At 34.2% G+C, this 134,554-nt stretch overlaps 2 protein-coding genes, 1 non-coding gene and 2 pseudogenes across 3 annotated transcripts; 3 read left to right on the top strand and 2 right to left on the bottom strand.

Moving 5' to 3' along the window:
• The first annotated feature begins 10,048 nt into the window (after positions 1–10,048).
• Positions 10,049–10,121, top strand: TRNAD-AUC (transfer RNA aspartic acid (anticodon AUC)). Its single transcript has one exon. It is a non-coding gene; the product is annotated as a tRNA-Asp (tRNA).
• Positions 10,122–14,492: 4,371 nt separating this feature from the next.
• LOC148956889 (uncharacterized) lies at positions 14,493–81,379 on the bottom strand. The gene is made up of 4 exons (XM_089092617.1): positions 81,331–81,379; positions 28,990–29,877; positions 26,291–26,300; positions 14,493–15,285 (listed from the first exon to the last, which is right to left on the bottom strand). The coding sequence occupies exons 1-4, from the start codon at positions 81,377–81,379 to the stop codon at positions 14,493–14,495; spliced, it is 1,740 nt and encodes a 579-aa protein (XP_088948743.1).
• Positions 81,380–81,567: 188 nt separating this feature from the next.
• LOC148956888 (uncharacterized) lies at positions 81,568–82,047 on the bottom strand. Its single transcript, XM_089092606.1, has one exon. It carries the CDS (start codon positions 82,045–82,047, stop codon positions 81,568–81,570), a length of 480 nt encoding a protein of 159 aa, XP_088948732.1.
• Positions 82,048–128,656: 46,609 nt separating this feature from the next.
• On the top strand, positions 128,657–129,634 carry LOC148956887 (casein kinase I pseudogene; annotated as a pseudogene).
• Positions 129,635–130,183: 549 nt separating this feature from the next.
• The window catches only part of LOC148956886 (protein transport protein Sec24C pseudogene), a 5,170-nt pseudogene continuing 799 nt past the window's right edge, over positions 130,184–134,554 (top strand).

Raw genomic sequence — 134,554 nt, 5'->3', positions numbered from 1 at the left:
TTTGTAAAAAGAGGGGTAATAATCTCTTTAGTCGACAGAATTTTAAAAATATGTTCACTTAATCACGTAAATTCTAAATTAAATTACATCAAAGATATTCTATTCTGCAATGGTTACCGAATAAAACCTTATTGAAAATATCATAGATAGACGATTAAAAAAGATAAAACAAAAAAATTGGGAGCACGTCCCCCTTGATTCAGTTATTCTGGCAATTGAGAGAAAAACTTTCACACCTTTACCATACATTTCAAAATTTAGCGATAAACTTGGAAAAATTTTAAATAAACACAATCTCTCTATTTCTTTCAAAAGTGAACAAAAAGTTGAACGTTTTTTCAACTCAGGAAAAGATAAAACTGACCATGCACTGGGTAGTGGTGTCTACAGAGTCCCGTGTTCATGTGGGAAACTTTAAATTTTAGGAGCCATCAACAACTTGGTAAATGTTTGCATGAACACAAAATTTCAATAGATAAACCCCTGAGATTCGAAAATAAAAATGACAACTTTGATTCCGCCTTGGCCCTGCATATACTTGGAAATCCTACACATTTGGTACTTTTTGAGGAGGCGACTTTAATATCTACTGTAAATGGCCTACTGCAATCTTTTAAAGAGGTAACTGAGATAAAAAATATATATATAAACAGAAATCTGGCTATAAATAGAGACACCGAAGACATTTCATTAAGCCCAATTTATAACAATTTAATCTTAAAAAACTCAATTAATATTTGCACCCAGTCAAATTTAAGATAACCTATTTGCATACCTAATGAAAACCGAAATTGCAGACGAGCAAAAAGTATTGCAAAGCACAACAATCTTGCTCAATCTCTTTGGTAAATCTTTTTTTCATTGATTTCGGCTTGGTCTTTCATTCAGTGTCCGTTCGCATCTAGTCAAGTAAACTCCAAAAGGTTAGATTTTTGTTGTTTTTTTCTTTTTTTTGTATTTCTTGATTGTTTAGCACTGAGGACGACTTGGCGGAGGTCCTTGTCGAAATATTTGCTTGTTCTTCATCTTCATGTTTTGCCACTGGCAGACAAAATTCTCATTTTCTAAACTTCAACTCTTTTGATTTGAATCTCCGGTTCACAATGGAACTAGAAAATTCAGGAAAGCTGCCTTTCTTGGATGTTTTGATTATAAAAAATACTCCTAGCCTTGACTTTTCTATATACAGAAAGCCGACTCATAATGATCGGTATCTAAATTTCTCGTCAAATCCCCCCCCCCTTCTTTGAAAAGAGGGGTAATAATGTCTTTAGTAGACAGAGTTTTAAGAATCTGTTCACTTAATCATGTAAATTCTGAATTAAATTATATCAAAGATATTCTATTCTGCAATGGTTACCCAATAAACCTTATTGAAAATATCACAGATAGACGATTAAAAAAGATAAAACAAGAAAATTGAAGCAACTTGTTCTCAGGTCGTCAAGTGGAGTACATGACTGTGTGATCCCCAGCGATTTGACTCGGGCTATCAAGAAATTGAAACAAGTAGATTCCTTCAGTAGATCCATTCGACACTAGTGGATACTTTAAATTTGGATGAGGCCGAGGACAATTAAACCCTTTTAAGTGCGACTTTTTTTTAATTGTGACTACATGTTTTCCTTCTTACTTTTCAATTTGTATGATTTGCCTGACACGAAGACTATTGACACAATGTTATTTTTTTTGAACTAACTATTTTATGTTATATAAGTTTTCTTTTTCTTGGCAGCTTTAGTACAATTTGAGGGGCACTTTTTAATTTACATAATTTTACAACTAAACCGGTAGCCGATTAAGTCATTTCCGCTTTGAAGTGACATAGATTGTATTGGTTTTTGATTCTCTTGAATACGAACGAAAGAGAATCCCAAAAAAATCAGTTACAAAAAAAACAAAATTAATTGCTTTAAAATTTTCCAGAATGCTTTGTAAGCAGCTTATACCTTATTTAAAGAAGAGGCCAATTAGTGTTTTAAAACTGGCAAATTTCCTTTTAAAAATGCAAAATTTAAGTGTTTAGATTTCAAACCTAAAAACAGAAACTGGGGGATAAACTTCAAAAGCCGTCACTTTCAAATACACCAGTAGAATAGGTCTATGCAGTTTGCCAAGGCCCCCGTACAAACAGGTTTTTCTAGTAGTTACAGGTCATCACACTCTTTGCCAAGAGGAATGTGTATAACTTGATTGGCGATTAGGATTTGAATAAAAGGAATGGTTTTCACTACAATTCATATTAGTAAGAGAATTGGATTCAAAGAGAATAGTTTTTTATTTGAGAGGATATTAGTGGAGAGAAAATGAGTGGTGCATTTACACTTTTGGAGATTAATGATGGAACCGACAGCAGCAGCAGCAACGATATACGAGTACCTAATGTGGCTGTGGAAATAACCGCTGGGTGTAGACTATGTCTTGAATGGGACACTATGTATGCTAGATACGTGATATCATTAAGCAAATTTAAGCAGGAGGAACAACTGTGTTTTGCTGGAAAAGTAAATATTCTCCATATAAATAAACTTCGGTCAGCATTAGATGTTCTATCGAAATATATTGATGAGAACAAAATTCATCAGTGAATATTATTATTGTAATTATTTTCAATAAAACTGTTTCTAAATCAATGGTCTTTTTTTCTTTTTCTATAGTAGACAAGAGTATATTTTAAGTACAAAAAAGAGATTCTGATTAGTCTGACGTTGGTTGTGAGAGAGTTAGGACTCTAAGAAATGGATAGATTCGAGAAAGATCGAATCATGAGGACTCTAATTCTTATGGACAAACGTTTGATTCTAGATGATGATTTTCTAGAGTTGTCTATTCAAAGGAAGATATTTTCTCGAAGAATGCTTGTCGATATAATGAAAACTGATTCTCCATCATTAGACTATTGTATTAAGCTTCTACATCGTTGTCCAAATTCATTTACACAATTTATTGATATATTGATCACGACAAAGCAAAATGATATTGTGTATATGCTTTTAAACATTAGTTTTTAGAAATTTAGGACTTTTTTTTTTTTTTTCATAAGAAAGATGGTGCTCAAGGATGATTTACTCCTCTCTCTCTCTCTCTCTATCGGGCAATTTTTTTATTTTTCTAGCTCAGTTTAATTTTGGCAGTGAGAGCGTCAACACATGACAAAATGTTTCATACATGTCCACTATGTATGTACTCACTGGGCAGTTGGTCATCATGTGAGAATTGCACAATGATTGAGGAGTATGATGATGAAAAGTGTAGATTATGCAACCCGTGTAAATTGCACAGAGGATATGCTATACAAATTAAAGGTTGTAATTCCTGTCTTGAAGAGGTGTGTGACTCTCATCCTAGAGGCCACCTATGCTCCAATTGTCATTATGATAAGTGTAAGCAGTGGGAGAGTACATATCCCGGTATGATTGGAAAGAATCCTAACCGTGATTTTAGTTTATTGCTACGAGATTGGTATCGTCGTGTTTTTAGATTGTTCTGGGAGGAGGAACCAGGTCAACGATTCAACTGTTGGAACAACAAGAGAATATGGTTTCTGCGTCATTGTTGTGAAGACAATGGGTGTTTTGATTATAAACCCACTGATTTTTATTTGGCAGTGACGGAATGTGATTCGACACTTGAGGACACTGTTTGTGAAATTGCTTCAAATGCGCAAATTGAAACATGTGAATTCTATAGAATGAATGCGAATAGTATCATTGACTATACAAAGAGATATGACAAGAGTGAAGTCACACTCTACAATAGAAAATGTGACCCTGGCATTGCACTACATCAGGATCAGTACACTGTGAATTCAGATAATCTACCTGCACTAATTGTTGTCGACAAATACCTAGTAGTGGATGAAATCTAAAGATTAGAAAAGTCGTTTTTATCATTTATATAATTTTTTTTTATTAATAAACAAATCCAAATACATATTTAGAAAATTTTATTATCAGGGCACTAAAATCAATATTAAAAACACTTGTAAGTATATTATCCACAAGAAAGTCGTTCAATTGAGGTAAGTCAACGTAGATGTTGAGAAACTGCTTGTAGGTGTAGCCAAGACATCTGAACATGAAAAAGAGTAGTGCATGAAAGCCACATGTCTTAGTTGTTAAATCCTGTACTCTTCGTTCATTTTGAATAATAGTTTTCCCACTGCTTTCAATAAAGTTGTTGATGTATGGAACATATAATTTATATGATAGGCCAAGAGGATCAAAAAATTCAATATTCTTCGCTGTTTGAAAGATGCATAGACAATGACCGGTCTTCAAAGTTGATGGACTGCTATTAACAATGATTAGGGTATTGTTAACACTTGGAATTTTTTCAATGAAGTCCGAGGGTATGCAATAGGACATGTATTGGGACATGTATGGGTCCATACTAAATACATTGATTATTTGGTTTGTGTTCATGGTGCAAGGTCTAGTAGAACACTGCCGTCAGGTGTGATTTCCCAATAGGTTTCAAATTGACTCAGTGATAGTAGCGTGATACTCTCAGTCAGAGCATCGGCAAATGTACACTCTAAACGTACATTCCCAGTACTCACTATGCTCATATCCTGTGTGCCTGACAAGTACAAAACAATAACCCCATGATTTTTTTAAAACATTGATTCGGTTATTCCATTTTCAAATAGTTGAGAGTCATGATCTAGGGATTGCATAGTCAACTCGTACAGAGTTCTATAGGATTTTTTATCAAATGATAGAGTGTACAGTGGAATACCATTCACTTTGCACACAAGGCTAGATAGACCGAAAAAATTAAAATCATGGGGGATTCAGTCCAGGATCCAACGGCGCTGCCACTCTTCACAAAGGCCAAAGCCAATTTTGAAGGGATTTCTCCATTGATAAACGATGAATCGCTATAGCTACGAGAACCAGTGGCAATGTGACGTTGATTGGTGAGTGTATGGGGGACAAGAAGTTTAATGTTGTTACCATTGGCTCTTAGCTTTTCCAATGCCAATGCAACAGAGCTCATAACTTGTTGTTTTCGGACATGGAGAATTGCCGATGTGATAATAACATTTGCATCGGATGCTGCAGGACGTGTTTTTCTCAGAATGAAATTCGATGGGGCCATCTGTAACTTTATGTCAATCTTGACATTGGGGGGTAGCCATTGGGATATATTGAATATCTCATGATTTAATTTTCCAACTAGATGATACTCCTGGGTCACTGCTGTAGTCAACTCACCGTCAGTATCAACACCTGTTCGACATTCATAGCCCGATGATTGTCCTATCATCTCCTTGTACACCTTCGGCGTCATCATCATAAATTGTATGTAGCGTGCATAGTTGGATAAATTATTGCTGGTGCTCACCAATGTCAAATTAATAAATATAGTAATTTGTTTGATTAGGTTATGCAGACTACATTTCTCGTAGGACAGACCATCACCGGCATTTGGACTTGTATTATCTGACTTTTTCTTCACCACAAAATTTAAATCAATAAATGTTGACGACAAATCAATGAAATATTCTTCATTGGAAAATATTTGAAAGTGTATATTTTCAGAGAGGGGTTGTTGAGGATGAAATTGTTCAGAGTAGCCATACTTGACACTGACATCAACATTTTCAGCATTGAATAGATTCAATGAGGAACTGATTGATGGATATGATTCCTTGTGAGGGAGATAAGTCATCTTAAGAGAAGAAATCCTTCTTTGATCTAACAATCTTTTTCTTTTTCTGCTTCTGCCTATTGATCTTCGTTGTTTTATGTCTCACAGTCCTTGTTGATGTCCTTTGCTTCCTGCCTGGCAGGAGACTGATGAGTGAATGACACGAACGCATCCCTTTCAATCCCTACCCATTTTGTCGAGATTTTAATTGTTCACCAACGGCTCTTGCTGAAGATCTAATATTTTCCATAACACTCTCCTTGAAATTCTTGCCCGACCCCCAGTCCTGTAGTGTGGAAGCAGCAAAATTTGATGCAGCAGGTACAAGATATTTTCTGGCAAGGGGTAGTGCATAACGAAATAGCTTAGCAAACCAGCTACCAAGACCATAGCCAGACATTGTAGTACGCCCCTTGTAGTAGTCCAATCCATTGCCTATTTGACGTTGACTCAAAGCACCAAGATAACAATCGATATCGGGACAGACAAATTGAATTCTTTTATTGTTCATTTTTTTAGGTGATTGTACCGTTGTCGTTGACAATGGGTAGAAAATGAAATTTAATCACTGCTCAGCCTTTTGTTATTTCTATAGGATAACCCAATTAACTTCTTAATGTTAAATGACAGAGTTCCAAATATGAATTGTTTACAGGAACATACTGAAGATGCTTTATATTATAGTGATGAACAAGTTCATGAGTTGTTTTTCATTCAAGAACACGTTGGAGGGGGATATTTGAATTACCGACTCTCGACGTTTCCACAAAGGATGCATATAGAAATATGCAAGAATCCGATGCAAAACCAGGTGGATAATCACCAAAAATAACTTGATCCATCCCGTAAACGACACCAGCATTTGCATCATGGATCATATTCTGTTTAAAGCCAAGAACATCTCTCAAATTGTCAGTGAGAATAATTGTTTCAGTTTCAACAGGTGAGGGCATTTTCCTAATATCATGTTCCAAGGACTAATAAAAATGGAAAGTACCAACCTGACGATCTGAGATTATTCTCTGGATTGTACGACACAGATCCATCAGATTCTTATATTCAATAAATTTCAATCCGAAATGTGGATAATCCCTAGATTTAAGTGCTTCAACCCATTCATGATGAAGATTATAGACATGCAAAAATTGAGACAGCCAAACAAAAAATCAAGGAGAGTTATCACAATGATGAAGATTACCGCATCAAATATAAGAAAAACCAAAAGCAAAGGTATTCAACCGTCCAGGTGTATCGAGAAGTAAAAATTGAGACAGCAAAACAAAAGATCAAGGAGCGTTACTGGGGTGACAAAATCTATAATGAAAAAATTAAATTCTCTGCGAGGTTGTACCGAAGAACGCATAAGGACAAAGGGAAAAATTACATTCAGGAATACAAGAAGATGGCAAAAATGCAGGCTGATCTTTGTAAATTGAGAAACATTTTACGCATGTTTTATCGGGATCACGAAAAGTGTTCAAAATGACAGATTAAAATTCTATTTGAAAGAGCGGATGCTGTTGAAAAGTCGGCTAGAAATGCTTTGGCAAAGCTTCATAGTAATATCCAAAAGAAATGTTGTCAGTTTAACAAAAAGCTTCCAAGGTATGGATTGGCAACTGCAGAACAGTTTATAGATGCAATGGAAAATGTTCGACAACACAGTGAATATACGGAGGCGTACTTCTTAGAAAATTCGTATATTAATTTTGGAAGGAGCAATTGCAGTTTATGTAGCAGCAATAAAAATATATATACAAGCATACCTATCAACAGCGAAGGAAAAGCAATGTTTTTCAATTATGGCGAAAACGAGCCTGTTAGGGTTATTAGTAAACGTGTTTGTAAGACTAATGATTTAGAACAAATTCCTGGAACACCGACTCAAGAAAAAAGCATTTCTAACTGTGTTTTAAACAGTTCTTTTAGTTCTACTGAATATTTGGCGAAAAATTGTCTGTGTAGTAGAACAAACTGTCCTGAAATGTGCGAGACAACTATTGAAAAATGCTCTAAAACTAGATCTGACAAGGAAATTATGATGGCTGAAGTCACCTATAACAATCTGAGTAAACATTCAAAACCAAAAATTGGGCAGCAGGTTACTTGGCAATGTCACCCTGATATCTGCAAGCTCTATCCGACGGATATTGAATTAACCACGTTATTCTCCAAAAACGGCATATTTTTATCTTTCTCTTTTTTTCTTGTTTTGTGATAACACATCTTGCTGTTTTGTTTTGCTCTCTCAATTATTACTTCTCGATACGCCTGGTCGGTTGAATACCTTTGTTTTGCTCTCTCAATTTTTACTTCTCGATGCGCCTGGTCGGTTGAATACCTTTGCTTTTCTCTTTTCAAGATACTATCTCTGTTGTTTGTGTAGTACTGTTTTTTCAAATTGCGCATAGCTTGCTTCGATCTAACCATTATTCTAATCAAGAATGAGAGAATTTACATCTGTGTCGTTCTTAAGTAGTAATTATGACGTCACGGCGTAATGATTTTATTGACGTCAAGGCGCAATGATATTATTTCATGACGTCATCAGAAACAACAATATAATTTCGTGTTTTTCTATTCACGTCATAGCTCTAATTTAAAGCTACGACATTCATTATTTATCTAGTAGGGTTTCAGACAAGGCAGTTCTAATGATGTACTTTTGTTTTGATCTTACTCTATTTTTAGGAGTTTTGTTATATTTCTTAGCATGGGACTGATCGTCTCTTACTAGGTTGCTAGCTACTGCTGCAACCCAAATTCACATATATATTTATTTATGAGAGGCAGCCTGGCTGAGTGGTCCAAGACACTGGTGTTAGCCAACAGTCTCTTCGGAGGCGTGGGTTCAAATCTTACCGCTGGTATACGATTATGTTTGAAAGACTGCAGTGTGAAAAGACATCAAAAATGCAGTTTTTGGTGGAAAAATTTATTCTCTTTTAAAATAATTTATTTTAGCTACTATAGATTTTTAACCCTATTAATTTCCTTTAAAATGAGCTATTGAACAACCCTCTACGATGTTCCAGTGCCAAGCTATCTGTTGAAAAGAAAAAAAAAAGAAAAAAGGAAAAAATATCCCGTTTGGGGAGAATAACGTGGTTAAAGTCAATTTTCTTGATTTTCAAGCCAATATATTTCCCTTGCTATTCAAGCCAAGGGACAGAAAGTTTTCTATACAGGGGTTTCGGACAAGGCGGTTCTAATGGTGTACTTTTTGTTTTGATCTGACTCCTTTGTTAGGAACTATGGGTTTTTATATTTCTTAACATTGGACGTGATCGTCTCTTACTAGGTTGCTAGCTATCGCTGCAACCCGGATATTACTGTAAAACCAATTATAAAATTTTCATGTATTTTTATTGTTTAAATTAAGAAATTACTATTACTGATTAGGCATCATAGATATTTTTGCAGTTTACATAATAATTTTAGCGATTAAGCAAAAAAAGAAAATTTTGGTTCCAGGAGTTTCGGTTACTATTGAGACAAGTAGCTATTATTACTATAGAGTTCATTACCATGAACTGTTTGATTGCTTCAAAATTCAAATATCTTTGAAAAGACTGCAGCATAAAAATACATCAAAAATGCAATTTTTTTGACAAAATTGATTCTACTTTAAAAAGTATTTTATTTTTAATTACAAAAGGCACTAGATGTTGCAATTTCCTTTAAAATGAGCTATTATACAGCTCTCTATGATTTTCCAGGGCCCAGCTAGCTGAGAAGAAAAATCAAGCGGAAAGAAAAAAATATCCCGTTTGTGGAGAATAACGTGGTAAAAGTCAATTTGCTTGATTTTCAAGCCAATACATTTTCTTTGTTATTCAAGCCAAAGGGCGGTAAGTTTCCTTTATAGAGGTTTCAGACAAGGCGGTTCTAATGGTGTACTTTTTGTTTTGATTTGACTCTTTTTTTAGGAGTTGGGGGGTTTTATATTTCTTTACATTGGAGGTGATCGTCTCTTACTAGGTTGCTAGCTACCGCTGCAACCCGGATATATAGAAGTTTTGAAAAGGCGGTTCTAATAGTGTAGTTTTGTTTTGATCTGAATCCTTTTTAGGGAGTTATGGGTTACTTTAGTTTTTACTATGGGGAGTGATCGTCTCTTAATAGGTTGCTATTTGCCGCTGCAACCCAGATCTAGTAAATTTATCATTTACTATAGGCAACAATTTTAATAATATTAGAAATTCTGTACATTACATTATCATTAACTATATTTAAGTTGAGTATCTAATCTAGTATAGGCAAGAGTTCATTCTTTATTCTAAAAGTTTTAGTTACTATGTGCCGTGGTTTGTTCTTTACTAGGTTTCAGCTATATCCGATGAAATTTATGCTGTAAGATATCATAAAACAATTAATTAGCTTTTTACACATATCTCATATGGTCTAGTGGTTTAGAATAGTTGGCTATCAACCAATTGGCTTGGGTTCGAATCCCGGTGTGGGAATTAGTATTAAAACAAAATCAGGTGAAATTAATTAGCTAATTTAACAAGAAATTGGTTACTAAGGGCAAGAGCTCGTTCTTTACTATATTCCAATGATCGTCTTTTAATCTAATTCCTTTAAAATGAGCCATTGAACTACTTTCTAGGATGTTCCAGTGCCAAGTTATCTGTGGAAAAGAAAAAAAGAAAAAAAATGTCCCGTTTAAGCAGAATGTTGTAGTAACTGCCACTTTTCTTGATTTTCAAGCCAATATATTTCCCTTGCTGTTCAAACCAAGGGATGGAAAGTTTCCTATACAGGGGCTTCAGACATGGTGGTTCTAATGGGGTACTTTTGTGTTTTGATCTGACTCTTTTTTAGGAGTTACGGGTCTATACATTTTTTAACATTTGACGTGATCGTCTCTTACTAGGTTGCTAGCTACCGCTGCAACCCGGAACCACGAAGTCTTTGATTTAATACTTCATTTACTATAGGTTACAGTTCGTTCCTTATTGCAAATGATTTCAAACAGGAAGAAGCCTACGTCTTTTAATATATTTCCTTTAAAATGAGCCATTGAACAACTCTCTCCGATGTTCCAGTGCCAAGCTATCTCTGGAAACAAAAGAAAGAAAGAAGAAAATATCCCGTTTGTGGAGAATAACGTGGTTGAAGTCAATTTTCTTGATTTTCAAGCCAATATATTTTCTTTGTTATTCAAGCCAAAGGGCGGTAAGTTTCCTTTATAGGGGTTTCGGATAAGACGGTTCTAATGGTGTACTTTTTGTTTTGATCTGACTCTTTAATTAGAAGTTATGGGTTTTTATATTTCTTAACATTGGACGTGATCGTCTCTTGCTAGGTTGCTAGCTACCGCTGCAACCCGGACCAAGGGACAGAATGTTTTCTATACAGGGGTTTCGGACAAGGCGGCTCTAATGGTGTACTTTTTGCTTTGATCTGACTTCTTTTTTAGGAACTATGGGTTTTTATATTTCTTACATTGGACGTGATCGTCTCTTACTAGGTTGCTAGCTACCGCTGCAACCCGGACCACCATATATCCGTTACTATGGATGAGAGATCGTTCTTTACTGTAAATTAATTGTAACTTAACATTGGACGTTATCGTCTCTTACTAGGTTGCTAGCTATCGCTGCAACCCGGATTGTTCTTCTAATGATCGTCTTTTAATATAACTATAACATAAAATATATGCTAGAGTTCTTTCTTTATTGTACCTTATTGTATTACAACCAGGAAAAAGCCTATGGCTTTTTCTTAATTGGAATAGTAAGAGCGACCTGGCTACAACCTACGATTATGATATCATTGATAAATATTTAATATTAATTATAATCTTACTTTAGTTACTATGGGCTGGAAGTTTGTTCTTTACTGTAATTTGAAAAGACTGCAGTATGAAATGACATCAAAAATGCAGTTTTAATTGAAACATTTATTTTATCTTAGAAATAATTTATTTTAGTTACAAACAATTTTTAATCCAATTAATTTCCTTTAAAATGACCCTTTGAACAACTTTCTACGATGTTCTAGTGCCAAGCTATCTCTGGAAAACAAGAAAGAAAAAATAAAACAAAAATATCCCGTTTAGGCAGAATGTTGTAGTAGCTGCCACTTTTCTTGATTTTCAAGCCAATATATTTCCCTTGCTGTTCAAGCCAAGGGACAGAAAGTTTTCTAAATAGGGGTTTCGAACAAGGCGGTTCTAATGGTGTACTTTTTGTTTTGATCTGACTCCTTTTTTAGGAACTATGGGTTTTATATTTCTTAACATTGGAGGTGATCGTCTCTTACTAGGTTGCTAGCTACCGCTGCAATCCGGTTAGAGAAGGTATTTCTAATAGTGTACTTCTTGTTTTGATCTTAATCTTTTTTTTAGGAGTTATGGGTTTCTATATTTCTTAACATTGGACGTGATCGTCTCTTACTAAGTTGGTAGCTACCGCTGCAATCCAGTTATGTTTCAGTTACAAAAAGTTTTTAACTTCATTAATTTTCTTTAAAATGAGCCATTGAACAGCTCTCTACGATTTTTCTGTGCTAAGCTATCTGTGGAAAAGAAAAAAAGAATAAAAGGTGCCGTTTAGGCAGAATGCTGTAGTAGCTGCCACTTTTCTTGACATTCAAGCCAATATATTTCCCTTGCTGCTCAAGCCAAGGAACAGAGAGTTTCCTATACTGATATTTTGGACAAGACAGTTCCAATAGTGTATATTTTAATCTGCTCTGACTCTTTTTCTAGGATTTAAGGGTTTTTATATTTGTTGACATTGGATGTGATTGTCTCTTACTAGGTTGCTAGCTACCGCTGGAACCCGGATCAAACAATCAAGTCGATAACTAAATCAAATGTATACTGTGATTTGTTATTCCAATGATCGTCTTTTAATGTAAATTCTTAACATTGGACGTGATCGTCTCTTACTAGGTTGCTAGCTACCGCTGCAACCCGGATATGAGATAGACTTCGGTTCTGACTGTGACAAACAGGAAAAAGCCCATGGCTTTTTCTTATTTGGAATAGTAAGAGACGACCTTGAAAGAGTCACGTACCAAACTTCCATTTAAAAGTTGAATTTATTATATTAACGTTTAGTTACTATGTGCCATGGTTTGTTTTTTACTCGGTTTCAGCTATATCCACTGAAAGTAGCTTAGGGCCCCATGTATCATAAATGTTATCGATCCTTTATGTAATTAGCTAGTATAGGTTTATTTAGTATAGGAAAGAGCTCGTTCTTTATTATAATAATTTTCACTTTTCTTGATTTTCAAGCCAATATATTTCCGCCACTTTTCTTGATTTTCAAGCCAATATATTTCCCTTGCTGTTCAAGCCAAGGGACAGAAAGTTTCCTATACATGGGTATCGGACAAGGCGGTTCTAATGGTGTACTTTTTGTTTTGATCTGACTCCTCTGTTAGAAACTATGGGTTTTTATATTTCTTAACATTGGACGTGATCGTCTCTTACTAGGTTGCTAGCTACCGCTGCAACCCGGACTACCGCTGCAACCCAGATGATGGTGCTAGCTACCGCTGCAACCTGGACTTTACTAACCTATACTACAGTTAAGTGGCCTACAAAGTTTAATATAGGCAAGAGGTCGTTCTATATTATAATTTTCTTTTCGAGATACTATCTCTGTTTTTTGTATAGTACTGTTTTCTTAACTTGCGTATACCTTGCTTTGATCTAACCATTATCTAATTATGAATGAGAACATTTACAGTTCTGACGCTTCTTATATAGTAATTATGACGTCAAGGCGTAATGATTTTATTTCATGACGTCATGGCGCAATGGTATTATTTCTTGGCGTCTTCAGAAACAACAATATAATTTTGTGTATTTCTATTCACGTCATAGCTCTAATTTATCTAGTAGGGTTTCAGACAAGGTAGTTCTAATGATGTACTTTTGTTTTGATCTGACTGTATTTTTAGGAGTTTTGGGTTTTTATATTTCTTAGCATTGGACTGACCGTCTCTTGCTAGGTTGCTAGCTACTGCTGCAACCCAAATTATGAGAGGCAGCCTGGACGAGTGGTCTAAGTCACTGGTTTTAGCCACCAGTCTCTTCGGAGGCGTGGGTTCAAATCTTACCTCTGGTATAGGAGTATGTTTGAAAGACTGCAGTGTGAAAAGACATCAAAAATGCAGTTTTTGGTGGAAAAATTTATTCTCTTTTAGAAATAATTTATTTTAGTTACTATAGATTTTTGACCCAATTAATTTCCTTTAAAATGAGCCATTGAGCAACTCTCTACGATGTTCCAGTGCCAAGCTATCTCTGGATACAAAAGAAAAAAGAAAAAAAAGAAAAAAATATCCGGTTTAGGCAGAATGTTGTAGTAGCTGCCACTTTTCTTGATTTTCAAGCCAATATATTTCCCTTGCTGTTCAAGCCAAGGGACAGAAAGTTTCCTATACAGGGGTTTCGGACAAGGCGGTTCTAATGGTGTACTTTTTGTTTTGATCTGACTCCTCTGTTAGGAACTATGGGTTTTTATATTTCTTAACATTGGACATGATCGTCTCTTACTAGGTTGCTAGCTACCGCTGCAACCCAGAAAAAGTGGCGTATAAAATTAAGTATAGGCAAGAGGTTGTTCTTTATTATAATTTCTTTACATTGGACGTGATCGTCTCTTACTAGGTTGCTAGCTACCGATGCAACCCAGATTACCTATAAAAGTTAGTACAGACAAGAGTTCGTTCCTTATTATAACATTGGACGTGATCGTCTCTTACTAGGTTGCTAGCTACCGCTGCAACCCGGATATAGTTAAGTGGCCTATATAATTTAGTATAGGCAACAGGTCGTTCTTTATTATAAAATTTAATGTAAATTTGTTATTTCAGTGATCGTCTTTTAATTTACTTAATGTAAAGTCAATATAATGAATAGTAAATTGTTCATTTTTGGCTTTGAAGACTCTTCGAGTAATGCGATGTAATTCTTCAATCGTGTCGCATTCTATGACACATGCTTTTCCATTATCATTTTGCAATGGTGCTCCTCTGGGTCCGCATGAGTGAGAATCTGTAAAATAGTATTTTTCATCATAATGCATAAGACCCAGTGATTTAGAGTATGCAACTATTATTCCAGCATTATGCTCTCTAAATAATTTTTTTAAAGCCGCCAATAATGTAATTCCTAATTCTCCATTATTTATAGAATCTAATAAACTTCCGCTGCACAACCAATTATCGTCATAATTTAGGGAAAATACTGCGTCATACATTAGAAAATCGTCCTTGATGACATCTAAATTTTTCAATACCAAATAGCCACTAGGAGGAATCGGAAAAACTCTTGGATTTCTATTATTATTACTTTCACGTATGAGAGCATAAATAGTATCCCCTTCAATCATGTTTCTGTTCAGAATATTTTTATTCCATTGCCTTGGAGGTATAATAGCAGCTCGGACAATATTTGCGAGTACCATGGCAAAGCATTGGCTGCCTGCGTATCCAGAGAGAAATATATTATCTTCTGCTTGATTCCAGTCAGCATGTATAATTCTTGATACCTTTCTATTACTATCAAGAGTAACATATGCACTTGCTGGTGCATTTGCATTATTAGCATTTTTGTGTTGTTCTTGACGATCTTGGGCCGGTGGAATGACACGAAATATATCACTGTGATCAAGTTTCGCATTAATATTTTAATTTTTTCTCTTTTGTTGACACCACCGGTCCGACACTAGTTATCCTTTTCTTATTTTTGGGATAAATTTCTATTAATAAGGGTTCTTCAACTGAAGGGATTCTCATTCTTTTTCTGGGACCTCCAACAATGGAAATTTTTTTTTTCCTTGAGTCTGTTGTCCTTTAGAGTTTACTTCATTTGTTATACATACTTCATCTGGTGTACCTCTGAGTTGCCTTTCTGGGAACTCAAACAATGGAAGATCTGTTCTACAAATTTGTCTCAAACGGTTGTACTCAATTAAAGCATCAACATCGCAATAAATCTTTGTCTTATCAAATTCTACTAGATGTAAACCTGCGCTAGTGGTCACACGGGAAAGAGCAACGTACAACATACCTGGACTGAAGCAACAATTACCTGCGTCAACAATTGCACACTGTAAACTTAGTCCTTGGGACTTGTGTATTGTAATGGCAAAGGCCAGTTGAAGAGGAAACTGTCTTCGCGTAAAAAAGACTTTCTTCAAAACTTCAAAGCGCACGGTTTCTCTGCCAATTTCAACCGGAAGTTCCAGTCCATCAAATTTTACAAGAACTCCAATTATTTCTCCGTTTGGTAGCAACTTGAAGCTTGTTACTGTTCCCATTGATCCATTTACTAGCCCCTTAGCAACACAAATATTTCTTTGGAGCATTACACGTGCACCTACTGGAGCACGTTTGGAGCACGTGTAATGCTCCAAAGAAATATTTGTGTTGCTAATCAAAACAAATCAAATCAAACAAGTCAAATCAAAACAAAAAGTACACCATTAGAACCGCCTTGTCCGAAACCTCTAGAAAGGAAACTTACCGCCCTTTGGCTTGAATAACAAAGAAAATGTATTGGCTTGAAAATCAAGCAAATTGACTTTTACCACGTTATTCTCCACAAACGGGATATTTTTTCTTTCCGCTTGATTTTTCTTCTCAGCTAGCTGGGCACTGGAAAATCATAGAGAGCTGTATAATAGCTCATTTTAAAGGAAATTGCAACATCTAGTGCCTTTTGTAATTAAAAATAAAATACTTTTTAAAGTAGAATCAATTTTGTCAAAAAAATTGCATTTTTGATGTATTTTTATGCTGCAGTCTTTTCAAAGATATTTGAATTTTGAAGCAATCAAACAGTTCATGGTAATGAACTCTATAGTAATAATAGCTACTTGTCTCAATAGTAACCGAAACTCCTGGAACCAAAATTTTCTTTTTTTGCTTAATCGCTAAAATTATTATGTAAACTGCAAAAATATCTATGATGCCTAATCAGTAATAGTAATTTCTTAATTTAAACAATAAAAATACATGAAAATTTTATAATTGGTTTTACAGTAATATCCGGGTTGCAGCGATAGCTAGCAACCTAGTAAGAGACGATCACTTCCAATGTTAAGAAATATAAAAACCCATAGTTCCTAACAAAGGAGTCAGATCAAAACAAAAAGTACACCATTAGAACCGCCTTGTCCGAAACCCCTGTATAGGAAACTTTCTGTCCCTTGGCTTGAATAGCAAGGGAAATATATTGGCTTGAAAATCAAGAAAATTGACTTTAACCACGTTATTCTCCCCAAACGGGATATTTTTTCCTTTTTTCTTTTTTTTTCTTTTCAACAGATAGCTTGGCACTGGAACATCGTAGAGGGTTGTTCAATAGCTCATTTTAAAGGAAATTAATAGGGTTAAAAATCTATAGTAGTTAAAATAAATTATTTTAAAAGAGAATAAATTTTTCCACCAAAAACTGCATTTTTGATGTCTTTTCACACTGCAGTCTTTCAAACATAATCGTATACCAGCGGTAAGATTTGAACCCACGCCTCCGAAGAGACTGGTGGCTAACACCAGTGTCTTGGACCACTCGGCCAGGCTGCCTCTCATAAATAAATATATATGTGAATTTGGGTTGCAGCAGTAGCTAGCAACCTAGTAAGAGACGATCAGTCCCATGCTAAGAAATATAACAAAACTCCTAAAAATAGAGTAAGATCAAAACAAAAGTACATCATTAGAACTGCCTTGTCTGAAACCCTACTAGATAAATAATGAATGTCGTAGCTTTAAATTAGAGCTATGACGTGAATAGAAAAACACGAAATTATATTGTTGTTTCTGATGACGTCATGAAATAATATCATTGCGCCTTGACGTCAATAAAATCATTACGCCGTGACGTCATAATTACTACTTAAGAACGACACAGATGTAAATTCTCTCATTCTTGATTAGAATAATGGTTAGATCGAAGCAAGCTATACGCAATTTGAAAAAACAGTACTACACAAACAACAGAGATAGTATCTTGAAAAGAGAAAACCAAAGGTATTCAACCGACCAGGCGCATCGAGAAGTAAAAATTGAGAGAGCAAAACAAAGGTATTCAACCGACCAGGCGTATCGAGAAGTAATAATTGAGAGAGCAAAACAAAACAGCAAGATGTGTTATCACAATGATGAAGATTATAGACATGCAAAAATTGAGACAGCCAAACAAAAAATCAAGGAGAGTTATCACAATGATGAAGATTACCGCATCAAATATAAGAAAAACCAAAAGCAAAGGTATTCAACCGTCCAGGTGTATCGAGAAGTAAAAATTGAGACAGCAAAACAAAAGATCAAGGATCGTTACTGGGGTGACAAAATCTATAATGAAAAAATTAAATTCTCTGCGAGGTTGTACCGAAGAACGCATAAGGACAAAGGGAAAAATTACATTCAGGAATACAAGAAGATGGCAAAAATGCAGGCTGATCTTTGTAAATTGAGAAACATTTTACGCATGTTTTATCGGGATCACGAAAAGTGTTCAAAATGACAGATTAAAATTCTCTTTGAAAGAGCGGATGCTGTTGAAAAGTCGGCTAGAAATGCTTTGGCAAAGCTTCATAGTAATATCCAAAAGAAATGTTGTCAGTTTAACAAAAAGCTTCCAAGGTATGGATTGGCAACTGCAGAACAGTTTATAGATGCAATGGAAAATGTTCGACAACACAGTGAATATACGGAGGCGTACTTCTTAGAAAATTCGTATATTGATTTTGGAAGGAGCAATTGCAGTTTCTGTAGCAGCAATAAAAATATATATAAAAGCATACCTATCAACAGCAAAGGAAAAGCAATGTTTTTCAATTATGGCGAAAACGAGCCTGTTAGGGTTATTAGTAAACGTGCTTGTAAGACTAATGATTTAGAACAAATTCCTGGAACACCGACTCAAGAAAAAAGCATTTCTAACTGTGTTTTAAACAGTTCTTTTAGTTCTACTGAATATTTGGCGAAAAATTGTCTGTGTAGTAGAACAAACTGTCCTGAAATGTGCGAGACAACTATTGAAAAATGCTCTAAAACTAGATCTGACAAGGAAATTATGATGGCTGAAGTCACCTATAACAATCTGAGTAAACATTCAAAACCAAAAATTGGGCAGCAGGTTACTTGGCAATGTCACCCTGATATCTGCAAGCTCTATCCGACGGATATTGAATTAACCACGTTATTCTCCAAAAACGGCATATTTTTATCTTTCTCTTTTTTTCTTGTTTTCCAGAGATAGCTTGGCACTGGAACATCGTAGAAAGTTGTTCAATAGCTCATTTAAAAGGAAATTATTTGGGTTACAAATATATAGTAGCTAAAATAAATTATTTTTAAGAGAGAATAAATTTTTCCACCAAAAACTGCATTTTTGATGTCTTTTCATACTGCAGTCTTTCAAACATAATCGTATACCAGCGGTAAGATTTGAACCCACGCCTCCGAAGAGACTGGTGGCTAACACCAGTATCTTGGACCACTCGGCCAATCTGCCTCTCATAACATATATATATGTGAATTTGGATTATAGCAGTAACTAGCAACCTAGTAAGAGACGATCAGTCCAATGATAAGAAATATAAAACCCAAAAATCCTAAAAATAAAGTCAGATCAAAACAAAAGTACATCATTAGAACCACCTTGTCTGAAACCCTACTAGATAAATTATGAATGTCATTATAGTTTTATATTAAAGCTATGACGTGAATAGAAAAACACGAAATTATATTGTTGTTTCTGAAGACGTCATGAAATAATACCATTGCTCCATGACGTCATGAAATAAAATCATTACGCCGTGACGTCATAATTACTATATAAGAAACGTCAAAACTGTAAATGGTCTCATTCGTGAATACATAATGGTTAGATCAAAGCAAGCTACACGCAAGTTAAAAAAAACAGTACTACAAAAGAAACAGAGGTAGTATCTTGAAAAAGAAAAAGCAAAGGTATTCAAACGACCAGGCGTATCGAGAAGTAATAATTGATAGTGAAAAACAGCGTTATTATAATGATGTAGTTAATAGACATGCGAAAACAAACAAAAGCATGGTAATGATGAAGATTACAGAGAATCAACAATTGAGCAGGCTAGACAAAATTTCAAGGAGCGTTATCACAATTAAGAAGATTACCGAATCAAATATAAGAATCCGGGTTGCAGCGGTAGCTAGCAATCCGGGTTGCAGCGGTAGCTAGCAACCTAGTAAGAGACGATCACGTCCAATGTTGAGAAATATAAGAACCCATAGCTCCTAAAAAAGGAGTCAGATCAAAACAAAAAGTACACCTTTAGAACCGCCTTATCCGAAACCCCTTTATAGTGAACTTTCTGTCCCTTGGCTTGAACAGCAAGGGAAATATATTGGCTTGAAAATCAAGAAAAGTGGCAGCTACTACAACATTCTGCCTAAACGGGATATTTTTTTTTATTTTCTTTTGTTTCCAGAGATAGCTTTGCACTGGAACATCGTAGAGAGTTGTTCAACAGCTCATTTTAAAAGAAATTAATTGGGTTACAAATCTATAGTAACTAAAATAAATTATTTCTAAAAGAGAATAAATTTTTCCACCAAAAACTGCATTTTTGATGTCTTTTCACACTGCAGTCTTTTAAACATAATCGTATACCAGCGGTAAGATTTGAACCCACGCCTCCGGAAGAGACTGGTGGCTAACACCAGTGCCTTGGACCAATCGGCCAGGCTGCCTCTCATAAATATATATGTGAATCTGGGTTGCAGCAGTAGCAAGCAACCTAGTATGAGACGATCAGTCCAATGCTAAGAAATATATAAAAATAGAGTCAGATCAAAACCAAAGTACATCATTAGAACTATCCGGGTTGCAGCGGTAGCTAGCAACCTAGTAAGAGACGATCACGTCCAATGTTAAGAAATATGAAAACCCATAGTTCCTAACAAAGGAGTCAGATCAAAACAAAAAGAAAACCATTAGAACCGCCTTGTCCGAAACCCCTGTATAGTAAACTTTCTGTCCCTTGGCTTGAACAGCAAGGGGAATATATTGGCTTGAAAAACAAGAAAAGTGGCTGCTACTACAACATTCTGCCTAAACAGGATACTTTTTTTTTCTTTTGTTTCCAGAGATAGCTTGCCACTGGAACATCGTAGATAGTTGTTCAATGACTCATTTTAAAGGAAATTAATTGGGTTAAAAATCTATAGTAACAAAAATAAATTATTTCTAAAAGAGAATAAATTTTTCCACCAAAAACTGCATTTTTGATGTCTTTTCACACTGCAGTCTTTCAAACATAATCGTATACCAGCGGTAAGATTTGAACCCCCGCCTCTGAAGAGACTGGTGGCTAACACCAGTGCCTTGGACCACTCGGCCAGGCTGCCTCTCATCCGGGTTACAGCGGTAGCTAGTAACCTAGTAAGAGACGATCACGTCCAATGTTAAGAAATATAAAAACCCCTAACTCCTAAAAAAAGAGTCAGATCAAAACAAAAAGTACACCATTAGAACCGCCTTGTCAGAAACCCCTGTATAGGAAACTTTCTGTCCCTTGGCTTGAACAGCAAGGGAAATATATTGGCTTGAAAATCAAGAAAAGTGGCAGCTACTACAACATTCTGCCTAAACGGGATATTTTTTTCTTTTCCACAGATAGCTTGGCACTGGAACGTCGTAGAAAGTTGTTCAATGGCTCATTTTAAAGGAAATTAATTTGGTTAAAAATCTTTTGTAACTAAAATAAATTATTTCCAAGAGAGAATAAATCTTTCAATTAAAAACTGCATTTTTGATGTCTTTTCATACTGCAGTCTTTTCAAAGATATTTGATTTTTTTACATAAATCATAATCGTATACGAGCGGTAAGATTTGAACCCACGCCTCCGAAGAGACTGGTGGCTAACACTAGCGCCTTGGACCACTCGGCCAATCTGCCTCTCATAACTATATATGTGAATTTGGGTTGCAGAAGTAGCTAGCAACCAAGTAAGAGACGATTAGACCAATGCTAAGAATTATAAAAACCCAAAACTCCTAAAAATAGAGTCAGATCAAAACAAAAGTACATCATTAGAACTACCTTGTCTGAAACCCTACTAGATAAATAATGAATGTCGTCATAGTTTTATATTAGAGCTATGACGTGAATAGAAAAACACGACATTATGTTGTGGTTTCTGAAGACGTCATGAAATGACGTCATGAAATAAAATCATTACGCCGTGACGTCATAATTACTATATAAGAAACCTCAAAAGTGTAAATGGTCTCATTCATGATAACATAATGGTTAGATCAAAGCAAGCTACGTACACACAAGTTAAAAAAACAGTACTACAAAAAAAAAACAGAGATAGAATCTTGAAAGGAGAAAAGCAAAGGTATTCAACGGACTAGGCGTATGGAGATGTAAAAATTGATAGTGACAAACAGCGTTATTATAATGATTTAGTTTATAGACATGCGAAAATTGAGACAGCCAAACAAAAGATCAAGGAGCGTTATCACAAAGATGAAGATTATAGACGTGCGAAAATTGAGACAGCCAAACAAAACATCAAGGAGTGTTATCACAATGATGAAGATTATAGACATGCGAAAATTGAGACAGCCAAACAAAACATCAAGGAGCGTTATCACAATGGTAAAGTTTTTAGAGAACCAACAATTGAGCAAGCCAAACAAAAGTTCAAGGAGCGTTATTACAATAATGAAGATTACCGAAACAAATATAAGAAAAAAGTTGCTACTAGAATAATGGGTAGATACTGGGGTGACAAAAGCTATAATGAAAAAATTAAATTTTCTGCAAGGTTGTACCGAAGAACGCATAAGGCAACTGTGGAACAGTTTACAGATGTAATGGGAATCCGGGTTGCAGCGGTAGCTAGCAATCCAGGTTGCAGCGCTAGCTAGAAACCTAGTAAGAGACGATCACGTCCAATGTTAAGAAATATAAAAACCCATAGTTCCTAAAAAAGGAGTCAGATCAAATCAAAAAGTACACCATTAGAACCACCTTTTCCGAAACCCCTGTAAAGGAAACTTTTTACAGTAAAGAACGATCTCTCTCCCATAATAACTGATATATGGTGGTTCCAGGTGTAGTTACATAAAGGACAAATATAGCTCATCATAAATTGTGTTTGTCAATTGTCCGGGTTGCAGCGGTAGCTAGCAACCTAGTCTGGGTTGCAGCGGTAGCTAGCAACCTAGTTAGAGACGATCACGTCCAATGTTAAGAAATATAAAAACTCATAGTTCCTAAAAAAGGAGTCAGATCAAAACAAAAATTACACCATTAGAACCGCCTTGTCCGAAACCCCTGTAAAGAAAACTTTCAGTCCTTGGCTTAAACAGCAAGGGAAATATATTGGCTTGAAAATAAAGAAAATTACATTAAAATACGATCATTGGAATAACATACCACTGCATACATTGGACTTAGATAGCTACTTGATTGCTTGAGGATCGTCTCTTACTATTTCAAAGAAGAAAAAGCCGTAGGCTTTTTCCTGTTTGTAATGATATAGCATAAAAATAAACCCAAGTTGTAGCTGACGTCATCCTGGTTGTTATAGTAATTTACATTAAAAGACGATAATTGGAATAACATTTCATTATAAATGGGGAATATGTAAGTTTCAACGAATATCTGGGTTGTAGCGGTAGCTAGCAACCTAGTAAGAGACGAACACGCCCCATAGTGAAAACTAAAGTAACCCATAAATCCTGAAAAAAGGTTCAGATCAAAACAAGAAGTACACTATTAGAACCGCCTCGTCCAAAACTTCTGTATAGCCAACTTACCGTCCTTTGGCTTGAATAACGAAGAACATCCGGGTTGCAGCGGTAGCTAGTAACCTAGTAAGAGACGATCACGTCCAATGTTAAGAAATATAAAAACCCATAGTTCCTAACAAAGGAGTCAGATCAAAACAAAAAAATCACCATTAGAACTGCCTTGTCAGAAACCCTTGTATAGGAAACTTTATGTCCCTTGGCTTGAAAAGCAAGGGAAATATATTGGCTTGAAAATCAAGAAAAGTGGCAGCTACTACAACATTCTGCCTAAACGGGATATTTGTTTTTCTTTTTTCTTTCTTTTCCACAGATTGCTTGGCACTGGAACATCGTAGAGGGTTGTTCAATAGCTCATTTTAAAGGAAATTAATTGGGTTAAAAATCTTTAGTAACTAAAATAAATTATTTGTAAAAGAGAATAAATTTTTCCACCAAAAACTCCATTTTTGATGTCTTTTCACACTGCAGTCTTTCAAACACAATCGTATACCAGCGGTAAGATTTGAACCCACGCCTCCGAAGAGACTGGTGGCTAACACCAGTGCCTTGGACCACTCGGCCAGGCTGCCTCTCATAATTTGGGTTGCAGCAATAGCTAGCAACCTAGTAAGAGACGATCAGTCCAATGCTAAGAAATATAAAAACCCAAAACTCCTAAAAATAGAGTAAGATCAAAACAAAAGTACATCATTAGAACTACCTTGTCTGAAACCCTACTAGATAAATAATGTTTATAATCAATGGCTCATTTTAAAGGAAATTAATGGGGTTAAAATTTATAATAAAGAACGACCTCTTGCCTATACTAATTTTCAGAGGTCACTTAACTATAGTGTAGGTTAGTAAAGAGTACATAAAGGACCGATATTGTTATAAATATTAATAAAGACCATACCAATTATAATAAGGCCAAAACAAAATCGTCGACTTGCAACCTTACTTTTGACACATTAGTTTAATCTTCATCAGACTGAAAAAATGTTTTGCTAGTTTTACATGAAAGAACGAACCTTAGCCCATAGTAGCAGAAATAAGAATATCTAGGTTGCAGCAGTAGCTAGCAACCTATTACATAATCCGGGTTTAAGTGGTAGCTAGCAACATAGTAAGAAACGCCAAAATAAAAGACGATCATTAGAAGAACAAACCATTGCTTATATTAGACTTAGTTCGCTGCCTTCGAGGCTAGTCTCTTACTATTCCAAAAAAAGCCGTAGGATTTTTCCTGTTTGTAATAATACATTAAAAGATAACCATATGTGACGTAATAAGTGAATGCAATATTTATACACGTTCATCTTTCGACAAGTATTGCATTAAACAACGAGCTATAACCTATAGTAATTATAGTAAAGATCCAGGTTGCAGCGGTAGCTAGTTTACAGTAAAGAACGATCTCTCGCCCATAGTTTACAATAAAGAGCGATCCGGGTTGCAGTGGTAGCTAGCAACCTAGTAAGAAATGATCACGTCCAATGTTAAGAAACATAAAACCCATAGTTCCTAAAAAAGGAGTCAGATCAAAACAAAAAGTATACCATTAGAACCGCCTTGTTCAAAACCCCTGTATAGTAAACTTTCTGTCCCTTGGCTTGAACAGCAAGGGAAATATATTGGCTTGAAAATCAAGAAAAGTGGCAGCTACTACAACATTCTGCCTGAACGGTATATTTTTTTTTTCTTTGTATCCACAGATAGCTTGGCACTGGAACATCGTAGATAGTTGTTCAATAGCTCATTTTAAAGGAAATCTCTAGATCTAGCGCCTTTTTTTTTAATTAATTATTTTCTACAAAAACTTAATTTTTTATATACAATATTGATCAATGACGTCATAGTCGCTGGATGTAGTTAGTATTACATAAAGGCTCGATCATCGAATTTAAGCTGAAACTAAGTAAAGGACAATTATGCCTCCATATAGTCACAGTGATGTATAAGATTTCCCATTACATCTGCAAACTGTTCCACAGTTGCCGGTCCATCCCTTGGAAGCTTTTCACTAAACATGCAACATTTCTTTTGGATATTACTATGAAGTTTTCCGAAAGCATCTCTAGCTGACTTTTCAACAAAATCTATTCTTTCAGAGATAATTTTAATCTTTAATTTTGAATATTTTTCGTAATCCCGGTATAACATTCGTAAAATTTTTCTCAATTTACAAAGATCAGCCTGTGCGTTCTTTGCAGCTTGTGTAAACTGCAAAAATATCCATGGTATCCGAGCAATAGTTCGAATATTTCAAATCTAGCTAGAAAAATACCTTACAATGTTAAAATTAGTTTTATTTTTGGTTAGGTTCTAACTACCCAATGTGGGATTGACTACGTAGTTTCAGACCAAAAATTTCCATTTTTTAATATATATTTTATTTTACAGTTTAGAATCGCTAAAGTTATTATGTAAACTGCAAAAATATTTATAATATCTGAGCAATAATTTTAATCTTTTCATTCAAACTAACAAAATACCTGAAAATTTAAAAATTAATTTTAGTTTTTGTTAGGTTATGGATACTCGATACGAGTCACAAGAAGTGTTAATTAGATGAAAATATTATTTCTTGTTTTGTAATAAGATGCCTTCTAAGCGAGTTATTATACGTAATTTAAAAAAACAGTACTATACAAAAAACAGAGACAACATCTTGAAAAGAAAAAAGCAAAGGTATTCAACCGACCAGGCGTATCGAGAAGTAATCAAACAAAACAGCAAGATGTGTTATCACAATGATGAAGATTATAGACATGCGAAAATTGAGACAGCCAAACAAAGAGTCAGATCAAAACAAAAAGTAGGCTAATAGAACTGCCTTATCCGAAACCCCTAAACAGAAAACTTACCGTCCGCTGGCTAGAACAACAAGGAAAAAATATTGGCTGGAAAATCAAGGAAAGTGGCTGCAATATCTATAACGAACTGAAACCCAAAACGAAAAGCAATTACTGAACGTCATTAATTATTTCCAGAAAACAATTGTACTATGAATATAAGTACTAATTTATCATAACATCAACCAAAAAAGAAATCATCCTAAAAACCAAAATTAAACATCAAAAACAACAAGAACTGGTTGAACTTTGCTGAAGTAAGGATGCTGGGACTGTTTTAAATTTCTAATTTTATTTTAATGGTTATATACTATTGTGAGTCATCTATCTTTTATAGATTTATGTTTTGCTGATGATGGCCATTGGACTCGAAATACTCAATGTAAATATTCATTTATACATAGAAATCAACTGTCTTGCGAAAAGAATTCCCTGTAGTTTCTTCTTGTTGCTGATGTTTGTGATGAAAAGGCAATGTGGTCTTCATCGCTATTTAAAACCAAGATTACTGAAAAGAGTGAATGAAACGAAGACTGATAGTTTGATATGTATTGATATTCTTTAATGGAAGTCCGAGTAACTTTTTATTTATAAAGATTCAGTAGGTATTTGGCTTTATTTTGGTTCATCAAAGGTTTAATGTAGCTCTTTACTTTACAATTAAAAACTCCCTTACTATATTTTCTTTTAAATTAATCTCTGCTAGTTTCTAATTGACAGGTTTCTTTCATGGGCTGACAAAAGAGATATTTGTAAAACCTTTTCCAATTTTTCTCCTTAAGAATTAAGGTTCTGCCTTGCTATTCATTTACTGCAAAACATTTTGCAACAAACCTTTATAATAACTGTAAAGTATAATTTGGGAAGGAAAGAAACATGAATACCCTTCAAATGAATGTTTCAAAGATCTGCAATATCTTTGGGATTCTATAGAGTTGAAGCCATTTTGACAACACCAGGTTATGACCCTGACTAGACAAATAGTAACCTACCTCCCTTCTTAAGATACAATAAAAATTCAAAGCTAATTTCCTTAGAGACTCCTTAATAACAGATAAACCCTTTTCGTAAACCGTGAATGCACAAACTATTTTTCTATTTAATTCAATATTCCCTCAATGTACTCTAGTCTTAATTTAATGTCCTTACCCATACCTAAGATATTGAAGATACGACCTTTTCGCCATCTGCATACACATATTGTCTCTTGATTTAGATCAACATCCCCTTGAAAATTCAACTGAATGAACTTATCAGTTGCTTAGATAATACAGGTACACCATTTGACAACCTTAGATGCATAGATTGTTTTTTAATTCATTTAATAATTCTCATAAATAATTTCTGAGACCACACTGGCTAATCATGATAAAACATAATATCGCGAAGAAAGGAAGAAAACGAGGACAATTAACAGCCAGTGAAAAAATTTAAAAATTAAGCAAATATTTCGGTCAGGACCTCCACTTGACTGAAGTATTTGCATAATTTTTCAATTTTTTCACTGGCTGTTAATTGTCCTCGTTTTCCTCCTTTCTTCGCGATTTTATGTTTCATTAATAATTCTCAATAGCATGGCTTGAAAATTGAAAAGTAATACCCTTCGCTATTGCTGGGTTATGTTAAAGACAGTCTTTTGACAATATGTATACACATAGTGTCTAACTTTCCCCAAAACACAACTTAATAGCCTATTTTTTTTTTGATGACATAAAGCATCTAGCCTATTTTTTATATTCTTACAACCTCGATACTCTAACGTTTTTATTTAGTTCGATAGTTGTAGTCTTAGTCAAATTAGCTGTAGTAGTAGCAATATTAGTAGTCCTAGCACTAGAAGAAGTAGAATTAGCCACAATCTAAGCAGTAGTTACAGCAATTGTGACAAGTCCTTAGTTTCACTTGCCATCACTAGTAGTAAAAATAAAAAATCGCAAGCAGTTGTAGTCGGGAGTATTCACATTCACAAGTATTCGCACTCATACGTGTTCACAAGTTTCGTAAAAAAGTATTAAGTGCAGAAAAAAAAAAACACACACACAAACAAAAAAAGTACCTCAAAACTATTAATTTAAACAAAGACCCAAAAACTGGAATTTAAATTACTTTATATAAACGAAAATCTTAATATTCATAGCTATCGAAAACTGGAACTTCAAATGAAATTTACACAATCATTTTCAGAAAAAGCAAGAGACTGTTACAGACTCTCAAGCTTAGCAATAGATCAAAATGGTTATATATATTTACTGCAAAATTGTAATCTGATATAAGAACAACGAATTTTTGATCCACATTAATAGCCCCACTTTTTCAGCGTGATAAAGTCCTATTAATGTGGAATTTTGTATGCTCGCAAATTTATTTGACTGTTTCAACGCTGATCTATTTCTGTAAGTTTTAAACATTCATTTCAGGTTCAATTGAAAGATCCTGAAAATTTGGATTGCACAATAATATAAACTATAATTCTCTAAAAAAAACAAAACAAGCCAATCTTTTCCAATTGTCTTGAGTTTAACACGACGACTGTTTTCAACAACAGATACCATGTTCATGAGGTTAGTCTTCAATTTGAGTTCTTTGATGGAAGGATAAACCAAAAACCTTAACTAGAAATTTCATGCACATTTCTTATCGAAAGTTTGTTTTTCAAATATGAGTTTTTTGATGATAATTTAAACCAGAATTAGAAGTATAACATTTTTTACATATTTCACATTCGTAAGGTTTTTCTCCAGTGTGACTTCTTTGATGGTAAGATAAACTGGCACTGTAAATATAACGTTTCTTACAAACATCACATTCGTAAGGTTTTTCTCCAGTGTGAGCATTTTTATGGCGATTTAAATCAGAACTCCCAGCAAAACATTTTTTACATATTTCACATTTAAAAGGTTTTTCTCCAGTATGATTTCTTTGGTGAAGAGATAAACTGGAACTTGAAGTAAAACTTTTTTTGCATATTTCACATTTATAAGGTTTTGCTCCAGTATGAGTTCTTTGATGATAAGATAAGCCATAACCTGAATAATAGCGTTTCTTACATATTTCACATTCGTATGGTTTTTCTGCAGCTTTTTGTTCTCTATGAGTTCTTTTATGATATGACAAATTGGAACTGGAAGGATAACGTTTCTCACACAGATCACACTCAAAAGGTTTTTCTCCAGTATAACCTCTTTGATGTAGAGTTAAATTGTACATTGAAGCAAAACGCTTTTTACATCTTTCACATTCAAAAGGTTTCTTCCCAGAATGAGTTTTTCGATGAAGAGATAAACCGGAGCTTGAAATGAAACTTTTCGCGCATATTTCACATTTATAAGGTTTCTCCCCAGTATGAGTTCTTTGATGACGAGTTAATTCATAATTGTGAGCAAATATCTTCTCGCAAATATCACATACAAAAGGTTTATGAGTCGCCACATGTGCATAGTAAGCTGTATCAGTTGAAAAACTTCTAGTGCATATTTTGCACTTATAAGTGTCTTCTCTTGGTAATGACTTCAACAGATTGGCCTTATGTTCTAATGATAAGAGAGGATTCTCATTTCCAAAAATATTTTGATCATCATTTGAGGACGTATCTTCAGCTTCTAAAAAATTCACATAAAATCAAAAAAAAAATCCTCACAAAACAAACTTTTTTATTGTACAAGATTTCGATTGTCATATAATTTTTATGGGGTATTTTATTGATAAATTAAAGGATTGAAAACGAAAAAACCTACAGAAACAAATAAATTTAGCAAGGTAATTTTTCCAAAAATGCCTTCATTTTGGTTGCAGCAATAGTTTAGCACACAGTAAAGAGCAGACCTCAGCACATAGTAACGGAAAGTTTAGATTTGTTTTGAGAAAAACCTGTTTAGAGGGAAAATTTTGTCATAAGATGCTGACTCAGGAACAGTATAAATAATTTCAGCTTTTCTTAACTCTTAGATTACACTTATAATAAAAAAAAAATTATGTGCATTTCAAAAACCATCCAAATTAGAAGCGAGCGGGAATAAAAAGTATACAATTGGAATCATCATAGTAAAAAGACTTTGAAAGTAGATTTTCATCCAATCATACTAAAAGCAAGAGAAATGCCGATTTTAGCCTTTATATCATTGATGTGTCTTTTTCTATAAAAAAGAAAAGAAAAAAGGAAATATACGCATTGCATAAAATCAATATTCTTTATTGTTCTAGGTGGAGGGTATGATGTTTTGTTTACGAAGTTTTTGGCAATGTCAATTCTTATTGTGTATTTTTATTGGGACCGGCATCTCTCTCGGTGTTTTCCTGCTATAGGGACGATCATTGCAATAACAAACCATTGCAGACTTTTGACTTAATTAGCTACTTGATTGTTTGAGGTTCGTCTCTTACTATTTCAAAGAAGAAAAAGCCATAGGGCTTTTTCCTGTTTGTAATCATATAGCATAGAATCTGGGTTGCAGCGGTAGCTACCATTAAATATTACATTAAGGACCGATAAAGTTAATAATAATCCGGGTTGCAACAGTAGCTAGCAACCTAGTAAGAGACGATCACGTCCAATGTTAATAAATATAAAAACCTCTTACTCCTTAAAAAAGAGTCAGATCAAAACAAAAAGTACACTATTAGAGCCACCTTGTCCGAAACCCCTATAAAGGAAACTTACCACCCTTCGGCTTGAATAAAAAAGAAAATATATTGGCTTGAAAATCAAGAAAATTGATTTTAACCACGTTATTCTCCACAAACGGGATATTTTTTTCTTTCTTTCTTTTCCACAGATAGCTTGGCACTGGAACATCGTAGAGAGTTGTTCAATGGTTCATTTTACAGGAAATCTCTAGATCTAGTGCTATTTGTTCTTAATTCATTTCTTAGTAATTATTTTTTACGAAAAACTTAATTTTTTATATACCGTATTGATCTTCTGCCAGCAACATGCCTAGCTTGACTTTCAAATCTTTTCCTTCTCCTTCAGTTTCTTCTTTCTTACTTGTGAAACCGTTAAAATAAATTATTTTCTTATATAAATAGATATTGTAAAACAGTTTTTGTTTAAGTCACATACTGAGCACCAAGAATCTAAAAAAATAAAACTAATTTTAAAATTTTCAGGTATTTTCTAGTTTCAATTGAAAGATTAAAATTATTGCTCAGATACCATAAATATTTTGCAGTTTATAACTTTAGCGATTCTGAACTGAAAACTAAAATAAAATAAAAATTGATTTTCTCAAGTTTTACGTCACGTCACTCATTACGTCATATATGCTTATTAGTGCATAATCGGTGTTATATTTTACGTCACGTCGCTTATTACGTCATATATGGATATTAATATACAATCGGTGTTAGAAATCAGACTTGCTGCAAAAATCAAATATCTTTGGAAAGATTGCAGTATGAAAAGACAACAAAAATGCAGTTTTTGTATAAAGGGATTTTATTTTTAAAATGTTTTGTTTATTGATTAAAAAAGGCATTGGACTTTTAATTTACAGTCAAATAAGCCCTTTCAAACATTCAAGGACATCCAGGTCAATACAATCACCCCTGGAAAAACAAACAAACCAACAACAAAAAATAATCACGCATGTGTGATCTTTATTCTGGCATAAAATACCAAATTTCACATTTTTACAAATAGGAGATTGAAACCTCTCCTTTTAGATTATCTGATATGCTGAATCTGATGGTGTGATTTTCCTTAAGATTCTATGAATCTTAGAGATTGTTCCGTTTTTTTAAAACAGGCAAAATTTTTACAATAAAGAACGACACCTAGCCCATTTTAAATGAAACATAAATAGGCATTATGTAATTTCCATCAGTATCATGGCTGCAGAGATGGCTGAAACCTAGTAAAGAACAAACCATTACAGTAAAGAACATTTCATGTTAAATATTGATCAATAATGTCATAATCACAGTTTGTGGCCAGGTCGTCTCTTACTATTCTAATAAAGAAAAAGCAATAGGCTTTTTCGTTTTTGTAATCCGGATTGGAGTGGTTGCTAGCAACCTAGTAAGAGACAATCACATCCCATGTTAAGAAATAAAAAACCCATAGTTCCTGAAAAAGCAGTCAGATCAAAACAAAAAGTACACCATTAGAGCCGCCTTGTCCGAAACCCTAGTATAGGAAATTTTCTGTCATTTGGCTTGAACAGCAAGGGAAATATATTGGCTTGAAAATCAAGAAAAGTGGCAGCTACTACAACTCTCTGCCTAAACAGGATATTTTTTCTTTCTTTCTTTTGTTTTCAGAGATAGCTTGGCATTGGAACATCGTAGAAAGTTGTTCAATGGCTCATTTTAAAGGAAATTAGTTGGGTTAAAAACATTTTGTAACTAAAACAAATTATTTTAAAACTGAATAAATTTTTCCACTAAAAATTGTATTTTTTATGTCTTTCCATACTGCTTTCTTTTCAAAGACATTTGATTTTTGAAGCAATCAAACAGTTCGTGGTAAGGTTGTATTTTAAACTTTATATTCCATAGATAGCTTAGCACTAGAACATAGTAGAGAGTTGTTCAATGGATCATTTTAAATTAAATTAATAACATTCAAGGACGTATCCAAAGGGTTTAGGGGGTTTGAACCCCTTCCCCCAAAATATTTTTACAGATTCATAATAACAAATATAAAATGAATAAAATTACAGTAAAGAACATTTCATGTTAAAGATTGATCAATAATGTCGTAATCACAGTTTGTAAACCCATAGCTTCTAAAAAAGCAGTCAGATCAAAACAAAAAGTACACCATTAGAACCACTTTGTCCAGAAACCCCTGTATAGGAAACTTTCTGTAATTTGGCTTGAACAGCAAGGGTAATATATTGGCTTGAAAATAAAGAAAAGTGGCAGCTACTACAATATTCTGCCTAAACGGGATATTTTTTCTTTCTTTCTTTTGATTCCAGAGATAGCTTGGCACTGGAACATCGTAAAAAGTTGTTCAATGGCTCATTTTAAAGGAAATTAATTGGGTTAAAAACCTTTTGTAACTAAAACAAATTATTTTAAAACAGGATAAATTTTTCTACTAACAACTGTATTTTTGATGTCTCTCCATGCTGCTGTCTTCTCAAAGACATTTGATTTTTGAAGCAATCAAACAGTTTGTGGTAAGGTTGTATTTTAAACTTTATATTCCATAGATAGCTTAGCACTGGAACATCGTAGAGAGTTGTTCAATGGATCATTTTAAATTAAATTAATAACATTCAAGAACGTATCCAAAGGGTTTAGTGGGTTTGAACCCCCTCCCCTAAAATGTTTTTCAGATTCATAATAACGAATATAAAAAGAATAAAACAAAATTGAATATAAAAATATATATAAAAATGAATATGAACAACTTTTTTATGCGTTTTTGAAGTTTTTATCTGGGCTGCAGTGGTAGCTAGCAACCTAGTAATAGACGATCACGTCCAATATTAAGAAATGTAAAAACCCATGGTCCTGAAAAAGAAGGTAGATCAAAACAAAAAGTACACCATTAGAACCGCCCAGTCCAAACCCCTGTATAGGAAACTTTCTGTCATTTTGCTTGAGCAGCAAGGGAAATATATTGGCTTGAAAATCAAGAAAAGTGGCAGCTACTGCAACATTCTGCCTAACTGGGATATTTTTTTCTTGCTTTCTATTGTTTCCAGAGATAGCTTGGCACTGGAACATCGTAGAAAGCTGTTCAATGGCTCAAATTAAAGGAAATAATTGGGTTAAAAACATTTTGTAACTAAAAAAATATTTTAAAACAGGATAATTTTTTCCACTAAAAACTGTATTTTTGATGTCTTTCTATACTGCTGTCTTTTCAAAGACATTTGATTTTTGAAACAATCAAACAGTTCGTGGTAAGGTTGTATTTTAAACTTTATATTCCATAGATAGCTTAGCACTTGAACTTTACAGTAAATACCGATCTGTAGCCCTTGGTAACGGAAGATCCAGGTTGCACCGTATTATAATAATACAAAAAGGAACTCGAACTTATATTAAATGGAGTATTTACAGTTTACATTAAAATACGATAATTGGAATAACATTGTATACATTGAACTTACTCAGCTATTTGATTGTTTGAGGCTCGTTTCTTACTATTTCAAAGAAGAAAAAGCCTTATGCTTTTTTTTGTAATTAGGTTTTACATTAAAGAATGAACTTAAGTCCAGTATCCGGGATTCAGTGGTATACATTTAAGGACGAACTATAGCCCATAGTAACTGGTATCCGGGTTGCGGTGGCAGCAAGCAACCTAGTATCTGGGTTGCAGCAGTAGCTAGCAACCTAGTAAGAGACGATCACGTCCAATGTTAAGAAATATAAAACCCCTAACTCCCAAGAAAAAAGTCAAATCAGAACAAAAATACACCATTAGAACCGCCTTGTCCAAGACCCCTATAAAGGAAACCTATCACTCTTTGGCTCGAATAACAAAGAAAATATATTGGCTTGAAAATCGAGAAAATTGACTTTAACCACGTTATCCTCCACAAACAGGATATTTTTTTCTTTCCGCTTTTTTTCCTCCTCAACTAGCTGGGCACTGGAAAATCATATAGAGCTGTATAATAGCTCATTTTAAAGGAAATTGCAACCTCTAGTGCCTCTTGTTATTAAAAATAAAATACTTTTTTAAGTAGAATCAACTTGTAAAAAAATTGTATTTTTGATGTATTTTCATACTGCAGTCTTTTCAAAGATATTGGAATTTTGAATCAGGGTTGCAGCGGTAGCTAGCAACCTAGTAAGAGACGATCACGTCCAATGTTAAGAAATATAAAAACCCCTAACTCCTAAGAAAAGAGTCAGATCAAAACGATAATTACACCATTAGAACCGCCTTGTCCAAAACCTTTATAAAGGAAACTTATCACTCTTTGGCTTGAATAACAGAAAATATATTGGCTTGAAAATCAAGAAAATTGACTTTAACCACGTTATTCTCCACAGATGGGATATTTTTTCCTTTCCGCTTATTTTTCCTCCTCAACTAGCTGGGCACTGGAAAATCATAGAGAGCTGTATATTAGCTCATTTTAAAGGAAACTGCAACATCTAGTGCCTTTTGTTATTAAAAACAGCAAAACTTTTTAAAGTAGAATCAATTTTGTCAAAAAATTGTATTTTTGATGTATTTTTATGCTGCAGTCTTTTCAAAGATATTTGAATTTTGAAGCAATCAAACAGTTCATGGTAATGAAATCTATAGTAATAATAGCTACTTGTCTCAATAGTAACTGACACTCTAAAAAACAAAATTTTGGTACCAATAGATACATCAAAACAAACAGTTTGAGATAACGAACTATATGTTGTATAGTAAGAGCGACTCGTCTCAATAGTAAAACTTGCTACATCTAGTTCCTTCTGTAATTAAAGATAAAATATTTTTTAATAGTTCCGGTTTGCAGCGGTAGCTAGGAACCTAATTAATAGAGACCATTCGAAGAACATACCATTGTATATATTGGACTTAGCTGCTCGATTCCTTGAAAAAAAATCTTATTTGTTAACTGAATCTAGAATAATTCCTGAAAATTTTAAATAAAATAATTTTATTTATCTGCAAAGTGCAAAAATATTTACGGTGTTCGAACAATAATTTCCATTTTTTAATTAAAACCAGAAAAAAACCTGAAAATATAAAAATTATTTTGGTTTTCCTTTTGCTTCAATTGACTCGCTACACCATTTTATACGCCATTAATTTTATATCATCTTAGTTAAAATTTTTTTGGCTTAACCCGTAAATTACGTATCTCTGTATTGTTGTCCTATATTTCCAATGAGAAATATTCGTTTTTTCTTTTATTTTAGTTCTGAGTTCAGAATCTCTTTAGTTATTATATAAACTGCAAAAACATTTATTATGTCTAACCAATAATACTAATTTTTTAATTCAAACTAGAGCAATACCAGACAATTTTTGAATTAGTTTTGTTTTTTGTCTCCTGGAACCAAAATTTTCTTTTTTGGCTTAATCACTAAAGCTATTATGTAAACTGCAAAAATAAAGTAATTTCTGAATTTAAACTACAAAAATACATGAAAATTTTATAATTAGTTTTACTTTTTGTCTCCTGGAACCAAAATTTTTTTAATCTAAGTTCAAAGTTATTGTTGCATCCTGGAACCAAATATTTTTTGGTTTGTAGCCCGTAAAGTACAAATCTCCATATTATTGTCTTATAATTGCAATTATTTTAGTTTTTTATCTGGGTTGCAGCGGTGGCTAATAACCTAGTAAGAGACGATCACGTCCAATGTTAAGAAATATAAAAACCCATAGTTCATAAAAAAGAGTCAGATCAAAACAAAAAGTAAACCATTAGAACCGCCTTGTCTGAAACCCCTGTATAGGAAACTTTCTGTCATTTGGCTTGAACAGCAAGGGAAATATATTGGCTTAAAAATCAAGAAAAGTGGCAGCTACTACAACATTCTGCCTAAACGGGATATTTTTTCTTTTTTTTTCTTTTTTTGTATTCAGAGATAGCTTGGCACTGAAACATCGTAGAGGGTTGTTCAATAGGTCATTTTAAAGGAAATTAATTGGGTTATATATCTATAGTAACTAAAATAAATTTTTTCTAAAAGAAAATAAATTTTTCCACCAACTGCATTTTTGATGTCTTTTCACACTTTTCTGGGTTGTAGTGGTAGCTAGCAACCTAGTAAGAGACGATCACGTCCAATGTTAAGAAATATAAAAACCCATAGTTTCTAACAAAGAAGTCAGATCAAAACAAAAAGTACACCATTAGAACTGCCTTGTCCCAAAACCCCTGTATAGGAAACTTTCTCACCCTTGGCTTGAACAGCAAGGGGAATATATTGGCTTGAAAATCAAGAAAATTGACTTTAACCACATTATTCTCCCCAAAAGGGATATTTTTTTTTCTCTTTTCTCTTTTCTTTCTTTTCCAGAGATAGCTTGGCACTGGAACATCGTAGAGGGTTATTCAATAGCTCATTTTAAAGGAAATTAATTGGGTTAAAAATCTATAGTAACTAAAATAAATTATTTCTAAAAGAGAATAAATTTTTCCAATAAAAACTGTATTTTTGATGCAGTGACGTCATAATTACTATATAAGATTCTCTTTTCTTTGTTTCAGCATAATAAAGATCAAACTCTTCCCTATACTAACTTGCATACGCAACTTTACTATAGTTAAGATTACAGTATTTTTATAATTTTCTTTACATAAAAAGACGATCACTGAAATAACAAACCACTCCATACATTGGACTTAGTTAGCTACTTGATTGTTTGAGTTTCGTCTCTTACTATTTAAAAGAAGAAAAAGCCGTAGGATTTTTCCTGTTTGTATTTATATATAATAAAGAACAACCTCTTGACTATACTAAATTTTATACGCCACTTAATTATAGTGAAGGTTAGTAATTCAACAGGTAGCTTGGCACTGAAACATCGTAGAGAGTTTTTCAATGGCTCATTTTAAAGCAAATTAATGGGGTTAAAACCTTTTGTAATTAAAACAAATTATTTTTATTACATTAAGAAATTTCAATTATATTCCTTAAGAAATCATCACAAGTTAAAATTTTCCATACGGAAATTGAACTCAAGCCAACCGGGTGAGAGCTATCCCAAGCTCTAGACCATATAGGATATATTAAAATATCCGATTAATGAAGTTTATGTTAAAGAAAAAATTATAAACCTAGTTAGTTGTCTGATTATTTGAGGATCGTCTCTTACTATTCCAAAGATCGTCTCTTACTGTTTGCAATTTATAATCTGGGTTCAAGCGGTAGTTCTAGTAAAAAATAGACTCAAGCCCTAAGAAACTGAACCCTGTGGTTCATTCATATTAACTTCCCTATTTTAGCTAGGATGTAATTTCATTAAAAGATGATCATTTGAATATAAAAAATTTGCATACATTGTTACATTCAAAGACGATCACTAAAATTATAATAAAGAACGAACCCTTCTCTATACTAACTTCTATAGGCAGCTTAACTATAGTTAACATTAAAGTGTTTATATTAAGACAATGCAAAACGTATGAGAAAAAACTGAAAAATTCTATAAACTGCAAAAATATTTAGAATGTTTGAGTAACAATTTCACTTTATGAAAAGAAGCAATACATATTCCTAAATTATATAAAAGAATATATAGTAAAGAACGACATCTAGCCCATGTTAAGTGAAACATCCGGGTTGCAGTGGTAGCTAGCAACCTAGTAATAATTATTAATATAATAATAATAAAAATAATAATAATATAATAATAATAATAATAATAATAATAATAATAATAATAATAATAATAATAATTATAATAATAATAATAATAATAATAATCCGGTAATAATAATAATAATAATTAATAGTAAGAGAGAATCACGTCCAATGTTAATCCGGGTTGCAGCGGTAGCTAGCAACCTAGTAAGAGACGATCACGTCCAATGTTAAGAAATATAAAAACCCATAGCTCCTAAAGCAGGAGTCAGATCAAAACAAAAAGTACACCATTAGAACCGCCTTGTCCGAAACCCCTGTATAGGAAACTTTCTGTCCCTTGGCTTGAACAGCAAGGGAAATATATTGACTTGAAAATCGAGAAAATTGACTTTAACCACGTTATTCTCCCCAAACGAGATATTTTTTTCTTTTTTTTCTTTTTTGTATCCAGAGATAGCTTGGCACTGGAACATCGTAGAGGGTTGTTCAATAGCTCATTTTAAAGGAAATTAATTGGGTTAAAAATCTATAGTAACTAAAATAAATTATTTCTAAAAGAGAATAAAATTTTCCAATAAAAACTGTATTTTTAATGCAGTGACGTCATAATTACTATATAAGAAACGTCAAAACTGTAAATGGTCTCATTCATGAATACATAATGGTTAGATCAAAGCAAGCTACACACAAGTTAAAAAATCAGTACTAAAAAATCAAGAAAAGTGGCAGCTACTACAACATTCTGCCTAAACGGGGTATTTCTTTTCTCTTTCCTTTGTTTCCAGTATACTAAACGGGATTTTTCCACCAAAAACTGCATTTTGATGTCTTTTCACACTGCAGTCTTTCAAACATAATCGTATACCAGCGGTAAGAATTGAACCCACGCCTCTGAAGGGACTGGTGGCTAACACCAGTGCCTTGGACCACTCAGCCAGGCTGCCTCTCATAAATAAATATGTATGTGAATTTGGGTTGCAGCAGTAGCTAGCAACCTAGTAATAGACGATCAGTCCAATGCTAAGAAATATAAAAACCCAAAACTCCTAAAAATAGAGTCAGATCAAAACAAAAGTACATCATTAGAAATACCTTGTCTGAAACCCTACTAGATAAATAATGAACGTCATCATAGTTTTATATTAGAGCTATGACGTGAATAGAGTGACGTCAAAATTAGTATATAAGGAAAGAAAAAACTGAAAATTCTCTCATTCTTGTACAATAAAGAACGACACCTTGCCCATGTTAACTAAAACATAAATAGGGATTATGTAATTTCCAATAGTATCATGGCTGTAGAGATGGCTGAAACCTAGTTACAATAAAAAACGATCATTGGAATAACAAAAATTGAATACCTTTGGAATTAGCTAGCTACTTGATTATTTGAGACTCGTCTCTTACTATTTAAATTATAATAAAGAACGACCTCATGCCTATACTAAATTTTATACGCCACTGAATTATAGTATATCCGGGTTGCAGCGATAGCTAGCAACCTAGTAAGAGACGATCACGTACAATGTTAAGAAATATAAAAACCCATAGTTCTTAAAAAAAGAGTCAGATCAAAACAAAAAGTACACCATTAGAACCGCCTTGTCCGAAACCCCTGCATAGTAAAATTTCTGTCCCTTGGCTTGAACAGCAAGGGAAATATATTGGCTTGAAAATCAAGAAAAGTGGCAGCTACTACAACATTCTGCCTAAACGGGATTTTTTTTTGTTTTTTTTTTATTTTTTTTTATTTTTTTGTATCCAGAGATAGCTTGGCACTGGAACATCGTAGAGGGTTGTTCAATAGCTCATTTTAAAGGAAATTAATTGGGTTAAAAATCTATAGTAACTAAAATAAATTATTTCTAAAAGAGAATAAATTTTTCCACCAAAAACTGCATTTTGATGTCTTTTCACACTGCAGTCTTTCAAACATAATCGTATACCAGCGGTAAGAATTGAACCCACGCCTCTGAAGAGACTGGTGGCTAACACCAGTGCCTTGGACCACTCGGCCAGGCTGCCTCTCATAAATAAATATATATGTGAATTTGGGTTGCAGCAGTAGCTAGCAACCTAGTAAGAGACGATCAGTCCAATGCTAAGAAATATAAAAACCCAAAACTCCTAAAAATAGAGTCAGATCAAAACAAAAGTACATCATTAGAAATACCTTGTCTGTAACCCTACTAGATAAATAATGAACGTCATCATAGTTTTATATTAGAGCTATGACGTGAATAGAGTGACGTCATAATTAGTATATAAGGAAAGTCAAAACTGAAAATTCTCTCATTCTTGATTATAATAATGGTTAGATCAAAGCAGGTTATATGCAAGTTGAAAAAAGACTACTACACAAACAACAGAGATATTAACTTGAAAAGAAAAAAGCAAAGGTATTCAACCGACCAGGTGTATCGAGAAGTAATAATTGAGAGAGCAAAACAAAGGTATTCAACCGACCAGGCGTATCGAGAAGTAATAATTGAGAGAGCAAAAGAAAACAGCAAGATGTGTTATCACAATGATGAAGATTATAGACATGCAAAAATTGAGACAGCCAAACAAAAGATCAATGTTATAATAAAGATCGAACTCTTCCCTTTACTAACTTGCATAGGCAACTTCACTCTAGTTATGATTGCAGTATTTATATTATGACAATGCAAAAGGTATGAGAAAAAAGTGCAAAACTCTGTAAACTGTAAAAATATTTAGAATGTTTGAGTAACAATTTCACACTATGAAAATATAATAAAGAACGACTTCTTGCCTGTGCTAAATTTTATAGGCCAGTTAACTATAGTATAGGCTAGTACAGTTATATTTAAAGTCAATATATTAAAACTTAGAATAAAGATCCGGTTTGTAGCGGTAGCTAGCAACCTAGTAAGAGACGATCACGTCCGATGTTAAGAAATATAAAAACCCCTAACTCCTAAAAATAGAGTCAGATCAAAACAAAAAGTACACCATTAGAACCGCCTTGTCCGAAACCCCTATAAAGGAAACTTACCGCCCTGCGGCTTGAATAACAAAGAAAATATATTGGCTTGATAATCAAGAAAATTGACTTTAACCACGTTATTCTCCACAAACGGGATATTTTTTTCTTTTTACAATAAAGAACGACACCTGGCCCATATTAACTAAAACATAAATAGGGATTATGTAATTTCTATCAGTATCATGGCTGTAGAGATGGCTGAAACCTAGTCCGGGTTGCAGTGGTAGCTAGCAACCTAGTAAAAGATTACAATAAAAGACAATCATTGGAATAAAAAACAATTGCATACATTGGAATTAGCTAGCTACTTGATTGCTTTAGACTCGTCTCTTACTATTTCAAAGAAGAAAAAGCCGTAGGCTTTTTCCTGTGTGTAATCAGCTTATTATCATAGACAGCGCTCTAGCACTGCCTGAGTAAAGAACGATGTGGGCACAATGCTTATTACTTATACCATTGCTTATACTGGATTTATTTTTACAGTAAGGATTACTAATGAAAACTTTCGTAAATAAAATTAAACAACTTTTGAGAAAGTCATTTATCCCCGAAAAAAGTAAAATTAATCTGCAAATTTCCTTTTAATTATTCATATACGGTGAGCCAAAATCAAAACCTGCATTAATTTAAAAACGTTCAGATACTAAATAAAAAAAAGCTAGTTTTTTTAACTGAAAGTAAGAATCCGGGTTGCAGCGGTAGCTAGCATCCGGGTTGCAGCGGAAGCTAGCAACCTAGTAAGAGACGATCACGTCCAATGTTAAGAAATATAAAAACCCATAACTCCTAAGAAAAGAGTAAAATCAAAACAAAAAGTGCACCATTAGAACCGCCTTGTCCGAAACCCCTGTATAGGAAACTTTCAGTCCCTTGGCTTGAACATCAAGGGAAATATATTGCCTTGAAAATCAGGAAAAGTGGCAGCTACTACAACATTCTGCCTAAACGGGATATTTTTTTTTTCTTTTTTTCTTTTCCACAGACAGCTTGGCACTGGAACATCGTAGAGAGTTGTTCAATGGCTCATTTTAAAGAAAATTAAAGGGGTTAAAAATCAATAGTTACTAAAATAAATTATTTCTAAAAGAGAATAAATTTTTCCACCAAAAACTACATTTTTGATGTCTTTTCACACTGCAGTCTTTTCAAAGATATTTGATTTTTGAAGTAATCAAACAGTTTGTGGTAAAGTTATTTTAAAAGACGATCATTAGAAGATCCAGGTTGCAGCGGTAGCTAGCAGCCTAGTAAGAGACGATCACGTCCAATGTTAAAAAATATAAAAACCCCTAACTCCTATAAAAAGAGTCAGATCAAAACAAAAAGTACACCATTAGAACCGCCTAGTCCGAAACCCCTATAAAGGAAACTTACTGCCCTTTGGCTTGAATAACAAAGAAAATATATTGGCTTGAAAATCAAGAAAATTGACTTTAACCACGTTATTCTCCACAAACGGGATATTTTTTTCTTTTCGCTTTTTTTTCCTCCTCAACTAGCTGGGCACTGGAAAATCATAGAGAGCTGTATAATAGCTCATTTTAAAGGAAATTGCAACATCTAGTCACTTTTGTAATTAAAAATAAAATACTTTTTAAAGTAGAATCAATTTTGTCAAAAAAATTGCATTTTTGATGTATTTTCATACTGCAGTCTTTTCAAAGATATTTGAATTTTGAAGCAATCAAACAGTTCATGGTAATGAAATCTATAGTAAAGTATTTATATTATACATCATTATAAATTATGAAAGGCTCGAATGTTCTAAGATTATAGAGTTAAAAATTTTCCCACACCGGGAATCGAAACCGGGCCTCTTAAGTGAAAGTTAACTATCCTAGCCACTAGACCAAATGGGACCATAAAGAAGTATGATTTAAGTTTACAGTAAAGAACGATCTCTCTCCCATACTAACTGATATATGGTGGTTCCAGGTGTAGTTACATCCGGGTTGCAGCGGTAGCTAGCAACCTAGTAAGAGATTACATAAAGGATCGATGTGGTTCATTATAAATTATAAAAGGTTTAGAGCTTCTAATGTTCGAAGATTATAGAGTTAAAAATTTTCCAATACAGAGAATCGAACCCGGGCCTTCTAGATGAAAGCCAGCTATCCTATCCGCTACACCATATGGGACTATAAAACAGCATGATTTAAGAACCATATGCATGTTATTATTTCATCGTATTTTCCGGGTTGCAGCGGTAGCTAGCAATCGGGGTTGCAGCGGTAGCTAGCAACCTAGTAAGAGACGATCACGTCCAATTTTAAGAAATATAAAAACCCCTATCAATATTATAATAAAGAACGACCTCTTGACTATGCTAATCCGGGCTGCAGCGGTAGCTAGCAACCTAGTAAGATCCGGGTTGCAGCGGTAGCTAGTCAGGGTTGCAACGGTAGCTAGCAACCTAGTAAGAGACGATCACCTCCAATGTTAAGAAATATAAAACCCCCCAACTCCTAAAAAAAGAGTCAGATCAAAACAAAAAGTACACCATTAGAACCGCCTTGTCCGAATCCTCTATAAAGGAAACTTACCGCCCTTTGGCTTGAATAACAAAGAAAATATATTGGCTTGAAAATCAAGAAAATTGACTTTTACCACGTTATTCTCCACAAACGGGATATTTTTTTCTTTCCGCTGTTTTTTCCTGCTCAGCTAGCTGGGTACTGGAAAATCATAGAGAGCTGTATAATAGCTAATTTTAAAGGAAATTGTAACATCTAGTCACTTTTGTAATTAAAAATAAAATACTTTTTAAAGTAGAATCAATTTAGTCAAAAAAATTGCATTTTTGATGTATTTTCATACTGCAGTCTTTTCAAAGATATTTGAATTTTGAAGCAATCAAACATTATAATAAAGAACGACCTCTTGCCTATACTAAATTTTATAGGCCACTTAACTCTAGTATAGTCCGGATTGCAGCGGTAGCTAGCAACCTAGTAAGAGACGATCACGTCCAATGTTAAGAAATATAAAAACCTATAGTTCCTAACAAAGGAGTCAGATCAAAACAAAAAGTACACCATTAGAACCGCCTTGTCCAAAACCCCTGTATAGGAAACTTTCTGTCCCTTGGCTTGAACAGCAAGGGAAATATATTGGCTTGAAAATCAAGAAAATTCACTTTAACCACGTTATTCTCCCCAAAGGGGATATTTTTTTCTTTTTTTTTCTTTTCCACAGATAGCTTGGCACTGGAACATCGTAGAGGGTTGTTCAATAGCTCATTTTAAAGGAAATTAATTGGGTTAAAAATCTATAGTAACTAAAATAAATTATTTCTAAAAGAGAATAAATTTTTCCACCAAAAACTGCATTTTGTATGTCTTAATAAAGATCGAACTCTTCCCTATACTAACTTGCATACGCAACTTCACTATAGTTAAGATTACAGTATTTATATTATGCATCATTATAAATTATAAAAGGTTCAAATGTTCGAATGTAATAAGGAACGACCTCTTGTCTATACTAAATTTTATAGGCCACTTAACTATAGTATAGGTAAGTAAAGTTTTCATAAAGGACTGATATAGTTGATTATGGTGAAGAACGAATTCTAGGCCATAGCAACTAATTTAATTTTGAAAAGGAGAAATCTACGCATAAACCTACATGGTAGCATAAATAAGCCACAAGTTATAATCAAACAGTTCGTAGTAACGAACTGTATAGTATTACATTAAAAGACGATCATTGGAATAACAAACCATTGTACACATTGAATTTTTTACAATAAAGAATGACACCTAGCCCATGTTAAATGAAACATAAATAGGGATTATGCAATTTCCATCAGTATCATGGCTTTAGAGATGGCTGAAACCTAGAAAAGAACAAACCATTACAGTAAAGAACATTTCATGTTAAAGATTGATCAATGATGTCAATCATAGTTTGTAGCCAGGTCGTCTCCTACTATTCCAATTAAGAAAAAGTCATAGGCTTTTTCCTGCTTGTAATTTCAGATCAAACAAAGTTATCATAAAGAACGACCTCTTGTCTATACTAATTTATATTAAAGTTTTGGTTAGGAGGTAGCTAAACTGAGTATTAGAAATAAGGTAACTTAAACTGAGTAATTTAAGAAATATTGCTTTAAACTTAATATATTAAAAATTCTTTCCGACAGGGAATCGAAACCCGGTCTTCCGCGTGACAGGCAGAGATACTTACCACTGTACTATCGGAGACTTATAACATATAATATAATAAAGAACGACATCTTGGCTATACTAAATTAGGTATGGCGTTGTAAGAGAGTTACAGTAAAGAACGATCTCCAGTCCATACTAACTGATATTTGGTGGTTCAAGGGGTAGTTTTGGTGGTTCAAGGGGTAGTTTCAAGCTATCCAGATTGCAGCTGGATCCAGGTTGCAGCGGCAGCTGTAACTCTGGAGTCTCTTTGCTTAATTATAATAAAGAACGACCTCTTGCCTCTACTAAATTTTATAGGCCACTTAACTAAAGTGTAGGCTAGTACAGTTATATTTAAGGCCAATATATTTTTACACTATATTGCCTATGCTAAATTTTATACGCCCCTTACTTATATATATCCGGGTTGCAGCGGTAGCTAGCAACCTAGTAAGAGACGATCACGTCCAATGTTAAGAAATATAAAAACCCATAGTTCCTAACAAAGGAGTCAGATCAAATTAAAAAGTACACCATTAGAACCGCCTTGTCCGAAACCCCTGTATAGGAAACTTTCTGTCCCTTGGCTTGAACAGCAAGGGAAATATATTGGCATGAAAATCAAGAAAATTGACTTTAACCACGTTATTCTCCCCAAACGGGATATTTTTTTCTTTTTTTTTTCTTTTTCTTTTCCACAGATAGCTTGGCACTAGAACATCGTAGAGGGTTGTTCAATAGCTCATTTTAAAGGAAATTAACTGGGTTAAAAACCTTTTGTAACTAAAATAAATTATTTCTAAAAGAGAATAAATTTTTCCACCAAAAACTGCATTTTTGATGTCTTTTCACACTGCAGTCTTTCAAACATAATCGTATACCAGCGGTAAGATTTGAACCCACTCCTCCGAAGAGACTGGTGGCTAACACCAGTGTCTTGGACCACTCGGCCAGGCTCCCTCTCATAAATAAATATATATGTGAATTTGGGTTGCAGCAGTAGCTAGCAACCTAGTAAGAGACGATCAGTCCCATGCTAAGAAATATAACAAAACTCCTAAAAATAGAGTAAGATCAAAACAAAAGTACACCATTAGAACTACCTTGTCTGAAACCCTACTAGATAAATAATGAATGTCGTAGCTTTATATTAGAGCTATGAAGTGAATAGAAAAACACGAAATTACATTGTTGTTTCTGATAACGTCATGAAATAATATCATTGCGCCTTGACGTCAATAAAATCATTACGCTGTGACGTCATAATTACTATATAGGAAGCGTCAGAACTGTAAATGTTCACATTCATAATTACATAATGGTTTCAGTCAAGCAAGCTGCACGCAAATTGAAAAAAACAGTACTACACAAACAACAGATATAGTATCTTGAAAAGAGAAAAGCCAAGGTATTCAACCGACCAGGCGCATCGAGAAGTAAAAATTGATTATTTATAATAAAGAACGACCTTTTGCCTATGCTAAATTTTATACGCCACTTAATTATAGTATAGGTTAGTAATTCCACAGATAGCTTAGCAAGACGATCAAGTCCAATGTTTATCCGGGTTGCAGCGGTAGCTAGCAACCCGGGGTGCAGAAGTAGCTACCAACTTAGTAAGAGACGATTACGTCCAATGTTAAGAAATATAAAAACCCCTAACTCCTAAAAACAGAGTCAGATCAAAACAAAAAGTACACCATTAGAACCGCCTTGTCCGACACCCCTATAAAGGAAACTTACCGCCCTGCGGCTTGAATAACAAAGAAAATATATTGGCTTGATAATCAAGAAAATTGACTTTAACCACGTTATTCTCCACAAATGGGATATTTTTTTCTTTCTTTTCCACAGATAGCTTGGCACTGGAACATCGTAGAGAGTTGTTCAATGGCTCATTTTAAAGGAAATCTCTAGATCTAGTGCTATTTGTACTTAATTTTTTTTTTAAATTAATTTTTTTTACGAAAAACTTAATTTTTTATATACAATATTAAACAATGACGTCATAGTCTTTGGATGTAGTTAGTACATAAAGTCTGGATCATCGAATTAAAGCTGAAACTAAGTAAAGAACAATTATGCCTCCATATATTCACAGTGATCTATAAAATTTCCCATTACTTCTATAAACTGTTCCACAGTATAAACTGTTTAATTTTTTGTTAGGTTATGGGTACATGATACGAGTCTTAAAATGTTTCAATTAGATGAGAATATTATTTCTTGTTTTGTAATAAGATGCGTTCTAATAGAGTTATACGTAATTACATTAAAAGACGATCATTGGAATAACAAACCATTGTTGACATTGGACTTAGTTAGTATAGTAAAGAACGAGCCCAGCCCATAGTAATATATTTAAATATGAAAAGAAGAAATTACGGCAGAAGCATACATGGTAGTATTAGTACGCTAAAAGTTATAAGAAGGCTCTTCCAAGATTCGAACTCAGCTCGAACGATTCAAAGTCCCAAGTGCTAACCTTTGCTCCGTCAATCCGGGTTGCAGCGGTAGCTAGCAACCTAGTAAGAGACGATCACCTCCAATGTCAAGAAATATAAAACCCCCCAACTCCTAAAAACAGAGTCAGATCAAAACAAAAAGTACACCATTAGAACCGCCTTGTCCGAATCCTCTATAAAGGAAACTTACCGCCCTTTGGCTTGAACAACAAAGAAAATATATTGGCTTGAAAATTAAGAAAATTGACTTTTACCACGTTATTCTCCACAAACGGGATATTTTTTTCTTTCCGCTTTTTTTTTCCTGCTCAGCTAGCTGGGCACTGGAAAATCATAGAGAGCGGTATAATAGCTCTTTTTAAAGGCAATTGCAACATCTAGTGCCTTTTGTAATTAAAAATAAAATACTTTTTAAAGTAGAATCAATTTTGTCAAAAAAATTGCATTTTTGATGTATTTTCATACTGCAGTCTTTTCAAAGATATTTGAATTTTGAAGCAATAAAACAGTCCATGTAATGAACTCTATAGTAATAATAGCTACTTGTCTCAATAGTAACCGAAACTCCTGGAACCAAAATTTTCTTTTTTGGCTTAATCGCTAAAATTATTATGTAAACTGCAAAAATATTTATGATGCCTAATCAGTAATAGTAAGTTCTTAATTTAAACAACAAAAATACATGAAAATTCTAAAATTAGTTTTGCTTTTTGTCTCCTGGAAGAAATTTTTTTTTCATCTCAGTTCAAATTTATTATTGTATCCTGGAACCAAACTTTTTTGGTTTGTAACCCGCAAAGTACATTCCATATTATTGTCTCATAATTGCAATTATTTTAGTTTTCAGTCCAGAATCACTAAACTTATTATGTAAACTGCAAAAATATTTATGGGTTCTAACCAATAATACTAATTTTGTAATTCAAACAAGGTAAATACCTGAAAATTTTAAAATTAGTTTTGTTTTATGCTAGGTTTTAGATACTCGACACGGGATTTTGTGTGCTTAATAATTTTAAACCTTGAAAAAATATGGTCTCACTTGAAAGGAAAAAAAGAAAGAATAACCAAAAACAATATCAAAATAGAACAATCCAAATTTCTACTAATAGAAAACTTTACTACACAAAAAATAAAGCTAACATCCTGAAATATCAGAAAAGTTTATTTAAAAGAGATAAAAATGCCACCGAACGCAATAAAGCTCGAGAACGCGTAAGGATTGCTACTAAGATGTCTTGTGATCCAGGATTTAAGAAAATGAAATATGACAGAGCAAAACAGAGGTATCTTACGGATCAGGGGTATCGAGAAGGGAAAATTGAGACAGCGAAACAAAAGAGCAAGGAACGGTATGATAACGATATAGATTACCGAAACAAACATAAGAAAAAAGTTGCTACCAGAATAATGGGTAGATAGGCTACTGGGGTGACAAAAGCTATAATGAAAAAATTAAATTCTCTGCGAGGTTGTACCGAAGAACTCATAAGGACAAAGGGAAAAATTACATTCAGAAATACAAGAAGATGGCAAAAATGCAGGCTGATCTTTGTAAATTGAGAAACATTTTACGCATGTTTTATCGGGATACCGAAAAGTATTCAAAATTACAGATTAAAATTCTCTTTGAAAGAGCGGATGCTGTTGAAAAGTCGGCTAGAAATGCTTTGGCAAAGCTTCATAGCAATATCCAAAAGAAATGTTGTCAGTTTAACGAAAAGCTTCCAAGGTATGGATTGGCAACTGCGGAACAGTTTATAGATGCAATGGAAAATGTTCGACAACACAGTGAATATACGGAGGCGTACTTCTTAGAAAATTCGTATATTAATTTTGGAAGGAGCAATTGCAGTTTATGTAGCAGCAATAAAAATATATATACAAGCATACCTGTCAACAGCGAAGGAAAAGCAATGTTTTTCAATTATGGCGAAAACGAGCCTGTTAGGGTTATTAGTAAATGTGTTTGTAAGACTAATGATTTAGAACAAATTCCTGGAACACCGACTCAAGAAAAAAGCATTTCTAACTGTGTTTTAAACAGTTCGTTTAGTTCTACTGAATATTTGGCAAAGAATTCTCTGTGTAGTAGAACAAACTGTCCTGAAAAGTACGAGACAACTATTGAAAAATGCTCTAAAACTAGATCTGACAAGGAAATTATGATGGCTGAAGTCACCTATAACAATCTGAGTAAACATTCAAAACCAAAAATTGGGCAGCAGGTTACTTGGCAATGTCACCCTGATATCTGCAAGCTCTATCCGACGGATATTGAATTATGTCAAATTCTTTTTGATATCCTTGAAAACAATATAGCATTAAAATTTTCAACTGACAAAGTGGTTAATTTCTACCTTGGCGGCTTGGATTATTGTGACATCAATTACAGGGACGCAAGAAAGCATGGGCATTCGTTATACTGTAGCCCAAATGAGGGATGTCAGAGCTATTTGCGTTCTCTAAGGGCGCTAGCTCCACATTTTCCTGTCTTGAACTGTTTCATTAATAGCGTATATAAGGCAGTATCAAAATGTAAGATTATACAACATATTAATCTACTAAAAGTCGAGGGCTCGTACAAGGAACTAAGTCATTACATAGAAGAAGTGTCAAGTAGACTCTGTCGTAATAATAGTCAAGACTTCATTTACGGTGATAGCAATATTAGAGTTTCTGTGGATGAAAATACAATAATAAAATTATTTGGTGAGAGCCTTGATAAGGTAACTAACATTAGGGATGTATACCCCACAATGCATTGTGACAGTTGTGAGCAGATAAAGACAAAATACCAATTGAAGAGTCTAAGATTCCTTTCAAATAAGAAAGGTTTTGATGTAATGATGGCCACGATTTTAGAACACCTACAACAGGACATACCCAAAAATGACAGAGAAGAACTAATTCAATGTACAGGTTGGAAAGAGGATGTCATAGATTCATTCTTTGTCTGTGATTACTGTGCTGGGAAAATGTTGAAAAGTCAGGAGAATGTCCGATCAGTATTAAATAACCTTCATATAGACTGTACACCGGAATGTATAAAGTGTTTAAATAATTTTGAAATGGCAATGATTCGATTTGTAATGCCTTGTCTTACGATCGTCAGATTAGGGCAAGTAACTGCATTGAAGAGACCTAGAACAGAACTTGTTGACGCTCTTAAGGGGAGAATAGTATATCTACCTGTTGATGTGCAAGCAAATGCAGATATTCAGCCTGAAAAACTTCTTAACATTGATAGTTTTGTAGTCATTGTCAATGGTCAGCCTACTTACAACAAGAATGTTTGGACTGCACTAATAGATCTGAGAAAAGTCCATGAAGCATTGTTGTGGTTAAGAGAGAACAACAGTCTCTATAAAACAATACATACATACACCCTAGAAGATTTAAAAAAATACTTGAAGCCCGTCTTGCTGAAAAAGCGGTTGGTGTTGATAATTTACCTGAAATACCGGAAGCTGCAATCCTTCAGAAACTGACAGAAAGTGCAAAATCTACATTGGTTGAACATTTTTCTGTCCAGCCTCTCAATTCAGCGGTTCCAAAAGACTTCATTGAAGATTTTAAGCAAATGAAAGATCTTGGTACTGACCAATTTCAAATCAAGAAACTAAAAGGTGAGAGCGAAGACTTATTTCAGGAAGAACTTGATCTAAAAGTGTTTCCAAATCTTTTCCCGAAAGGCAAATATGGCTTGCGTGACAAGGCAAGACCATTTCGGATTAGGAATGCAGAATATTTTAAATCAAGGCTTCTTAGCAGACATACTAAGTTTCGTCTTGACAATTATAATAAGGAACGACCTCTTGCCTTTATTAAATTTTATAGGCCACTTAACTATAGTCCGGGTTGCAGCGGTAGCTAGCAACCTAGTAAGAGACGATCACGTCCAATGTTAAGAAATATAAAAACCCTTAGTTCCTAACAAAGGAGTCAGATCAAAACAAAAAGTACACCATTACAACCGCCTTGCCCAAAATCCCTGTATAGGAAACTTTCTCACCCTTGGCTTGAACAGCAAGGGGAATATATTGGCTTGAAAATCAAGAAAATTGACTTTAACCACGTTATTCTCCCCAAACGGTATATTTTTTTCTCTTTTCTCTTTTCTTTCTTTTTCAGAGATAGATTGGCACTGGAACATCGTAGAGGGTTGTTCAATAGCTCATTTTAAAGGAAATTAATTGGGTTAAAAATCTATAGTAACTAAAATAAATTATTTTAAAAGAGAATAAATTTTTCTGCCAAAAACTGCATTTTCGATGTCTTTTCACACTGCAGTCTTTCAAACATTATACTAGCGGTAAGATTTGAACCTACGCCTCTGAAGAGACTGGTGGCTAACACCAGTGTCTTGAAAATCAAGAAAATTGACTTTAACCACGTTATTCTCCCCAAACAGGATATTTTTTCTCTTTTCTTTTTTTCTTTTCCACAGATAGCTTGGCACTGGAACATCGTAGAGGGTTGTTCAATAGCTCATTTTAAAGGAAATTAATTTGGTTAAAAACTTTTTGTAACTAAAATAAATTATTTCTAAAAGAGAATAAATTTTTCCAAAAAAACTGCATTTTCGATGTCTTTTCACACTGCAGTCTTTCAAACATAATCGTATACCAGCGGTAAGATTTGAAACCACGCCCCCGAAGAGACTGGTGGCTAGCACCAGTGCTTTGGACCACTCGGCCAGGCTGCCTCTCATAAATAAATATATATGTGAATTTGGATTGCAGCAGTAGCTAGCAACCTAGTAAGAGACGATCAGTCCAATGCTAAGAAATATAATAAAACTAATAAAATAGAGTCAGATCAAAACAAAAGTACATCATTAGAATTACCTTGTCTGAACACCTACTAGATAAATAATGAATGTCATCATAGTTTTATATTAGAGCTATGACGTGAATAGAAAAACACGAAATTATATTGTTGTTTCTGAACACGTCATGAAAGTACATTAAAAGACGATCATTGGAGCAGCAAACCACTGCATACATTGGACTTAATTAGCTACTTGATTGCTTGAGGTTCGTCTCTTACTATTTTAAGAAGAAAAAGCCGTAGGCTTTTTCCAGTTTGTAATGATATAGCATAAAAAGGAACCCAAGTTGTAACTGACGTTATCCTGGTTGTTATGGTAAAGAATCCGGGTTGTAGCGGTAGCTAGCAACCTAGTAAGAGACGATTACGTCCAATGTTAAGAAATATAAAAACCCATAGTTCCTAACAGAGGAGTCAGATCAAAACAAAAAGTACACCATTAGAACCACCTTTTCCATAACCCCTATATAGGAAACTTTCTGTCCCTTGGCTAAAACAGCAAGGAAAATATATTGGCTTGAAAATCAAGAAAAGTGGCAGCTACTACAACATTCTGTCTAAACGAGATATTTTTTTCTTTTTTTCCACAGATAGCTTGGCACTGGAACATCGTAGAGAGTTGTTCAATAGCTTATTTTAAAGAAAATTAATTGGTTTAAAATATATTAAGGAACGAACTCTTGTCTGTACTTACATTTATAGGTAATCCGGGTTGCATCGGTAGCTATCAACCTAGATAAGAGACGATCACGTCCAATGTTAAGAAACTATAATAAAGAACGACCTCTTGCCCATACTAAATTTTATGCGTCACTTTCCGGGTTGTAGCTGTAGCTAGCAAAATATTAAGAGACGATCACGTCCAATTGTAAGAAATATAAAAACCTATAGTTCCTAAAAAAAGAGTCAGATCAAAACAAAAAGTACACCATTAGAACCACTTTGTCTGAAACCCCTGTATAGAAAAGTTTCTGTCATTTGGCTTGAACAGCAAGGGAAATATATTGGCTTGAAAATAAAGAAAAGTGGCAGCTACTACAACATTCTGCCTAAACGGGATCCGGGTTGCAGCGGTAGCTAGCAACCTAGTAAGAGACGATCACGTCCAATGTTAAGAATATAAAAACCCATAGTTCCTAACAGAGGAGTCAGATCAAAACAAAAAGTACAGCTTTAGAACCACCCTGTCGTAAACCCCTGTATAGGAAACATTCTGTCCCTTGGCTGGAACAGCAAGGAAAATATATTGGCTTGAAAATCAAGAAAAGTGGCAGCTACTACAACATTCTGCATAAACGAGATATTTTTTTCTTTTTTCTTTTCCACAGATAGCTTGGCACTGGAACATCGTAGAGAGTTGTTCAATAGCTCATTTTAAAGGAAATTAATTGGGTTAAAAATCTAAAGTTACTAAAATAAATTATTTCTAAAAGAGAATAAATTTTTTCACCGAAATTATAATAAAGAACGAATATTTTACCGATTATCTACTAATAACCATGTATGACGTAATAAGTGACATGACGTAATATCTAAAACCTATTGTGTACTAATAACCATATATGATCCGGGTTGCAGTGGTAGCTAGCAACCGAGTAAGAGACGATCACGTCTAATGTTAAGAAATATAAAAACCCATAGTTCCTAAAAAAGGAGTCAGATCAAAACAAAAAGTACACCATTAGAACCGCCTTGTCCGAAACCTCTGTATAGGAAACTTTCCGTCCCTTGGTTTGAACCGCAAGGGAAATATATTGGCCTGAAAATCAAGAAAAGTGGCAGTTATTACAACATTCTGCCTAAACGGGATATTTTTTTCTTTCTTTTTTTCTTTTTTTCTTTTGTATCCAGAGATAGCTTGGCACTGGAACATCGTAGAGGGTTGTTCCATAGCTCATTTTAAAGGAAATTAATTGGGTTAAAAATCTATAGTAACTAAAATAAATTATTTCTAAAAGAGAATAAGTTTTTCCACCAAAAACTGCATTTTCGATGTCTTTTCATACTGCAGTCTTTCAAACATAATCACATACCAGCGGTAAGATTTGAACCCACGCCTCCAAAGAGACTGGTGGCTAACACCAGTGCCTTGGACCCCTCGGCCAGGCTGCCTCTTATAATTTGGGTTGCAGTAGTAGCTAGCAACCTAGTAAGAGACGATCAGTCCCATGCTAAAAAATATAAAAACCCAAAACTCCTAAAAATAGAGTCAGATCAAAACAAAAGTATATCATTAGAACTACCTTGTCTGAAACCCTACTAGATAAATAATGAATGTCAACATATTTTTATGTTAGATCTATGACGTGAATAGAAAAAAACGAAAATACGGTATATTGTTGTTTCTGAAGACGTCATGAAATAATATCATTGCGCCAGGACGTCAATAAAATCATTACGCCGTGACGTCATAATTACTACTTAAGAACCACAAAGATGTAAATTCTCTCATTCTTGATTAGATAATGGTTAGATCGAAGCAAGTTATACGCAAGTTGAAAAAACAGTACTACACAAACAACAGAGATAGTAACTTGAAAAGAAAAAAGCAAAGGTATTCAATCGACCAGGCGTATCGAGAAGTAATAATTGAGAGAGCAAAACGAAACAGCAAGATGTGTTATCTCAATGATAAAGATTATAGAAATGCGAAAATTGAGACAGGGTTGCAGCGGTAGCTAGCAATCTGGGTTGCAGTGGTAGATAGCAACCTAGTAAGAGCTGATCACGTCTAATGTTAAGAAATAAAAAACCATAGTTCCTAAAAAAGGAGTCAGATCAAAACAAAAAGTGCACCATTACAACCTTCGTGTCCGAAACCCCTGTGTAGGATACTTTCTGTCTCCTGGCTTGAACAGCAAGGGAAATATTTTGGTTTAAAAATCGAGAAAAGTGGCAGCTACTACAACATTCTGCCTAAACGGGATATTTTTTCTTTCTTTCTTTTGATTCCAGAGATAGCTTGGCACTGGAACATCGTAAAAAGTTGTTCAATGGCTCATTTTAAAGGAAATTAATTGGGTTAAAAACCTTTTGTAACTAAAAACCTATTGTCTAAACAATAGTTTTAATCTTTTAATTTAAACTAGAAAAATACCTGAAAATTTAAAATTAGTTTAATTTTTTGTTAGGTTCTTGATACTTGATACGTGACTTAAACATTCAACTAATGGTTATATAATGGTTTCAATCAAGCAAACTTTAAGCAAGTTAAAAAAACAGTACCATACAAAAACAGAGACAACCTCTTGAAAAGAAAAAAAGCAAAGGGATTCAACTGACAAGGCGTATCGAGAAGTAATAATTGAGAGAGCAAAACAAAACAGCAACATGTGTTATCACAATGATAAAGATTATAGACATGCGAAAATTGAGACAGCCAAACAAAATCCGGGTTGCAGTGGTAGCTAGCAGCCTAGTAAGAGACGATCACGTCCAATGTTAAGAAATATAAAAACCCATAGTTCCTAACAGAGGAGTCGATAAAAAAAAGTATACCATTACAACCACCTTGTCCGAAACCCCTGTATAGGAAAATCTCTGTCCCTTGACTTGAACAGCAAAGGGAATATATTGGCTTGAAAATCAAGAAAAGTGGCAGCTACTACAACATTCTGCCTAAACGGGATATTTTTTTCTTTCTTTTTTTCTCTTTTCTTTCTTTTCCAGAAATAGCTTGGCACTGGAACATCGTAGAGAATTGTTCGATGGATCATTTTAAAGGAAATTAATTGGGTTAAGAACCTTTTGTAGCTAAAATAAATTATTTTTAAAAGAAAATAAATTTTTCCACCAAAACCTGCATTTTAGATGTCTTTTCACACTGCAGTATTTCAAACATTATACCAGCGGTAAGATTTGAACCCACACCTCCGAAGAGACTGGTGGCTAACACCAGTGCCTTGGACCACTCGGCCAGGCTGCCTCTCATAAATAATATATATGTGAATCTGGGTTGCAGCAGTAGCTGGCAACCTAGTAAGAAACGATCAGTCCAATGCTAAGAAATATAACAAAACTCCTAAAAATAGAGTCAGATCAAAACAAAAGTACATCATTAGAACTACCTTGTCTGAAACCCCACTAGATAAATAATGAATGTCGTCATAGTTTTATATTAGAGCTATGACGTGAATAGAAAAACACGATATTATGTTGTGGTTTCTGAAGACGTCATGAAATAATATCATTGCGCCATGACGTCATCATGAAATAAAATCATTACGCCGTTACGTCATAATTACTATATAAGAAGCGTCAGAACTGTAAATGCTCTCATTTATATTTACATAATGGTTTCAATCAAGCAAGCTGCACGCAAGTTAAAAAACAGTACTACACAAACAACAGAGATACAATCTTGAAAAGAGAAAATCAAAGGTATTCAACCGACCAGGCGTATCGAGAAGTAAAAATTGAGAGAGCAAAACAAAACAGCAAGATGTCTTATCAAAATGATGAAGATTATAGACATGCAAAAATTGAGACAGCCAAACAAAAGTTCAAGGAGAGTTATCACAATGATGAAGATTACCGCATCAAATATAAGAAAAACCAAAATCAAAGGTATTCAACCGTCCAGGTGTATCGAGAAGTAAAAATTGAGACAGCCAAACAAAAGATCAAGGAGCGTTATCATAATGATAAACTTTATAGAGAAGCAACAATTGAGCAGACTAGACAAAAGAGCAAGGAACGGTATGATAATGATAAAGATTACAGAGAAGCAAGAATTGAGCAGGCTAGACAAAAGATCAAGGAACGTTATCACAATGATGAGGAATACCGAAACAAACATAAAAAAAAAGTTGCTACCAGAATAATGGGTAGATACTGGGGTGACAAAAGCTATAATGAAAAAATTAAATTCTCTGCGAGGTTGTACCGAAGAACACATAAGGACAAAGGGAAAAATTACATTCAGAAATACAAGTTAAATAGCTCCTAAGAAAGGAATCAGATCAAATCCGGGTTGCAGCGGTAGCTAGCAACCTAGTAAGAGACGATCACGTCTAATGTTATGAAATATAATCCGGGTTGCAGTGGTAGCTAGCAACCTAGTAAAAGTCGATCACGTCCAATATTAAGAAATATAAAAACCCATATTTCCTAAAAATGAGGTCAGATCAAAACAAAAAGTACACCATTAGAACCGCCTTGTCCGAAACCCCTGTATAGTAAAATTTATGTCCCTTGGCTAGAGCAGCAAGGGAAATATATTGGCTTGAAAATCATGAAAAGTGGTATAATAAAGAACGACCTCTTGCCTATACTAAATTTTATACACCACTTACTTATAGTATAAGTTTTATAATAAATATTGAACTCTTCCCTATACTAACTTGCATAGGCAACTTCACTATAGCTAATATTACAATATTTATATTATACATCATTATAAACTATAAAAGGTTCAAATGTTCGAAGATTATAGAGTTAAAAATTTTCCCACACCGGGAATCGAACCCGGGCCTGTTAGGTGAAAGTTAACTATCCTAGCCACTAGACCATATGTGACCTTAAAGAAGTATGATTTATGATTATAACAAAGAACGAATATTTTACCGATTACCTACTAATAACCATATATGACGTAATAAGTGACTTGACGTAATATCTAAAAACCATTGTGTACAAATAACCATATACGACTTAATTAGCGACTTGACGTAATAATTGAAAAAATTAATTTTTATTTTATTTTCGTTTTTAGTTCAGAATCGCTAAAATTATAAACTGCAAAAATATTTATGGTGTCTTAACAACAGTTTTAATCTTTTAATTTAGACTAGAAAAATACCTGAAAATTAAAAAAAATAGTTTAATATAATAAAGAACGACCTTTTGCCTATACTAAGTTTTACACGCCACTTAATCTGGGTTGCAGCGGTAGCTAGCAACCTAGTAAGAGACGATCACGTCCAATGTTAAGAAATATAAAACCCATAGCTCCTAAAAAAGGAGTCAGATCAAATCCGGGTTGCAGCAGTAGCTAGCAACCTAGTAAGAGACAATCACGTCCAATGTTAAGAAATATACTCCGGGTTGCAGTGGTAGCTAGCAACCTAGTAAAAGTAGGGATTATGCAATTTCCATTAGTATCATGGCTTTAGAGATGGCTGAAACCTAGAAAAGAACAAACCATTACAGTAAAGAACATTTCATGTTAAAGATTGATCAATGATGTCAATCATAGTTTGTAGCCAGGTCGTCTCCTACTATTCCAATTAAGAAAAAGTCATAGGCTTTTTCCTGCTTGTAATTTCACATTAAACAAAGTTATAATAAAGAAGGACCTCTTGTCTATACTAATTTATATTAAAGTTTTGGTTAGGAGGTAGCTAAACTGAGTATTAGAAATAAGGTAACTTAAACTGAGTAATTTAAGAAATATTGCTTTAAACTTAATATATTAAAAATTCTTTCTGACAGGGAATCGAAACCCGGTCTTCCGCGTGACAGGCAGAGATACTTACCACTGTACTATCGGAGACTTATAACATATAATATAATAAAGAACGACATCTTGGCTATACTAAATTAGGTATGGCGTTGTAAGAGAGTTACAGTAAAGAACGATCTCCAGTCCGTACTAACTGATATTTGGTGGTTCAAGGGGTAGTTTTGGTGGTTCAAGGGGTAGTTTCAAGCTATCCAGATTGCAGCTGGATCCAGGCTGCAGCGGCAGCTGTAACCTGGAGTCTCTTTGCTTAATTATAATAAAGAACGACCTCTTGCCTCTACTAAATTTTATAGGCCACTTAACTATAGTGTAGGCTAGTACAGTTATATTTAAGGCCAATATATTTTTACACTATATTGCCTATACTAAATTTTATACGCCCCTTACTTATATATATCCGGGTTGCAGCGGTAGCTAGCAACCTAGTAAGAGACGATCACGTCCAATGTTAAGAAATATAAAAACCCATAGTTCCTAACAGAGGAGTCAGATCAAATTAAAAAGTACACCATTAGAACCGCCTTGTCCGAAACCCCTGTATAAGAAACTTTCTGTCCCTTGGCTTGAACAGCAAGGGAAATATATTGGCATGAAAATCAAGAAAATTGACTTTAACCACGTTATTCTCCCCAAACGGGATATTTTTTTTTTTTTCTTTTTTCTTTTTCTTTTCCACAGATAGCTTGGCACTGGAACATCGTAGAGGGTTGTTCAATAGCTCATTTTAAAGGAAATTAATTGGGTTAAAAACCTTTTGTAACTAAAATAAATTATTTCTAAAAGAGAATAAATTTTTCCACCAAAAACTGCATTTTTGATGTCTTTTCACACTGCAGTCTTTCAAACATAATCGTATACCAGCGGTAAGATTTGAACCCACTCCTCCGAAGAGACTGGCGGCTAACACCAGTGTCTTGGACCACTCGGCCAGGCTCCCTCTCATAAATAAATATATATGTGAATTTGGGTTGCAGCAGTAGCTAGCAACCTAGTAAGAGACGATCAGTCCCATGCTAAGAAATATAACAAAACTCCTAAAAATAGAGTAAGATCAAAACAAAAGTACACCATTAGAACTACCTTGTCTGAAACCCTACTAGATAAATAATGAATGTCGTAGCTTTATATTAGAGCTATGAAGTGAATAGAAAAACACGAAATTACATTGTTGTTTCTGATAACGTCATGAAATAATATCATTGCGCCTTGACGTCAATAAAATCATTACACTGTGACGTCATAATTACTATATAGGAAGCGTCAGAACTGTAAATATTCACATTCATAATTATATAATGGTTTCAGTAAAGCAATCTGCACGCAAATTGAAAAAAACAGTACTACACAAACAACAGATATAGTATCTTGAAAAGAGAAAAGCCAAGGTATTCAACCGACCAGGCGCATCGAGAAGTAAAAATTGATTATAATAAAGAACGACCTTTTGCCTATGCTAAATTTTATACGCCACTTAATTATAGTATAGGTTAGTAATTCCACAGATAGCTTAGCAAGACGATCAAGTCCAATGTTTATCCGGGTTGCAGCGGTAGCTAGCAATCCGGGTTGCAGCGGTAGCTAGCAACCTAGTAAGAGACGATTACGTCCAATGTTAAGAAATATAAAAACCCCTAACTCCTAAAAACAGAGTCAGATCAAAACAAAAAGTACACCATTAGAACCGCCTTGTCCGACACCCCTATAAAGGAAACTTACCGCCCTGCGGCTTGAATAACAAAGAAAATATATTGGCTTGATAATCAAGAAAATTGACTTTAACCACGTTATTCTCCACAAACGGGATATTTTTTCTTTCCTTTTCCACAGATAGCTTGGTACTGGAACATCGTAGAGAGTTGTTCAATGGCTCATTTTAAAGGAAATCTCTATATCTAGCGCTATTTGTACTTAATTTTTATTTTTAATTAATTTTTTTTACGAAAAACTTAATTTTTTATATACAATATTAATCAATGACGTCATAGTCTTTGGATGTAGTTAGTACATAAAGTCTGGATCATCGAATTAAAGCTGAAACTAAGTAAAGAACAATTATGCCTCCATATATTCACAGTGATCTATAAAATTTCCCATTACTTCTATAAACTGTTCCACAGTATAAACTGTTTAATTTTTTGTTAGGTTATGGGTACATGATACGAGTCTTAAAATGTTTCAATTAGATGAGAATATTATTTCTTGTTTTGTAATAAGATGCGTTCTAATAGAGTTATACGTAATTACATTAAAAGACGATCATTGGAATAACAAACCATTGTTGACATTGGACTTAGTTAGTATAGTAAAGAACGAGCCCAGCCCATAGTAATATATTTAAATATGAAAAGAAGAAATTACGGCAGAAGCATACATGGTAGTATTAGTACGCTAAAAGTTATAAGAAGGCTCTTCCAAGATTCGAACTCAGCTCGAACGATTTAAAGTCCCAAGTGCTAACCTTTGCTCCGTCAATCGTTTATAATAAGGAACGACCTCTTGCCTTTACTAAATTATATAGGCCACTTAACTATAGTCCGGGTTGCAGCGGTAGCTAGCAACCTAGTAAGAGACGATCACGTCCAATGTTAAGAAATATAAAAACCCTTAGTTCCTAACAAAGGAGTCAGATCAAAACAAAAAGTACACCATTACAACCGCCTTGCCCAAAATCCCTGTATAGGAAACTTTCTCACCCTTGGCTTGAACAGCAAGGGGAATATATTGGCTTGAAAATCAAGAAAATTTACTTTAACCACGTTATTCTCCCCAAACGGTATATTTTTTTCTCTTTTCTCTTTTCTTTCTTTTTCAGAGATAGATTGGCACTGGAACATCGTAGAGGGTTGTTCAATAGCTCATTTTAAAGGAAATTAATTGGGTTAAAAATCTATAGTAACTAAAATAAATTATTTTAAAACAGAATAAATTTTTCTGCCAAAAACTGCATTTTCGATGTCTTTTCACACTGCAGTCTTTCAAACATTATACTAGCGGTAAGATTTGAACCTACGCCTCTGAAGAGACTGGTGGCTAACACCAGTGTCTTGAAAATCAAGAAAATTGACTTTAACCACGTTATTCTCCCCAAACAGGATATTTTTTCTCTTTTCTTTTTTTCTTTTCCACAGATAGCTTGGCACTGGAACATCGTAGAGGGTTGTTCAATAGCTCATTTTAAAGGAAATTAATTTGGTTAAAAACTTTTTGTAACTAAAATAAATTATTTCTAAAAGAGAATAAATTTTTCCAAAAAAACTGCATTTTCGATGTCTTTTCACACTGCAGTCTTTCAAACATAATCGTATACCAGCGGTAAGATTTGAAACCACGCCCCCGAAGAGACTGGTGGCTAACACCAGTGCTTTGGACCACTCGGCCAGGCTGCCTCTCATAAATAAATATATATGTGAATTTGGATTGCAGCAGTAGCTAGCAACCTAGTAAGAGACGATCAGTCCAATGCTAAGAAATATAATAAAACTAATAAAATAGAGTCAGATCAAAACAAAAGTACATCATTAGAATTACCTTGTCTGAACACCTACTAGATAAATAATGAATGTCATCATAGTTTTATATTAGAGCTATGACGTGAATAGAAAAACACGAAATTATATTGTTGTTTCTGAACACGTCATGAAAGTACATTAAAAGACGATCATTGGAGCAGCAAACCACTGCATACATTGGACTTAATTAGCTACTTGATTGCTTGAGGTTCGTCTCTTACTATTTTAAGAAGAAAAAGCCGTAGGCTTTTTCCAGTTTGTAATGATATAGCATAAAACGGAACCCAAGTTGTAACTGACGTCATCCTGGTTGTTATGGTAAAGAATCCGGGTTGCAGCGGTAGCTAGCAACCTAGTAAGAGACAATCACGTCCAATGTTAAGAAATATAAAAACCCATAGTTCCTAAAAAAGGAGTCAGATCAAAACAAAAAGTACACCAATAGAACCACCTTTTCCATAACCCCTATATAGGAAACTTTCTGTCCCTTGGCTAAAACAGCAAGGAAAATATATTGGCTTGAAAATCAAGAAAAGTGGCAGCTACTACAACATTCTGTCTAAACGAGATATTTTTTTCTTTTTTTCCACAGATAGCTTGGCACTGGAACATCGTAGAGAGTTGTTCAATAGCTTATTTTAAAGAAAATTAATTGGTTTAAAATATATTAAGGAACGAACTCTTGTCTGTACTTACATTTATAGGTAATCCGGGTTGCATCGGTAGCTATCAACCTAGATAAGAGACGATCACGTCCAATGTTAAGAAACTATAATAAAGAACGACCTCTTGCCTATACTAAATTTTATACATCACTTTCCGGGTTGTAGCTGTCGCTAGCAAAATATTAAGAGACGATCACGTCCAATTGTAAGAAATATAAAAACCTATAGTTCCAAAAAAAGAAGTCAGATCAAAACAAAAAGTACACCATTAGAACCGCCTTGTCCGAAACCCCTGCATAGGAAACTTTCTGTCATTTGGCTTGAACAGCAAGAAAAATATATTGGCTTGAAAATCAAGAAAAGTGGCAGCTACTACAACATTCTGCCTAAACGGGATCCGGGTTGCAGCGGTAGCTAGCAACCTAGTAAGAGACGATCACGTCCAATGTTAAGAATATAAAAACCCATAGTTCCTAACAGAGGAGTCAGATCAAAACAAAAAGTACAGCATTAGAACCACCCTGTCGTAAACCCCTGTATAGGAAACATTCTGTCCCTTGGCTTGAACATCAAGGAAAATATATTGGCTTGAAAATCAAGAAAAGTGGCAGCTACTACAACATTCTGCATAAACGAGATATTTTTTTCTTTTTTCTTTTCCACAGATAGCTTGGCACTGGAACATCGTAGAGAGTTGTTCAATAGCTCATTTTAAAGGAAATTAATTGGATTAAAAATCTAAAGTTACTACAATAAATTATTTCTAAAAGAGAATAAATTTTTTCACCAAAATTATAATAAAGAACGAATATTTTACCGATTATCTACTAATAACCATGTATGACGTAATAAGTGACATGACGTAATATCTAAAACCTATTGTGTACTAATAACCATATATGATCCGGGTTGCAGTGGTAGCTAGCAATCTAGTAAGAGACGATCACATCTAATGTTAAGAAATATAAAAACCCTTAGTTCCTAAAAAAGAAGTCAGATCAAAACAAAAAGTACACCATTAGAACCGCCTTGTCCGAAACCCCTGTATAGAAAACTTTCCGTCCCTTGGTTTGAACAGCAAGGGAAATATATTTGCTTGAAAATCAAGAAAAGTGGCAGTTATTACAGCATTCTGCCTAAACAGGATATTTTTTTCTTTCTTTTTTTCTTTTTTTCTTTTGTATCCAGAGATAGCTTGGCACTGGAACATCGTAGAGGGTTGTTCAATAGCTCATTTGAAAGGAAATTAATTGGGTTAAAAATATATTGTAACTAAAATAAATTATTTCTAAAAGAGAATAAGTTTTTCCACCAAAAACTGCATTTTCGATGTCTTTTCATACTGCAGTCTTTCAAACATAATCACATACCAGCGGTAAGATTTGAACCCACGCCTCCAAAGAGACTGGTGGCTAACATCAGTGCCTTGGACCACTCGGCCAGGCTGTCTCTTATAATTTGGGTTGCAGTAGTAGCTAGCAGCCTAGTAAGAGACGATCAGTCCCATGCTAAAAAATATAAAAACCCAAAACTCCTAAAAATAGAGTCAGATCAAAACAAAAGTATATCATTAGAACTACCTTGTCTGAAACCCTACTAGATAAATAATGAATGTCAACATATTTTTATGTTAGATCTATGACGTGAATAGAAAAAAACGAAAATACGGTATATTGTTGTTTCTGAAGACGTCATGAAATAATATCATTGCGCCATGACGTCAATAAAATCATTACGCCTTGACGTCATAATTACTACTTAAGAACCACAAAGATGTAAATTCTCTCATTCTTGATTAGATAATGGTTAGATCGAAGCAAGTTATACGCAAGTTGAAAAAACAGTACTACACAAACAACAGAGATAGTAACTTGAAAAGAAAAAAGCAAAGGTATTCAACCGACCAGGAGTATCGAGAAGTAATAATTGAGAGAGCAAAACGAAACAGCAAGATGTGTTGATTCAATGATAAAGATTATAGAAATGCGAAAATTGAGACAGGGTTGCAGCGGTAGCTAGCAATCTGGGTTGCAGTGGTAGATAGCAACCTAGTAAGAGCTGATCACGTCTAATGTTAAGAAATAAAAAAACCATAGTTCCTAAAAAAGGAGTCAGATCAAAACAAAAAGTGCACCATTACAACCTTCTTGTCCGAAACCCCTGTGTAGGATACTTTCTGTCTCCTGGCTTGAACAGCAAGGGAAATATTTTGGTTTAAAAATCGAGAAAAGTGGCAGCTACTGCAACATTCTGCCTAAACAGGATATTTTTTTCTTTCTTTCTTTTGTTTCCAGAGATAGTTTGGCATTGGAACATCGTAAAAAGTTGTTCAATGGCTCATTTTAAAGGAAATTAATTGGGTTAAAAACCTTTTGTAACTAAAAACCTATTGTCTAAACAATAGTTTTAATCTTTAATTTAAACTGGAAAAATACCTGAAAATTTACAATTTGTTTAATTTTTTGTTAGGTTCATGATACTTGATACGTGACTTAAACATTCAACTAATGGTTACATAATGGTTTCAATCAAGCAAACTACACGCAAGTGAAAAAACAGTACCATACAAAAACAGAGACAACCTCTTGAAAAGAAAAAAAGCAAAGGGATTCAACTGACAAGGCGTATCGAGAACTAATAATTGAGAGAGAAAAACAAAACAGCAACATGTGTTATCACAATGATAAAGATTATAGACATGTGAAAATTGAGACAGCCAAACAAAATCCGGGTTGCAGCGGTAGCTAGCAATCTAGTAAGAGACGATCACGTCCAATGTTAAGAAATATAAAAACCCATAGTTCCTAACAGAGGAGTCAGATTAAAAAAAAGTATACCATTAGAACCACCTTGTCCGAAACCCCTGTATAGGAAAATCTCTGTCCCTTGGCTTGAACAGCAAAGGAAATATATTGGCTTGAAAATCAAGAAAAGTGGCAGCTACTACAACATTCTGCCTAAACGGGATATTTTTTTCTTTCTTTTTTTCTCTTTTCTTTCTTTTCCAGAGATAGCTTGGCACTGGAACATCGTAGAGAATTGTTCAATGGATCACTTTAAAGGAAATTAATTGGGTTAAGAGCCATTTGTAGCTAAAATAAATTATTTCTAAAAGAAAATAAATTTTTCCACCAAAAACTGCATTTTAGATGTCTTTTCACACTGCAGTATTTCAAACATTATACCAGCGGTAAGATTTGAACCCAAACCTCCGAAGAGACTGGTGGCTAACACCAGTGCCTTGGACCACTCGGCCAGGCTGCCTCTCATAAATAATATATATGTGAATCTGGGTTGCAGCAGTAGCTGGCAACCTAGTAAGAAACGATCAGTCCAATGCTAAGAAATATAACAAAACTCCTAAAAATAGAGTCAGATCAAAGCAAAATTACATCATTAGAACTACCTTGTCTGAAACCCTACTAGATAAATAATGAATGTCGTCATAGTTGTATATTAGAGCTTTGACGTGAATAGAAAAACACAATATTATGTTGTGGTTTCTGAAGACGTAATGAAATAATATCATTGCGCTATGACGTCATCATGAAATAAAATCATTACGCCGTTACGTCATAATTACTATATAAGAAGCGTCAGAACTGTAAATGCTCTCATTTATATTTACATAATGGTTTCAATCAAGCAAGCTGCAAGCACGTTAAAAAACAGTACTACACAAACAACAGAGAGACAATCTTGAAAAGACAAAATCAAAGGTATTCAACCGACCAGGCGTATCGCGAAGTAAAAATTGAGAGAGCAAAACAAAACAGCAAGATGTCTTATCAAAATGATGAAGATTATAGACATGCAAAAATTGAGACAGCCAAACAAAAGTTCAAGGAGAGTTATCACAATGATGAAGATTACCGCATCAAATATAAGAAAAACCAAAAGCAAAGGTATTCAACCGTCCAGGTGTATCGAGAAGTAAAAATTAAGACAGCCAAACAAAAGATCAAGGAGCGTTATCATAATGATAAACTTTATAGAAAAGCAACAATTGAGCAGACTAGACAAAAGAGCAAGGAACGGTATGATAATGATAAAGATTACAGAGAAGCAAGAATTGAGCAGGCTAGACAAAAGATCAAGGAGCGTTATCACAATGATGAAGATTACCGAAACAAACATAAGAAAAAAGTTGCTACCAGAATAATGGGTAGATACTGGGGTGACAAAAGCTATAATGAAAAAATTAAATTCTCTGCGAGGTTGTACCGAAGAACGCATAAGGACAAAGGGAAAAATTACATTCAGAAATACAAGTTAAATAGCTCCTAAGAAAGGAATCAGATCAAATCCGGGTTGCAGCGGTAACTAGCAACCTAGTAAGAGACGATCACGTCCAATGTTAAGAAATATAATCCGGGTTGCAGTGGTAGCTAGCAACCTAGTAAGAGACGATCACGTCCAATATTAAGAAATGTAAAAACCCATATTTCCTAAAAATGAAGTCAGATCAAAACAAAAAGTACACCATTAGAACCGCCTTGTCCGAAACCCCTGTATAGTAAAATTTATGTCCCTTGGCTAGAGCAGCAAGGGAAATATATTGGCTTGAAAATCATGAAAAGTGGTATAATAAAGAACGACCTCTTGCCTATACTAAATTTTATACACCACTTACTTATAGTATAAGTTTTATAATAAATATTGAACTCTTCCCTATACTAACTTGCATAGGCGACTTCACTATAGCTAATATTACAATATTTATATTATACATCATTATAAATTATAAAAGGTTCAAATGTTCGAAGATTATAGAGTTAAAAATTTTCCCACACCGGGAATCGAACCCGGGCCTGTTAGGTGAAAGTTAACTATCCTAGCCACTAGACCATATGTGACCTTAAAGAAGTATGATTTATGATTATAACAAAGAACGAATATTTTACCGATTATCTACTAATAACCATATATGACGTAATAAGTGACTTGACGTAATATCTAAAAACCATTGTGTACAAATAACCATATACGACTTAATTAGTGACTTGACGTAAAAATTGAAAAAATTAATTTTTATTTTATTTTCGTTTTTAGTTCAGAATCGCTAAAATTATAAATGCAAAAATATTTATGGTGTCTTAACAATAGTTTTAATCTTTTAATTTAGACTAGAAAAATACCTGAAAATTTAAAAAAATAGTTTAATATAATAAAGAACGACCTTTTGCCTATACTAAATTTTACACGCCACTTAATCTGGGTTGCAGCGGTAGCTAGCAACCTAGTAAGAGACGATCACGTCCAATGTTAAGAAATATAAAACCCATAGCTCCTAAAAAAGGAGTCAGATCAAATCCGGGTTGCAGCAGTAGCTAGCAACCTAGTAAGAGACAATCACGTCCAATGTTAAGAAATATACTCCGGGTTGCAGTGGTAGCTAGCAACCTAGTAAAAGACGATCACGTCCAATATTAAGAAATTTAAAAACCCATAGTTCCTAAAAAAGAAGTCAGATCAAAACAAAAAGTACACCATTAGAACCGCCTTGTCCGAAACCCCTGCATAGGAAAATTTTTGTCATTTGGCTTGAACAGCAAGGAAAATATATTGGCTTGAAAATCAAGAAAAGTGGCAGCTACTACAACATTCTGCCTAAACGGGATATTTTTTTTCTTGTTATCCAGAGATAGCTTTACTCTAGAATATCGTAGAAAGTTGTTCAATGACTCATTTTAAAGGAAATTAATTGGGTTTAAAAGCTTTTGTAACTAAAACAAAGTAAAACAGGCTAAATTTTTCCACTAAAATCTGTATTTTTGATGTATTTTCATGCTGCAGTCTTTTCAAAGATATTTGAATTTTGTTTTGAAGCAATCAAACAGTTCGTGATACGGTTGTATTTTAAACTTTATATTCAATAGACAGCTTAGCACTGGAACATCGTAGACAGATGTTGAATGGATCATTTTAAATTATAATAAAGAACGAATATTTTACCGATTATCTACTAATAACCATATATGACGTAATAAGTGACATGACGTAATATCTAAAACCTATTGTGTACTAATAACCATATATGACTTAATTAGCGACGTGACTTAAAAATTGAAAAACTAATCTTTATTTTATTTTCCTTTTTAGTTCAGAATAACTAAAATCCAGGGTTGCAGCGGTAGCTAGCAACTAGTAAGAGACGATCACCTCCAATGTTAAGAAATATAAAAACCCATAGTTCCTAAAAAAGGAGTCAGATCAAATTCAAAAGTACACCATTAGAACCGCCTTGTCCGAAACCCCTGTATAGGAAACTTTCAGTTCCTTGGCTTGAATTGAATTTATCAAGTATTTTGGGCAATAGGTTGCATCAAGACTGGGCTGGGTAATTGTAGACAGAGAAAAGCCAAGACAGATAGTCCAAGTAATTGAGAAGCCAATGTTTAAATGGCTGGGGCACGAGTAAATGTCAGGAGTATGAATGACTCTCTTATTGGATATCCTCATATATAGGATATAAGGATAGGATATCCTTATATCCTAAGCCACTAGACCATATGAGATACGTGTAGAAAGCTAATTAATTGTTTTATGATATCTTATAGCATAAATTTCATCGGATATAGCTGAAACCTAGTAAAGAACAAACCAAGGCATATAGTAACTAAAACTTTCATCCGGGTTGCAGTGGTAGCTAGCAGCCTATTAAGAGACGATCAGTCCAATGCTAAGAAATATAAAAACCCAAAACTCCTAAAAATAGAGTCAGATCAAAACAAAAGTACATCATTAGAACTACCTTGCCTGAAACCTTTCTAGATAAATAATGAATGTTTCCGGGTTGCAGTGGTAGCTAGCAACCTAGTAAGAGACGATCACGTCCAATGTTAAGAAATATAAAAAACCATAGTTCCTAAAAAAGGAGTCAGATCAAAACAAAAAGTATACCATTGGAACCGTCTTGTCAGAAACTCCTGTATAGAAAACTTTCAGTTCCTTGGCTTGAACAGGAAGGGAAATATATTGGCTTGAAAATCAAGAAAAGTGACAGCTACTAAAAAATTCTGCCTAAACGGGATATTTTTTTCATTTTTTGTATCCAGAGATAGCTTGGCACTGGAAAATCGTAGAGGGTTGTTCAATGACTCATTTTAAAGGAAATTAATTGGGTTAAATATCTATAGTAACTAAAATAAATTATTTCTAAAAGAGAATAAATTTTTCCACCAAAAACTGCATTTTTGATGTCTTTTCACACTGCATTCTTTCAAACGTAATCGTATACCAGCGGTAAGATTTGAACCCACGCCTCCGAAGAGACTGATGGCTAACACCAGTGCCTTGGACCACTCGGCCAGGCTGCCTCTCATAAATAAATATATACGTGAATTTGGGTTGCAGCAGTAGGTAGCAACCTAGTAAGAGACGATCAGTCCAATGCTAAGAAATATAAAAACCCAAAACTCCTAATGAATGAATGTCATCATAGTTTTATATTTGAGCTATGACGTGAATAGAAAAACACGAAATTATATTGTTGTTTCTGAAGACTGTTTATGAAATAAAACAATTGCGCCATGCCGTCATGAAATGAAATAATTACACCGTGACTTCATAATTAGTATATAATCCAGGTTGTAGCGGTAGCTAGCAACCTAGTAAGAGACGATCACGTCCAATGTTAAGAAATACAAAAACCCCTAACTCCTAGAAAAATAGTCAGATCAAAACAAAAAGTACATCATTAGAACCGCCTTGTCCGAAATCCCTATAAAAGAAACTTACCACCCTTTGGCTTGAATAACAAAGAAAATATATTGGCTTGAAAATCAAGAAAATTGACTTTAACCACGTTATTCTGCACAAACGGGATATTTTTTCCTTCTTTTGTTTCCAGAGATAGCTTGGCACTGGAACATCGTAGAGAGTTGTTCAATGGCTCATTTTACAGGAAATCACTAGATCTAGCGCCTTTTGCACTTAATTTTTTTTTATTAATTATTTTTCACGAAAAACTTAATTTTGTATATACAATATTGATCAAAGATGTCATAGTCGTTGGATATAGTACATAAAGGCTCGATCATCGAATTTAAGCTGAAACTAAGTGAAGGACAATTATGCCTCCATACATTCACAGTGATGTATAAGATTTCCCATTACATCTGTAAACTGTTCCACAGTTGTCGGTCCATACCTTGGAAGCTTTTCACTAAACATGCAACATTTCTTCTAGATATTACTATGAAGTTTTGCGAAAGCATCTCTAGCTGACTTTTCAACAAAATCTATTCTTTCAGAGATAATTTTAATCTTTAATTTTGAACATTTTTCGTAATCCCGGTAAAACATTCGTAAAATTTTTCTCAGTTTACAAAGATTAGCCTGTGCGTTCTTTGCAGCTTGTGTAAACTGGATAAAAAATATCCATTGTATTCGAGCAATAGTTTGAATATTTCAATACAAGCTGCGAAAATACCTTAAAATGTTAAAATTAGTTTTATTCTTGGTTAGGTTCTAAGTACCCGATATGGGATTGACTATGTATTTTCAGTGCAAAAAATTACATTTTTTAATATATATTTTATTTTTAAGTTTAGAATCGCTAAAGTTATTATGTAAACTGCAAAAATATTTATGATATCTGAGCAATAATTTTAATTTTTTCATTCAAACTAACAAAATACCTGAAAATTTAAAAATTAGTTTTATTTTTTTAGGTTATAGACACCTGATACGAGTTATAAGAAGTGCTAATTAGATGAAAATATTATTTCTTGTTTTGTAATAAGATGCCTTCTAAGCGAGTTATTATACGTAATTTAAAAAACAGTACTATACAAAAAAACAGAGACAACATCTTGGAAAGAAAGAAGCAAAGGTATTCAACTGACAAGGCGTATCGAGAAGTAATAATTGAGAGAGGTAAACAAAACAGCAAGATGTGTTATCACAATGATGAAGATTATAGACATGCGAAAATTAAGACAGCCAAACAAAAGAGTAAGCAACGGTATGATAATGATGAAGATTACCGAAACAAACATAAAAAAAAGTTGCTGCCAGAATAATGGGTAGATACTGGGGTGACAAAAGCTATAATGAAAAAATTAAATTCTCTGCGAGGTTGTACCGAAGAAGGCATAAGGACAAAGGGAAAAATTACATTCAGAAATACAGGAAGATGGCAAAAATGCAGGCTGATCTTTGTAAATTGAGAAACATTTTACGCATGTTTTATCGGGATCACAAAAAGTATTCAAAATTACAGAATAAAATTCTCTTTGAAAGAGTGGATGCTGTTGAAAAGTCGGCTAGAAATTCTTTGGCAAAGCTTCATAGTAATATCCAAGAGAAATGTTGTCAGTTTAACGAAAAGCTTATAAGGTATGGATTGGCAACTGCGAAACAGTTTATAGACGCAATGGAAAATGTTCGACAACACAGTGAATATACGGAGGCGTACTTCTTAGAAAATTCGTTTATTAATTTTGGAAGGAGTAATTGCAGTTTATGTAGCAGCAATAAAAATATATATACAAGCATACCTATCAACAGCGAAGGAAAAGCAATGTTTTTCAATTATGGCGAAAACGAGCCTGTTAGGGTTATTAGTAAATGTGTTTGTAAGACTAATGATTTAGAACAAATTCCTGGAACACCGACTCAAGAAAAAGCATTTCTAACTGTGTTTTAAACAGTTCGTTTAGTTCTACCAAATATTTGGCAAAAAATTCTCTGTGTAGTAGAACAAACTGTCCTGAAAAGTACGCAGACAACTATTGAAAAATGCTCTAAAACTAGATCCGACAAGGAAATTATGATGGTTGAAGTCACTTATAACAATCTGAGCAAACATTCAAAAACCAAAAATTGGGCAGCAGGTTACTTGGCAATGTCACCCTGATATCTGCAAGCTCTATCCGACGGATATTGAATTATGTCAAATTCTTTTTGATATCGTTGAAAATAATATAGCATTAAAATTTTCAACTGACATCCGGGTTGCAGCGGTAGCTAGCAACCTAGTAAGAGACGATCACGTCCAATGTTAAGAAATATAAAAACCCCTAACTCCTTCAAAAAGAGTCAGATCAAAACAAAAAGTACACTATTAGAACCGCCTTGTCCGAAACCCCTATGAAGAAAACTTACCGCCCTTTGGCTTGAATAAAAAAGGAAATATATTGGCTTGAAAATCAAGAAAATTGACTTTAACCACGTCATTCTCCACAAACGGGATATTTTTTTCTTTTTTTCTTTTCCACAGATAGCTTGGCACTGGAACATCGTAGAGAGTTGTTCAATGGCTCATTTTAAAGGAAATCCTTAGATCTAGTCCTATTTGTAATTAATTTTTTTCATTAAGTATTTCTTACGAAAAACATGATTTTTTATATACAATATTGATCTTCTGCCAGCAACATGCTTAGCTCGACTTTCAAATCTTTCCTTCTCCTTCAGTTTCTTCTTTCTTACTTGTAAAACCATTAAAATAAATTATTTTCTTATGGAAATAAATATTATCAAACAGTTTTTGTTTAAGTCACGTATTGAGTTCCAGGAACCTAACAAAAAATAAAACTAGTTTTAAAACGTTCAGGTATTTTTCTAGTTTAAATTTAAAGATTAAAATTATTGCTCAGTAACCATAAATATTTTTGCAGTTTATAACTTTAGCGATTCTAAACTGAAAACTTAAAACAAAATGAAAATTGATTTTCTCAAGTTTTACGTCACGTCACTCATTACGTCAAATATGCTTATTAGTGCACAATCGGTTTTATATTTTACGTCACGTCGCTTATTACGTCATATATGGATATTAATATACAATCGGTGTTAGAAATCAGACTTGCTGCAAAAATCAAATATCTTTGAAAAACTGCAGTATGAAAAGAAATCAAAATTGCAGTTTTTTTATAAAGTGAATCTGTTTTTCGAATGTTTAGTTTTTTTATTAAAAAAGGCACTGAAACTTTCAATTTCCGTTCGAACGAGCCCTCTCACGACATTCAAGGACCACCAGGTCGATACAATCACCCCTGGAAAAACAAACAAACAAACAAAAAAAAATAATCACGCATGCGTGATCTTTATTCTGGCATAAAATACCAAATTTCACATTTTTACAAATAGGAGATTGAAACCTCTCCTGTTAGATTATCTGATATGCTGAATCTGATGGTGTGATTTTCATTAAGATTCTATGACTCTTAGGGATTGTTCCGTTTTTTTTAAACAGGAAAAATTTCTCAGGCTCGTAACTTTAAATGGAAAAGACTAACCTTGATGAAACTTATACATTTAAAATTAACATGAAAATAAAATTCTTTTGATCAATCTGTTGGTATAAGAAATCTGTTGGTATCGTATATGGTTATAATTGCTACAAAAATTATATATCTTTGAAAGTATAAAAACATATTTAAAATGCAGTTATTTCTTAAAGTGATTCTATTCTTTTTTTAAAGAAAAGCCACCAAAACTTTTAATTTCTGTTCAAACTAGCCCTCTCGCAAAATTTTAGGACCTCTGGGTTGATATGATCACCCTTGGGGAAAAAAGGCAAACAAATAAATACGAAAAACTTCATTTTTCATGTAGAATATTGATCAATGATGTCATAATCGTCGGTTGAAGTTCATAAGAGCTCAATCATCGGATAGAGCTGAAACCTAGCAAAAGAACAATTGTGCGGTGGTACCATTGCAAATATTGGACTTAGTTAGCTGCCTGATAAACGGCATCTTTATTTGACGATATTTTGCATAAACGGCATCTTTTCTTTTTTCCTTTTTTTCCACAGTTAGCTTAGCACTGGAACATTGTAGAGAGTTGTTCAATGGCTCATTTTACAGGAAATTGTTGGGGTTAAAAATATTTTGTAATTAAAACAAATTATTTTAAAAAAATAATCAGTTCTTCCGCTAAAAACTGCATTCTTATGACCAGTCTTGATCAATGACGTCATAATAGTAGGCTGTAGCTAGGTCATCTCTTATTCTGCCAATTATGAAAAAGCCATAGGATTTTTCCTGTTTGTAATTTCACAGTATCCGCGTTGCAGTGGTATCATTTAAATTAAAGAACGAACTGTAGTCCATAGTATCTGAAGTGTTTTACATTAAAGGACGAACTATAACCCATAGTTACTGGTATCCGGGTTGCGGTGGTAGCTATGAACCTGGTAAGGGTTGCAGCAATAGCTAGAAACCTAGTAAGAGACGATCACGTCCAATGTTAAGAAGAGAAATTATAATAAAGAACCACCTCTTGCCTATACTAAATTTTATGCGCCACTTAATTATAGCTAAGGTTTTCCGGGTTGTTACAATAAATCTGGGTTGCAGCGGTAGCTAGCAACCTAGTAAGAGACGATCACCTCCAATTTTAAGAAATATAAAACCCCCCAACTCCTAAAAGAAGAGTCTGATCAAAACAAAAAGTACACCATTAGAACCGCCTTGTCCGAAACCTCTATAAAGGAAACTTACCGCCCTTTGGCTTGAATAACAAAGAAAATATATTGGCTTGAAAATCAAGAAAATTGACTTTTACCACGTTATTCTCCACAAATAGGATATTTTTTTCTTTCCGCTTGATTTTCCTCCTCAGCTAGCTGGGCACTGGAAAATCACAGAGAGCTGTATAATGGCTCATTTTAAAGTAAATTGCTACATCTAGTGCCTGTCGTAATTAAAAAAAAAATACTTTTTGAAGTAGAATCAATTTTGTCAAAAAACTTCATTTTTGATGTATTTTCATACTGCAGTCTTTTCAAAGATATTTGAATTTTGAAGCAATCAAACAGTTCATGGTAATGAACTCTATAGTAATAGTAGCTTCTTGTCTCAATAGTAACCGAAACTCCTGGAACCAAAATTTCCTTTTTTGGCTTACTCACTAAAATTATTATGTAAATTGCAAAAATATCCGGGTTGCAGCGGTAGCTAGCAACCTAGTAAGAGACGACCACCTCCAATGTTAAGAAATATAAAACCCCCCAACTCCTAAAAAAAGAGTCAGATCAAAACAAAAAGTACACCATTAGAACCGCCTTGTCCGAATCCTCTATAAAGAAAAACTTACCGCCCTTTGGCTTGAATAACAAAGAAAATATATTGGCTTGAAAATCAAGAAAATAGACTTTTACCACGTTATTCTCCCCAAACGGGATATTTTTTTCTCTTTTCTTTTTTTTTCTTTTTCTTTTCCACAGATAGCTTGGCACTGGAACATCGTAGAGGGTTGTTCAATAGCTCATTTTAAAGGAAATTAATTGGGTTAAAAATCTATAGTAATTAAAATAAATTATTTTTAAAAGAGAATAACTTTTTCCACCAAAAACTGCATTTTTGATGTCTTTTCACACTGCAGTCTTTCAAACATAATCGTATACCAGCGGTAAGATTTGAACCCACGCCTCCGAAGAGACTGGTGGCTAATTATAATAAAGAACGACCTCTTACCTATACTAAATTTTATACGCCACTTAATTATAGTATAGGTTAGTAATTCAACAGATAGCATGGTACTGGAACATCGTAGAGAGTTTTGCAATGGCTCATTTTAAAGGAAATTATTGGGTTACATAAAAGATCGATGTGGTTCATTATATTTACAGTAAAGAACGATCGCTTATGCATAGTAAATGATATATGGTGGTTTCAGGGGTATTATAATGAAGAACGACCTCTTGCCTATACTAAATTTTATAAGCTACTTAATTATAGCATAGGTTAGTAATTCCACAGATAGCTTGGCACTGGAACATCGTAGAGAATTGTTTAATGGCTCATTTTAAAGGAAATTAATTCGGTTAAAAACCCTTTGTATTTATAAAACAAATTCTTTTTAAAGTAGAATCATTTTTCTTACGAAATTACATTAAATTATAATAAGGAACGACCTCTTGCCTCTACTAAATTTTATACGCCACATAATTATAGTATAGGTTAGTAATTCCACAGATAGCTTGGCACTGGAACATCGTAGAGAGTTGTTCATTACATTAAAATCCGAGTTGCAGCAGTAGATAGCAACCTAGTTTTACATTAAAGACCGAACTTTAGTCCATAGTAACTGAATATCCGGGTTGCAGCGGTAGCTAGCAACCTAGTAAGAGACAATCACGCCCCATAGTAAAAACTAAAGTAACCCATAACTCCTGAAAAAACATTCAGATCAAAACAAGAAGTACACTATTAGAACTGCCTTGTCCAAAACTTCTATATAGCAAACTTACCGTCCTTTGGCTTGAATAACAGAGAAAATATATTGACTTGAAAATAAAAAAGAATTTACTTTAACCACGATATTCTCCACAAACGGCATCTTTCTTTCTTTCCGCTTTTTTTCCTCCTCAGCTAGCTGGGCATTGGAGAATCATAGAGAGCTGTATAATAGATCATTTTAATGGAAATTGCTACATCTAGTCTCTTTTGTAATTAAAAATAAAATAGTTTTTAAGTAGAATCAATTTTGTCAAAAAAACTGCATTTTTGATGTATTTTCATACTGCAGTCTTTTCAAAGATATTTGAATTTTGAAGGAATCAAACAATTCATGGTAATGAGCTCTATAGTAATAATAGCTACTTGTCTTAATAGTAACCGAAACTCTAAAGAACGAAATTTTGATACCAATAGATGCATCAAAGCAAACAGTTCGTGATAACGAACTGTATGTTGTATAGTATGAGCGACTCGTCTCAATAGTAAAACTTGCCACATCTAGTTCCTTCTGTAATTAAAGTTAAAATATTTTTTTAATAGTTTTTACTATGAGACGATCACGCCCCCTAAAAACAAAATGAAAATACATATAAGACCTAGAGATTTATATGCCTCCTTTTTTTAAGTTTAAAAATGGCCGTGACAATTTTTATCCACTTAAAAAAAAAGAATGAACAAATAAAAAATCGTTGATTTACAAGAGGGAGCTTGGATTAAGGATTATAAAGAAGTGTCAAACCTACTGACCCCGATATTCTGCATCAAAGGTTTAAATATAGATTCAGTTTAGTTCATTATAAAAGGGGATTACATCAGTTTCATTGATATCACGGTTGCAGAAATAGCCAAGACACAGTAAAGAACAAACCACGGCATATAATAAATAAAAGTTAATATAATACAAGCATCTTATGAGAAGTTGTTTTTCCAGGGTACGGTGCCATGTTTGACTTACTTAGCTGTCTGATTCACTTAGGCTTGTCTCTTACTAATGCAACTAAGAAAAAACCATTGGCTTTGTCCTGTTTGTAATTATCTTATATTATAATAAAGAACGACCTCTTTCCTATACTAAATTTTATAGGCCGCTTAACTATAGGATAGGCTAGTACAGTTATTATATTTAAGGCCAATATATTAAAAATTTCCACTAAAAGACGGTCATTGGAATAAAAACCCAATACATACATTTGATTTAGTTAGCTACTTGATTGTTTGAGGCTAGTCTCTTACTATTTCAAAGAAGAAAAAGCCGTAGGCTTTTTCCTGTTTGTAATCAATTAGAAAGAGTTCTACCTTTAATGTAATGTAATAAAGATCAAACTCTTCCCTACACTAACTTGCATACGCAACTTCACTATAGTTAAGATTACAGTATTCATATTTTTACATTAAAAGACGATCACTGAAATAACAAACCATTCCATACATTGGATTTAGTTAGCTACTTGATTGTTTGAGTTTTACTACTTAGGAACGACAAAGATGTAAATGTTCTCATTCTTGATTAGATAATGGTTAGATCGAAGCAAGCCATACTCAAGTTGAAAAAAACAGTACTACACAAACAACAGAGATAGTATCTTGAAAAGAAAAAAGCAAAGGTATTCAACCGACCAGGCGTATCGAGAAGTAATCAAACAAAACAGAAAGATGTGTTATCACAATGATGAAGATTATAGACATGCAAAAATTGAGACCGCCAAACAAAAGTTCAAGGAGAGTTATCACAATGATGAAGATTACCGCATCATTATAATAAAGAACGACCTCTTGCCTATACTAAATTTTATAGGCCACTTATTTATAGTATAGGCTAGTACAGTTATTATCCGGGTTGCAGCGGTAGCTAGCAACCTAGTAAGAGACAATCACGTCCAATGTTTATAATAAAGAACGACCTCTTGCCTATACTAAATTTTATAGGCCACTTAACTATAGTATAGGCTAGTGCAGTTATTATATTTAAGGTCAATATATTAAAATTTTCCACTATAAGACAGTCATTGGAATAAAAACCCAATACATACATTTGATTTAGTTAGCTACTTTTCGGGTTGCAGCGGTAGCTAGCAACCTAGTAAGAGACGATCACGTCCAATGTTAAGAAATATAAAAACCCATAGTTCCTAACAAAGGAGTCAGATCAAAACAAAAATTACACCATTAGAACCGCCTTGTCCGAAACCTCTATAAAGGAAACTTACCGCCCTTTAGCTTGAATAACAAAGAAAATATATTGGCTTGAAAATCAATCAAATTGACTTTTACCACGTTATTCTCCACAAACGGGATATTTTTTTCTCTTTTCTTTTGTATCCAGAGATAGCTTGGCACTGGAACATTGTACAGGGTTGTTCAATAGCTCATTTTAAAGAAAATTAATTGGGTTAATAACCTTTCGTAACAAAAAATAAATTATTTCTAAAAGGGAATAAGTTTTTCCACCAAAATTACATTAAAGAACGATCTTTAGTCCATAGTAACTGAAGTGTTGTAAGGAACCATTACATAGATGATGCTTACAGTAATCAAAGGTTACTGTTTACAATGTGTTGAAAAGAAATTAAAAGACTATCAATGGAATATCAAACCATTGTGTACATTAGAACTAGTTAGACACTTGATTGTTTGAGGTTCGTCTCTTACTATTTGAAAGAAGAAAAAGCCATAGGCTTTTTCCTGTTTGTAACCAGGTTATTATTAATGGTTAATGGTTGAGTTTACGCTTAATAACTCATTTTAAAGTTATAATAAAGAACGACCTCTTGCCTATACTAAATTTTATACGCCACTTAATTATAGTATAAGTTAGTAATTCAACAGATAGCTTTGCACTGGAACATCGTAGAGTTGTTCAATGGTTCATTTTAAAGGAAAATCATGGGGTTAATCCGGGTTGCAGTGGTAGCTAGCAACCTAGTAAGAGACGATCATGTCCAATGTTAATGGTCTCAAAAGTTCCTAGCTTATTTTCTAAAATTGGTCTTTCTCTTAATGTTAAACAATGTCAGTGTTAGGTTTTTAATGGTACAACTTCCTCTAATGCTGCCTTATTCTGTTGCAGCTTTTCTATACCCTCTAATTCCACCTTTCGGTGGTTTGGTATTACTGTTACTAATTCAATTTTTAGCCTACGGCAGTGCACTGTTCGTGATATTCCAAAAGGTTATTCTAAGATTGTTACTGATTGAGGAAATTATAATAGACGTGCACTCGCTAGGCTATATGCTACATTCTGTGATCATTCTGTCTTTATGTTTCTGGGCTTTTTCCCCTTCTGAAAAAATGATGTTAACTAGATCCAGTCTTTTTATTTCAGATATTGGTCAACATGCCTGAGACTGTAGTCAGGAATGCCTTTCCAATACCTAACAAACAAGTATGTCTCCAATAAGAGAGCACTGCATACTCCAGCCATTTACCCGTGCCTCCGCCATTTAAACATTTGCCTCTCAATTACTTGGACTATCTGTCTATGCTTTTTTCTGTCTATAATTAGCCATGTCTTGATGCAACCTGTGCAACCTACTGAAAAATACTTGATTTTTCGCTGCTAATTGCGCTGATTTTGAACTGAGCTGCTAACATACCTCAAGTGTCTTTGTGGAGTTGTAAGGTCTTCGGTACGCAAGTAATTATGTAAGCAAACACAAACATGTATGACCTAGTCAACATGTTCCGGCTTTGTATTATTTGCTGCTCTGACCATCCTCCACTAGGCATCAAGAATTCAAATTACATATTTTATTATCCTTGGAGCACAAGAAAGCCTGTAATTAAAAATTTCCTCTGGTACTATAAAGGTGATCACCAGAATAGGGTCTTAATAAGTTTGTTTTCAAGGGAAAAGCTGCATCTTCAATAATCACATATGGTAAGTAGGTGGCATTTCCTGTATCAATCGTATCACTGCCTGGAAGATCTAAAGTACAGTCAATCACTTTCTTGCCAAGAGTTGAATTGCCAAACACAGAACCATAGCTTTGCCGACCATAACTGCCTATGTCAACATAGACAAACCGATAGTTAGCGTCGCACATAGCCATCAAGACTATGCTGTGTAACTGGTTGTAGTTGAAATATTTTGACGCCGAGTCTGGTGGAGCCTGGATTCTAATGTGCTTCCCAGAGAAAGCTCTAACACAGTGGGGAAAGTTCCTTTTCACTGCAAACTCATGGGAAATTTCCTTCCAGTCAGATTGCTCACTGGGAAATCGTAAAAATAATGGGGACAGCACTTGGCAGATTGCATTCATAGTGTTCCATATAATTTAGTTGGCAATCAACCTTCCCAGGTAATATGCAAAGCTTTGGTTTCTCTGTGTACCACCAGCTGCAAGATGTCTTAATGTCACTTAAAGCCTTTCTTTAGGTCATATAGCTGCTTTGAAGTTTGTATTTTGTCTTGCAATATATGGTGAAACCAGAATAAGCCTTTTAATTAAATTGCTTAGGTGACATTCTGAAATAGTCATGAAACCACTCTGCATCTGCTAAACGCAGGTTATTGATTAGGAAGTTTGAAGCACCATTTTCACTTCTCATTTTCGAAAAGTCTCTGACCCAAAATTTTCTTTTTCTCATAGTCTCTGAGGCTTGTAAGCCTTTTCTCTTCTCTCTCCTTCTAAGTAAGCATAATGGCAAAGCATTTGTAGCCTCACGATCCATTTTTGAATCTTAAGCCAATCTTTTCGATGTTCAGAAAAATAATCTATCCAGAAAAACTGTCCGAACAGTAAGAAGTTAGTTCCTGTATGAACATCCGGAATTCCCAGATTTTTTTCTGTCCAGAAAAAAATTCTGCCCAGGAAAATTTCTGGGCAGTGAGAACTTAGCTTTAGGAACTCACCGTGAACGCGAAATCCTGCGCTTTGTCTTCCTTGAGAATCCGTTTGTCATTTATGTGAATCTTTCAATGTTTACCAGCATTTTTGATACTCAGATACTTATATAAAAAAAGCAAAAAAAAGTAATTAGTATTCCCATCCAAACCAATTGAATCCAATACTAATAAATCAAATACAAATCACTGCAAAATACTTTAGAGTAAAGCCATGTCTATGGGGGATGGGGATTTGTGATAAGAGCCCCTCCTCTCACCAAATTTTTGATTAACTCGTAAAAAAGTAAAAAAGGTATGTAAACATATTTTTGAAGCGTTTTTTAAAGTTTGTGTACTGAACACGCTTATTACTTCAACTGGATGCAGTTGCCGGCGACTCTGACTCCTGTTGTGACTCATTACTCCTGCGGAACTCACAGGACACATGCTCCGGGCACGCCCTACCAGCAAAAAAAAGTTAGTAAGGAGAACGAAAATGAACAGATATCAAGATAAAAAATATGCTCTTACCATTTATTTAGTTCTCCTTGTTGTGTAGTACTTTCACTCTATTAATTTTATGATAAACATAAGGCCTTGGACACCTGCCACGATGCAAATGGTTCTTATTTACCAAAAAATATGGGGTCTGTGGGAAATCGTCACCTATGATCTTTGTCTTTAATATATTTTTCTACACTGAACGGTATGGTGCTTGCTTTGGCTTGTTTTTGAAACCACGGGGCGTTTTTCCGCACCTACTATCTGGCAAAACTAATTCCGCATGGAAGAAGTTAGCGGGACATTCAAAAACAGGAAGAATTATAGGTCGACTGTTGTTGAGCAGGGTTGCCATCGAGGTTACGTTCGTACCATTTTTGGTACGTTTTAAATAAAACGATACGTTTTACGTTACTGTTATAAAAACGTTACATTTCTTTTACGTTTTTGAATTCATGTTACAATTATGTTGTGCTTTTGAATAATGAGGAAGTTTCATTTTTTTGAGTAATCTATTTTTTCCCCCATGAAAAAATCAGCTGTTCCCATTTTAATTACACTGACATGAGTAACAATATTTTTTCATATCGCAGTCATTTAATGTTACAAAGCAATAACTAAATTACTATTATGAGAAAATACCCACTCCACTTACTCGCATAACAAGTTAAGATAACAGATTCTCTCATGATCATACGATTATCATTTGTTTAAAGACAATAGTCAGTTAGTGACCTCATCTATTCATTTTCATCAGTTTACTTTGAATATTTTTCCGTCAACAGTTATAATAAAACTATATTGAGGAGCTAGTTCCATTAGTTATTTCTAATAAAATCAAAAAAAATAGTATGAAAATATAAAAGTTTAGAAACAAATTTGGGATTTTTATTTGCACATTAGCGGGTGCACATTAGTACCGGTGATATATGTATTATCATCTCCCTAACAACCTCATCCCCCTTTTCTGATTTGTTTGAGAGACAATCAGGTTATATACAAAATTTGCTCTTTTATATGTAAATATGACCCGCTGTTTCTGAACGAATATATGAAACATTAAAAACGATCTATGTTTCGTGTTTATCTAAGAATATATTTGATGCGTTTTAAACTGACTTTTTTAGTGTCCACTAATCTATTTTCACATAGTATGGTCCCTTTATGGAAATAATACCCCCCTCCCCCTCTGTGTTTGTAAATAGCGAACATTCCAAAGACAGGACATCTGATTTTTTAACAGGGTTATTTCAGTCTGGCTATTTAAATTTTTTATTGTAATTACTTATAATACATTCAATCGGTTAGGTTGGTATTTTTTTTAAAATTTTCAGATTTAGGTATCACGGAACAGTAGGGGGGGGGGGGTTTGTGTACTCAACTGGGCAATTATATTTTGTAATATTAAAAAAAAAATAATTTAATGTTAATGCTTTTGTGTGCAACATTTTTTCTTAAAAAATGTACAATCAAAAAAAATTTGGCTTTAGAAAACGACAACTAGACTAGTGCCCATTTTTATGAAGGAATTAACAGTCGTGTATTAGTATACGGTATGCTTACAGTCTTCATGCACAGTGAAAGCACACATGGTAGTTTATAGATCGATTAGTGTTTTACTGATGCTTTTCTAGTTTTTTTTTTTTTATATTTTTTTTTTTTAATTTGAAAAAATAGAATAAATTCGAAAATTTGGTTACAATATTAGCTGCTGTGTTTAATACGTTTTTAATAGGTAGGTTTTTTACAAAAAAAATCTAATTTTTCCGTCTATAAATTTAAAAATTATATAAATTTGTTGTGTTTGTTATGTAAAACCCAGTGAGTTTGTGCCCCTCGTGTTCTTTATATTCATATATTCTTGAAAAAAAAAATCTCTACTTTTTGGTTAATTTTTAAAATGAGTTTAATGTTTTTTTATTGTTTGGCCTCCTCCCCTCTCGTTACTTGATACTTACCGTGAATTGTGAAACAACTAAATAATTGGTTATTTTAACATTATATGGTTGGTAGTTTGTGGAATATTAATTTAGCTCATTTCATATTTTTCAAATTAACTGTTGTTTTGTATATGTACTGACTAAAACTATTTAAATGGAATTTTTTATAGCACATATAAAAAATACAAAACTGTCTCTATATGACTTTATTTTATTTTTTGGTAGGGTCGCTGGAAATTTGAAGCTAGAGGTGGTGAGACTGCAACCGAGCACCTATACACGTAGAGAATGTACGTTCATTATTCCATTGATTTTTTGGGTCAAGATAAGAAGCTGTAATTAATTTTGTAAATTTTATTTAAATTTAAAAATAAATAAAAAAAACATCTTGTTGTATAATCTTGGAGTAAATAATATCTAATCAAAAGTGTTTATTGATTTGCCTTTTATTTTGTACGTCTACAACCTAGAATTAGGTTATACCCAACAAAAAAGGGACCAAAACAAACCACCACCACCCCTACCACAATTATTAGTCGGGGTATATATCACCGCATCGGGGGGGGGGGGGGGTTCTTTCTGGGTGTAAGTTCAAAGGTCCGCAGTATTTTTAATTATATTATTTAAAAAAAAAATTAAAATTAAAAACGCAAAAAAATTCCCCTCCCCCATTTAATTACAGCTCTTGATAGCGAAATTAAGGTACCCTGCCTTGAAAAGAGACTCTTCTATCAAAAGTTACGAAAAAGTTACTTTTTAAAGAGTTGGACGTTACGACATTTTTTGGTCTGGTGGCAACCCTGTTGTTGAGTGTTGTAGGCGACCTAGAAATATATTTACCTCTGAATAGTTGGCTACTTCAGTAGGCTCTTACCTGATACCGACTAGTTAGTCATTTTTGCTGTTTATAAACTTTATTGATTAATTTGTTTGGTATGTCCTAGGCCTACCTTAAATAGCCTTAATAGCGTCAGTGCATACCTTAGCCTAGTGAGACCTTAATAGCAAACTACTTAGCCGATATCATAGGCTAGTCTGCATTGAAATTTATTGGTGGCTGACTAGTGGGATATTTTAAATATAAGTTGAAATAGTATAGCCTATCTGGGTTCCTAATTGCAAACTAGGCAGTTAAATTTTGGTTTAGCTACTTTTTGCTCTCTTGGAAAGGGGTTAGGTCAATATCTACGAAATAATATTATTGAGTTAGGACAAAAGTGAATAAACCATTCGATGCCTTTTTTATGCTTATTACGAATATAATAAGCATTTATATCGGAAATGTGTTTCAGCCCCCCCCCCCTATATTGGCCCATTCAGGGTTAGGTATAGCATATATAGGGGGGGGGGGCTGAAATTCATTTCCGATAGAAATGCTTATTATATTTATAATCAGCATAAAAAAGGCATCAAATGGTGTATTCACTTTATTCCTAACTCAATAATATGATTTTGTAGATATTGACCAGGGGTTAGGTTAGGAAAAATTAAATTTCTAGTAAGGAATCCGGTAAAGTTCTACCAAATCATATTAGGCCTATTGACTTATGCCTAAAGTGAATAGGCCTATAGGCCTACCACTTGATGCCTTTTTTTATGCTGATTACAAATATAATAATCATTTTGGTAAAGTTCTAACAAATCATATTATTGATTTAAGACAAAAGTAAACACACCATTCAATGCCTTTTTTATGCTGATTACAAATATAATAATCATTTCTATCAGAAATGAATTTCAGCCCCCCCCCCTATATATGCCAATTCAGTGTTAGGTTAGGTTAGGTATATATAGGGGGGGGCTGAATATTTGGATTATACCTCTCCAAATTAAACACAGTTCATTCAGCAACCAAGTTGATTAACTGTGACCTAATTTCTAGATTTTGTGACCAGCCATCAGGTGAATTGAACTTCTAAACATTTTATATTAATCAACCAAATGACTAAGAGAGTGTGTCCTGGGTGTAGATTAAGGGCAACAATCAATTGCCTGGTATATAGTGCTTGTAACTTGTCCATTCATGAGTAATGTACAGGGCTAGAACATTCCCAGTGGAATAACAACTGGTTATGTTTAGATTGTTCCTTGCAACAAAACACCAAAAATCAAGAATAAACCACCCCTATTTCATAGGAAGTTAGTGATACCCACCCATGAAAATGGTTGTCAAATTCTTTCTAAAAAGAAATTTTAGATGATATCAGGCTGTCCCCCTGTGCTTCACCCTGCCAAAGGGATGCTAAAACTATCATTGCAACCCATAGCAGGTTTCAGACTAGTCCCCTACCAGTTTCATTTCCGATAGAAATGATTATTATATTTGTAATCAGCATAAAAAAGGCATCAAATGGTGTATTCACTTTATGTAATATTAAAGAACAAACTGTTGCCTATAGTAAATGATCAATCTTTTAGTGAAAATCTGGGTTGCAGTGGTAGCTAGGCTATAGTAAAGGACGACCTCTAACCCATAGTAATTAATTTAATTTTGATCCGGGTTGCAGCGGTAGCTAACAACCTAGTAAGAGACGATCACGTCCAATGTTAAGAAATATAAAAACCCCTAACTCCTAAAAACAGAGTCAGATTAAAACAAAAAGTACACCATTAGAACCGCCTTGTCCGAAACCCCTATAAGGGAAACTTACCGCCCTGCGGCTTGAATAACAAAGAAAATATATTGGCTTGATAATCAAGAAAATTGACTTTAACCACGTTATTCTCCACAAACGGGATATTTTTTTCTTTCTTTCTTTTCCACAGATAGCTTGGCACTGGAACATCGTAGAGAGTTGTTCAATGGCTCATTTTAAAGGAAATCTCTAGATCTAGCGCTATTTGTACTTCATTTTTTTTAATTAATTTTTTTTACGAAAAACTTAATTTTTTATATACAATATTAATCAATGACGTCATAGTCTTTGGATGTAGTTAGTACATAAAGTCTGGATCATCGAATTAAAGCTGAAACTAAGTAAAGAACAATTATGCCTCCATATAATCACAGTGATCTATAAAATTTCCCATTACATCTATAAACTGTTCCACAGTTGCCGGTTCATACCTTGGAAGCTTTTCGCTAAACATGCAACATTTCTTTTGGATATTACTATGAAGTTTTGCGAAAGCATCTCTAGCTGACTTTTCATCAAAATCCATTCTTTCAGAGATAATTTTAATCTTTAATTTTGAATATTTTTCGTAATCCCGGTAAAAAATTGGTAAAATTTTTCTAAATCTACTAAGATCAGCCAGCATTGTTGCCATGTTTTTGAACTTCTGAATATAATTTTTAATTTTGCCCTTATGCGTTCTTTGCAGCTTGTGTAAACTGCAAAATATCCATGGTATCCGAGCAATAGTTTGAATATTTCAATTCAAGCTAGAAAAATACCTGAAAATGTTAAAATTAGTTTTATTTTTAGTTAGGTTCTAACTACCCGATGTGGAATTTACTATGTATTTTCAGACCGAAAAATTCAATTTTTTAATATATTTCATTTTTCAGTTTAGAATCGCTAAAGTTATTATGTAAACTGCAAAAATATTTATGATATATGAGCAATAATTTTAATATTTTAATTCAAACTAACAAAATACCTGAAAATTAAAAAATTAGTTTTATTTTTTGTTAGGTTATGGGTACATGATACGAGTCTTAAAAAGTTTCAATTAGATAAGAATATTATTTCTTGTTTTGTAATAAGATGCTTTCTAATAGAGTTATACGTAATTTAAAAAAAAACATTACTATACAAAAAAAAGAGACAACATCTTGAAAAGAGAAAAGCAAAGGTATTCAACCGACAAGGCGTATCGAGATGCGAAAATTGAGAAACCAAAAAAAACAGCAAGGAGTGTTATGTTAATGATGAGGATTATAGACATGAAAAAAATTGAGACAGCCAAACAAAAGAGCAAGGAACGGTATGATAACGATAAAGATTACCGAAACAAACATAAGAAAAAATTTGCTACCAGAATAATGGGTAGATACTGGGGTGACAAAAGCTATAATGAAAAAATTAAATTCTCTTCGAGGTTGTACCGAAGAACGCATAAGGACAAAGGGAAAAATTACATTCAGAAATACAAGAAGATGGCAAAAATGAAGGCTGATCTTCGTAAATTGAGAAACATTTTACGCATGTTTTATCGGGATCATGAAAAGTATTCAAAATTCCAGATTAAAATTCTCTTTGAAAGAGCGGATGCTGTTGAAAAGTCGGCTAGAAATTCTTTGGCAAAGCTTCATAGTAATATCCAAAAGAAATGTTGTCAGTTTAACGAAAAGCTTCCAAGGTATGGATTGGCAAGTGCGGAACAGTTTATAGATGCAATGGAAAATGTTCAACACCACAGTGAATATACGGAGGCGTACTTCTTAGAAAATTCGTATATTAATTTTGGAAGGAGCAATTGCAGTTTATGTAGCAGCAATAAAAATATATATACAAGCATACCTATCAACAGAGAAGGAAAAGCAATGTTTTTCAATTATGGCGAAAACGAGCCTGTTAGGGTTATTAGTAAATGTGTTTGTAAGACTAATGATTTAGAACAAATTCCTGGAACACCGACTCAAGAAAAAAGCATTTCTAACTGTGTTTTAAACAGTTCGTTTAGTTCTACTGAATATTTGGCAGAAAAAATTCTCTGTGTAGTAGAACAAACTGTCCTGAAAAGTACGAGACAACTATTGAAAAATGCTCTAGAACTAGATCTGACAAGGAAATTATGATGGCTGAAGTCACCTATAACAATCTGAGTAAACATTCAAAACCAAAAATTGGGCAGCAGGTTACTTGGCAATGTCACCCTGATATCTGCAAGCTGTATCTGACGGATATTGAATTATGTCAAGTTCTTTTTGAAATCCTTGAAAATAATATAGCATTAAAATTTTCAACTGACAAAGGGGTTAATTTCTACCTTCGCCGCCTGTATTATTGTGAAATCAATTAAAGGGACGCAAGAAAGGATGGGCATTCCTTATACTGTAGCCCAAATGAGGGATTTCAGACCTATTTGCGTTCTCTAAGGGCGCTAGCTCCACATTTTCCTGTCTTGAACTGTTTCATTAAAAGCGTATATAAGGCAGTATCAAAATCTAAGATTATATAAAAAATTAATCTACTAAAAGTCGAGGGTTTGTGCAAGGAACTAAGTCATTACAAAGAAGAAGTGTCAAGTAGACTCTGTCGTAATAATAGTCAAGACTTCATTTACGGTGATAGCAATATTAGAGTTTCTGTGGATGAAAACAATAATAAAATTATTTGGTGAGAGCCTTGATAAGGTAGCTAACATCAGGGATGTATACCCCACAATGCATTGTGACAGTTGTGAGCAGATAAAGACAAAATACCAATTGAAGAGTCTAAGATCCCTTTCAAATAGGAAAGGTTTTGATGTAATGATGGCCACGATTTTAGAACACCTACAACAGGACATACCCAAAGATGACAGAGAACAACTAATTCAATGTACAGGTTGGAAAGAGGATGTCATAGATTCATTCTTTGTCTGTGATTACTGTGCTGGGAAAATGTTGAAAAGTCAGGAGAATGTCCGATCAGTATTAAATAATCTTTATATAGACTGTACACCGGAATGTATAAAGTGTTTAAATAATTTTGAAATGGCAATGATTCGATTTGTAATGCCTTGTCTTACGATCGTCAGATTAGGGCAAGTAACTGCATTGAAGAGACCTAGAACATCCGGGTTGCAGCGGTAGCTAGCAACCTAGTAAGAGACGATCACGTCCAATGTTAAGAAATATAAAAACCCATAGCTTCTAACAAAGGAGTCAGATCAAAACAAAAAGTACACCATTAGAACCGCCTTGTCCGAAACCCCTGTATAGGAAACTTTCTGTCCCTTGGCTTGAACAGCAAGGTAAATATATTGGCTTTAAAATCAAGAAAATTGACTTTAACCACGTTATTCTCCCCAAACGGGATATTTTTTTCTCTTTTCTTTTTTTTTCTTTTCCACAGATAGCTTGGCACTGGAACATCGTAGAGGGTTGTTCAATAGCTCATTTTAAAGGAAATTAATTGGGTTAAAAATCTATAGTAACTAAAATAAATTATTTCTAAAAGAGAATTAATTTTTCCACCAAAAACTGCATTTTTGATGTCTTTTCACACTGCAGTCTTTCAAACATAATCGTATACCAGCGGTAAGATTTGAACCCACTTCTCCGAAGAGACTGGTGGCTAACACCAGTGTCTTGGACCACTCGGCCAGGCTGCCTCTCATAAATAAATATATATGTGAATTTGGGTTGCAGCAGTAGCTAGCAACCTAGTAAGAGACAATCAGTCCCATGCTAAGAAATATAACAAAACTCCTAAAAATAGAGTAAGATCAAAACGAAAGTACATCATTGAAACTACCTTGTCTGAAACCCTACTAAATAAATAATGAATGTCTTCATAGCTTTATATTAGATTAGAGCTATGACTTGAATAGAAAAACACGAAATTATATTGTTGTTTCTGATGACGTCATGAAATAATATCATTGCGCCATGACGTCAATAAAATCATTACGCCGTGACGTCATAATTACTACTTAAGAACAACAAAGATGTAAATTTTCTCAGTCTTGATTAGAATAATGGTTAGATCGAAGCAAGCTATACGCAATTTGAAAAAACAGTACTACACAAACAACAGAGATAGTATCTTGAAAAGTTATAATAAAGAACGAACTCTTGCCTATATTAACATGTATAGGCAACTTAACTATACTTAATAATTAGACTTATTTAGTCCGGGTCGCAGCGGTAGCTAGCAACCTAGTAAGAGACGATCACGTCCAATGTTAAGAAATGTAAAAACCCCTAACTCCTAAAAAAAGAGTCAGGTCATCCGGGTTGCAGCGTTAGCTAGCAACCTAGTAAGAGACGATCACGTCCAATGTTAAGAAATATAAAAACCCATAGTTCCTAACAGAGGAGTCAGATCAAAACAAAAAGTACATGATTAGAACCGCCTTGTCCGAAACCCCTGTACAAGAAACTTTCTGTCCCTTGGCTTGAACAGCAAGGGAAATATATTGGCATGAAAATCAAGAAAATTGACTTTAACCACGTTATTCTCCCCAAACGGGATATTTTTTTCTTTTTTCTTTTTTTTTCTTTTTCTTTTCCATAGATAGCTTGGCACTGGAACATCGTAGAGGGTTGTTCAATAGCTAATTTTAAAGGAAATTAATTGGGTTAAAAATATATAGTAACTAAAATAAATTATTTCTAAAAGAGAATAAATTTTTCCACAAAAAACTGCATTTTTTATGTCTTTTCACACTGCAGTCTTTCAAACATAATCGTATACCAGCGGTAAGATTTGAACCCACTCCTCCGAAGAGACTGGTGGCTAACACCAGTGTCTTGGACCACTCGGCCAGGCTGACTCTCATAAATAAATATATATGTGAATTTGGGTTGCAGCAGTAGCTAGCAACCTAGTAAGAGACGATCAGTCCCATGCTAAGAAATATAACAAAACTCCTAAAAATAGAGTAAGATGAAAACAAAAGTACATCATTAGAACTACCTTGTCTGAAACCCTACTAGATAAATAATTATAATAAAGAACGACCTCTTGCCTATACTAAAATAAAAATCCATTACATACATTAGATTTAGTTAGCTACTTGATTGGTTGTTACATTAAGAGACGATCATTGCAATAACAAACCATTGCAGACTTTGGACTTAGGTAACTACTTGATTGTTTGAGGTTCGTCTGTTACTATTTCAAAGAAAAAAAGCCGTAGGCTTTTTCCTGTTTGTAATCATATAGCATAGAATCTGGGTTGCAGCGGTAGTTATAATAAAGAACCAACATTCTCCCGATTGTCTACTAATAACCAACCATATATGACGTAATATCTAACACCGATTATGTACTAATAACCATATATGACGTAATGAGTGACGTTACGTAAAAGTTGAAAAAACAATTTTTATTTTATTTTAGTTTATATAATAAAGAACGACTTCTTGCCTATACTAAATTATATAGGCCACTTAACTATAGTATAGGTTAGTAAATCACTGAAATAACAAACCATTCCATACATTGGACTTAGTTAGCTACTTGATTGTTTGAGTTTCGTCTCTTACTATTTAAAAGAAGAAATATCCGTAGCCTTTTTCCTGTTTGCATTTATAGTTAAAAAACGTACTCAAGCCCAAAGAAACTGAACCCTGTGGTTCATTCATATTATCTTCATTATTTCAGCTAGAATGTAAATAAACAAGTTTCTTTTTTAAATTTTAAATTGAAAAGATAGTGCTTTTAGTTCAACATATTAAAAGTTCTCCCCTATTGGGAATCGAACCCCCTTCTCCCAGGTAACAAGTGGGCATGCTTACCATTAGACTATTGAAGACTTATGAAATGATAGTTACATATAAGATATGATAATAATTTTGTAATCCGGGTTTAATATTATCCTGGTTGCAGTGGTAGCTAGCAGCCTAGTAAGAGACGACCACGTCCAATGTTAAGAAATATAAAAACCCATAGTTCCTAAAAAAGGAGTCAGATCAAATTTTATATAGTAAGAGCGACTCGTCTCAATAGTAACCGAAACTCTAAAAAATTGAATTTTAATAGCAATAGATACATCAAAAGAATCGGATGCAGCGGAAGATTGCAACCTAGTAAGAGACGATCATGCCCCATAGAAAAAACAAAATAGCCCATAATTCCCTAAAAGCAGAATCAGGAAAAAAACGAACTATTAGAACCACCTTGGCGAAACCCTGTACAGGAAACTTACCATCCCTTGGCTTGAATAACAAGAAAAATATATTAGTTGAAGATCAAGAAAAGTGGCTGCAACCACGATATTCTGCATCTAGGACATTTTTTTTTCTTTTCCACAGATAGCTTGACACTGAAACTATAATTAAGAACAAACTCTAGCCTATAGTAAGTGAGTTAAAGAATAATGTGACAAATATGGATTTCTATTACGTAACTTATATGTTTCAGAAATGGCAATTACATAAAGGATTGGGACAGTTCATTATAACTGGGGTTTATGTAAGTTTCATGAGTAAAGATAGCTTAAATTATATATTAGCATAATCAGGGTTGCAGTAATAGCTAGCAACATAGTACGAGACGAGAACATGCTATACAAAGATATACAATAGCCCATAGCTTCTAAGAAATAGTGTCATAGTGAAACACAAAATACACTATTAGAACCGCCTTGTCCGAAACCCCAATAAAAAAAACTTATAGTTCCTTGGCTTAAACCATAAGGAAAGTCCACAGACTTGAAAAACCAGGAAAGTGTGCACATCGACGATGCTTCGCACTGACATCTTTGTTTTCCATTTTTCCTTATTCTAAGTTATCTAGGTAATGGCATATCATCGAGAGACCTCTCTAATGGTTTACTTGAAAATAAATTGCCAGATTTACCTGCTTTATTAAATTAAAAAAAATCGATATTTTTACAAATTACTACTTTTTCATATCCAAAATGACGTCATAACCGTAGGTTGTAACCATATGTGACGCAAAAAATAAAACCTATATTTTGATCTTTACTATAATGTCAGGATTACCGCGACAACAGCAACCTAGTTAGACGATAACATCCCATACTAAGAAATATATCTAAGACCGATAAATAAAATTTCAAATAGATATAGATAAATCCTTTTATTAGACAATGATAATAACATTCACAAAATATACTGGATATTTTGATAACATGTACAGTGACCGTCATTGGCAGAAATACTGAACGGTTTATTAAAGAAGTAACTACAGCCTTTGGTAAATGATTATACAAGGGATCGTTATATTTAGTTATAAACGGGGATTATGTAAGTTCCATCGGTAAAATGGTGGTAGTGACAGCTGAAACCTAGTAAAGAACAAACCTTGGTATATATTGGACTTAGTTTGTTTCTTATTATTTCAAATAAGAAAAAGCCATAAGATATTTCCTGCTTTTAATTTTCTTGGGCGAAGTATTTTTTGTCAAATATGTTACAGAGTTATAGTAAAGAACGATGTATAAGGTGAACCACAGCCCATATTAACCAAAAGTTGAAGGAGGGATATTGAACTAACCAAAGTCACTACACATAAAAGGTATTGATTTAGCCCCCCCCCCAAGCATTCCCAGAAAATGTCATCTAAATACCATTAGACTCAGTAGTACCAACAATTGTAGTAGTATAAGACAAGCATGAGTAGTAGTAGTATTGATGTAGTGCCTTTTGGTTAGTTCAACATCACCCTAGCACCTGAATAGCTACAATCGTGGTTCTCCTGAAAGTTTCAACATAATGCTCTAACCATTTTCTGACATATTTTCGATACACCCTCTTGCAAACATCATGTTTGCATATAGTCTAATTTATTTAGTTCACCCACCTGAGAATTCCCAGAAAGTTTCATCTTAATGCCATTACTCAGTAGTAGGAGCAATTGTAGTATTCATATAGTGTCTTTTCGTTAGTTCAACATCCACCCAGAACCTAAAATTTCTAACTAAATCCCTTATTTCTTAATGCTTAATTAAGCCAAATAAAGTTTGGTTCCAAGAGACACACATAACTTTGAACTGAGAGATTATTTAATATTTTCCGGAATTACTCTAGTTTTAATTCACAAATCAAATTTTTGTTAAGGCCCATTAGGAATAACTGCATCTTATATAGCTATATCTAAATGTTTTTTTTAATGTTAAAAATATTATTTTGATTTTCGAATGCTATATGAAGTTAACACCATTTGCTACTACAGGGCAATAGAAAAATGCAGTTTATCGTAAAAAATTGATTCTATTTTAAAAACTATTTTGCTTTTACTTACAGAAGGCACTAGATGTAGCAATTTCCTTTAAAATGAGCCATTATACAGCTCTCTAAGATGTTCTAATGCCCAGCTATCTGCGGGAAAAAAACGAAAAACTGCATTTTTCTACAACACTGTATTAGCAAATGTTGATACATATCTATATCTACAGCATGTAGATATAGTTGTATAACTACATGCAGACAAGTTCGATTTCGACATGTGTTAAAGGCAACAATAAAATAGCCCGCGCAATAGCGCTGCGTAACTAAAGAACGACGTTGGCACAATGTATTATTATTTTTTACAATAAAGAACGACCTCTTGCCAATACTAAATTTATAGGCCACTTAGCTATAGTATAGGTTAGTAAAGGTTTATAGTAAAGAACAAACCTTTGACCGAATTTTTACATATTAAGACGATCATTGGAATATCAAATCATTGCCTATATTTAACATTAAAAGACGATCATTGGGATAACAAACGATTGCACACATTATAATAAAGAACGACCTCTTGCCTATACTAAATTTTAAAGGCCACTTAACTATAATATTTGCTAGTACAGTTATATTTAAGGTCAATAATATAGTTAAGGATATAGTTATGATATGGTTATATTTATAGCTGAATTACAAATTAAAAGAGAAAACGACCCAGGATGGGTTTGAACCACCAACCTTTCGGTTAACGGCCAATCGTCCTAGCCACTCAGACTATGATGTCATTGATCAAAGTTGTAAAATTAACAATGTGATAAGTAAAGGATCGATGCCGTTCCTTATAAGTTTGCACTGTGTAAATTTCATTGAATTTATCCGGGTTGCAGCGGTAGCTAGCAACCTAGTAAGAGACGATCATTTATAATAAAGAACGACCTCTTGCCTATACTAAATTTTAATGGCCACTTAACTATAATATTTGCTAGTAAAGTTATATTTAAGGTCAATAATATAGTTAAGGATATAGTTATGATATGGTTATATTTATAGCTGAATTACAAATTAAAAGAGAAAAACAGCCCAGGATGGGTTTGAACCACCAACCTGTCGGTTAACGGTCAATCGTCCTAGCCACTTGGACTCTGATGTCATTAATCAAAGTTGTAAAATTAACAATGTGATACGTAAAGGATCGATGCCGTTCCTTATAAGTTTGCACTAAGTTTCATCGAATTTTACAGTAAAGAACGAACTCTAGCCAACAGTAACTGAAACATAAAATAAATGACAACGTGGACAAGTGATGCAACACACATATGTTTTGACAAGATAATATAACACATGTATTTTTTGAATAGTTGCTTCTCTGGGGTATGGTGCCATATTTGACTGATTTCACAGCCTTATTTACTGGGATTTGTCTTTTATCATCCCAACCAAGGAAAAGTGTTAAGATTTTTTTCGGTTTTAATTACATGTGAGAAGATTACTAAAAATCATGGTTGCACCTAAACTAAAACTTCCGTAAAAAATAGACACTGGTACACTTAAGCATAGATTTGAATATATATAATAAAGAACGACCTTTTGCCTATATTAAGTTATATTAAAGTTTTTATATATAGATAGGAGGGAGCTAAACTGAGTTCCTTTTAAACTTTAATAATTGTAATATACAGTAAAGAACGATCTCTGGCCCATAGTAATCCGGGTTGCAGCGGTAGCTAGCAACCTAGTAAGAGACGATCACGTCCAATGTTAAGAAATATAAAAACCCATAGTTCCTAACAAAGGAGTCAGATCAAAACAAAAAGTACACCATTAGAACCGCCTTGTCTGAAACCCCTGTATAGGAAACTTTGTGTCCCTTGGCTTGAACAGCAAGGGAAATATATTGGCTTGAAAATCAAGAAAATTGACTTTAACCACGTTATTCTCCCCCAACGGGATATTTTTTTTCTTTTTTTTTCTTTTCCACAGATAGCTTGGCACTGGAACATCGTAGAGGGTTGTTCAATAGCTCATTTTAAAGGAAATTAATTGGGTTAAAAATCTATAGTAACTAAAATAAATTATTTCTAAAAGAGAATAAATTTTTCCACCAAAAACTGCATTTTCGATGTCTTTTCACACTGCAGTCTTTCAAACATAATCGTATACCAGTTATCCGGGTTGCAGCGATAGCTAGCAATCCGGGTTGCACCGATAGCTAGCAACCTAGTAAGAGACGATCACGTCCAATGTTAAGAAATATAAAAACCCATAGTTCCTAACAAAAGAGTCAGATCAAAACAAAAAGTACACCATTAGAACCGCCTTGTCCGAAACCCCTGCATAGTAAAATTTCTGTCCCTTGGCTTGAACAGCAAGGGAAATATATTGGCTTGAAAATCAAGAAAAGTGGCAGCTACTACAACATTCTGCCTAAACGGGATATTTTTTCTTTTTTTCTTTTTTTTCTTTTTTTGTATCCAGAGATAGCTTGGCACTGGAACATTGTAGAGGGTTGTTCAATAGCTCATTTTAAAGGAAATTAATTGGGCTAAAAATCTATAGTAACTAAAATAAATTATTTCTAAAAGAGAATAAATTTTTCCACCAAAAACTTCATTTTGATGTCTTTTCACACTGCAGTCTTTCAAACATAATCGTGTACCAGCGGTAAGAATTGAACCCACGCCTCCGAAGAGACTGGTGGCTAACACCAGTGCTTTGGACCACTCGGCCAGGCTGCCTCTCATAAATAAATATATATGTGAATTTGGGTTGCAGCAGTAGCTAGCAACCTAGTAAGAGACGATCAGTCCAATGCTAAGAAATATAAAAACCCAAAACTCCTAAAAATAGAGTCAGATAAAAACAAAAGTACATCATTAGAAATACCTTGTCTGAAACCCTACTAGATAAATAATGAACGTCATCATAGTTTTATATTAGATATAGTAAAGAACGAAGTTCAGTCCATAGTAACTAAAACAAGATTTTAATTAGCTTTGGTATAAAATACTGTCAGCGGTGGGATTCGATCCCTTGCCTCCGAATTGAAGATTGGCTAACACCAGCACCTTAAACCGCTCGACCACGCTGCCTCACATAACTATGCCGTTATAATGCCATTATAAACGCCAAAGTACTCTAAATTAAAACTCTAAACTAAAACTTAAACTCTTCGATGTGTTTTGCTATCAGGCCACCTTTCTATGAAGCTGTTATTACAGTAAAGAACAATCTCTCGTCCATATTATAATCAAGAACGACCTCTTGCCTATACTAAATTTTATAGGCCACTTAACTATAGTATAGGCTAGTACAGTTATTATATTTAAGGTCAATATATTAAAATTTTCCACTAAGAGACGGTCATTGGAATAAAAACCCATTATAATAAAGAACGACCTCTTGCATATACTAAATTTTATACGCCACTTAATTATAGTATAAGTTAGGAATTCAACAGATAGCTTTGCACTGGAATTTCGAAGACAGTTGTTCGATGGCTCATTTTAAAGGAAATTAATAGGGTTAAAAACCTTTTGTAATTCCTTAAGATTACAGTAAAGAACGATCTCTCTCCCATACTAACTGATGTATGGTGGTTCCAGGTGTAGTTACTTAAAGGACGAATATAGCTCATCTTAAATTACAATAAAGAACGACCTCTTGCCTATACTAATCCAGGTTGCAGCGGTAGCTAGCAATCTAGTAAGACACGATCACGTCCAATGTTAAGAAATATAAAAACCAATAGTTCCTAAAAAAGGAGTCAGATCAAATTCACCATTAGAACCGCCTTGTTCGAAACCCCAGTATAGAAAACTTTCAGTCCCTTGGCTTGAACAGCAAGGGAAATATTATAATAAAGATCGAACTCTTCCCTATACTAACTTGCATACGCAACTTCACTATAGTTAAGATTACAGTATTTATATTATGCATCATTATAAATTATAAAAGGTTCAAATGTTCGAAGATTATAGAGTTAAAAATTTTCCCACCCCGGGAACCGAACCCGAGCCTGTTACGTGAAAGTTAACTATCCTAGCCACTAGACCATATTGAACCATAAAGAAGTATGATTTAAGAGCCATATGCGTATTATTATTTCACCATACCAATTATAATAAGGCCAAAACAAAATCGTCGACTTGCAACCTTACTTTTGACACATTAGTTAAATCTTCATCAGGCTTAAAAAATGTTTTGCTAGTTTTACATGAAAGAACGAACCTTAGTCCATCCAGGTTGCAGCAATAGCTAGCAACCTAGTAAGAGACGATCACGTCCAATGTTAAGAAATATAAAAACCCATAGTTCCTAACAAAGGAGTCAGATCAGAACAAAAAGTACACCATTAGAACCGCCTTGTCCGAAACCCCTGTATAGGAAACTTTCTGTCCCTTGGCTTGAACAGCAAGGGAAATATATTGGCTTGAAAATCAAGAAAATTGACTTTAACCACGTTATTCTCCCCAAACGGGATATTTTTTTCTTTTTTTTTCTTTTTCTTCTCCACAGATAGCTTGGCACTGGAACATCGTAGAGGGTTGTTCAATAGCTCATTTTAAAGGAAATTAATTGGGTTAAAAATCTATAGTAATTAAAATAAATTATTACGCCGTGACGTCCTAATTACTACTTAAGAACGACACAGATGTAAATTCTCTCATTCTTGATTAGAATAATGGTTAGATCGAAGCAAGCTATACGCAATTTGAAAAAACAGTACTGCACAAACAACAGAGATAGTATCTTGAAAAGAGAAAAGCAAAGGTATTCAACTGACCAGGCGCATCGAGAAGTAAAAATTGAGAGAGCAAAACAAAGGTATTCAACCGACCAGGCGTATCAAGAAGTAATAATTGAGAGAGCAAAACAAAGGTATTCAACCGACCAGGCGCATCGAGAAGTAAAAATTGAGAGAGCAAAACAAAGGTATTCAACCGACCAGGCGTATCGAGAAGTATTAATTAAGAGAGCAAAACAAAGGTATTCAACCGACCAGGCGTATCCAGAAGTAATAATTGAGAGAGCAAAACAAAACAGCAAGATGTGTTATCACAATGATGAAGATTATAGACATGCAAAAATTGAGACAGCCAAACAAAAGATCAAGGAGCGTTACTGGGGTGACAAAATCTATAATGAAAAAATTAAATTCTCTGCGAGGTTGTACCGAAGAACGCATAAGGACAAAGGGGAAAATTACATTCAGAAATACAAGAAGATGGCAAAAATGCAGGCTGATCTTTGTAAATTGAGAAACATTTTACGCATGTTTTATCGGGATCACAAAAAGTATTCAAAATTACAGATTAAAGTTCTCTTTGAAAGAGCGGATGCTGTTGAAAAGTCGGCTAGAAGATTCCTTGGCAAAGCTTCATAGTAATATCCAAAAGAAATGTTGTCAGTTTAACGAAAAGCTTCCAAGGTATGGATTGGCAACTGCGGAACAGTTTATAGATGCAATGGAAAATGTTCGACAACACAGTGAATATACGGAAGCATACTTCTTAGAAAATTCGTATATTAATTTTGGAAGGAGCAATTGCAGTTTATGTAGCAGCAATAAAAATATATATACAAGCATACCTATCAACAGCAAAGGAAACGCAATGTTTTTCAATTATGGCGAAAACGAGCCTGTTAGGGTTATTAGTAAATGTGTTTGTAAGACTAATGATTTAGAACAAATTCCTGGAACACCGACTCAAGAAAAAAGCATTTCTAACTGTGTTTTAAACAGTTCGTTTAGTTCTACTGAATATTTGGCAAAAAATTCTCTGTGTAGTAGAACAAACTGTCCTGAAAAGTACGAGACAACTATTGAAAAATGCTCTAAAACTAGATCTGACAAGGAAATTATGATGGCTGAAGTCACCCATAACAATCTGAGTAAACATTCAAAACCAAAAATTGGGCAGCAGGTTACTTGGCAATGTCACCCTGATATCTGCAAGCTCTATCCGACGGATATTGAATTATGTCAAATTCTTTTTGATATCCTTGAAAATAATATAGCATTAAAATTTTCAACTGACAAAGTGGTTAATTTCTACCTTGGCGGCTTGGATTATTGTGAAATCAATTACAGGGACACAAGAAAGCATGGGCATTCGTTATACTGTAGCCCAAATGAGGGATGTCAGAGCTATTTGCGTTCTCTAAGGGCACTAGCTCCACATTTTCCTGTCTTGAACTGTTTCATTAATAGCGTATATAAGGCAGTATCAAAATGTAAGATTATACAACTTATTAATCTACTAAAAGTCGAGGGCTCGTACAAGGAACTAAGTCATTACATAGAAGAAGTGTCAAGTAGACTCTGTCGTATCCGGGTTGCAGCGGTAGCTAGCAACCTAGTAAGAGACGATCACCTCCAATGTCAAGAAATATAAAACCCCCCAACTCCTAAAAAAAGAGTCAGATCAAAACAAAAAGTACACCATTAGAACCGCCTTGTCCGAATCCTCTATAAAGGAAACTTACCGCCCTTTGGCTTGAATAACAAAGAAAATATATTGGCTTGAAAATCAAGAAAATTGACTTTTACCACGTTATTCTTCACAAACGGGATATTTTTTTCTTTCCGCTTTTTTTTTCTGCTCAGCTAGCTGGGCACTGGAAAATCATAGAGAGCTGTATAATAGCTCATTTTAAAGGCAATTGCAACATCTAGTGCCTTTTGCAATTAAAAATAAAATACTTTTTAAAGTAGAATCAATTTTGTCAAAAGAATTGCATTTTTGATGTATTTTCATACTGCAGTCTTTTCAAAGATATTTGAATTTTGAAGCAATAAAACAGTCCATGTAATGAACTCTATAGTAATAATAGCTACTTGTCTCAATAGTAACCGAAACTCCTGGAACCAAAATTTTCTTTTTTGGCTTAATCGCTAAAATTATTATGTAAACTGCAAAAATATTTATGATGCCTAATCAGTAATAGTAAGTTCTTAATTTAAACAACAAAAATACATGAAAATTCTAAAATTAGTTTTGCTTTTTGTCTCCTGGAAGAAATTTTTTTTTCATCTCAGTTCAAATTTATTATTGTATCCTGGAACCAAACTTTTTTGGTTTGTAACCCGCAAAGTACATTCCATATTATTGTCTCATAATTGCAATTATTTTAGTTTTCAGTCCAGAATCACTAAACTTATTATGTAAACTGCAAAAATATTTATGGTGTCTAACCAATAATACTAATTTTGTAATTCAAACAAGATAAATACCTGAAAATTTTAAAATTAGTTTTGTTTTATGCTAGGTTTTAGATACTCGACACGGGATTTTGTGTGCTTAATAATTTTAAACCTTGAAAAAATATGTTCTCACTTGAAAGGAAAAAAAGAAAGAATAACCAAAAACAATATCAAAATAGAACAATCCAAATTTCTACTAATAGAAAACTTTACTACACAAAAAATAAAGCTAACATCCTGAAATATCAGAAAAGTTTATTTAAAAGAGATAAAAATGCCACCGAACGCAATAAAGCTAGAGCACTCGTAAGGATTGATACTAAGATGTCTTGTGATCCATGATTTAAGAAAATGAAATATGACAGAGCAAAACAGAGGTATCTTACGGATCAGGGGTATCGAGAAGGGAAAATTGAGACAGCGAAACAAAAGAGCAAGGAACGGTATGATAACGATATAGATTACCGAAACAAACATAAGAAAAAAGTTGCTACCAGAATAATGGGTAGATACTGGGGTGACAAAAGCTATAATGAAAAAATTAAATTCTCTGCGAGGTTGTACCGAAGAACTCATAAGGACAAAGGGAAAAATTACATTCAGAAATACAAGAAGATGGCAAAAATGCAGGCTGATCTTTGTAAATTGAGAAACATTTTACGCATGTTTTATCGGGATAACGAAAAGTATTCAAAATTACAGATTAAAATTCTCTTTGAAAGAGCGGATGCTGTTGAAAAGTCGGCTAGAAATGCTTTGGCAAAGCTTCATAGCAATATCCAAAAGAAATGTTGTCAGTTTAACGAAAAGCTTCCAAGGTATGGATTGGCAACTGCGGAACAGTTTATAGATGCAATGGAAAATGTTCGACAACACAGTGAATATACGGAGGCGTACTTCTTAGAAAATTCGTATATTAATTTTGGAAGGAGCAATTGCAGTTTATGTAGCAGCGATAAAAATATATATACAAGCATACCTGTCAACAGCGAAGGAAAAGCAATGTTTTTCAATTATGGCGAAAACGAGCCTGTTAGGGTTATTAGTAAATGTGTTTGTAAGACTAATGATTTAGAACAAATTCCTGGAACACCGACTCAAGAAAAAAGCATTTCTAACTGTGTTTTAAACAGTTCGTTTAGTTCTACTGAATATTTGGCAAAAAATTCTCTGTGTAGTAGAACAAACTGTCCTGAAAAGTACGAGACAACTATTGAAAAATGCTCTAAAACTAGATCTGACAAGGAAATTATGATGGCTGAAGTCACCTATAACAATCTGAGTAAACATTCAAAACCAAAAATTGGGCAGCAGGTTACTTGGCAATGTCACCCTGATATCTGCAAGCTCTATCCGACGGATATTGAATTATGTCAAATTCTTTTTGATATCCTTGAAAACAATATAGCATTAAAATTTTCAACTGACAAAGCGGTTAATTTCTACCTTGGCGGCTTGGATTATTGTGAAATCAATTACAGGGACACAAGAAAGCATGGGCATTCGTTATACTGTAGCCCAAATGAGGGATGTCAGAGCTATTTGCGTTCTCTAAGGGCGCTAGCTCCACATTTTCCTGTCTTGAACTGTTTCATTAATAGCGTATATAAGGCAGTATCAAAATGTAAGATTATACAACATATTAATCTACTAAAAGTCGAGGGCTCGTACAAGGAACTAAGTCATTACATAGAAGAAGTGTCAAGTAGACTCTGTCGTAATAATAGTCAAGACTTCATTTACGGTGATAGCAATATTAGAGTTTCTGTGGATGAAAATACAATAATAAAATTATTTGGTGAGAGCCTTGATAAGGTAGCTAACATTAGGGATGTATACCCCACAATGCATTGTGACAGTTGTGAGCAGATAAAGACAAAATACCAATTGAAGAGTCTAAGATCCCTTTCAAATAAGAAAGGTTTTGATGTAATGATGGCCACGATTTTAGAACACCTACAACAGGACATACCCAAAGATGACAGAGAAGAACTAATTCAATGTACAGGTTGGAAAGAGGATGTCATAGATTCATTCTTTGTCTGTGATTACTGTGCTGGGAAAATGTTGAAAAGTCAGGAGAATGTCCGATCAGTATTAAATAACGTTCATATAGACTGTACACCAGAATGTATAAAGTGTTTGAATAATTTTGAAATGGCAATGATTCAATTTGTAATGCCTTGTCTTACGATCGTCAGATTAGGGCAAGTAACTGCATTGAAGAGACCTAGAACAGAACTTGTTGACGCTCTTAAGGGGAGAATAGTATATCTACCTGTTGATGTGCAAGCAAATGCAGATATTCAGCCTGAAAAACTTCTTAACATTGATAGTTTTGTAGTCATTGTCAATGGTCAGCCTACTTACAACAAGAATGTTTGGACTGCACTAATAGATCTGAGAAAAGTCCATGAAGCACTGTTGTGGTTAAGAGAGAACAACAGTCTCTATAAAACAATACATGCATACACCCTAGAAGATTTAAAAAAAATACTTGAAGCCCGTCTTGCTGAAAAAGCGGTTGATGTTGATAATTTACCTGAAATACCGGAAGCTGCAATCCTTCAGAAACTGACAGAAAGTGCAAAATCTACATTGGTTGAACATTTTTCTGTTCAGCCTCTCAATTCAGCGGTTCCAAAAGACTTCATTGAAGATTTTAAGCAAATGAAAGATCTTGGTACTGACCAATTTCAAATCAAGAAACTAAAAGGTGTGAGCGAAGACTTATTTCAGGAAGAACTTGATCTAAAAGTGTTTCCAAATCTTTTCCCGAAAGGCAAATATGGCTTGCGTGACAAGGCAAGACCATTTCGGATTAGGAATGCAGAATATTTTAAATCAAGGCTTCATAGCAGACATACTAAGTTTCGTCTTGACAAACAGTTTCTTTTTCACAGTTTCCAATTGCAAGAATTCTCTTACATGTGTAATAGCGTTGGTCATATGTTGCGGACTGTGAAACCAAATCAAAATGCTCGTCAATTTATAGACGAGGCTTCATTCCCGTGATGGAGAGATGGAAGCGACTTTGTTTTCTGTTCAATCAAAAATCAGAGGATCTCAGCAGTATTTTCAATCTCTTTCCTATAAAGTAAAGTCAATGATTGAGCAATTGGGTCCACCGACTTTGTTTTTGACAGTTTCATGTGCTGAGTGGTACTCTCCTGAGTTTATTGACTATTTACGGACTGTCCATAAGAACTTACCTGGTGTGGCAAAAATGACCCCAGCAGAGTTGACGTGTCTAGATCCAATTGCAGTTTCCATGCACTTTGACAAAAAATGGACACCTATATTTAATGAGCTGATTTGTTCAAAGACGAATCCTTTGTTTGGTAAAATTAAGGATCATTTCTGGCGTATCGAGTATCAGAAAGGAGGTGCGCCTCATGTACACTGTGTGTTGTGGATTGAAGATGCTCCTATTATTGGGAAATCAACAGCGTCTGAAGTGATTCAGTATATCAATAGTATTATAACTTGTGAAATACCAAATAGATTGACTAGTCCAACTCTTCACAAACTGGTCAAAGACCATCAAGTGCACCGCTGTAATAAATACTGTCAAAGAAAGTATAAGAGAAAAAGAGGAAGATGGGTTACGTATTGTAAGTTTGGCTTTCCTCGTCCTACAAAGGAATAGCGTATATAAGGCAGTATCAAAATGTAAGATTATACAACATATTAATCTACTAAAAGTCGAGGGCTCGTACAAGGAACTAAGTCATTACATAGAAGAAGTGTCTAGTAGACTCTGTCGTAATAATAGTCAAGACTTCATTTACGGTGATAGCAATATTAGAGTTTCTTTGGATGAAAATACAATAATAAAATTATTTGGTGAGAGCCTTGATAAGTTAGCTAACATCAGGGATGTATATCCCCACAATGCATTGTGACAGTTGTGAGCAGATAAAGACAAAATACCAATTGAAGAGTCTAAGATCCCTTTCAAATAAGAAAGGTTTTGATGTAATGATGGCCACGATTTTAGAACACCTACAACAGGACATGCCCAAAGATGAAAGAGAACAACTAATTCAATGTACAGGTTGGAAAGAGGATGTCATAGATTCATTCTTTGTCTGTGATTACTGTGCTGGGAAAATATTGAAAAGTCCGGAGAATGTCCGATCAGTATTAAATAACCTTCATATAGACTGTACACCGGAATGTATAAAGTGTTTAAATAATTTTGAAATGGCAATGATTCGATTTGTAATGCCTTGTCTTACGATCGTCAGATTAGGGCAAGTAACTGCATTGAAGAGACCTAGAACAGAACTTGTTGACGCTCTTAAGGGAGAATAGTATATCTACCTGTTGATGTGCAAGCAAATGCAGATATTCAGCCCGAAAAACTTCTTAACATTAATAGTTTTGTAGTTATTGTCAATGGTCAGCCTACTTACAACAAGAAGGTTTGGACTGCACTAATAGATCTGAGAAAAGTCCATGAAGCACTGTTGTGGTTAAGAGAGAACAGCAGTCTCTATAAAACAATACATGCATACACCCTAGAAGATTTAAATAAAATACTTGAAGCACGTCTTGCTGAAAAAGCGGTTGGTGTTGATAATTTACCTGAGATACCGGAATCTGCAATCCTTCAGAAACTGACAGAAAGCGCAAAATCTACATTGGTTGAACATTTTTCTGTCCCGCCTCTCAATTCAGCGGTTCCAAAAGACTTCATTGAAGATTTTAAGCAGATGAAAGATCTTGGTACTGACCAATTTCAAATCAAGAAACTAAAAGGTGAGAGCGAAGACTTATTTCAGGAATTATAATAAAGAACGACCTCTTGCCTATACTAAATTTTATACGCCACTTAATTATAGTATTGGTTAGTAATTCAACAGATAGCTTGGCACTGTAACATCGTAGAGAGTTGTTCAATGATTCATTTTAAAGGAAATTAATGGGGTTAAAAACCTTTTGTAATTAAAACAAATTATTTTTATTACATTAAGAAATTTTAATTGTTTTATCACAATAAAGATTACATTAAAGAAAGATCTTCAGTCCATAGTAACTGGAGGGTTATTAGGAACCATTAAATAGATGATGCTTACAGTAATCAAAGGTTACTGTTTAGAATGTGTTGAAAAGATATTAAAAGAATATCATTATCTGGGTTGCAGCGGTAGCTAGCAACCTAGTAAGAGACGATCACGTCCAATGTTAAGAAATATAAAAACCCATAGTTCCTAACAAAGGAGTCAGATCAAAACAAATTAAACCGCCATTAGAACCGCCTTGTCCGAAACCCCTGTATAGGGAACTTTCAGTCCCTTGGCTTGAACAGCAAGGGAAATATCCGGGTTGCAGCGGTAGCTAGCAACCTAGTAAGAGACGATCACCTCCAATGTTAAGAAATATAAAACCCCCCCCACTCCTAAAAAAAGAGTCAGATCAAAACAAAAAGTACACCATTAGAACCGCCTTGTCCGAATCCTCTATAAAGGAAACTTACCGCCCTTTGGCTTGAATAGCAAAGAAAATATATTGGCTTGAAAATCAAGAAAATTGACTTTTACCACGTTATTCTCCCCAAACGGGATATTTTTTTCTTTCTTTTCCACAGATAGCTTGGCACTGGAACATCGTAGAGAGTTGTTCAATGGCTCATTTTATAGGAAATCTCTAGATCTAGCGCTATTTGTACTTAATTTTTTTTTTATTAATTTTTTTTACGAAAAACTTAATTTTTTATATACAATATTAAACAATGACGTCATAGTCTTTGGATGTAGTTAGTACATAAAGTCTGGATCATCAGATTAAAGCTGAAACTAAGTAAAGAACAATTATGCCTCCATATATTCACAGTGATCTATAAAATTTCCCATTACATCTATAAACTGTTCCACAGTTGCCGGTTCATACCTTGGAAGCTTTTCACTCAACATGCAACATTTCTTTTGGATATTACTATGAAGTTTTGCGAAAGCATCTCTAGCTGACTTTTCAACAAAATCCATTCTTTCAGAGATAATTTTAATCTTTAATTTTGAATATCCGGGTTGCAGTGGTAGCTAGCAACCTAGTAAGAGACGATCACCTCCAATGTCAAGAAATATAAAACCCCCCAACTCCTAAAAACAGAGTCAGATCAAAACAAAAAGTACACCATTAAAACCGCCTTGTCCGAATCCTCTATAAAGGAAACTTACCGCCCTTTGGCTTGAATAACAAAGAAAATATATTGGCTTGAAAATCAAGAAAATTGACTTTTACCACGTTATTCTCCACAAACGGGATATTTTTTTCTTTCCGCTTTTTTTTCTGCTCAGCTAGCTGGGCACTGGAAAATCATAGAGAGCTGTATAATAGCTCATTTTAAAGGAAATTGCAACATCTAGTCACTATTGTATTAGTATAATAAAGAACGACCTCTTGCCTATACTAAATTCTATACGCAATTTAATTATAGTATAGGTTAGTAATTCCACAGATAGCTTGGTATCCGGGTTGCAGCAGTAGCTAACAACCTAGTAAGAGACGATCACGTCTAATGTTAAGAAATATAAAAACCCATAACCCTTAAAAAAAGTCAGATCAAAACACAAAGTACACCATTAGAACCGCCTTGTCCAAATCCGGGTTGCAGCGGTAGTCCGGGTTGCAGCGGTAGCTAGCAACCTAGTAAGAGACGATCACGTCCAATGTTAAGAAATATAAAAACCCATAGTTCCTAAAAAAGGAGTCAGATCAAAACAAAAAGTACACAATTAGAACCGCCTTGTCCGAAACCCCTGTATAGGAAACTTTCTATCCCTTGGCTTGAACAGAAAGTGAAATATATTGGCTTGAAAATCAAGAAAAGTGGCAGCTACTACAACATTCTGCCTAAACGGGATATTTTTTTCTTTTTTTCTTTTTTTCTTTGTTTCCAGAGATAGCTTGGCACTGGAACATCGTAGAGGGTTGTTCAATAGCTCATTTTCAAGGAAATTAATTGGGTTAAAAACCTTTTGTAACTAAAATAAATTATTTCTAAAAGAGAATAAATTTTTCCACCAAAAACTGCATTTTCGATGTCTTTTCACACTGCAGTCTTTCAAACATAATCGTATACCAGCGGTAAGAATTGAACCCACGCCTCTGAAGAGACTGGTGGCTAACACCAGTGCCTTGGACCACTCGGCCAGGCTGCCTCTCATAAATAAATATATATGTGAATTTGGGTTGCAGCAGTAGCTAGCAACCTAGTAACAGACGATCAGTCCAATGCTAAGAAATATAAAAACCCAAAACTCCTAAAAATAGAGTCAGATCAAAACAAAAGTACATCATTAGAATTACCTTGTCTGAAACCCTACTAGATAAATAGTGAATGTCGTCATAGTTTTATATTAGAGCTATGACGTGAATAGAAAAACACGAAATTATATTGTTGTTTCTGAAGACGTCATGAAATAATATCATTGCGCTATGACGTCAATAAAATCATTACGCTGTGACGTCATAATTACTATATAAGAAGCGTCAGAACTGTAAATGTTCACATTCATAATTACATAATTGTTTCAATCAAGCAAGCTGCACGCAAATTGAAAAAATAGTACTACACAAACAACAGAGATAGTATCTTGAAAAGAAAAAAGCAAAGGTATTCAACCGACCAGGCGTATCGAGAAGTAATCAAACAAAACAACAAGATGTGTTATCACAATGATAAAAATTATAGACATGCAAAAATTGAGACAGCCAAACAAAAGATCAAGGAACGGTATGGTAATGATGAAGATTACAGAGAAGCAACAATTGAGCAGGCTAGACAAAAGAGCAAGGAACGGTATGATAATGATGAATATTACAGAGAAGCAAGAATTGAGCAGGATAGACAAAAGATCAAGGAGCGTTATCATAATGATAAACTTTATGGAGAAGCAACAATTGAGAAGGCTAGACCAAAGAGCAAGGAACGGTATGATAATGATGAAGATTACCGAAACAAACATAAGAAAAAAGTTGCTACCAGAATAATGGGTAGATACTGGGGTGACAAAAGCTATAATGAAAAAATTAAATTCTCTGCGAGGTTGTACCGAAGAACGCATAAGGACAAAGGGAAAAATTACATTCAGAAATACAAGAAGATGGCAAAAATGCAGGCTGATCTTTGTAAATTGAGAAACATTTTACGCATGTTTTATCGGGATCACGAAAAGTATTCAAAATTACAGATTAAAATTCTCTTTGAAAGAGCGGATGCTGTTGAAAAGTCGGCTAGATTATAGTAAAGAACGATCTCTCTCCCATACTAACTGATATATGGTGGTTCCAGGTGTAGTTATTACATCCAGGTTGCAGCGTTAGCTAGCAACCTAGCAAGAGACGATCACGTCCAATGTTAAGAAATATAAGAACCCCTAACTCCTGAGAAAAGAGTCAGATCAAAACAAAATTACACCATTAGAACCACCTTGTACAAAACCCCTATTAAGGAAACTTATCACTCTTTGGCTTGAATAACAAAGAAAATATATTGGCTTGAAAATCAAGAAAATTGACTTTAACCACGTTATTCTCCACGAACGGGATATTTTTTTCTTTCCGCTTTATTTTTCTCCTCAACTAGCTGGGCACTGGAAAATCATAGAGAGCTGTATAATAGCTCATTTTAAAGGCAATTGCAACATCTAGTCACTTTTGTAATTAAAAATAAAATACTTTTAAAAGTGGAATCAATTTTGTCACAATTTACAGTAAAGAACGATCGCTCATGCATAGTAACTGATATATGGTTGTTCCAAGGGTAGTTACTTGTGGTTAGTCTCTTACTATTTCAAAGTAATTATTTCATTATTATTTCAGCGTACATCCGGGTCGCAGCGGTAGCTAGCAACCTAGTAAGAGACGATCACGTCCAATGTTAAGAAATATAAAAACCCATAGTTCTTAAAAAAAGAGTCAGATCAAAACAAAAAGTACACCATTAGAACCGCCTTGTCCGAAACCCCTGCATAGTAAAATTTCTGTCCCTTGGCTTGAACAGCAAGGGAAATATATTGGCTTGAAAATCAAGAAAAGTGGCAGCTACTACAACATTCTACCTAAACGGGATATTTTTTTCTTTTTTTCTCTTTTTTTCTTTTTTTGTATCCAGAGATAGCTTGGCACTGGAACATCGTAGAGGGTTGTTCAATAGCTCATTTTAAAGGAAACGAATTGGGTTAAAAATCTATAGTAACTAAAATAAATTATTTCTAAAAGCAAATAAATTTTTCCACCAAAAACTGCATTTTGATGTCTTTTCACACTGCAGTCTTTCAAACATAATCGTATACCAGCGGTAAGAATTGAACCCACGCCTCTGAAGAGACTGGTGGCTAACACCAGTGCCTTGGACCACTCGGCCAGGCTGCCTCTCATAAATAAATATATATGTGAATTTGGGTTGCAGCAGTAGCTAGCAACCAAGTAAGAGACGATCAGTCCAATGCTAAGAAATATAAAAACCCAAAACTCCTAAAACTAGAGTCAGATCAAAACAAAAGTACATCATTAGAAATACCTTGTCTGAAACCCTACTAGATAAATAATGAACGTCATCATAATTTTATATTAGATTATAATAAAGAACGACCTCTTGCCTATACTAAATTTTATACGCCACTTAATTATAGTATAGGTTAGTAAATTTACATTAAAAGACGATCACTGAAATAACAAACCATTCCATACATTGGACTTGCTTGGCACTGGAACATTGTAGAGAGTTGTTCAATGGCTAATTTTTAACATATTTCATATTATTAATGTTAAAGATTGATCAATGTACAGTAAAGAACGATCTCTGGCCCATAGTAACTGATATAAGGTGGTTTATATTATCCGGGTTGCAGTGGTAGCTAGCAACCTAGTAAGAGACGATCACGTCCAATTTTAAGAAATAAAAAAACTCATAGCTCCCCAAAAAGCAGTCAGATCAAATCAAAAAGTACACCATTAGAACCGCCTTGTTTGAAACCCCTGTATAGGAAACTTTCTGTCATTTGGCTTGAACAGCAAGGGAAATATATTGGCTTGAAAATCAAGAAAATTGACTTTAACCACGTTATTCTCCACAAACGGGATATTTTTTTCTTTCTTTCTTTTGTTTCCAGAGATAGCTTGGCACTGGAACATCGTAGAGAGTTGTTCAATGGCTCATTTTAAAGAAAATTAATTGGGTTAAAAACCTTTAATAACTAAAATAAATTATTTCTAAAAGAGAAATAAATTTTTCCACCTAAAACAGCATTTTTGATGTCTTTTCATGCTGCAGTCTTTTCAAAGATATTTGATTTTTATATCCGGGTTGCAGCGGTAGCTAGCAACCTAGTAAGAGATTATAATAAAGAACGACCTCTTTTCTATACTAAATTTTATAGGCCACTTAACTATAGTATAGGCTACTACAGTTATTATATTTAAGGTCAATATATTAAAATTTTGCACTAACAGACGGTCATTGGAATAAAAACCCAATACTTACATTTGATTCATTTAACTACTTGATTGTTTGAGGCTAGTCTCTTAATATTTCAAAGAAGAAAAAGCCGTAGGCTTTTTCCTGTTTGTAATCAATTAGAAAGAGTTCTACCTTTAAAATGAGTTATTATAATAAAGAACGACCTCTTGCCTATACTAAATTATAAAGGCCACTTAACTATAGTATAGGTTTTCCGGGTTGCAGCGGTAGCTAGCAACCTAGTAAGAGACGATCACGTCCAATGTTAAGAAATATAAGAACCCATAGTTCCTAATTACAGTAAAGAACGATCTGTCGCCCATAGTAACTGATATACGACTTTACAACCGGAAACTTGATCCGGGTTGCAGCGGTAGCTAGTAACCTAGTAAGAGACGATCACGTCAAATGTTAAGAAATATAAAAACCCATAACTCCTAAAAAAAAGTCAGATCAAAACAAAACGTACACCACCAGAATTGCCTTGTCGGAAACCCATGCATAGTAAACTTTCTGTTATTTGGCTTGAACAACAAGGGAAATATATTGGCTTGAAAATCAAGAAAAGTGGCAGCTACTACAACATTCTACCTAAACGGCATATTTTTTTCTTTCTTCTTTTTTTTTCCACAGATAGCTTGTCACTGGGACATCGTAGAGAGTTGTTCAATGGCTCATTTTAAAGGAAACTAATTGGGTTAAAAATCTTTTGTAACTAAAATAAATTATTTCTAAAAGAGAATAAATTTTTACACTAAAAACTGCTACCACTACTATTACCTAACCTAATCTGAAATTTTTTTGTTGCAACCAAGTCTGGATTATGTATCTTGTTGCAATTATTATTATTGTTATTTTTAGTTATTTTCCGGGTTGCAGCGGTAGCTAGCAACCTAGTAAGAGACGATCACGTCCAATGTTAAGAAATATAAAAACCCATAGTTCTTAAAAAAAGAGTCAGATCAAAACAAAAAGTACACCATTAGAACCGCCTTGTCCGAAACCCCTGCATAGTAAAATTTCTGTCCCTTGGCTTGAACAGCAAGGGAAATATATTGGCTTGAAAATCAAGAAAAGTGGCAGCTACTACAACATTCTGCCTAAACGGGATATTTTTCTTTTTTTCTTTTTTTTTTCTTTTTATGTATCCAGAGATAGCTTGGCACTGGAACATTGTAGAGCGTTGTTCAATAGCTCATTTTAAAGGAAATTAATTGGGTTAAAAATCTATAGTAACTAAAATAAATTATTTCTAAAAGAGAATAAATTTTTCCACCAAAAACTGCATTTTGATGTCTTTTCACACTGCAGTCTTTCAAATATAATCGTATACCAGCGGTAAGAATTGAGCCCACGCCTCTGAAGAGACTGGTGGCTAACACCAGTGCCTTGGACCACTCGGCCAGGCTGCCTTTCATAAATAAATATATATGTGAATTTGGGTTGCAGCAGTAGCTAGCAACCTAGTAAGAGACGATCAGTCCAATGCTAAGAAATATAAAAACCCAAAACTCCTAAAAATAGAGTCAGATCAAAACAAAAGTTCATCATTAGAAATACCTTGTCTGAAACCCTACTAGATAAATAATGAACGTCATCATAGTTTTATATTAGAGCTATGACGTGAATAGAGTGACGTCATAATTAGTATATAAGGAAAGTCAAAACTGAAAATTCTCTCATTCTTGATTAGAATAATGGTTAGATCAAAGCAGGCTATACGCAAGTTGAAGAAAGAGTACTACACAAACAACAGAGATAGTAACTTGAAAAGAAAAAAGCAAAGGTATTCAACCGACCAGGTGTATCGAGAAGTAATAATTGAGAGAGCAAAACAAAGGTATTCAACCGACCAGGCGTATCGAGAAGTAATAATTGAGAGAGCAAAAGAAAACAGCAAGATGTGTTATCACAATGATGAAGATTATAGACATGCAAAAATTGAGACAGCCAAACAAAAGATCAAGGAACGGTATGGTAATGATGAACATTACAGAGAAGCAAGAATTGAGCAGGCTAAACAAAAGATCAAGGAGCGTTATCACAATGATAAACTTGATAGAGACGCAACAATTGAGCTGGCTAGACAACAGAGCATGTATAGTTATCACAATGATGAAGATTATAGACATGCAAAAATTGAGACAGCCAAACAAAAGATCAAGGAACGGTATGGTAATGATGAACATTACAGAGAAGCAAGAATTGAGCAGGCTAGACAAAAGAGCAGGGAACGGTATGATAATGATGAAGATTACCGAAACAAACATAAGGAAAAAGTTGCTACCAGAATAATGGGTAGATACTGGGGTGACAAAAGTTATAATTAAAAAATTAAATTCTCTGCGAGGTTGCACCGAAGAACGCATAAGGACAAAGGGAAAAATTACATTCAGAAATACAAGAAAATGGCAAAAATGCAGGCTGATCTTCGTAAATTGAGAAACATTTTACGCATGTTTTACCAGGATCACGAAAAGTATTCAAAATTACAGATTAAAATTCTCTTTCAAAGAGCAGATGCTGTTGAAAAGTCGGCTAGAAATTCCTTGGCAAAGCTTCATAGTAATATCCAAAAGAAATGTTGTCAGTTTAATGAAAAGCTTCCAAGGTATGGATTGGCAACTGCGGAACAGTTTACAGATGCAATGGAAAATGTTCGACAACACAGTGAATATACGGAGGCGTACTTCTTTGAAAATTCGTATATTAATTTTGGAAGGAGCAATTGCAGTTTATGTAGCAGCAATAAAAACATATATACAAGCATACCTATCAACAGCGAAGGAAAAGCAATGTTTTTCAATTATGGCGAAAACGAGCCTGTTAGGGTTATTAGTAAATGTGTTTGTAAGACTAATGATTTAGAACAAATTCCTGGAACACCGACTCAAGAAAAAAGCATTTCTAACTGTGTTTTAAACAGTTCTTTTAGTTCTACTGAATATTTGGCAAAAAATTCTCTGTGTAGTAGAACAAACTGTCCTGAAAAGTACGAGACAACTATTGAAGAATGCTCTGAATCTAGATCTGACAAGGAAATTATGATGGCTGAAGTCACCTATAACAATCTGAGTAAACATTCAAAACCAAAAATTGGGCAGCAGGTTGCTTGGCAATGTCACCCTGATATCTGCAAGCTCTATCCGACGGATATTGAATTATGTCAAATTCTTTTTGATATCCTTGAAAATAATATAGCATTAAAATTTTCAACTGACAAAGTGGTTAATTTCTACCTTGGCGGCTTGGATTATTGTGAAATCAATTACAGGGACACAAGAAAGCATGAGACTTCATTATACTGTAGCCCAAATGAGGGATGTCAGAGCTATTTGCGTTCTCTAAGGGCACTAGCTCCACATTTTCCTGTCTTGAACTGTTTCATTAATAGCGTATATAAGGCAGTATCAAAATGTAAGATTATACAACATATTAATCTACTAAAAGTCGAGGGCTCATACAAGGAATTATAATAAAGAACGACCTCTTGCCTATACTAAATTATATAGGCCACTTAACTATAGTATAGGTTAGTAAATTTACATTAAAAGACGATCACTGAAATAACTAACCATTCCATACATTGGACTTAAATAGCTACTTGATTGTTTGAGTTTCATCTCTTACTATTTAAAAGAAGAAAAAGCCGTAGGCTTTTTCCTGTTTGTATTTATAGTTAAAAAACGAACTCAAGTCCAAAGAAACTGAACCCTGTGGTTCATTCATATTATCTTCATCATTTTAGCTAGAATGTAAATAAACAAGTTTCTTTTTTAAATTTTATATAATAAAGAGCGAACTCTTGCCTATAATATTATAATAAAGAACGACCTTTTGCCTATAATAAATTTTATACGCCACTTAAGTATAGTATAGGTTAGTAATCCGGGTTGCAGCGGTAGCTAGCAACCTAGTAAGAGACGATCACGTCCAATGTTAAGAAATGTAAAACCTTCATAGTTCCTAAGAAAGGAGTCAGATCAAAACAAAAAGTACACCATTAGAACTGTCTTGTCCGAAAACCCTTGAAAGGAAACTTACCGCCCTTTGGTTTGAACAGCAAGGGAAATATATTGGCTTGAAAATCAAGAAAATTGACTTTAACCACGTTATTCTCCACAAATGGGATATTTTTTTCTTTTTTCTTCTTTTCCAGAGATAGCTTTGCACTGGAACATCATAGAGAGTTGTTCAATGGCTCATTTTAAAGGAAATTAATTGGATTAAAATCCTTTTGTAACTAAAAGGTGGCAGCTACTACAACATTCTGCCTAAACGGGATATTTTTTTTTCTTGTTATCCAGAGATAGCATTGCACTGGAACATCGCAGAAAGTTGTTCAATGGCTCATTTTAAAGGAAATTAATTGGTTTAAAAACGTTTTGTAACTAAAACAAATTAAAACAGGATAAATTTTTCCACTAAAAACTGTATTTTTGATGTCTTTTCATATTGCTAGCAAACTAGCAACCTAGCTAGCAACCTAGTAAGAGACGATCACGTCCAATGTTAAGAAATATAAAAACCCATAGTTCCTCAAAAAGGAGTCAGATCAAAACAAAAAGTACAGCATTAGGACCGCCTTGTCCGAAATCCCTTGAAAGGAAACTTACCGCCCTTTGGCTTGAACAGCAAGGGAAATATATTGGCTTGAAAATCAAGAAAATTGACTTTAACCACGTTATTCTCGACAAACGGGATATTTTTTTCTTTTTTTCTTCTTTTCCAGAGATAGCTTTGCACTGGAATTTATAATAAAGAATGACCTCTCGCCTATACAAAATTTTATACGCCACTCAATTGTAGTATAGTTTGGTAATGACATTAAAAGACGATCTCTGAAATAACAAACCATTCCATACATTGGACTTAGTTAGCTACTTGATTGTTTGAGTTTTATCTATTACTATTTAAAGGAATATAATATAAAACGACCTCTTGCCTATATTAAACTTTATAGGCCACTTAACTGTAGTATAGGTTAGTAAAGTCCAGGTTGCAGCGGTAGTTAGCACCATCATCTGGGTTGCGACGGTAGCTAGCAAACTAGTAAGAGACGATCACGCCCCATATTAGAAACTAATGTAACCGATAACTCCTGAAAAAAGATTCAGATCAAAACAAAAAGTACACTTTTAGAACCGCCTTTACCAAAACTTCAATATAGAAAACTTCCCGTCCTTTGGCTTGAATAACGAAGAAATTATATTGGCTTGAAAATCAAGAAAATTGACTTTAACCACGATATCCTCCACAAACAGCATCTTTTTTTCTTTCCGCTTTTTTTTACTCCTCAGCTAGATGGACAATGCAAAATCATAGAGAGCTGTATAATGGCTCATTTTAAAGGGAATTACTACATCTAGTCGCTTTTGTGTACAATAAAGATCGAACTCTACCCTATACTAACTTGCATACGCAACTTCACTACAGTTAAGATTACATTATAGTATAGGTTAGTAACTCAACAGATAGCATGGCACTGGAACTTCGTAAAGAGTTGTTCAATGGTTTACATTAAAGAGCGATCTATAGTCCAGTTTTAAATTAATTGCATTAAAAGACTATCACTGTAATAAAAACGATTGCATACATTGGGCCTAGTTAGCTACTTAATTATTTTAGGTTCGTTCAAAGAAATTAGCCACTTGATTGTTCGAGGTTCGGTTCTTACTATTTCAAAGAAGAAAAAGCCGTAGGCTATTTCCTGTTTGTAATCATATGTCCATAAAAGTCTACGGGTTGCAGCGGTAGCTAGCAAACCTAATAAGAGACGATCACGTCGAATGTTAAGAAATATAAAAACCCATAAATTCTAAAAAAATTTACAATAAGGAATGAACTGTATACAGTAAAGACCGATCTCTCGCCCATAGTAATTGATATATGGTGGTTCAAGGGGTAGCTGTAAGATAACCAGATTGCAGCGGTATCCAGGATGCAGTGGTAGCTGTATATATTAAAGACCAAGGCATTATTCTGCTTCAAATAGGCGTTTACAACATCCGGGTTGCAGCGGTAGCTAGCAGCCTAGTAAGAGACGATCACGTCCAATGTTAAGAAATATAAAAACCCCTAACTCCTAAAAAAAAAAGTCAGATCAAAACAAAAAGTATACCATTAGAACCGCCTTGTCCGAAAGTCCTATTAAAGGAAAGAAAACTTACCGCCCTTTGGCTTGAATAACAAAGAAAATATATTGGCTTGAAAATCATGAAAATTGACTTTAACCACGTTATTCTCCACAAACGGGATATTTTTTTCTTTCTTCTTCTTCTCTTCCACAGATAGCTTGGCACTGGAACATCGTAGAGAGTTGTTCAATGGCTCATTTTAAAGGAAATCTCTAGATCTAGTGCCATTTGTACTTAATTGTTTTTCAAAAATTAATTATTTTTTAAGAAAAACTTAATTTTTTATATACAATATTGATCAATGACGTCATAGTCGTTGGATGTAATAGTTAGTACATAATAAAGGCTCGATCATCGAATTTAAGCTGAAACTAAGTAGAGGACAATTATGCCTCCATATATTCAAAGTCTTTTATAAGATTTCCCATTACATCTGTAAACTGTTCCACAGTTGCCGGTCCATACCTTGGAAGCTTTTCATTAAACATGTAACATCCGGGTTGCAGCGGTAGCTAGCATCCTAGTAAGAGACGATCACGTCCAATGTTAAGAAATAAAAAAATCCATAGTTCCTAACAGAGGAGTCAGATCAAAACAAAAAGTACACCATTAGAACCGCCTTGTCCAAAACCCCTGTATAGGAAACTTTCTGTCCCTTGGTTTGAACAGCAAGGAAAATATTTTGGCTTGAAAATCAAGAAAAGTGGCAGTTACTACAAGATTCTGCCTAAACGAGATATTTTTTTCTTTTTTTCGTTTTTATTTTCCACAGATAGCTCGGCACTGGAACATCGTAGAGAGTTGTTCAATAGCTCATTTTAAAGGAAATTAATTGTGTCAAAAATCTAAAGTAACTAAAATAAATTATTTCTAAAAGAGAATAAATTTTTTCACCAAAAACTGCATTTTTGATGTCTTTTCACACTGCAGTCTTTCAAACAAAATCGTATACTAGCGATAAGATTTAAACCCACGCCTCCGAAGAGACTGGTGGCTAACGACTGTGTCTTGGACCACTCAGCCAGGCTGCCTCTTATAATTTGGGTTGCAGCAGTAGCAAGCAACCTAGTAAGAGACGATCAGTCCCATGCTAAGAAATATAAACACCCAAAACTCCTAAAAATAGAGTAAGATCAACACAAAAGTACATCATTAGAACTACCTTGTCTGAAACCCTACTAGATAAATAATGAACGTCGTCATAGCTTTATAATAGAGCTATGACGTGAATAGAAAAACATGAAATTATGTTGTGGTTTCTGAAGACGTCATGAAATAATATCATTGCACCATGACGTCATGAAATAAAATCTATAATAAAGGATCTCCTGCCTATACTAAATTTTATAGGTCACTTAACTATAGTGTAGGTTAGTAGAGGGTTTTTCCTGTTTGTAATCAGGGCTATTATCAAACAGTTCGTGGTAAAGAACTGTATAGTAAGAGTAAATCGTCTCAATAGTAACCGAAACTCTAAAAACGGAATTTTTACATTTTTATGATAATACTTAGCTATAGTATAGGTTGGAAAAGTTTAAATAAAGGACCTATTGAGCTCATCATAAATTTTTAAGGTTGAAGTGGTAGCTAGCAACCTAGTAAGAGACGATCACGTCCAATGTTACGAAATATGAAAACCCATAACTCCTTAAAAAAAGTCACATCAAAATTTACATTAAAAGACGATCATTGGAATAAAAACCATTGCATACATTGGACTTAGTTAGCTACTTGATTGTTTGAGGTTCGTCTCTTACTATTTCAAAGAAGAAAAAACCGTAGGCTTTACATTCTATACATCTGGGTTTTATTGAAAAAGATCCAGGTTGGAGCAGTAGTTTACAGTAAAGAACAAACTTCCAGCCCATAGTAACTAAAATAAGATTATAATCCGGGTTGCAGCGGTAGATAGCAATCTTTACAGTTAAGAGTCCAGGTTGCAGCGGTAGCTAGCAACCTAATTAAAGTAAAGAACAAACTTCAAGCCCATAGCAACTAACATAAGATTATAATCCGGGTTGCAGCGGTAGCTTGCAACCTACTAAGAGACAATCACGTCCAATGTTAAGAATACATAAAGGATCGATTAGTTATAAATGGGAATTATGTAAGTTTCATTGGCATCATGACTGCAGAAATAGCTGAAACCTAGTAGAGAACAAACCAGGGTACATACTTGACTTAGTTAAATGCCTCATTCTCTGACCCGGGTTGCAGTGGTAGCTAGTCCGGGTTGCAGCGGTAACTAGCAACCTAGTAAGAGATGATCCTGTCCCATATTAGTTAAAAATCCGGGTTGCAGCGGTAGCTAGCAACCTAGTAAGAGACGATCACGTCCAAAGTTAACAAATGTAAAAACCCATAGTTCCTAAAAAAGGAGTCAGATCAAAACAAAAAGTACACCATTAGAACCGCCTTGTCCGAAACCCCTCTATAGGAAACTTTCTGTCATTTGGCTTGAACAGCAAGGGAAATATATTGGCTTGAAAATCAAGTAAAGTGGCAGCTACTAAAACATTCTGCCTAAACGGGATGTTTTTTTCTTTCTTGTTATCCAGAGATAGCTTTGCACTGGAACATCGTAGAAAGTTGTTCAATGGCTCATTTTAAAGGAAATTAATTGGGTTAAAAACCTTTTGTAACTAAAACATATTAAAACAGGATAAATTTTTCCACTAAAAACTGTATTTTTGATGTCTTTCCATACTGCTGTCTTTTCAAAGACATTTGATTTTTGTTTTTGAAGCAATCAAACAGTACGTGGTAAGGTTGTAATTTAAACTTTATATTCCATAGATAGCTTTGCACTGGAACATCGTAGAGAGTTGTTCAATGGATCATTTTAAATTATAATAAAGAACGAATATTTTACCGATTATCTACTAATAACCATATATGACGTAATAAGTGACAAGACGTAATATCTAAAACCTATTGTGTACTAATAACCATATATGACTTAATTAGCGACGTGACGTAAAAATTGAAAAAATTAATTTTTATTTTATTTTCGTTTTTAGTTCAGAATCGCTATTCCTGGTTTCAGCGGTAGCTAGCAACCTAGTAAGAGACGATCACGTCCAATGTTAAGAAATATAAAAACCCCTAACTCCTGAGGAGAGAGTAAGATCAAAACAAGCATTACACCATTAGAACCACCTTGTCCAAAACCCATGTTAAGGAAACTTATCACTCTTTGGCTTGAATAACAAAGAAAATATATTGGCTTGAAAATCAAGAAAATTGACTTTAACCACGTTATTCTCCACAAACGGGATATTTTTTTCTTTCCGCTTGATTTTCCTCCTCAACTAGCTGGGCACTGGAAAATCATAGAGAGCTATATAATAGCTCATTTTAAAAGAAATTGCAACATCTAGTCACTTTCGTAATTAAAAATAAAATACTTTTTAAAGTAGAGTCAATTTTGTAAAAAAAAATGCATTTTTGATGTATTTTCATACTGCAGTCTTTTCAAAGATATTTGAATTTTGAAGCAATCAAATCCCGGTTGCAGCAGTAGCTAGCAACCTAGTAAGAGACGATCACGTCCAATGCTAAGAAATATAAAAACCCCTAACTCCTGAGAAAAGAGTCAGATCAAAACAAAAATTACACCATTAGAACCACCTTGTCCAAAACCCCTATTAAGAAAACTTATCACTCTTTGGTTTGAATAACAAAGAAAATATATTGGCTTGAAAATCAAGAAAATTGACAGTAACCAAGTTATTCTCCATAAACGGGATATTTTTTTCTTTCCGCTTGATTTTCCTCCTCAACTAGCTGGGCACTGGAAAATCATGGAGAGCTGTATAATAGCTCATTTTAAAGGAAATTTCAACATCTAGTCACTTTTGTAATTAAAAATAAAATACTTTTTAAAGTAGTATAATAAAGATCGAACTCTTCCCTATACTAACTTGCATACGCAACTTCACTATAGTTAAGATTACAGTATTTATATTTTTACATTAAAAGACGATCACTGAAATAACAAACCATTCCATACATTGGACTTAGTTAGCTACTTGATGGTTTGAGTTTATTCTCTTACTATTTAAAATAAGAAAAAGCCGTAGTCATTACCCTGTTTGTATTTATAGTTAAGAAACGAACTTAAGTCCAAAGAAACTGAACATTGTGGTTCATTCATATTATCTTCATTATTTTAGCTAGAATGTAAATAAACAAGTTTCTTTTTTAAATTTTAAATTGAAAAGATAGTGTTTTTAATTCCATATATTAAAAGTTCTCCCCGACAGGGAATCGAACCCCCTTCTCCCAGGTAACAAGTAGGCATACTTACCATTAGACTATCGAAGACTTATGAAATAAAAGTTACATATAAGATACGATAATAATTTTTTAATCCGGGTTACATAAAGGCTCGATCATCGAATTTTTACATTAAAGAACGATCTGGGTTGCAGCGTTAGCTAGCAACCTAGTAAGAGACGATCACGTCCAATGTTAAGAAATATAAAAACCCATAGTTCCTAGCAAAGGAGTCAGATCAAAACAAAAAGTACACCATTAGAACCGCCTTGTCCGAAACCCCTGTATAGTAAACTTTCTGTCCCTTGGCTTGAACAGCAAGGGAAATATATTGGCTTGAAAATCAGAAAAGTGGCAGCTACTACAACATTCTGCCTAAACGGGATATTTTTTTCTTTTTTTTTTATTTTCTTTCTTTTCCACAGATAGCTTTGCACTGGAACATCGTAGAGAGTTGTTCAATGGCTCATTTTAAAGGAAATTGACGTCATAATTACTACTTAAGAACGACAAAGATGTAAATGGTCTCACTCGTGAATTACATAATGGTTAGATCAAAGCAAGCTACACGCAAGTTAAAAAACAGTACTACACAGACAGCAGAGATAGTATCTTGAAAAGAAAAAATCAAAGGTATTCAACCGACCAGGCGTATCGAGAAGTAAAAATTGAGAGAGCAAAACAAAACAGCAAGATGTGTTATCAGAATGATGAAGATTATAGACATGCGAAAATTGATACAGTCAAAAAAAAGTTCAAGGAGCGTTATCACAATGATAAAGATTATAGACATGCGAAAACTGAGACAACCAAACAAAACATCAAGGAGCGTTATCAACATGATAAACTTTATAGAGAAGCAACAATTGAGCAGGCTAGACAAAAGATCAAGGAGCGTTATCACAATGATAAACTTTATAGAGAAGCAACAGTTGAGACAGCCAAACAAAAGAGCAAGGAACGGTATGATAACGATATAGATTACCGAAACAAAGATAAGAAAAAAGTTGCTACCAGAATAATGGGTAGATACTGGGGTGACAAAAGCTATAATGAAAAAATTAAATTCTCTGCGAGGTTGTACCGAAGAACGCATAAGGACAAAGGGAAAAATTACATTCAGAAATACAAGAAGATGGCAAAAATGCAGGCTGATCTTCGTAAATTGAGAAACATTTTACGCATGTTTTACCAGGATCACGAAAAGTATTCAAAATTACAGATTAAAATTCTCTTTGAAAGAGCGGATGCTGTTGAAAAGTCGGCTAGAAATGCTTTGGCAAAGCTTCATAGTAATATCCAAAAGAAATGTTGTCAGTTTAACTAAAAGCTTCAAAGGTATGGATTGGCAACTGCGGAACAGTTTATAGATGCAATGGAAAATGTTCGACAACACAGTGAATATACGGAGGCGTACTTCTTAGAAAATTCGTATATTAATTTTGGAAGGAGCAATTGCAGTTTATTTAGCAGCAATAAAAAAATATATACAAGCATACCTATCGACAGCGAAGGAAAAGCAATATTTTCAATTATGGCGAAAACGAGCCTGTTAGGGTTATTAGTAAATGTGTTTGTAAGACTAATGATTTAGAACAAATTCCTGGAACACCGACTCAAGAAAAAAGCATTTCTAACTGTGTTTTAAACAGTTTTACAGTAATTTACAATAAAAAACGACACATAGCCCATGTTAACTGAAACATAAATAGGGATTATGTAATTTCCATCAGTATCATGGCTGTAGAGATGGCTGAAACCTAGTCCGGGTTTCTTACAATAAAAAACGACACTTGGCCTATGTTAACTGAAACATAAATAGGGATTATGCAATTTCCATCAGTATCATGGCTGCAAAGTTACATTAAAGAACGATCTCCCGCCCATGGTAACTGATGTGTGGTAATTCCAGGGATGTCTGCATTCAGGTTGCAACGGTAGCTAGCAATCCGGGTTGCAGCGGTAGCTAGCAACCTAGTAATCCGGGTTGCAGCGGTAGCTAGCAACCTAGTAAGAGACGATCACGTCCAATGTTAAGAAATATAAAAACCCATAGTTCCTAAAAAAGGAGTCAGATCAAAACAAAAAGTACACCATTAGAACCGCCTTGTCCGAAAACCCTGTAAAGGAAACTTTCTGTCCCTTGGCTTGAACAGAAAGGGAAATATATTGGCTTGAAAATCAAGAAAAGTGGCAGCTACTACAACATTCTTCCTAAACGGGATATTTTTTTCTTTTTTTTTTCTTTGTTTCCAGAGATAGCTTGGCACTGGAACATCGTAGAGGGTTGTTCAATAGCTCATTTTAAAGGAAATTAATTGGGTTAAAAACCTTTTGTAACTAAAATAAATTATTTCTAAAAGAGAATAAATTTTTCCATCAAAAACTGCATTTTCGATGTCTTTTCACACTGCATTATTATAATAAAGAACGACCTTTTGCCTATACTAAATTTTATACGCCACTTAATTATTTAGTATAGGTTAGTAATTCCACTGATAGACTGGCACTGGAACATCGTATTATAATAAAGAACGAACTCTTCCCTATACTAACTTGCATACGCAACTTCACTATACTTAAGATTACAGTATTTATATTATACATCATTATAAATTATAAAAGGTTCAAATGTTCGAAGATATAATAAAGAACGACACCTAGCCCATGTTAACTGAAACATAAATAGGGATTATGTAATTTCCATCAGTATCATGGCTGTATTTGCAGTAAAGAACAATCTCTCGCCCATGATACATAAATAGAACGATGTCAGCCAAGAGGATCTAGTATAGTACTATTTAATAAAATTTTTATTTAGACTTTAAATAGATAAATGTGTAAATATTGCTTCTGGCAGAATTTGATACCCCTAGCAACTGAAGTATAAAAAAAACAGTTCGTGGTCATAATAAAGAGCATTGTAATGGCTTATTTTAAAGGAAACTGCTGTATATAGAAATTTTTTTGTAATTAACAAAAATAAGTATTATTATAGAATAACTTGTTACGATACGGTAAAATAGTAACTCTAGGCCATAGTAACTAATACAATTTTGAATTATAGTAAAGAACGAACTCTAGCCCATAGTAAATGAAATATTAAGATATTATCACTTAAGATCCATGTCACAGCGGTAGCTAGCAACATAGCAAGAGAGGATTATGTCTAATACCAAGAAATGTAATATTTCCGGGTTGCAAGGTAGCTAGTTGCATAAAGGCTCGATCATCGAATTTAAGCTTAAACTAAGTAAAGGGCAATTATGGCTCCATATATTCACAGTGATGTATAAGATTTCCCATTACTTCTGTAAACTGTTCCACAGTTGCCGGTCCATACCTTGGAAGCTTTTCACTAAACATGCAACATTTCTTTTGGATATTACTAGGAAGTTTTGCAAAAGCATCTCTAGCTGACTTTTCAACAAAATCTATTCTTTCAGAGATAATTTTAATCTTTAATTTTGAATATTTTTCGTAATCCCGGTAAAACATTCGTAAAATTTTTCTCAATTTACAAAGATCAGCCTGTGCGTTCTTTGCATCTTGTGTAAACTGCAAAAATATCCATGGTATCCGAGCAATAGTTACAATAAAAGACGATCATTGGAATAACAAACAATTGCGTACATTGGAATTAGCTAGCTACTTGATTGTTTGAGACTCGTCTCTTACTATTTCAAAGAAGAAAAAGCAGTAGGTTTTTTCCTGTGTGTAATCAGTTTATTGTCATAGGTAGCGCATAGCACTGCCTGAGTAAAGAACGATGTAGGCACAATGTGTTTTTTCTTCTTCAGTCAGGCACTTCGTATCGAAGGAGTTGTCGTATCCGGTTTGCAGTGATTTTACAGTGAAGAACGAACCTTAGCTCATAGTAAAATTTTACAGTAAAGAACTAACTTCCAGCCCATAATCTGGGATGCAGCGGTAGCTAGCTAACTATTAAGAGACGATCACGCCCCATAGTAAAAACTAAAGTAGCCCATAACTCTTGAAAAAAGATTCAGATCAAAACAAGTATTACACTATTAGGACCATAATAGGACAACAATATAGAGATATGTACTTCACGAAGTAAGCCAAAGAGGTTTGTTTCCAGGATGCAATAACAACTTTGAACTAAGATGATATAAAATTAATGGCGTAAAAAAATGGCGTAGCGAGTTAATTGAAGCAAAAGGAAAACCAAACTAATTTTATAATTTTGTGTTTTTTTCTGGTTTGAATTAAAAAATGGAAATTAGTGATCAGACACCATAAATATTTTTGCACTTCGCAATTAAATAAAATTATTTTATTTAAAATTTTTAGGAATGATTCTAGTTTTAGTTGACAAATGAGATTTTTTTTAAGGAATCGAGCAGCTAACTAAGTCTGATATATGAAATGGTATGTTCTTCGAATGATCGTCTTTTAATTAGATTGTGTATAAATATTGTATAGTACGTATTAAATGAATATAAAATATTTACACGTTTATCTTTCGATAAGATAATTTTATTTTATTTTAGTTCTCAGTTCAGTATCGCTAAAGTTATTAAGCAAATTGCAAAAATATTTATGGTGTCTGAGTAATAATTCTAACTATTTAATTAAAACTAGAAAAACCCTGAAAATTAAAAAAATTGTTTTTTTTTACTACGTTCTAACTCCGAGACACATTTTTTATGAGAATGATTTTAAGTACTGACAAGACATCGTCTGATTTATAATGCGAAAAATGAGTCAAAAGAAAGGGACGAAAAAAGAGCCAGAATTAGATAAAATCGAAGTTTTTGAGGCACCTGAACATGAAACTATTCTCTTAGGGAAATATCGTCTAGTTGTAAAAATTCGACGCAACGATGTTTGTCATACGTACTATGCAAAAGACATGGACAGCAACGAAGATGTACTTATCAAGTTGGGCTCTAAGGAAAAAAACGAGGTAATTCGTGACATCGATAATTCCAAGACACTTCAAGACACTGAAAATGGTGTACCTGAAGTCAAGTGCTGTGATCAGGAGAATGAGTACAACGTATTGGTAACGAATATTTTAGGACCTTCACTACAAGAACTGTTTACGTCTTGTAGTCTGAAGTTTAGCCTCAAGACAATCTTGATTCTAGCTGATCAAATGCTGGAAAGACTAAACTATGTTCATTCTAAATTTTTTATTCATGAGAACATTCATCCAAGTAGTTTTTCTATGGGTATAAAAGACTATACAGACGTTAAAAAAGTTTTCCTTACTAGTTTTTCCTATACAAGACAGTATTCTAAAGACTTAAAGATAAAAGTGAAGTGCAATAAGTATAAAATAGGAAATCTTAAGTATGCTTCTTTAAATGCACATGAAGGTCTTGAACAAAGCCGCCGAGATGATCTTGAATCCCTAGGATATGTATTGGTACATTTTGTGAAGGGTTATCTTCCGTGGCAAAACTTAAAAGCCACTTCAAAATTAGACTTATTAGACAAAATATACAAATCTAAAAAGTCCACCAGCATATCTACTCTATGTGAAAGCATACCAACAGAATTTGGTTTGTACTTGAACTACTGCCGAAACATGAAGTTTGCAGAAGCTCCAAATTATTCATATCTAACTGATATCTTCAGAAATCTTGCTGATAAACTGAATATTCAGTATGATTTCACTTATGACTGGGAAAAGATTAATATTAAGATTGATCGTTACAACAGAGTGCATTGATCTCGAATCATTCAGTGTCGAAGGAGATTACTCTCAGCTATACTGTGGCAACTTCCTTGCCGAAATGAGTGATTTGTTTTTACAGAAATATTTAGGTTAGGTTAAGTCTGGACGAAAGGACACGTGGCAGAAAATGGCAATAGTATTGAAATCATCCAGTATGGCCCTCCAAAACTGGTCAAGAAGACAACCTTTTGTCAACAGTTTCCATATATCTTTAGGAAAAAAATGACTCGAGAGATATATATAAATGCATTTAGGAAAAGCCAACTTTTCCTGTGGAATGCCCAAAACATTGATTTTAGTAGGTTAACAGAACTTAGGCCTAATCAGGATGTAGCTAGGCCTACACACAGTGTGATTTTACCAGAGTGTGAAGAAAACCCAATAAATAGCAACCAGGGTCAAATAAATAGTTCTATCATAGGCCAACCACTTGATAAAACCAGAATCCAAATAATAAAGGAACATTTAGAAAAATATCTTGACCCAGTTACATTACAGGAATTTGTCTTCAATGACGGTCCAATTTGGACCGGTCGTTCAGATATGCGTGGTCTGTATACACATTGGAGGTCCATTGAAGAGGATTATCAGTCAGAAGTACGGGCTACCTCCTTGAACCTCCGTACTTCTAAACCTCTGTCGTCGAGAACACTCACCGATTATAACCTGCCTCATTTGCCGAAAGGGCTGCTAGCCCCACAAGCTGAATCAGTGATTGATATCGACGAAACCTCAGCGTCATCCAATGAGATGTTTAACAGAGGGAGTTCTCCTGTACAAACTAATGAGGTATTTCAAGAGAGTCCTCCAACCTCACCAAATAAAAACCTCATTGGAAACCCCTTAGGTTCATGTGAAGCCCCTTACATTTGCAAGAAACCCCTTACAGGAAACACATTACCTTTGTGTTCTTCTGATATTTTTTTGTGTGTCACTGTGAATAGACTTAAAGACAGAGTAGTTAGAGAGAGTACCCCTACCAAGAGATTAACACTTACCCCCCACCAAACCTATTTTAAGTGTGCCTGTTATAAATCAACCAAAGAGATTAGTACTTACACCCACAAAACGACTTTTAAATGTTTCTTTAACAAATCCGCCAAAAAAGACAAATACCAGATGTGGCTACGGAAGTACTGTCATAACTTCAGAGGTTGCGATTTCATGGCTTAAGCAAAAGGATATAGCAAAAAATCGTACAGAGACTTGGATATGTGTGATATGTCGTGGGTCGTGGAAGGATGAGTGCAACAGCCACAAAAATGACCATTTTGTGCAAGGCTCTCAAGAGGACTGTGGCTCAAAGATGCACAGATCTTACATTCCTCCGGAACTTGCTCGTCAATCAGGTGCAGCAGATCTAGACAGGTATTTAATATACAATAAAGAACGACACCTTGCCCATGTTAACTAAAACATAAATAGGGATTATGTAATTTCCAATAGTATCATGGCTGTAGAGATGGCTTAAACCTAGTTACAATAAAAAACGATCATTGGAATAATAAAAATTGCATACCTTTGGAATTAGCTAGCTACTTGATTATTTGAGACTCGTCTCTTACTATTTAAAAGAAGAAAAAGCCGTAGGCATTTTCCTGTGTGTAATCAGTTTATTATCATAGGCAGCGCGCTAGCACTGCCTGAGTATAGAACGATGTGGGCACAATGTGTTTTTTTCCGGGTTGCAGCGATAGCTAGCAACCTAGTAAGAGACGATCACGTCCAATGTTAAGAAATATAAAAACCCATAGTTCCTAACAAAGGAGTCAGATCAAAACAAAAAGTACAACATTAGAACCGCCTTGTCCGAAACCCCTGTATAGGAAACTTTCTGTCCCTTGGCTTGAACAGCAAGGGAAATATATTGGCTTGAAAATCAAGAGAATTGACTTTAACCACGTTATTCTCCCCAAACGGGATATTTTTTTCTCTTTTCTTTTTTTTTCTTTTTTACATAAAGGCTCGATCATCGAATTTAAGCTGAAACTAAGTAAGGACAATTATGCCTCCATATATTCAAAGTGGTGTATAAGATTTCCCATTACATCTGCAAACTGTTCCACAGTTGCCGGTCCATACCTTGGAAACTTTTCACTAAACATGCAACATTTCTTTTGGATATTACTATGAAGTTTTGCGAAAGCATCTCTAGCTGACTTTTCAACAAAATCTATTCTTTCAGAGATAATTTTAATCTTTAATTTTGAATATTTTTCGTAATCCCGGTAAAACATTCGTAAGATTTTTCTCAATTTACAAAGATCAGCCTGTGCGATCTTTGCAGCTTGTGTAAACTGCAAAAATATCCTTGGTATCCGAGCAATAGTTTGAATATTTCAATACAAGCTAGAAAAATACCTTAAAATGTTAAAATTAGTTTTATTTTTGGTTAGGTTCTAACTACCCGATGTGGGATTGACTATGTATTTTCAGACCAAAAAATTCCATTTTTTAATATTTATTTTATTTTTCAGTTTAGAATCGCTTAAGCTATTATGTAAACTGCAAAAATATTTATGATATCTGAGCAATAATTTTAATCTTTTCATTCAAATTAACAAAATACCTGAAAATTTAAAAATTAGTTTTATTTTTGCAGTTACCGGGGCAGCCTGGTATTAGACCAGCACCATTAATGAATTTGACAGGACAAATGCAAAATATGTCAAATTCTCAACAAATGACCCAATTGAATGATATGGGAAACAATGTACCAACACAGGGATATGTAAATGGAACGGCTAGTGGCAATATTACCCCAACTGGCCCTACTTTTCCCCAGCGGATGCCAATCACACCTGGGATGGCGTCTACTCCTGGAAGTATATCAGGACAGTTTCAACGGCCATTAGGGATGCCATTTCAAAGAATGCCAACTCGGCCTTCTCCAGTATCCAGTCCCCAAAGACCTTTGCCATCGACCAAGCCTGGACAGTCTTATGGAACCCCAACCGTCAATACGCCTCAGGGTTATTTTGGCATTTCTTCCCAATATCCCACGCAACCAACATCAAATCAACTGTCAAATATTGGTGTTGGACCCGCGGAACCCGTTGGAATTCAACCCTTAGCCTCCTCCCCTGCGAAAACTTTTACTGCTGCAGGACAGCCTTTAAGTATGCCACCACAGCCTCAGGCGATGCAGCAGATGGGAATCCGTCCTCTGCCGCAGCAACGTATGCCCAGTCAGCCTGGAAGCTATCCTGTGCAAGGCCAATTCCATCAGGCTGGTGGGCCTGCTCAAATTCCCCATCCAGGCTATCCTCAACCTGGAATAGTGCCTCCTGGACGCTATCAGCAGCCAGGCGCATATCAAGGAGTGTCTTCTGGGTACGCTGGACCCACGGGGTATGTACAACAAAAGCCGCCAGGATTAGACCCGGATATGGTTCCCAACACAACTGCTGTTTGGCGTGAAGATTTAGAGAAATATAGTGGAAAACCGTTTGAAACTGATTCTAAAGGTGTTGTTCCTCCTCTAGCTGCCACAGACTTCAGTGCAGTTGATAAAGGAATTTGTAACCCAAAATTTATAAGATCCACTCTCTATGGCATTCCCAACTCGCCAGATCTGGTGAAGCAGACGTTAATTCCTCTGGGACTCATAATTAGTCCACTTGCGCAGCTTAAAGAAGATGAAACTTCACCCGTAGTTGTTGATTTTAGTGTAACAGGTCCCCCTCGTTGCGTCAGATGCAAAGCATACATGTCACCCTTCATGAAGTTTGTAGATGGAGGCCGAAGATTTACCTGTCCGTTATGTAAGGGAATCTCGGACGTACCGCAAGACTACATGGCATACCTTGATAACAGAGGGGAAAGAACTGATAAATATCAACGTCCTGAATTATTCCTTGGTAGCTATGAATTTTTAGTCTCGAAAGAGTATTGCAGAGAGAGCACTTTACCTAACCATCCAGCTTTTATATTCGTAATTGATGTTTCATATAACAATATGAAGAATGGACTAGTTACCTTCTTGTGTTCATACATGAACCAAATTTTGGAAAACATACCTCGGGAAAACGATGATACTTTGGTTGACATTGGTTTCATTACATTCAGCGATGAAGTCCATTTTTGGGATTTTTCACATGCACGCCCTAGAATGATAGCCCTGTCTGATTTGCTAGAAAATTTTATCCCTCAAGCCAATTTTTTCCTTGTTAATCCAATTCAAGCTAAAAATAAAATAGATCAGTTAATGAAATTGATACCCCAATTGTATACTGAAGACCAAGGAACTCAGGCCATGTTGGGCCCAGCCATCGAAGCTGGTATGAAGGCTTTGACTGCTAGTAACAAGAATGGAAAACTGCTGGTTTTTCAATCAACTTTACCTGAGTTTGGGAAGCCAGGAGGTTTAAAAGTTCGCGATGACAGAAAGCTACTAGGGACAGATAAAGAGAAAAATATCCTTGCACCTCAAATCACATATTACAATGATTTGGCTCAAAAATGCGCTGAATTGGGAGTTGGCGTTGATCTGTATTTAGCAAACCCAAGTTTTATTGATGTGGCAACTCTGGCTCAAATTTCTAGGCTGAGTGGTGGAACGGTGTACAAGTACTCTTACTTCTTAGCTGAGAAAGATGGTCAAAGATTGCTTGAAGACTGTGTGAGAAGTGTGCGCTTCACTTCGGCATTTGATGTGATCATGAGGCTCCGAACGTCAACAGGTTTAAACCCGTGTAACTTTTATGGAAGTTACTTCATGTCCAATAGCAGTGATGTTGAAATGGGGGCTATGGACAGTAATAAAGCAATTACTGTGGAAATCAAATACGAAGACAAAATTCAGGATGAAGAGGCCTATTTTCAATTGGCATTTCTTTACACTAGCCTAGATGGGAAAAGGAGGGTGCGAATTCACAACTTGGCTCTGCCCACTGTAAACCAGTTTTCAGACGT

Source organism: Artemia sp. Qi Xiang Cuo, chromosome 1 (assembly GCF_049724085.1).
Source record: "Artemia sp. Qi Xiang Cuo chromosome 1, ASM4972408v1, whole genome shotgun sequence".
Taxonomy (NCBI): Eukaryota; Metazoa; Arthropoda; class Branchiopoda; order Anostraca; family Artemiidae; genus Artemia; species Artemia sp. Qi Xiang Cuo.
The sequence above is the reverse complement of the archived record's forward strand: the minus strand, read 5'-3'. Positions and strand labels throughout refer to the sequence as shown.

Bases quoted from the DNA above. Each gene is read 5' to 3' on its own strand.
- LOC148956889 (XM_089092617.1), bottom strand. From the start codon at position 81,379: ATGTTAGCAGCTCAGTTCAAAATCAGCGCAATTAGCAGCGAAAAATCA. The intron at 29,878-81,330 runs GTATTTTTCAGT...TGAATTTTTTAG, and splicing joins AATTAGCAGCGAAAAATCAA to AAGCTGAAGATACGTCCTCA.
- LOC148956888 (XM_089092606.1), bottom strand. From the start codon at position 82,047: ATGAATGCAATCTGCCAAGTGCTGTCCCCATTATTTTTACGATTTCCC.